Consider the following 144,179-nt stretch of genomic DNA (forward strand, 5'->3'; position numbering starts at 1 on the left):
GAAAACATCCTTGTTCTGAGGAGCGGGCTGTTTTGAGCTCATGTTTCTGCACCTCAGTCTATAGAAAGGGACTGGGGCTCTCAGAAGGGAAGGCATTTTTGTATAATTTCTGGTATACCTCTTTCTTGATAGAAGGGTAAGAAGCATTGAAACATTATGATGTCTCTTACACTAGAACATATGAAGCACCTCTTGAAAGGCAATGACATGAAAAATAATCTCATGACTCTTACAAGGCCTAACTGTGTAACCTTCAACTTAGTAAATTAGAAATAACACCAGTGCCAACTAGAACCAATGTAAGCAGTGAAATAAGAGCTGCCAGATGTGATAACTGGCCAAAAATGATCAGATTCGGACAATAGCTCTAGGTTTCCTGCTTTTTGAAGTCCAACTTGATAAACTTCATACTAATTTGCTGAGTACCTTCAGCCCCACTGGAAGTCAAAGGGAAAGTCCTGCAGCTAAGCCTGGCTGAAGAAAGAAACCTTGAAACATCTCACATTGGCCAAGTGGAAATGAAGGCTCCCAAAGTCACAGGTGACTTCCAAAGAGTGGTCACGCTGGCTGAAGTAAGAGGCCTTTCTGCCCAACTTGGACCTTCCTACACATGTTGTAGGCTTAAGGCTGTCAACAGCTCTACACCGTAAAAAAAGGAAAGAGTCCACAAGGGAAATTTAAGAGTATGGTGCCAAGACTGCACTAATGGCTGCTTGTATATACATGCGGTTAAAAGGGATGTATGTTTGCAGTAAGTCCATTAAATAAGCTGTGGTAATTTGAGGGGAGGAATTTTTTTTTCCAGTGAAGGCCACCTGGCAGCTTACCCACAAGTGGGCAAACACAGCATTATTCCCAACTCACAATATTGTTAAGGTGCAAAGCTTTTGTTAGAAATCAATGGAAGGAGTAGATTATTTTTGAAGAGTATTTGTTCTCTGTGCTTTATTTTTTTTCCAGGAAGAGATAGCTGAATCTCAGAACTGGTGCACTCCAAACTCTTAAATGCTGGCACTGCTTATTAGCTGCTTGCTCAGTGGAGAATATTCTTCCTTATATAGGCCTTTCAGAAACTAGGTCAGAAGATTAACATGGGTACTGGTTGCTAAAAATCCTCTTTGACAGCCTGCCTTCCTTTATTATTTTCTCACTTTGCCCACTGCAGACGCCAACGCCTGCCAGCTTCTCTGTTGAGGTCTCCCGGGGTGAGCTGCGATGACCACAAAAGGTAGCTCCGCTCCTTGCCACCGCTGCAGATTCTGCAAACACCCTTGGCCAGTTGGCCTGTTTGGCATGTTTGACCCCTGACATCAGTTGTCTTCATAGGAAGGAGAGGTTGTTTTTCAAAGAAATGTGTCAGTGCTGTACCAGCCTAGGCATTTGGTTGATTTGTCAGTGGAAAAACATCTGAACACAGATGCCCTTGTGTGCTAAGGGATGGCGTACTCAGGATACACTGCCTTCATTTTCCAAAGGTGCTATTCCGAGAGGAAGGTAGCTGGGCTAAATGCCGGGCAGGACATTAGATGCTCACAACAGTCCCCCTAAAAAGCTACATCTTCTTTGGAGTTCCTAGGAAGTACTGCACTGCAAATAACAATAATAATAACTGAAGCCTTCTATGAAATGTTTGCACTGAAACTCCACAGAATATTCTTGCTTTTAGACGCTTTTGTTAACTCTGAAGGATCACGCACAATACATTTGTGCTGATGGGACATTTCTTGCCATGCTGTTTACAGGAGATAGATAACATCTTTCTGTGAGAGATAGACATATATATATTAAAAATACATATACCCACACATATTCACATTTGCAGATCATCAATAAAAGATTTATAAGCTATGATTATACACCCACTTTTCTGAAATAGAAGTGATTTCTTAGCAGGAACAGCAAACACTATTATCATATATTCACTCTTAGTCTGATTCTTAATCTGTGTGCACATGCATACCTATCTCAGGACTAAACTAACATAAAATAAGATTCTCAGTGAGGGTTTTAAAATCTCTAGATGGCCGTTTATCAAGATGCTCTTAGTTCCAGAAATGCTAAGTGTAGAACAGCCCCACAAAAATCTGCTGTACCTTCAGCACTTTTAAAATCTGACAAAATGGGAAGGAGCAAAGCACTCACAGTAGGTTCCGGTTTTGCAGCTAAATATGCAACCTTCAACTGAAAAATAAAGCAGCTGATGTTTCTTTGCCCAGCAACATATGCAAAGCTCAGAGTTTTTTTGTTACAGAAACCTTTAATTCTTATAATGTGTTGTTTGCTTTGCAGTTGGAATAAAAGTCGCTTGTCACCCATCTGTATCCTTTCTGCTATTTCTTCTCCACATCCATGGTCAAATAAAGTGTATGCACAAGTTTTCCACTTTTTACTAACTGTTCAGACAGCTGAGCATGCCGATGATGTACTTTCTTGCTATGTTCTAACTCCAGACAACCCATCGGTTGCAGCTGCCTTTGGTTTTGTTGCCTTTGTGATAGAGCTGAGGGAATAGCCTCATTTTTACTGCCTCCCATTTAGATGAAAAGTTGGTCTCTTGTCTCAGAGGTGCCATGTGTCTCCATTTTTGCTGTACTGTAAAGTTCCCTGGGTATCCACATCGGTAACATGATCAGGTGGTGCTTATTCAGTGTTCAACTAAGATGAAGAAAACAGAATTCTCCAGAACGCAGTGTGTTGCAAAGCCTCCCAAATCAATGCTTTGAGATGGGAAGTTTGATGAGAATTGCCAAACTGTAGTAAGGAGAGAAGCTCTGAAGGCATAGCTTGTTAAAATCCTTCCCTGGGAGAAGCAAAATTTTCCATCCAGGAGCATTAAACAAAGCTAGAAGTATACAATTACTGTTCCTTTACTTTCATTATGTTCCCCACCTGCTCAGGCCTTAGGCACATGAAGTGAGCTCTGATCTAGGATGAATCCCTCCCAGAACAGAGACAGCTCTTCTTTTCTTCCTTCCTTTTTTTTTCTGTAACATACTTTGAAGCATATACATAAGTGAATGAACTGATTGCTACAGAAATCAGAGAACTCCTATTCATAAACACACTATAACAAGAAAGATAAACATGCTTTTATCACACACCAGCAGAGGAGTGGAAGGGGGTATCCATCAAAATGTTTTGGAGTATTGGTGATTTCTGCTTGCATGTAGTGTGGGGCTGGTGGGACTCAGCAGCCGCAGGCAGTTGTTGTCAGCTCGCCAGGGCTGATGTTGAGATCCTGGTACCTGCTGCTGCCTGAAACCTCAGTGGTTTCTGCTCACTTTCTAAGCTACAAGAAATACTGACATTTACACTGAGCTGGCAGCACTTTGGGGTCTCTACACCAGTGATGCTCCCAGCCTTGCAATGATTTTATATATAAATATGTATATATGTGTGTTTGTGTGTGTGCACATGCTGTTCATGTGTATACCCTCTCTCTCGTGTACAATGAATACACCCTAGTACAGGTGGGTACTTGTGGGCAAACACATATACAGACATGGATAGCTTCTACATATGCATAGGTATACACATATATGCATACATATAGAATCATAGACTCGTTCAGGTTGGAAAAGACCTTTAAGATCACTGAGTCCAACTGTTAACCCAACACCACCATGCCCACTAAACCATGTTATGGAGTACCCCGTCTACGTGCTTTTTGAATACCTCCAGGGATGGTGACCCAACCACTTCCCTGGGCAGCCTATTCCAATGTCTGACAACCCTTTCAGTAAAGCAATTTTTTCCTAATATCCAACCCAAACCTCCCCTGCCACAACTTGAGGCCATTTCCTCTTGTCCTATCTCCAGCCACCTGACAGAAGAGACCAGCACCCACCTCACTACAACCCCCCTTCAGGTAGTTGTAGAGAGCCATAAGGTCTCCCCTCAGCCTCCTCTTCTCCAGACTAAACAGCCCCAGCTCCCTCAGCTGCTCCTCATAAGACTTGTGCTCCAGGTCCCTCACCAGCTTTGTTGCCCTTCTCTGGACACGCTCCAGCACCTCAATGTCTTTCCTGTAGTGAGGGGCCCAAAACTGAACACAGGACTTGAGGTGTGACCTCACCGGTGCCGAGTACAGGGGAACAATCACTTCTCTGCTCCTGCTGGCCACACTATTTCTGACACAGGCCAGGATGCCGTTGGCCTTCTTGACCACACTGCTGGCTCATATTCAGCTGCTGTCAACCAGCACCCCCAGGTCTTTCTCTGCCGGGCAGCTTTCCAGCCACTCTTCCCCAAGCCTGTAGCGCTGCATGGGGTTGATACATACACATCACCTGTTGGAGTACAGCTGACTCGCTGAAACTATTTGGCAGCTCACAGCAACGCTCCCCCTGCACTTGGTGCATCATTTAAACTGCTAGAAGACAGGGTGCAGGACATTAACCCAGCCCCAAAAGCTGCTGAGGAGAGCCTTTGCCCTGGCAGAGGCATAGCCCAAGGGTCTCTACAAACCCACAACAGCCCCCACTAGCCTGTGCAAGGCAAACAGGACAGAAAACAAGCTAAAGGGACCGGACTCTCTAGCACTGCAGTGTGGGGTAGTGCAGAAGTGACCAGGGATGTGTCACTTAAAGTGACTTATTACATTCTTCAGCACATGAGATTTTGCCAGGGGAGTTTCCTGTCTGAATGTTGCCCTTGGTCTGATGGCATGATGGCAGTTGTAAGGCAACACAGCTAAAGGGCACTGGCACATACGCGCGCACACACACACACACTTCCATCTGCACCGGTATGTGTGAGTGTTGCACTGTATATGCAGAGCAATCCCGTTTCCCTTTGCAGCAAAGAGAGGCTGTCCTGCTATGGTGTGGAAGCAGCTCCTCATCAAAGAGCTGTTTTTCAGTTCCATAGCCAAGTAAGATGACAAGAGTTTGGGGTGGAGGAAATGGTTTGGGGTGAAGCAGGGCTTAGAATCTAGGTTTTGCTGAGGGGCACTGAAATTTTGGTACCTGTGAGATGAGTTCAGAGCTGTAGCTGCAGCTGTGAGTGCTTGGAAAGCCTTTTGGAAAGCAAAGATCAGGCTGGTCAGAGGCAATCACAAATGTGAAATCAGGGTATCCTCTCCCTTAAGGCCTCCCCCAGGTATCCATGTATCCAAGTATAACCATAGCTGGAATATATTCAGACACAGGGCTTCAGAGGGACTCCTTTGGACTGATGCAAGCCTGCCAAAACACAGAGCTGCTGCCTGTATCATTGGTCTGATGAACTTCATATTAAAAAAAGTATCTGCAATTAGACTGATTTGCCAGCACTGCAGTGGGGTGTGTTATTTCTGGTTACTGTAAGGTAAAGGATGCACATAGCTTGTACTTAAAACATATAAAAATTGGCATCTCAGAGGTCTAAGATCGTTTTTACTGATTATTCTCTAGGGAAAAGTCAAATGGTTCAGGGTATATGCATACTCAGAATATGATGGATTTTTTTTTTTTTTTCCTTTTCAGTTTATCTCAGCCAGTTACACTTCTTGGGTCTGTCATAATGGACTTGAAACGTGTCGGGGGGGCTACTTCAAAATTTCCCTTCAAAAACTTTTTCTAGGGAAGATAGCTTTTTTTTTTTTTTTTCTTTTTGGCTAATTACCTTCTTTGCAACCAGCATCCTATTTGCACGGAAACCTAGAACATGTTAGTAAAAAGGTCCCAACTGTTCCTAAAGCTGAGACTTCTACAATTGGTTTGATGAAAAAGTGGAAATTATCTTTGAGAATAAATCATCAGAATTATTGTGCTCTCCAGTGACACAGCCAGGAATTTTTTTCTTCCATTTGGACAAGAAACAGTCTTTTCCACATTATTTCTCCTCTTCCTTTGCCAGTTACAGAAATAGCAGGACAAGGCACTAAGTAGAGTAAAAGTAAAGAGGCAGGGGAAGGGCGGGGAGGAAATGAACACTTTCAGTCCTGAAAGTAGTTTCAATTTAAGCAGTGGACAAAATTTTAGGTTAGCTGTTGTTTTTAACCCTTTCCGCACAACTATAAAGAAGGGGGATGCCTTAGACAAAGGGAGCCACAAAAGTGGCAGTGAAAGGGATTATCTGTACTGAAACCATCCATGTGTTGTTTTTTTCCCTCCCAATCTGTCTATCTCTCTTGGTCTCTTTCTCTCTTTCCTCTTTGCAGCATATAATTTACAGTAAAAACACAGGAAGCTGAATGATTTCCTCTGAGGAAAGTACCTGACAAAGAGGTGAACGACTAAAATCATCAGGCCCTTTGACTTCATCACTACCCATGTATCCTCAATGGCTTCAGGCAGAGATGCTATCTTGCAACGAGATGCCTTTGAAGTGGTTTTGACAGTGCGTGGCAGGCAGGAGGTACACGAGGCTTGAATTTTTCCCTGTGGCAATCCAAGCACAAGGAGTCCTGAATTTGTGAATAACAGCAGCTATTAGTTACATTGCGTGTTGTACACCAAAAAACCCTCTTAACCATTAACACACCATGACTAGTGGCTTTGGAGGCTCCTCTCCATATCCAGAGACTGAAAAGTGTGAGGCTGCCAGTCTGGTTCTTGGGAGCTGCAATGGGGGTACTGGGCAAGGGGAGGCAGTTTGCAAGCTCCTGTCTGTATGGCATAACCATAGCTACCATTTCAAATCTGTCCCTTCTATTCCTCTCGGCAGTCTTCTGAGAAGCCAAGTTGGGGAAGCAAAACATCAGCACTATGGAATGTGATGGGCCTCCTACATTGCAAGACCCCTTGAAAAGCTCAGCCCAAACTTTTGATACTTCAGAGTTCCTGAAGATGGACTTTCACTTTAAAAAAACCCCTCTTATCCTCAATTTCACCTAAAAGGGCACAAGTGAGTAACTCTTCAGATATCATCTCAATGAGACCATGAGTTCCCCACACTTTAAAAGTGACTAAAACAGAAGAGGGTTTTTCAGTGTGCATGTGTCTAAATGTAGAAGGGATGAAAGACAGGCAAAGACTGTATACTTGGGTAGAACATCAGCCTCTTTAACTATAATGCAATAACTTCCTCTATCTTTCTTTTCCAACTCCTACTACTTCCAGAAAACCTTCCTTTAAATCACAGAGGTGTTGAAAATGCTTGCGTGTGGTTATATTTTCTCCATATTGCTCCATCTTCCACTCGGGATGTAATCTCCACTGCAAAATGAAATAGGACTGATTCATTTTGCAGAAGGAACATGACTGATACAAGCCCGGATGGAGACTCATTCTCAACCCTGTGGAAATTCCTCACCAAGGTTGCTAGTCAAGTGAAAACCTCTTCACCGTACAATCATCAGGGTTGTGCTACTCCTAAACTTCTTGGGCTGGAGCCAGGAGCAGCTTGTGAGCAACTGAGGATGACCCAGAAAACCAAAGCTGTTCTTACATTGTCTTTTTGTTCTTTTTTTTCTGAGAATTGTCTTTCCCTCTCACTTAAACCAGCTTCTTCACTAGGGAGGTCATGTTATTCTCTAGATTGAAGGTCTGATTAAGATGTGTTTTTTTACAGTGAGGCTGTCAGCCTTCCAAGAACAAAGACCATATGTGCAGCTTTTGCTGATATTTGCTTGCAGTCTCTTGGTGACAAACCACACCTTGTTTATCAAGACAAACATATGTTGTACTCACACGAAGCTGCTATGGCACTACAGGCTGAGATTTCTTTACCTGGTGAGGCTGCTGGGGAAATACCCAAGAAAAAGGCATATGAACAAAGACTAGAGTCAGGAGGGTTTCTGAGCAGACTTTTTTTTCAAAGAAAATGATAAGGCAATCCTGAGCAGGGGATATCCCCACCTGGAGCTCTAAAGCTGAAGGGTTCATGTCTTCTTTTTTTTTTTTTTTATTTTTACCCATTTTTTTTCTCCCCACTTCCCATAAAATACATTTTATCATTTTGCCTGATCATTTTGTCAAGATCCTATATTTCCAACATTATATGAAGGTGTCTCATATCTGTTCATTACTTCCAGCCTGCCTGTAGCTGCTGATGGAGTGCAGAGAACTGTCTTAGCAATCCCAGCTCTATTCTAGAGGCCTGTATCATCTTGTCTACATCCCTGGAAGGCAGAAATATGAAGTGGCAAGGTACCTATGAGGCTGATGCCACCACCTTGCCGTTTTCTGGGTGAAGGATCTAGCTGCTGCTTATTCATGACACCTAAACATTTCTATTCAGCTTTCCTTTCTACTAATCAAGGCCTGACAGAGTAGGTTCATTAGGTTAAGCACAAAGAATGCTTAAAAGAAGAAGAGAGAAAAAAAAAGAAAAAGATACCACTCCTGCAGAGTTAATGTGGCAGCTGTGAGAAGGTTTTTCAAGGCTGCAGTTTTGGATTCAGGAAGTGAAGGCTGAGACCAAATGGGTAGTGGGGGAAGCCACTGGATCACTCTATACTCAATTCCTAGTATTACATGCTCTTTAACCTCCAATTATGACCAACTCTTCTTAAAGCAAAGCAAGTCAAACTTGTAATTTTGAATGAAGTGACATCCTTGCACAAGAAAGATGGGAAATAGAAGGCGTCTTCTGTTACAAATCACTGCAATAGTTTGGGCTACTTATTCACTAATGTAGGCTAGGGCAAGATACCCTGGATTAGTGGTTACATTTAGCCCTGCAATGGGTGAGATCAATTCCCCTGATTAATGAACAAAATGGAATAGCATCAGAAGAGGTAAGGGACCTGCACCCAGAGACAGTGCAGCAGAGGAGGGTGCTCTCCTGGGGTCAAATGGAGCCGATATCAAGGTCTTACTCTGATTCAGGCAGATGGAGGAATTTAAAGTATCTGTCGTCTCCCACATCACAGCAGAGCGCCCTAGCCACTCGGTCAGTGTGGCTGCACACTCATGCTTGGATTCAGAAAAAACCCATCATTTAGTAGTCTGAGTCCCATGGAAAGCCAGTGGATTTAATAACCTAATAGCTGCCATCAACATCAAGCTGCCTCAGTCCCCCAGAATTATCTATCCAGCTGTCTTTTGCCCAACTGGCTTGAAGCGCTCACCTCACCCAAACTTAAGTAAGAAATCCAAGTCTGAGATCTTGTTAGGACTGCAGTATGAATAAGGGTCTCTTCAGGGCTGGGCATGCACATGGACTGAAGGAGGGAGGATAGGTACAGTGGCACTGGAAAAGATGCTTTCCATCTACATGTCTCAAAAATATCCCTTATGGATACAGTCCTAAGCCCATAAATCCCACTCCCCCAAATATCTCCTTCAGTCCCTTTGAGACCTTGGATCTTGCGGCCTACGTGTTTTTGAAGCCCTTCCTCTCCTGCCCCCTTGAGGCTCCTAAATTGCTTCATCACGTTAAATATTAACACCAGCACTAAGGTGGTTTATGGGTTTTTAAGTTGACAAACCAACCAGACAGCAATTTTGTGCACCCTTGGTGGGTTTATAAATAGATTTCAAAACTGAGGGTGTTTTTAAGCTATTCTTCCAAGTTACAATCAGGAAAGGGGGGAGAGAAAAACCTGAAAACAAATATCCCTTACAACAGCCCATGGTGGAGCTGCTCGGTATCGAATCAAGCTTGTGACAGCTCTGAAGGGTGTTTTGGCACGTGTTACTTCAAGGATTTGCCAGTTTCTCTCTCACAGTAGTAATCATGAAAAATACCAAGCAGGGCATCTGTCAGTGAGTAATTACAGGAAATATCATCTTTCTTATGTGCAGTGTGTTTGCGTCATTTCTGGAGCAAGGTACAAATCTAAGCCCATCTCCAGCAGCCCTCTTTGGATCTGCCAAGATAAATGACATCACAGCTAGATACAGTCAGCTTTGTGATGTTACTAGAAATGAGGAAATAATTTCATAAATGTAAATTCTTCCTCTGAATGTCTGCAAACAGACTGCAAGAGCTTTCAAGTCCCCAGTTATACAGATTTAGTGCCATTTCCTACTAACTTGAAAAGCATCTTGAGAGTGGAGCATATTTCTTCATTACTAGATTTGTTCTTTTTTATACTGCCAATCATTTGCTCTGACAAACACCAAAGAAGGGCTATTAATTACAGAGAATGAATTTAATATAGTGCTGCAGCTCAGCCCCTTGCCAGTGCTCTGGAAGGTCAAAGGAAACTTGCATTCCCTGTGCAAAACAAACAATATTCACTAGTATAACTTCAATGGGGGGCAGGGAGGGGGGAGAAATTCAAAGTACATGGAATAATATTCATGAAGGAAGTTTCTCTTTGACATGTGCTTTTGCTGTCACCTAGCTCCTGCTCTTGCAAGCCAAAAATAAACTTTTTCTCACAGGTGTTCTTGAAATGTTCCTGCTGTGTGGCCATAGGGCAATGCTTTACTACATGCAGTTAGTTTTCCTAAGACGACTGCTGCAGAGACACCAGCAACAGCTCGGTACCTCGGAGGGCTGGATGTCACCACACAAGAAGACAACAGTGGAGAACAGCAGCGTCCGGACCGATGCTGGATACCTGCAGGATTTCCCAGTGCTGCCAGGCAGAGGCACAGACCAAGACAGACAGACTCCGTGTGCCATCTGCAGGTAACTAGGCTTAAAATGGGCGAGAAGGGTGAGCAGAGCTGCCAAGAGATGCTGGAGTAGAAACTATATGAACAGAAGACCTCCAACGTTTTACTATTTCTGTCAGGAACTTCTCACACTTCCCCAGCCAGGCATTGCCTTTTCCCAGCTGGTAAATCCTCGGCTCCATCCCCGTGCATTCTCTTAGTCTGTGGTCCTAGAGTCTGCCCAGCAATGAATAGCTGCACTCTGCATGAGATTGTTCCTGGGAGATGCGTTATAAACATCTACAGAAATTGGACATTTCTGAAATGTAGTTGCTGGGACTGACTACTAATAAAGCTCAGCACACAGGCTTTGATGCTCCTGTCTGCAGCACCTTCTGTGTCTCCATACAGCAGTTCCTGCTGTTCCAGGGATCTCTCTCAGTAAAGCTGGTCCCAGTGCACACTCCAGCATGGTGGGTCCCTGTGAGGGTCTCCCCTCTGGGGCATTGCCAAAGTTTCAGTCAAGACTGTGAAGAAGTTGCCCCTGGCACATAACCGTTCCCAAGGGCTAATGCTCAGCCAAAGCTCAGAAATGCAATAATCAAAGAATTGCAATAAAATTAATAACAATATTAAAAGAAAAAATATATAAATTAGGAAGATGTGACTTAAGGGTGAAGGGAAGTGATTCTTTCCCTCCTTCCTTTCCTCCCTCCCAATTTTGAAGTTTTTTAGCGATATTTCCCATGCATGCACACTTTTTACAGCCTGTGTCAAATCAACAGTATCTGACCTTACCTAACAGCTAGAACTTCATAGTAAGTCTTATTCCCAGAGCTGATCATATCCTCTCTGACTGAAAGCATCTCCTTTCCCAGCCACCTTCCAGTGATTGCCAAGAAGGCAGAAACATTCGCTCTGTTTGAAAAGTGCAACCTTGAAGTAGGGCAGAGAGACTGGATTAAAACAAAAGATCTTTTATTGTCTTCAGCTGAAGTGTATGATACAGAGGAACTACACATGGGTTTCATTCATATAAAAAAGAGCGCCCTTTATTTACACAAGTGTTCAATGTTGCCGATGGTACCTAACAACTCTGTATTTTCTTTGTATTCTTTTGTTAGTTATTTCCATCTAGATGGAGCAAGCATTGGTCAGTAACACTTAGAAAAAACATGTAAGAAGCTTTTGGGCAGGAAAAAGAAGAAATGTGTTCTAAAAGAAACCAAATCCTTACGGGCATTTCACTGTAACAAACCCACCAGAATACTTACAACCAATCACTGACAAAAGGAACAGTTTTCAGTACGGGCTCAGCAGCCAAATCATTCTCAGCCTTTCTTTTAGTTCCCCACCTAAGTAAATATACCCCGGACATGCAAAAACTCAACATGTATGAAAAATGGTAGAAATTTATTTAAAAGTAATTGTGCTTTTATTTATAAAAAAAATTTACAATCAGACACTGTCCTGCTGTGTTTCCGAAAGCAAGTTTCTCTTAAAAATGACAAAAAACTTAGCTTATTATTATCATTATTATTATTACTTTGTCATTATATTAATAATATTAATCTTATGCTTAAGTTTAAAAACATACTGCTTTCCCCTTCCCATCCCCTCCTTCTCTGTGGTACTTGATATATATAAAAAAAGGCTTTCCAATGACCAATGAATTTCAATTATAACTAATAATAATAATAATGATAATTAATCGTACACATTTCTGTGTGTAAAATATGGCTGGTTCTGAAACAAACTACCAATGTACAAAGCTGTTCTCCCTCCCCTACCCCAGGCCACCCAAGAGACAGTCAGACTGTGGAAGAACTTTATCCCAGAGGCTTTCTGAGAAAACAAAAATTAATAAAACAACAAACAACCCTTGAGATCGTTGTCTTTGGTGTGGAGGACATTTCTGGTGGGCAGCCGGAGCTGCTCTGCTGAAAATGCTGGGACACTTAAGGCTTGTTGTTTGGACTGCTGCAGAAGCCTCTGTTGGGCCAAGGGTCACCAATGCTTTGGTACAACTACCAGCTCCTCACACCCCACCACCCCAGTGATGCCAGAGGATCTCCCCACACCCCCATTCTATATCCCCCTCCCCCCATCACCCTGCCCGTAGCCCCTTTGCCACCGCTGGGGCTTTACGCTCGCTTTCGTCTTCCTTCCAGGTTTCGGAAGCTGGAGGGTCTCAGCTTCATCTCCGCAAACTGGATGGAATATTCGTGGCCCTTCCAGTGGAACCAATTAACACCCTGCAAAGACAAAGATGAAGTGTGGGAGGTCACACATTCACTTCTCCTGTTGTCAGCCTTCACTGCCCTTGTTTCAGATTGCAGGCCGTTTTCTAACTTGGGAGCAGAGGCACAACAAAGTAGAGGGGCTTTGGGAAGCACAGGGCTCTGGCCGCTAGCATGCACAACCTGTACGAACCAACCCACGTGCTGACCCCCGGTGCTGTCACTCTCTGCCTGGCTTTCATGGCAAGAAGAACATTTTGTTTCACATGTTGAAAATTGCAGTTGTTCCTTGCACGCTTGGCATATTGCCTTGGAAAATCATACAAAACTATCAGTATTTCACCAGCTGACATTAAATTCTTGTTTTGCGAGCAACTGCCCATATCTTTCCCTATGACCCTTTGGTCTGAAGAGTGGGATTTGATTGGTGCTCCGATGGCTGGCTAGCTGAACCACCAGACAGATCCATAATAGCATTCCCCTTCTTCTGATGCATTACAGAAGCCTTCAAACACCAAACTCACCTGACTGTGGCTGTTGTCACCATATCTGCCCATCAGATTGACTCGGTGACAATTCTTGTACCAGAATGCACCCTTGTATGACAAAGCACAGTTGGTGATAGCAGAATCGTTGTCCTTGTCAAAGGTGGAGAAGGACCTTCCGTTATGGTATGTCATGGAGTCACCTGGATGGGGGACACAAAAAAAAGAACAAGGTCAGTGGTTTGCCTAGTTTAGATTACATGGGAGTGACCATTCTGCAGAAAATGTTTGGCCTCTGCCATGCACAGTCTGTAATGCCTGGCTGTGTATCTAAGTTCTTAGAAATTGACTTGTTTAATACAGAAGGAAGTACACAATTTTTGTTGTTGGAGGCAAGTCAAACCACTTTTTTTCCAGGTTGTCTCTAATCCCCAACTTATTAAGTGTTTTTTTACGTAGCTCAGTTTCTGCATTTCTCGCTGAAAGTTGGATTTTGGCCCTCTACAGAAGGCAGTGTGGACAAGCCAAGTCCAAAGAGACCTCCACAAGGAGTGAATCAAGACCAAAGGAGTCTCCAAACTTAGCTAGTCCATGCAGTAAAGCTACTCATCTTCTTTAGCTGGAAACACAGACAGAGAGATGTCTGCCTACAGTTGACTTCCCACTCCCAGGGTGTGGGTGCCTGTTTAAAGATGGGTGCAGTAGGAGCAGCCTTCAGTGTATGCCTGAAGCAGATTTCCCATTCGTGCCTTAGTATCTGTGTTGCTCCACCTATTAGTCTTAGACCTGAATGCTTAGGAAGAGGAAGTAGTAGGATTGAATCCTACTAGATGTAGGAGCTACTACTACTCTGCACAAGCGTGTTTGCCTTAAATAGACATTGATTCTACTACTGCTGCATATCATTTGTATCCCTATAGGCTGTGCACAAAGTTCATGTGATGATCACAGGGCAGAGTCCATACACACACATCTCTGTGGTCTGTTTTACGCACCTAGCAGTATAAAATTATCTCCTTGTAAGACATCCTGTGGAGCTGGATGTATCTCTTAATTCTCTGAAGCCCTGAAGAGGACTCAATAAGGGCTGCAGGGTTTGATCCAGTAAGATTACAAAAGGCAGATGATTTGTTCAGCAAAATTACAAATCATGTTATAGCAGGACTTTGCTGCATATTCCACTGACAAGAGATGAAGCTGTGCCGAGCAATTATTAGCTGTATAAATGACAGTCAAGCATTGGCCAAATGAGATATATGGCTGTTTAATATACTTGTTTGTATTCTGTCATAAGCATTGCCATAAAATGTGACACCTAAATGACTGGAGGATTTAAACCAGAAACATAAAATGTATTGATATGTTCATGTTTTCAAACACCTAACATACAAGAGGTACCTGCTGTGACGCTGATTTGCAACATTCACACAGTTACCTTGAGCCAACTGGGAGGAAATTGCAAATCAGAAGAAAAAAAATAGATTTCAGCTCACCTGCTGTGCCACTGTACCCATCCACTCTTAGCCGGTATCTGGTCTTTGCGTCTCCAACGCTGAACCTGTCGTAGACAGCGTAAGCTGTCTCACCTTTGTCCTGCAGATCCACACGCAGTTCGTACTGGCCCTGAGAAGTGATTTTGTGGAGGTTCTCCAGACCTGTGGACGTAAATGAACAATTCATTTGTCTTCCTGTGTTTATTTGTCTACCATCATGTTATCACATAAATGGGGTCATACTAGCTTGCATAGATATACCAGGGCATAAACACTGGTGAGGAAAGTGAGCTACTTCAGCTGTAGGGTAATGTTAGCACAAAAACAAATAGATAAAAACAGGCTGACTGAGAGACCTCTTCCCTTCAAATCACAGTAGCAGGTAGCCTTTTGGGAAAAGCAATCAAAGTTGTGCTGTGTGATCATCATTGGCTTTCATTTAAAACCAAATAAAATGTAACACAATCTTTGAAAATTTGCTTTTTACTTCTATTTTCCCCACTTTCCTTCTTCAAGGCATATGCTTTTGTTGCTGAGGGTGTCCTAGGAGTACAGGAAGAAGAAGGTTTGCAGTTGCTTCTCAGGTTACCTTCTGACTTCTTAGAGAGCACCAGTGAGCATTGGTTTGGTACGTTCGGTGACCCAAGAAGCATGACATCTATGAACTGCAACTGGAGGGACTGGCTTGGACCTGGCAATTTCAATTTCCCTGGCAGCATGCTGCCCCCAGCTGCCTTCGCTCATGCTATGCTCCCCTTTACAAATACTCTTGCCAGCTAAATGGAGGCTTCAAAGTGGCTCCTAGTCTTTTGGGCTGTGCTTGTGTTTTTGTTTGAAAAAAGAAAATTCTTGCCACTTACCTATCCAGAATTCATCCTTAAGATCTCCAAAACCAGCCACATAAGTCTTCCAGTTCTTGTAGAAATCTTCCTTTCCATTTTGACGCCTCAGGAACACCTACAACCACCGCATGCAAGAAGTGTTATCGACAGACCGCCTTTGACAGAAAGGGCACTAACAATGTGGCTTTTACAAATGCAGAGCTTGGCATTGCTCCTCCCCTGCCTTTACCATCCAAAGCAGCAGTCTCACTGCAGTTACGGCATTGTACCAAGACTGCTGAATGCTCCTTGCTTTTTTTAAGTCTCTAGTTTCTCTGTTGGGTTCCCAGGCTCCCCTGCATGATGTGGTCTTTTAGTTCCTGCTCTCTGTTTTTTTAACAGCCCCTTGCAGTTCTGTATTTCTCAGCCAAGACTTTCTACACCCCCTAGTCTCCTAGCCATGCATTTCTCCAGCTCATTCTTCCTTTCTGTGCCCTGGGTCCTCTGGCATGTTCAGATTTGAGGATGTCAGTACAGAGAGCTGGCGGTTTTATTGCCATTCATTTGCTGTCTGGGTGGGAAGTGTCCCTTGCATAATGGCCTGGGAAGCCCGGGCAGCCACCATACCATGTGGCTGCTGAAGTCATGCTTTCTCTGGCCTATGCTTTAGCCTCTTTCACTGTGTCTCTCACTCAAATAGAGTCAGTCCACCGTCCTCCCACCTAATTAGCTATTTAGAAGGTATGTATCTGATCTAAGATGTGGAGAGAGATCAGTGCTTTTCTTAGGTGCTGAAACCACAACCCATCCTTTGGAGACACCTCTCTCTCCTCCAACTACAGAAAGAGCTGGTAACCTTGTTCTAGGCACCTAGGTGTCCTACTTGAGATAAAATTCCCCAAATTTATAGACAAGTCAGTCCTACTCTGATAACAGAGAACTATGAGGGGTGCCATAGATGAGCAGGGATGGGATTTGCTACCCCTGCTCTTAGCACAGGCAGCTGCGTGTGTGGGTGATGCGGGGCCTCTCCTTCTTACTCACAATCCATCCGCCCCCGTCCTCGCTCATGTCGCAGAAGACTTGCAGAGGCTGAGCCTTGTCACCATTCAGGTAAACTGTGTAGACCCCAGAGGTGGTTTCTCCATTCAGGAGAGCCTGGGAGCAGTCTTTAGGGTAAGGATAGAGAAGACCAGCTGCACACACAAAAAAAACCAAAGCAGTCCTTAAGAAATCAGCAATTACAAGAAACTTGTTGAATAGAGATGACTCATGAAAATCGGTTGTGGGTCAATGGCACAGCCAGGTACAGAGCCCAGGAACAGGGTTTGTAACTGCTACCCTACATACAAAAGTTTCATAGTAAACAGCAGATGATGTAAATTTTTCTTTTCAATATGCTTTTGCACATCTGTTTACACTTTTGCAAGTGCTGTGGATGCCAGATAACTTACTCCCTGCTATGATGGGAGTGCATCCTCCAGCTAAATATTTAAATGGCATGAGCTGTGTTTACAGCAACTTCTGTGTAAAACCAAATCTACCAATCTCTGATTATGTCACACAAAAGGGAAGGGGAAATACAAAGACAGGACTACAACCAAAAATAAATAGATTTGGAATATTTTGCTAGCAAGTACAATTTAAATATGTTATAAAACTAGGCTTTCAAAAACCAATGCAAACAATAATGGTTGAAACTACAGGGAAATGTAATTTCTTTCTGACAACAAGCTAATAGCATCATTGCAGTCAGAACAATTTCTAACCCCCCAAAAAGATTTTCATTTTTTCTTTTTAAATTCACTTAGGCCATTAACTTTTTCAGCCAATGGTCTAATTAAGCGATGTTCTAGGTGTGTCCATAGGAGAGTTTTTAAATGTGGCTGCTCACAGAGTGGCTGTTGCTCCCTTTCCAGTGTGTTGCACATCCCTGCCTGTGCCTGAGCTACAGAGAATTTGCATCAGCTTTGGGATTTGGAGAAAAGCTGTGCTCTGCGGGGAGCTACTTCAGTGTTTCCCTCTCACTAAATAGCACACAAATGTATCTTTAGAGTTAAGGCCAGGCTTAAGCATCTGCTTGAACGAGGCTGACACTGCATTCATATGGGTGAAGGCACCCCATTCAGTCCCTGCCAAATATCGATTTGCCAAATATCACTTAAATACACCCCGATTTAATTCTTCTCCTATTTCTGATTGTGGATTGTCGCCTCTTGGTGGAGTTCATCCTGCTCTACACAAGGAGTGACTGTGAGCAGGCTCCGGGCTGTGTGTCTTTTATTAGCACTTCTGTGAGCCCTTGGGCTGAAGTTGGTACGAGCAGTGGAAGGGAGAATGGAAATGGCTGAAGGTCCTGCTGGGTATGAAAGGCTGGAAACTGTGAAAAGTGAGACAAATGACAAGCAAGGTTTCACAGTTAATACTGAACAACAACTTTTTTTTTAATGTCAGCTCTGAAGTGACCTTCAGAGAACCCAATATATTCTTGTATTCAGCTCACTGGAGAGCTGTCCTCTTAGAGCTGGAACAGACATGCCGTGTGGCATTGCGAAAACCAATCTCAGAAAGAGGAGAAAAAAAACCTGCCCAGAAATTCATCTCCTCGGACCACTGAACTGATCTCTGTGTGTACGTGGTTTGCTTCATTTCAACTTAAAACACTGTCTTGTTTTAACAGTTTGCTATGCATCAATATAGAGGTAAATCAGGGTGTCAGTTTGGATTTTAAAGAGTAATGTTCCTTTCAATATTTTACACAGGGAAGGCAGGCTGTTTCATCAGAGAGAGGACTAGAGGTGATGCTGATGGACAAAAAGAAAATAATTTCATCCTGCCAGTCTGGGGAAAGCAGATGACACTACAGCTCAGGGGGACCAGGGACTTTTGCACCGACACTGCAAACAAATGAAGTGCATACTGACAATTGGATTAAAAATCTTCTATGAGGTCTGTGTCTGCTTATTGCAGAGCTCAGCTCTGTCCTGAGAGCAGTAACTTATAAGTTATTACAGCTGTGCATATGCTCTAAAGTCCTTACTTGTGGTGAAAATAGTGAGGATCATTTTGCTCTTCAGGGACCTGTTCAGCGCCTGGAGTTTCACCGTGTACTGGGTAGATGGGCTCAGCTCTGTCAGGCTGTAGGAAGTTGTCTCGGGATTTAGGATGACTTCCTATGGGGAGGAGAAATAATACAGGGAAATTTCAGTGAGAAAATCATAATGACCAGAACTGTTACATATTTTAGATTGTCACATTATTTTTTGTGGTAATTATTTATAGTATTTTTAACCAATTAAATTATTTAATACAAAACTTCTATCCCTCTAAGTTTTTTATCAAGCTAACTTTCTTTAGAAGTTTGAGAAAAGTTGCCTGGAAATGAATGTTTACCATCATAATGTATAAGCTATGTTGTTTAAAAGCAAGTCAGCATAAAAGTTTACATGCCTTGAACATACGCATTGTATAGACGTCTCTGTGAAACTCATAAAAATTTGAGAAGAATCACCCTTTAGGACAAGGAAATGTCATACTCCAGTCTCCAAAAGGCTTTTTTTCTGTAACTTTAAAAGACTGTTTTTCAGTATGCTTAGGGAATTTGCCTTCTTGAAAACCAGAACCCTTTCTGATGTATGAGGCTTGGCATCCAAACTTCTTTGTCATTTTTGCTGGGATTCACCTCATTCATATTAAAGCATCTAGTGCAATCTAGTTATGTCGGAACACAATAAAATTATTAGAGAGCAAGAGGCACTTTCAAAGGCAATTCATCTTGCTTTAGACACCTCACTTGCACAGGGATGGATTCTCCTGAGTTTAGAAAAGAGAACCCCATTCTTTAGGATGTGTGATTTTATTTCGTGATACAGGTTTGGAATGAGGTAAAATAGTTGCTTGTGCTTTTATCCATATTGTGGAGAGATGACTGTCAAAATTCAGGCTGCAGTTGAGCTTCTGTATAACACAGGAAAGTACTTCAGCAGGTTTTAAAGGCATTTATGTTCAAGCTAACACCAAAACAGTTACTTAGTATTTTACCATGTTAACTTAAGGCACATGATCATGTTCCATTCCTGGACACTTCAGAGCATCTCTACTGCCCAGTTTTGAGACACCTTCTGGTTTGGTTACAAGTGCTATACCTTGACTCTGCCATCAATGGACTCGTAGATCAGGAGATAACCAGTGACAGGAGCACGTGGAGGCCTCCAAGTTATCACAGCTGTTTCTGACTGAACCTCAGTGGCACTTAAATCTCTTGGAGCATCCAGGCCTGAAGGAGACAACAGATCAATTACAATCACATCTATATGGAGTTTAGTACAGGCTACCTTATGGGCAGTATATTAAAACAGGACAGAAAAATAAAATTCTCCCCAGAAATTTGAAATTAAAAAATATTTCAACCTAAATTTTGTGATTAAAAAGTAATTTTCCCATTGGAAATTTTATAATACGGGTATTTATTTTTTCTAAGTTAAAATATTGGCTTGTCTTAGGCACTTTAATTTATAAGCAATTGCATTGAAATGTCTTTTCAAACAAAATTGTGCCTTTTATTATTTCACACAAGAAGACAGATTGGTATTTACATATTCCCAGGAAGAAAAACTTCGGTTCCAATGATGCCTCTTTTGAATAGGAAAACTTTTCATACTTGGCCTGGCTACAGCTTCCCTTCTCCACTGTAATTGTAACACTGAATTTGTATGACTCAGCTCTTGTATGTCCAGTTGTCTCTAGTTATCACCCTTGACAAGTCAAGTAATAGCCAGGAAAATGAGAAACATCCATGATTTCATTGATGCTACTGGTAAGTCATAAGTACGAAACTAACTGGATACCTTCAGCATTGGTACCCCAACATCAGCCCCCAAAGAAGAGCTCCTGATCCTGCTTTGTGTGAGAATCTGTAGAATTGGTGACAGAAAACCACCTGCTGGGTCAGTCACAGCAGCCTTCCACAAGAGAAAATTTGGTGCAAATATTATCAAAATTCAGGTTTCTAGTAAAAAAAGCACAATGTGCTGGCTGACTTTATGGTATTAGAGAAATGTAAACCAGGTGGGACGAGAAGAGATGGCAGCTCTCCCTGCCGTGTAGCGGGACATAGCACCTGTAGTAAACCTGGTGGAGAGGGTCTCGCTCTTCTGCGTGTCCTTCAGTGCGTGGACACTCAGCGTATACTCAGTTGCAGGTCGAAGGCCCTTCAGGTCATACTCCACAGTGTTTCCTGATACCATCTGAGTAACTTCTGGTTCTATGAAGAAAACACAGAAGAGAACAAGTCTCTGCATTATTCAGACATGTCACGATGTACTCAACTCCATGCTCCACTCAGTGATATTTTTTTACTAGCTGGGAGCAAGCACAAAATAGTAAAAGCCCGGAGCCCATCTCTGCTTACACCTATGCTGAATCTGAATGAACACCAGAGTCCTTTATCTAAAAGTTTTAGCACTCTCTAGTGTTCATATGAATTATAACACCATCTTTTCTTTTCAAGAATCTCAGTTGTCTCTGTTCATGTCTGAATTGGGAATGCTGGAACTAAAATGATAATTTTAAAAATGCTTCTAGTGAGGCATCTCCTTCAGATAACAATCCCCCACCATCCTCCTGGAGTCACACTGCTGCACCCATTTCTGAGCATCTCTCAAGAGCTGTAATGCTGTCAGCTCCCTGACCCATCATTAATTCTTCTCACCATCCTCAGAAGAGTAGGAGACAATGTAATTATCCACAGCAGCAATTGCTGGCTGCCAGGTTGCCAGAGCCTCAGAGTCTGTGATGTTCACCACTACTAGGCCTGACGGGCTGTCCAGAGCTGAAAGAAAGAGAATAACAGATTGAAGGAATCTGACAAACATTCTCAGCTCTGTGCAATGCTCTTTTGTAAATATATGATATAAAATGCACAAACACTGCTGCTTGATGCAGCTTTTATGGTCCCCTTTGGAATAGTGGAGCTCTGCAGAAAAGATGTCAGTGCCCATAAAGAGACATCAAATGCCTCCACTGGAAAGGGAGGTCAATGCGTGACAAGATTAAACACTGGGAACAGACATAACTAAGTACATTCTCAGATCAGTCTTGATAGCATCAATCTTAACGGCTCTGTCAGAGCTGACATATTTCTCTCAACACCCTCAAATCTGGACTGCTTTTTGGAGCAAACTCAGGAGACAGAGCTGGGAAAAATAACTAATGTGATGGCAACTGATAGCCACTGTGACCTTCCACCAGCTTGCCCTGCATGTTTAAAAATAAACCAATCAAACAGCCAGCCAACCAGTCAACATCCCCACATGTCCTGTCTTGCTTCCTCATGGGAGTCTCTTTTGCACATAGTTTTATGCTCTCCCTGAATTGGGATAGATATCTGTCTCCAGTACAGCTGGAATGGGTTATAAATTTCATTATATTATCCAGCACTCGTCATCTTGTTCCCTGCCTCAGTTCTCTGAATGCTTGTCAGTCCCATCCCACCCCCCCACCCTCCCCCCAAAATGAATCAATTGAGACTGGCTGCAGGGTGGGCTCAGAAGAAGCATAGTGGACCCTCATTTCCTACAGGGATATTTAAAGCTGTATTGAAGAAATACCAGGAGAGAGAACGTTTTTCTACTTAGGACACAGTCTGAACTTGGGAGACGTCGGGTCTGAGTCCACCACAGAAACTGGTCTGAACTGTTCAGCTGAGCTGGCTGTTTGCTTCCTCATCTGTGAAATGGTATTAATTGAACTTCTGGTTTTTTCTGATGTATTAGGACTGTAAATACATGAATTGTCTCTGTCTCACTGCAGGTTAGTTCAGCAGTTAGCAAATGGGAGCCTGATCAAACTTATAAGTTCTATACTCATTGGAAATACAAAGATACAAAGAAAGAGTGGCAAAAAAACTTCCTATAGTTTGTGCAGACAGCAAAAACAGGATCTCAGGGGTCTTCAGCTCCAGTTCCCAAGTCTCTCCTACAGCACAGACAATGCATTTGAAAACCTGCTATTTCCTCTTCATATATTACCTGTTTTCAGAGTGCCAGAGACAGGTTCACTTTCTTCAAAGCCTTTCACAGAGATTATACTAACAATGTAGTCTACACCTGGGACTAACTTCACCAACTTGGTCCTTGTCTTGCTTCCATCGACTGTAACAACATTTGGAGTACCTAGGATGAAGCCAAATGCCAAGAGATTAGTGACACAATACTCCAGTAAATGCTTGAAGGATGTGTTTCAAGTTAAAGACATGACCAACAAGGACATACTTGTACAGGAGGAGGTGAATTTTCCCCAGTTAGTTACAATCACTGATGTCAAAGGGCAGCCTCATGAAAAAAATACAGCTGCCATGACACCTAAATCTAAGACATTGGTTTGTATTCATTCCTAGTGGTATGCCAACAGTAAGAAAAAATTAACATTTCTGTTCAGAAAAATATAATTTTACAAATGAGATGTAAGGTGAAAACACGGCGCTCTCTACATGGAAGGTCATACACCTGTGAGGACGCAGTCTAGATGTGCTTTGTTTCTGGTAAGGGCTGGAAGTTTCTCCTTCACCAATCTCATTTCAAATAAATATATAGTATATATTATTTTAAGAGGTGCTGCATGTGTGGGTGAGGACTTAGTACCCATACTTGTTTCAAATTCTGCATTTATTCCAGGAAAGCATTTAGACAAGTGCCTAACTTTATGACTGTGAATTGCTCCCTTTCTTCTGTAGGATCACTATAGATTTAAAGTTGCATGTGTTCTTACAAACTATATTGTCTATAGGCCTATATCTTCACTTGTCTTAGTCAATAGCATGTCTTTTATGGTCCTGACATCTGTAGTGTTTGCTCTTTAGCTGTTTCCTTTCAGAGATGTCCCTAAGTTATGCTAAAAATCTGTTTAAGTATAGGAAGTTTTTTAAGCTGAACACTAAAACAGATATAATGGATGGAACGAAACAACATTGGGGAGTATTAAGAAAAATCACTGTCTTGGAAAACTATTACCCCCATGGATTACGATTATTATTTCCAAGGGTCATCCTTTCAAATATGCTTAGCTCATAAAATGCCTACAAAATAATGTGACGGTTTGGAAATAAATCCTTGCTTAGGAGGCTCAGTGGGAACAGAGATTTTAGTGAATGTGGCCCTATTAGGGGTACAACCATTCCAGTATGTAGCTCTGAGCTCCCTTACAAGTCTTGTCCATGGGGTGTGGGACACTATGCTCAGACAGAGATTGGCTACCGGGACCATGTATGCACACCCACATTCCTGGTCAGCAGTTTGAAGAAAAAAGAGATGATCTGTGTAGGATCATCTGGGAGATGCACTGAGAGATGGATATCAACACAACAAACTCTTTCTGCTCTCCCTTTTACCATCTTCCTCCCCATCCCTCCTCGCAGTTATTCACCTCCTGTGACAGGGACATAAGAGATCCGGTAGCTCTCCACACGGGTGCGAGGGGGTGTCCAGCTGACTGTAGCGGAGTTTTCCGTGATGTCAGAGAAAGAAATTCCCTTGGGAGATCCAACAACTGTTGGTGGAGAATAGAGAACAAACACACAACATAGAAAGAAAAGATAAATAGTTTGTCTATCAGTCCTTAGTGCTGGAACACTGATTTGTCACTGATTTGTATTCCAAGAGCTGATGCTATCAATATTCTGTCCTAAACAACCCTAACGCAGAGAGTACCAAACAGTTAATGGTTTTATAACATACTGACAGCAACATTCTATTTGGTCTAAATTTTCCCTTTTCAGTAACTTTACAGCAGCACATAGCTTAAAAAATACCTGAGACATATATCCACATATTATGTACACAGAAGTAACAGAGGTTTCAGTGTTACAGAAAAGTATGGAGGAATATTTACAGGAATACCATTCTATTACGCAGGAGTCATTGTATTTATCATTTTTTCTACCCCAGTTCCACTTGGATGACTTTTAGTCTTTCCATTGAGTCTCGGAGTCCTATCTGTGACACACAGCAATAGCAGCCCTTAGCAGTGGAAAAATGTCTCTTCCTGAGCATATAGTTTCTACTATAGGATGCCTAAGAAAGACCTGGACTCAGTTGCCTGAGTTCATCAAGGGTCCATCCTCTCAAGCACTGATTGCCTGTAACTTCTCTTGGCTTCAAACTAGAAGTGACAAGATTTTCTTCTTGGAATCTATCTGAGATCATGGGTTTTGTTAGGTACATTCAAGCACATCCACCCAGAGGACATCCAAATACAACCATCATGAGGAAGGCACTTGTGGTTCTGCTGCAGCTCTTTGTCATACAATCCAGCCTTTCCCTGTATAAACCTGAGCACTACATTTGCCCATATAAGTTAGATCAGTAAGCTAGGCAAACAAAGCCCAAGTTTTGCCAAAATCACACAACCTTAAGATGCAAACCAACATGTGACCCAAACATTCCAGTTTAAGGCCTAATTAAGCTACTGCAAAACAAGCATGGAAAGGACTTCTAGGAGGACATAGTAAAGAGACCTGCCACTTCAAAGTTTACATTGAGGATCTCACTTCCAATTTTCTTTTTTGACTGTAACCAAAACAACCCTGACATGTTAAAAAAATAAACAGCCCACACAGAGTAAGCCATTAGCACAAATGGGAGAGATACCAAACATCAGCCACATTAAGAGCGGTGGAGACAGGCTGAGGGCAGGGGAAGGGGGGCAAGAGAAGAAAAAAAGTGACCGTGCTTGAAATAGCTTGGAAAGAACGCGTCTGCAGGAAAGAAGTCAGAGGGCTGTTTGTTCCATGTGTCCCCAAAGCTCTAGCAGCAATGCACTAAATCAACTGAAAGGCAAGGAAAGAAAAACAACTGAGTTCTCAAGAGAAATGTAAATTATTTCTCTGGAACCCACTAGACATGTTGGGTTTGTGGGGTTTGCTCACATGAAAAAGCCAAAGAAAGAAAGAAAAGAATTAAAGATAATGAAGAAAGCAAGGTGGGGTTAGTAAAGCTACATTGTACACAAAGTTGCCACTGATTTAGGTACAGTCTGTAGGAAACAAAGCATAAAGAAAACTTGGGAAAGAGAGAGAAGTGAAAATCACATTGCTTTTGTTTCGTATTGCAGGTGCTCTTAGTGACTGGTGAAAAGTGCCAGTGATGACTCTAGAGACCAAAGAGGTGGACCAGCACTCGGTTTTCATACACAGAGGGAATTTCAGCCTTTCCCAGAAAATAAAGCACCCAATCCATCCCACTTGGACTCTGATGTGCACACTGCCATGGGCTTCATGCTTGTTTTCTGTACCAGGTGAACTGCTGCATAACAAACAGTAGTAAAAAGAGCCTTGACTATGTAAGAGTTCCCCATCCCCAACTACCCCAACTGCAGCTACTTTTGTGGGAGCAAACCTGGCAGAGAAAGTATAACAGACCATCAGAGCAAGCATCAGTCCTGAAATGAGTCCCAGAGATGTAAGAGAGTGGTACCTTTGAGCACAGGGAAATTAAAAAGGAGCAAATGAAATCATCTTCTTGAGCTACCTGAAAGCCAAAATTAAGCAGGCCTAAAAGACGGCCAGCATGTTTCTGTCTTGTCATTCATAAAAAGCCTTAGTTCATCTGTTAGGCAGATACAGGTAATTAGCATTATCCTGCAGCATTATCCCCCATTAGTTGTATGAGAGACAGAGAACTTCCCTGTGAGGTTGCTAAAGCACCCATGATACCTGAGTAGCTGCTATTCTTTGGGGATTTTTTTGCTAAAAAATTGTACTTTCGTTACTAACAGACTATAGGAATATGTTCACTGGCTTTCTTTTTCTAAGCAACAGGAAGCATCAAGTTGCATTTATCATGTATAAAGAGCATGTGAAGTGTTTTGTGATCCTCTCAGATGGAAAATGCTGTCACAGTGTGGCAAAACACCATCAGAAGAAGAGGAAAGTAGCAGCATGAGACCCACACTTCCGATTAAGGATATTAGGTGGCACAAAGCTGTGTTGTGGTCCCCCAGTGAGGGCTGAATTGCACCTTAGCAGACATTCTACAGATTAATTTCTGAAAGACACCAACTGTCCCTCTGAAAGCAGCAGTGAACAAACTCCCTTGTGCCAACTTCATTAGACACTTCAGGTCTGTATGACGCTGCCTTGCATTACAGTGATTTTACTGTTAATGTTTTCTATTACAGCAGAATTGATGGTGAAACAACAAACAGACAAATACAGAGAGTAGGGAGAGAGGATACCATCATCACCCCAAATAGGATAACCTTTTAATGGCATTATCATCAGTGGTTCTGGGGAAAACCTATTGCTGTTCACTTGTATATACAAGTAAATAATGGAGGAAGAACTACTTATGATGGGTGTGGGAAGATACAACTTCATTGCCAGCTCCCATGCCCAGCAGTTTCACACCACATTCCTGGTATGATGGGAGCACAGAAGATCATCTCAGACTCCGGGCAAGTTACCAGCTGCAGGACCAACACAAGCTACAAGGAGAAAATGGCAAATGCCAGTCCTGCCCTACTCAGCCTTTCCTCATCCAAAGCCCATGGCTGTCACTAGATCAACTGCCTTGCTGACTTCTTCTTAAAAGAGAAAGAAGGAAAGGAAACCACAGAGGAGTATGAGGCAGCAAAAGGTGAACACTGCAAGATCCTTCCTCACAGCAGGTGGATGGTTTGCTGTACAAAGATAAGAGGTCAGACCCTCAGAGGGGATTGCTTGGCAATGCTCAAACCAGATTCCCTCAGCTGCACCAATTACACCATTTGTGGACCTGATCTGTGAAGACTGCATTTGTGTATACATGGGTACGTGCCCAGGGAGGGAAGAAGGGGAAAGCTTGGATAATGGATAGTGGATAATGGAGTGATAAACACAGAGAAGGATTTCTAGTCTAAATTACTTTCCTGCTTTCATTTCCATGGTAAGGTTTGGTTTGTTTGCTGGTCTGTTTGCTAGCTTTGTTCCAACTGTTATTTTACTGCCTTCTCTACTAAAGCTAAAGACTGCCTAGCTGATTTATTCCTTGCTCACTTGTATCTTGTACACATGCCAGAATAAAGCAAGGCTGAATATAAGCCTGAGCTACCGCCTTCAGGGATAGAAATGTTTCTTTGCAACCATACTGGAAATGCTGTAAATATACATATGTTTGTCTAATAATCAACTCCAAAATAAGAATCTAGTGACATGCCTTGGTGGTCCCAGCTACCCAAAGTAGTGTAACCTGCAGCCCAAATTATTTTGCTGGATTTTTGTGGCTCCAGCTCTATTATCAATTATCCATGGGCCATCTGAAAAACATCTTTTGGGCTATTTGCTTCAATAGGTGACGTGCTAAATCTTGAAAGAACTGAATAAGAATGTAGTCATGAGGAAAATGATAACTCTTAGTGATTTAGCATAAATATCCTGGAAGTCAGTGAAAATGGAGACATGCCGCTAACAAGTGCAGTTGACTTTAAACATCCCTCTCTGTTATGAGTCAGCCCACATGGGAAAGGTGGTGTGTGATGGGTCCATGTTCTGCTTCATGTAAATGTCTGGGTGAGTGTATATATGCCCTTGCTGTTTATTCAAGGGATGTGATGACAGTCAGTGGAGCTGGTCAGAAATGTGCCTTTCCATGCTAACAACTGGCACCACAGACATTAAGGTGAATCATGAGGCCATGCTCTTTCAGGAAAAGCTGTTCAATACTGAGTTATTGTTGTCCCTTTTCTGTGTGTTGACTGGAGTACACTGCTACAGCTGAGCAAATGCCTCTTTTATGAATTTCTGTTGGCTTCCTCACACACTGAACTTACCTGTCCCCTTCTAATACCCCTCCTTCCAGAATTAGATTGATTTGAAATTACTATGTTTTCATATCAGCAAGCTAAAAATTTTTAAGAGAGACTTTGGGTCACAGGACATTGTTTCATTTGCTTTAGATTTAAATACATTTCAAAATGAAACCATGATTTTGGTGGAGAAAAAGTAGAAAATCTTCATTCAAAAGTGCCAAAATGAAATTCTTCAAATTATAAATATTTTTTTGTTTAAATTAATCTCAGGAATTCAACCTAAGCCTTGAGAACTTTTTATTTGACTAATAACTGCTTATTTTCACATAAAAATAATATAAGAAAAAAATATTCCAGTTACAAATAGCAAAAATTTCTTTCTTCTCCCTGGCACTGAGAAAATGAGGCTCTGTTCTGGTGGAAATTTTTCAGAAACATATATAGGTTTAGGCGAACTTCAGACAGCAGATCTTTGCAGCTATGTTTACAATGTTTCTTCATTAGTGTGAGACTATGAAATGCAAGAACTCCAACTTTGTAGAATTGGCATGTTGCGACTGAGGATTAAGGCTCTGGTATTTTTAAAACAAAATGGCATGAATTGGCAATCATACCTGCATGTTTTCTTTTGGATTATTTTACCTGGGTAACTCACTAAGCTAATTTACATCAGAATTTTTGACACACAAGAATGAGAATATAAAGCAACTTCTGCTGAGGGAGTTCAAAGCTTTGATTTTGCAAGAAACTCAAGTTTATTTTGAATTATTGAGCACACGATGCTCCTGGTAAGATCCTGGTAAGTCTAAGTTAATTGTGCTTAGTCCTTTGCTGATCAAGCCATAAATAAACTTCTCAATAGCTCTGGTAAATTCATTTTGTCATACCTCTTTTCTAGGGAGGTAAATGGTTGTGGAGTTGTGACACATAATTAGTTCCAGGAAATCACTGAAAAAGGCTGCTACAGAAACAATATTTCTTGGCTCTCAGAGGCAGTGCTTTAATTGCTAGTCTCTGCTGCCTAATTCCAGATCATGAAAGTAATTAAATAAAAACCATATTAAATAGACAGCGATAAAGCTAAGGAATGTGAGATGATGGATTATAAATAACTACACCCCACTGAATCAGTAACTCGGATAAGGGACATACAGGAGACAGTTTGAACAGCTCAAGCTGGCTATGAAAAAGAGAGATGCTGAAAGAAACAGGCATGAACATGTTACGCTTTTCCTACTGCAAAGACAATACCTGTGGTTGCTACCGCATTTACGGGTTGGGAACGCCGTCCACTGCTAACTCCATAGAGCTCAATTTCATATTCAGTACCCTCTTTCAGCCCTGTTATATCCTGGGTGCGCTCATGGCCTGGTACTATTAGTTCCAGTGGATCAGATTTCCTTTTGGTATCCCTGATTTTTAGAACAAAACTGTCGAAAACCCCATCATCTGCAGTCCAGGACAGACGGAAGCCATCTGGAGTAGCATCTGAAACCAGAAGGTTGTCGACCTCGGGTTCTGCTTCTAAAAAAGGAGAAGATAGCAGTAGGGAAAAGAAATGATTTTTTTCAATCAGTTCATTAGAGACCTGCCTGAGGTCTGGATATAGCATACTGCAAGAATCCAACCACAGTTCAAAGAAAGGGAAACAATCTGCCAGCTATTGAAAAAAAAAATAAAAAAAAGATTATTAGCATTATACACATACTGAAGAAGATATATGTGAGTGTGTGCAGGCCCATTCAAACTTTCACTCCTTAATAGCAAATCCACTGCATGGACATACACCATTTGCCTCTGACATGCAAAGTTACACATGCTAATAGTAAGTTTCATGTGCATTTCTCCCTTGCTACCTATGTGAAAACTTTATGTACAATAAAAACAAGCTCTTGTTATAGAACTGCAGGCATGCCTGTAGTATTGTCAGGTCTCTCTCTGTTAGGAGGACAACATAGAAGCCACTTGAAAGAGTCCTTTTCTTCATGCAAAACCCTTATTTCATGCACTTCTGGCATCTGTGATGCTTCTGATCAGATGAGTTCTTTACTTTGATATTAAACAAATGTTGAAGCAGCAAAGGGGAATCGTGAAAATTCATATGCCTTAAACAACACACTTAAATCCAAATGCAAGACCTACTGTCTTTAGTGAAAGAACCCATTTGAGAGGATCCCAGGAGCTGTAAGTTTACCTGCAAAATATCTTTAGCTCAGTATGGTCAGGCTTCATTACCTACAGAAATGCTAGTGGAGTGATTACTATCTTACAGCATCTCCAATGCACTTCTTTCTTCCACAGAAAGACATTACCACTTATTTTCTTGCGAACCTTTGATCAGGTAACCCCCAGCTTTACTGCTGCATAGTCAACAACATGCAAATGAGACTTGATGGTTATGGGGCTAGAGAATCAGTCTGCAATGATTTTTCAAGAAAGCTCAAATGCTGCTGGAAAACAGCAGCTATGATGAGGTTGAAAACATGAGCTAAGGCTTTCTGGAGAGAGATGCCAACTTTATGGGTGGCAATGATAGCACTCGATGGTCTGTGGGTGGAACCCACACAGAGAGTGAAAGAAAGGAGGCCATGGCCAAGAAATCCAGTATGACTCTTCCTGAAGGTCCTGTTGGTTGGCAAGTTGGGGAATGCTGATGTGCCCAGCAGTTGTTAACAAGAGGAGCTCCCACATGCAGCCATTTTTCTTTAAAGATTTTGGTTAGAAGTACCTGCATGACCATACCAGAGACTTTCAACCCACATCATGCGCCTCTACAGGGTCCCTCATAAAGACAAAAGGGAAACATCAAGTTAAAAGGAACATGATTTCATTGGTGAACCTATCATAAACCAGGATGAGTTATGTGTAGCCACGATGCAGAAAAGGATGCAAAAGCCAAGGTCTGCTTTGCAAATGGATTGCATAAAACATCTTCCATGTGAGAGGAAAAGCAAGAAAGAAAGGGTGGAAGAGAACAATTTGTTCACATTAAAATACCTGTAACTGCCACAGTGCTTAGGGGCTTTGTTTGGTGCCCCTTGGCAAAACCATAAAGCATAACCTCATAGCCAATGCCAGTAATAAGGCCTTTAAGCTTCAGTTGCCGCTGGGCTCCCGTAAGGAGGAACTCCTGTGGGTCCAGCAGCTTGCCAGAATCCACCACGACTACTAGAAAGTTGTCAAAGGCATTCTCCGATGCCATCCACGACACTGTGAACCCATAAGGGTTAATATCAGAGACAGTTAGGTTTTCCAGTGGGGGCATGGCCTCTAAAAGAAGGGAAGGTGCAAAAACACACAAAAAAAAGAAGCGAAAAACATTGCAAATTAGAAAGTTTCACAGATTCCACCAAACATAAATCACATTTTTCCCCAAAGTATGGATCTAATAGAAGTGCATAGCCAGGACCACAAGACTAGGATTTTCAATGGAGCCTCCAGAAGCTAGATGCTCAATTCTTAATTTTCATCAAGGGTGTCTCAGCACCTCATCTTACAAGCTCCATTGAAATTCCTTCCAAGCTCACTGTGTAAGCACATTTCTTCTGTTACACATGCACTGTAAGACAGTTATAATCAAAACTGGTTTAGAAATGCTATGCGTAAAGCTTTAATTTCCTTCCACTTTTGTCCACCATCAGTGCTTTAAGGACAAGCCTCAACTTTGGCATTCACAATTCCTGTATCTTGCTTCTTTACCTTTCTACTTCACGTGAATATCTCCAGCTTTTCTTTTCAGTGGTGGAGGGGTCAGAGATGCCAGAAGGACTGCCAGAAGCAGGACACTGATCAGGTCATAGCCAGTGCAAGTACTTAATACTTGCAAGATTGTTTTTTTGAGGGGGATAGGAGAGAAGCCAGAGTTTGCACTGGCTAAGGGCTGGGGCTCACGACTGCAGAACAGAGCAATAATCTGTCCAAATTGCTTCATAGGCAGCTCTAGTAGGGTATGTTGACAACTTAAAGAAATTCCAGTGAGGGATCTTTTTTTCACATCAGCATGACATCTGTCAAAGTTTAGAGGCTGTGGATCAACTCCTCAAAACTCTCACCAAGTCTCTGAAAAAAAAAAGGCCAAACTTTCACAAGATAGTTTCTCAGTGTATTTTGCTCACTCAAAATCTGACAAGTCAAATAGAAAGATAACTGGCTCTGCTAAGCCCTGGCCTTGATCCTGGATCCCAGCCATTGCTGGTATTTCTCTAAGTTATTTGACCAACCTTGCTATGTTGGCTCAGCAGCTAACTCATCTGATCTTCCAATCACTCAAATTCCACTCACTTAAGAAAACACCAGTTAGTTAAATACAGAACTTTTTCTGGGAAAGGGTTTGGGGTTTGGTTTTGACATTTCACAACTGCTGAAATTGATGTTGTTAGAATTTGGCATAAAAATTCCCTCCTAAAGTTTTATAATTTGGAAGTCCTTATGTTTTCATGTTTACACGTATGGGTGCCAGAGATTCAGCTCTAATTTACTCAATTTGGAGACATTTTTGTAGTTTACTTGCTTCTAATCAAGCAACCCCAAAGATTCACATTTTGGTTTGGTCTCTGGGAGGGTGGGTAAATAAATTAAGAGCCCAAAATGCTGAAATTATTTTCCTGGGGTAGTTGTTGAGTGACACCAACACTCTAAACCCAGCAGGTTTATGTGAACTGCTGGCACATCCTTCTGCTGTGTAGAGTGCGCCATATATTTACCTAGCTGTGGGAAGCTTCCTCTCAAAATACCAATGTCCATGGTTTATTTTCAAAAAGGAAGCATTTGTGCTCTGGTGGAGCAAAAGAGCAGGGGTTTTGAAAGGAGAGTTGCTCAATTCTGACTGTGTGACTGAATGTCATCAGGGAGCAGACCAGAGTTGGTGCAAAATGCAATGATTTGCCTTAAGGAAAATGATCATGGACATTGCCTTTCACAGAAACTGACAGCCCAGATGCTGTGAGGGATGCTGCTACTGCAACTGGTGTGCCCACTGCATGTTAATGAAGAGAGGAGAACAAGGAAAAGGCCTCACTTTCTCCATTAATCCTATTTAGGGCATCCACATGTCTATGTGACAAGCCCTAGTAGCACACACTGGCCACATAATACATAGAAGGTGAACTCTGTGGCATTTATTTGATCATCTAGGAGACACGTGATATACAATCAATTTCAGTCAAAGTCTGGCCAAAATATTCAGACATAAGGGATGTGTTGAGGGGACATCACAGGACAGGAGGCGTTCTAAAATCCAGTCCTCTCTGGATCCTTCAGATGCAACTACTGAGTATTAGGCAAATTTCCCCCTCAAACTTCAGGAGTTAAAAAAGATTATTTGACATGGGAGAAAGACTCCAGAGGGTTCTTAACTCACTTTAAACTAGTACTCCTCCTAGAAATTTTTTTTAAGGTCAACATGACTGGTCTGACCCATCCTTGCACTAAATTTGCAAACAAAACCATTGTTGCTGGACAAGATATTCAGTGCTGTAGAGAGTCCTTTTTTTTATCCATACGGGAATATGTATTTTTATAAGCCAATAAATAGACTCCAAACCTTTAAGCAGGTACCTGTCATGACAAAAGCAGTGAGGGGCTCTGTGTGAACACCTGCATTGGTGGTCCCCTTAATGTTAATGTCATAGCCAGTGTAATCTAGCAGGCCTGAGATGTGAGCGCTGCGAGCACCTCCCGACACCGTAAGCTCCTGGGGTTCATGTGCTGCATAGGAATCTCTAATGTGTATAACAAACTTGGCAAAAGGCCCATCTCTTGTGGTCCATGAGAGGTTGAAGCTGTCAGGGGTAACATTTGTGAGTGTGAGCGTGCCCAGCTGTGGCTCAGCCTCTGGAGGAGAAAGGAACACAGGTGAAGACACAGCATTACTCAGCAGGGCTGGGAGAATTAGCAGTGGAGGTTTATAGATGCTTAAAGATAAGGCTGAATGTTTTAGCCTTGTTTTGCAGTGGTTGAAGGAAAAAAAAAAAGGAGCATTGCAAAAGCTATTTTGTGAGGTTTTGGAAAGAAACCACTGAAATTAGTGCTGACTTTTAATTTATTTTTTCATTCAATTTTCTTAAATAAACTCAATTTTCCTAACAAAATGTGGGCCTGATTTACAGAAGCACCAACAGCATACAGTCCTGTGGTAAAACCATAGAAACTGCAGGAACTCCCACTGGGAATTTGATGGGAATACAAACCCACGGCAACTCCAAAGTAGATAAAGTAGGATTCAGGCAGGAATTAGGTGAGCCCAGAACAGACGTCCTTGAAATCCCTTTCAGCTTCTGTTTAGTGTTTCTGTTACCTGGAGTTGTAGATACTTTTCTTTTTGGACCCTGAAGTTTATGAGGGGTTCCAATCCTAACAGTGATTATTTCAACACTAATCTCATGCCAAAACCTCCCTGGACTCCACAGATAAGGTGTTCCTTATCCTCTGATTAGGCACAATCAGAGAATATCTAATAGACTGAATCAAAAAACCCACAACACTGCTGTTGCTCTCCTTTCTGACTGTTCGGTGGTCAGGGCACTTGCTTAAGAAGCAAAGACTTTCCTTTTCTGCTAAAGGAAATTAAAAACCACATCTCTCCTCTGCCAGGGGAGAAACTTGGCCTTCAGGCTATAGGAGGGGGACAGCTCCTTACCCATCCTGTTTTAAAGCTATTCCATTTAGCATAAAATCATTAAAGATTCATTAGAGCACAGAGAGAGCACAAACATGACCCAGCAGTCAGGTGGTCAGAGAATCCAGTGTCTGCTGTCAGGGCTGATTTTCTATTTTTTCTCTTGCCAATTAAGTATAAACCAAGAACACCTTGGGAAATGCAGCCAGTGAGATACAGGAAAATAACTATGTAAGTGATTCATGCTGGGAGAAAAGTAAGAAAGATGTATCCCACTGACAAAGAGAATAGTGAAAGAATGAAATCCTTTTCTTAACTAAAACATGAACTGCTTCAAGATGTTCCAACTTTTACTCCCATCCCTTATTGCAAGACTTTTAAATAGTAGTCCACCTTCTTCTCTGGAATTGTCTAGGAACAGGTGAAGCCAAGTGGCCCCAATTAAGGACACATGCTGTTGTCATGCTGTCAACCAGTGACCATCAATGCCTTCATGACTGACAGTGAGATGTCACCATGTAAGCATGGTACTTCCGAAGACAGGGGAGGAGATGAAAAAATATCCGCAGAGCAAACAGGCTTGGGTGAAGAACCCAGTGAAACTGAACATGGAGCCATCAGCCCCGCATGCAGGTCAGAGAGGACAAACCGATCCTTTCCAATCTCATTCTGAAATGGCCACATTCCTTCACATGCCACTTGCATCCAGTCAGGCACGTTCACATCATGACATCCAGACTCCAAAGAACACTACATGCAAAATAGGTTGAAATTATCTCTTCAGGCAAGTCTTAGTGATCTCCCACCATCCTGGAATCACCATGACCATAGGAAAAGCTCTGACATCCAGTCAGGTCTTAGAGACTCAAAGGTAGCAATGCAAGTGACAGAGTGGTGGACTGGCCATCAAGAAAGGGTGAACTTGCTTTTTGAGCCCCGCTCTTTGCTGGGAACACATAAAAATACCAGGTAGAGAAGAACATCAGAACCAGCACAAGGGGCCAGACCAATCCATGCAGTTTTGGTTGGTCATTTAGCATGCTGCATGAAACTTCCACAGGAGACCCAAATGTCTTGGAAGACATTTGGTTTTAAGAATGAAGAACCAACATGGCATGCAGGTGCCTCTCAGGCTCATAAAGACATGAAGGCTTCCCACCCACAACAAAGCAAGTGAGGATGGGATGAACAAGAACTTTATTCCAGATCAAGTGCAAAGATACTCTGTGGAAAATATTAACCATCTGGAGCAAGTCAATTATATATACACAGAACTTGCAGATAAGTGTATATATAAGGAAACCAATCACGGTTTACTACTGGCTCCCTTAATGCTGGGGGCACTTTTTCAGCCTCTTCCATTGTCTCAGATCTCTTTCCCAAGCGCTCTGAAGCCCAGTGCATTTCAGCCTCCCCTCATAGGGATCTCCCTATAATTTACCAAAGGAACGATGAGTTGGAGCCATGTTTTAGAGCAGTTCGGTGGAGAACAAAAGAAAGAAGAGAAAAAAGCAAACCTGGAGGGTGAAACAGTGAAATACCTGTGGTTGCCAGTGCTGTCAAGGTCTGACCACCTTGCCCATCAATTACACCATGGAGCTGGACGGTGTAATTAGTGGCAGCTTTGAGGTTGGTGACTACATAGTGCCGGGAGGCCCCTGGCACTGTGTGCACCAGGGAGTCCAAAGGGAAGTCAGAGTTTCTGACTTCTAGAATAAAATGGTCAAAGGCATTGTCCTGTGCTTCCCACGTGAGTAACATGCTGTTTGAGGTAGCGTTTGATACAGTGAGTTTGCTAAGGAGAGGTTCCTGTACTATGGGAAGAAAAACAAATGGAAATGTATTGCAATTATTAAGACCCAAAGCAACAAAATAAATTTTGAATTCACATGAGCCATAGGTCACAAAGATCATCTAGCATTGTGTTTCTCAATGTTTTTCATACCAGCACCCTTGCAGTCACTCTGCCCATGTTATCCATGATTCAGTGAGGATATTCACAATCTGCTGATGCTAGAAACTGCAAATCTGTATTATCTGATCAGTGATATTTGCTATTCTGCTTAGTGTCATTGACCATGTTAATCTATTGCTATGACAAATTTTCCTCTAAGATCATGTCAGCAGGCAAAATTTGGTGGAGATATTAAATGATCACAATGTGAGCTATTATCTGCCTACTATGAGAATGCACCTTCCGCTTCTGTAGTCTAGTCCTCTCCTTCCACTTTCATACTGTAATTGGCTAGAGCACATCTAACATTTGACTTCCCTGTCTTTTCTGGAAAAAACATCAGCTGTAAAACCTCGAGATGTGCAATGTGCCAACAACTAAATGCCTTCCTATTCCATTTACCAACATCAAGTCAAATGGACTCTTTCAATCTCTCATGCAAGGTAAATTAAATTCTGAAGTTGAATTCAAGCAATGTATCTGCCTTGTAGGAGTCTGCTGTCAGACTGAAATGTGCCTGCAATCTATTTAGAGAATCAGGATAAAAACTGTATCTAAAAATCAGCTTATCTGAGAGAAATAGTATCTTCTCTGTACTGTGTGACAGATGCAAACACATGTTGCAAGGCTAACATAATGAATCATCTCTCACTTCATTCTTGGGAAATTTGTTTTGCTTCTCGTCTGTGTCAGAGGTTGCCCCAACCTTAAAGTTTGAACAAGAGCAAACTTATTGTGTGAATGAAATCACATCACAACGTGATTGACTGACTTTGCTGGATGGGATGGTGGATTAACATTCACAGTTCAAAATGTCTCCGGCAGGTCTTCCTTAGAAAGTGTTAAAGAATGAGGTAGCGGATTTGGTACACTGGTGGGCTAGCTGAGAGCAGGGAAAGGGGCACAACCTGTAAGGAAGAGTTAGAAGAAAGGAGAGTTAGCATTGAGGTAGGTTTTATATACCTGTTGTAGCTGCAGCACTTATTGCCTGTGTGCGGAAACCATGAGAGATCCCATGGAGGTAGACAATAAAGTCAGTGCTGGGGGAAAGCCCTGAGATATGAGCAGTTCTTGAATTGCCTGAGATGTTGAACTCCATGGGCTCCAGCAACCTGTTAGAATCAATAATTTCAATAGTAAAGATGTCGAAGTCCCCATTGGTGGTTGTCCAAGAAAGGTTGAAGCTTTCAGGAGTAATGTCGGAAACGGTTAGCTCACCAACTTCTGGGTGCAATCCTGAGGAGGGAAACAACATTGGTCAGAAAGGGACAGCCCTGTACCTCCTCCCGTTCAGAAATGCCGTGCTTCTCTCTGCTCATGCTGGCAGTGCTCCAAGCTGCCACTGGAGAAAAGGGTTTGCATAAAAGCTTGCTACAAGCAGACAGGTACTAAGGGGAAGAAATCAAATGAAAGTATCTCAAAATGTTAATTAAGAAAAAAAGAAAGAAAGAAAGAAAAAGAAAAATAAGCTTTAAAGCTATGGCTATTTCCCTTTACCTCCAGGAGCAGCCATGCGTCTTTGAGGTCTGAGCATGAAAGCAGATGCAAAAGAAATTTTCTGAATGCCCCCGGGGGCATTTGGAAAAGTTAGCTTCCAGTTTTAGGAAAAGCTAAAACTAGAGCTATTGCTTTATCCAAAGGAAAAGGTTGTGTTTTCTTTGCTCTTCTACTTTCCCTTTCAGCTTAAGCTTATGAAAGCTGGCATGTAATTTTGGAGCTAGAGCCAAAATGCAAAAGTGATAGCTGCCCTGGGGTTTCTTCCTCTCTGTAGACATCCCTGATGCGTTACAGGAAGGCTCAGAAAAATCTGACAATTGGAAGTCCCCAGAAGGGAAAATTTTGAAAAGCTGAGTGCTGAGCATGACCCAGAAAGGGAAGGGAAAACCTCAGCAGGGCATCTTCTCCTGTTTTCATTAAGTTAACAAAAAGAGAGAACATTGCATATTTAGGCAGGACACCCGTGATGTCTGTTTTCTTGTTTGTCCCTGTCCAGCCTCCTTTGTCTAGCCACATTTCTCTATTTTCAATGAGCAATCTGCTACCAGCTCACACTCGGGACTGTCAAAGCACAGGACTTCTGGCTGCAGTGGGACACAGCCCAAGGCAAGTACCTTGTGCCAGACACGCTTCTACCTAAGCCAGGCTGCTTAAAGCATTATTGAAACAAGTTAGCTCTACTGCGTTTCATGTTTTAATTCTGTTGAGTTCTTATGTGTACTTTTATCCCCTTCTGTGCTGGGTAATATGTGCTTGGGGAAATCAGATATGAGCAAGCTCTGGCTATCTCACAATCGCAGGAGGTTGCAAAGGTCTGTAAGGAAGCCCAGAGGCAGGAGATACTGTCTACAAGAAATTATCTGAAGGAAGAGCCACTGGTGCCCCTTTATTGTCAATTAATTCATGCCCTGTTCATTACCAATGATCATAACACCTGATTACCAATGATATGACACCTGGAAGAATCAGTGAGGCATACAAAGCTCATGATAAGCTCTCATTTAAAACAGCCATCTTCCACAACATTGGCCAGAAAATTTTTTTTGTGGCTGTTGATGAGTTTCATGCAACTTTCTGATAATGCAGGCCTTACATTCCTTCTTACAGGTCAGTTTTATGCCAGGGTAGTTCTGCTGAATTTGGTTTTCTTGCATTAAATCTTTTTTAGACCAATCAAACTGTTTAACAAATTTATGTGGCTTAATATATGATACTACTCTTGCTAGGAAATAATTTGTGTTCTTTTCTATATGAGAACATATAGAAGGTGTCTGTCCTTGCCCTTGAGTCAGATGCACACAATATACACCTGAGTTTGCATTTACACAGAAGCTAGTGCTTAATTTCAGAGGTAGCTTCTGAAGTCTAAAAACTAAACATACTCTCAGGCTTTGATTATCTGGGCTAGGAAGAACAGATTTTTTAATAATTTTACAAGGCAATGTGAGCTTTCCTGAGCATGTACAACAGCCAGGTGGGTTTTGCTGTTAGTGTTAACCAGCAGAAAAGTGAGTAAAGGGAACAAAACAAGCCATTCTGAGGTGGGGGGAAAAAAGTATTCCTAAAAGAGAAGGGCTCCATGGGGGCACTGAGACTCTTATTGGAAAGTCTGATCATGAGACATTTCCATGCCAGAGATGTTCAGCCAAGCTTTAATGAGTTCAGTGCACCCCATGCAAAGCCAACCAAGTGAGCAAGCTTTGCCGAGCAGTTGCAATAGCTCTGGCTCACATCCCTGTCTGCAAAGAAAGGGAGCCATAAGACTGAGTGACTTGAAAAGGTACCTGTCATGGTTTCAACAGAAAGGGGTTTGGTCCTGTAGCCTTGAATCACACCACGAAGTGTGATGCTATAAGGTGTGTTGGCCTTGAGACCTGTAACGTTCACAAAGCGCAGTCCGCCTGGGACTGTGATATTCCGGGTTTCTTCAGGATTGTCAGACTCCTGCACCTGAATGATAAAGTGCTCATAGGCCCCGTCGGCTGCTGTCCAGGTGAGCTGGAAACCATCCCAGCCAGTCTCTGATACTGATAATTTTCCAAGCTCAGGTTCCTCCTCTGAATAAGGACAGAGAGTCAATCAGTTACTCAGATTACAGACTAGTGGTGATGACGTACTATTTAATGATGTTCCACGTTAATGAATTCACTTGTAATCAGTGACACGGAGATGCACTCACACACACACATATACATTCTCAGCTGCCCCAGATAACTTGTAAAAGCTCTTCAGAGACATGGCAAGACAGAACAGGAAGAAAAGGACTGTCATAATAAATAATAACCACATTAATGACAAAAGACTGCTTACAGAAAGCAGCATATAGACTATCTTATAGCTGCCAGTGTTTTGCCAACATTAATTACAAGTCCCTATAAGACAAGCAAGTATTACTGTAACCACTTTACTGCACTATTAACAACTCAGTGTTTGCCATTATGAAGTGACTGCGAGTACTGCAATAATACTGTGAATACTGCTGTAAGGGTAGGAAGATACTGAGTTTAGAGGAGCCGGGAATCAGATGTTTATGCTTTTAATTGTGTCCACATGAAGGATGCTATTTATTCTTCTAAACAATTTCTAATCCAAAACAATAAAGAAGGGGAAAATTCCTCCATGTCTTCATGTCTTCAGTTCAACAGATTTGTCTTCCTTATATTACATTATTCCGTCTACAAAACCTTCCTGCGGGCAGAGAAACTTGGATTTTCAGAGTTACTGATATTAATCTACAATTGAAATCTGCATTCATAGAAATTAACTTTCTCATAAGCCATCACAGGGGTGGTCAAGGAGTTGGCAACCATCAGAGCTAACTCCCTGATGCTGTTAAATCTGAAAGTTTAGGTCATTTTCTCAGCAAGAATAGAACTCCTCTGTTACAGAGGAAATACAACTAATTCCTTAAAATCAGCAGTCATTTGGGAAAATAACAAGTAATACCTGGGTTTTTTCTACATGGAAAATCTTGCTATATGACCTATCTTTGTCCTGTGGACTGCGGTGACTTTCTAGCACTTTTCTTATTTATTTGCATTGTTGACACACCAGCATTATAATAAAAACAGAGTCTATCTGAATAATCCCAATCTGCTGAGACTGGGAATTTATATGAGAGATGATGCATGAAGGGGAATGGATCTGATTTGTCAGTTGTAAACTTCAACTTTAAGCTTTATGCATATTTTAAGGCAGTAGATAAAGCGGTCCTGGAATAAATGAAAATTAGGCTCAGTAACATTACTCATATAAATTTTCCCCCTGTAAAAGCAGAGTGCTTATTGTATGACTGCTGCATAGCCTTATATAGGTAGCTGCAGTTGCATTTTCAGAGGTTGAGCACTCATAGATCACAGACAATTATCTTCAGTGGGATTCACTGATGTATAGTAAATTGCTACTAAGGAACACAAAAGTTTTTACAAGCTTTCCCCATCCTGTTAGAAAGGAAGAGATTGTTTATGAAATAACACAATGATGTTCAACAACAAAAAAAGCATGAATCCAGAGCTGTTTTGCTTTATCAGGAACAGAAATGAGAATCATTGAGGCAAAATATGAATCCTGTCAAAACAGTACTGTTTAGCTGAAAAAGAGAGAGCAGGACAGAAAAGGAACTGGTTGTATCAGAAATAATGATCTTTTGGTGGCAACAGAAACAAACAAACAAACAAACACATTTCCTTAAAATGAAAATGAAACGAAATCAAAAGTTACAATAAGGTAAAATCTTTTAAGCAAAAGCTTGATTATAATATGTAATGCAGTAATCATCACAGCTTAAAAGCAATTCAGATTTCTCTGAAGAGTGCTCATTTTCATTCGCCTCCAAGATGCAGAGTCCCTTTTCCTCCCATTTGTTTCTCATGCATGTCTGAGATGGTAGCGCACACAACCCCATCATGCTTTCTAGGGACCAAGGGATTCTCATACAAAATCATGCACCAACTTGGACTGTTGGAGACCTCCAAAAGCCTCATCCATAGAGCATCCAACATACATGACAAAACAATGACAATGTCATGGCAAATGATATCAAGGGATGATGTTTCTTACTTAAAAAAAAAAAGAGAGAACAAACCATTGAGAGATAAGACTGCTCTAGCCTTGTAGTAGGTGTGAAATAATCTGTATGTTTCTATGTAAATATTTTATCTCATGTTGTGAATTTGGTTTTGGGTGATGGATAGGTATAATCATTAGTCTCCAGCTAGGTTCTCCAGGTATGAACTTACACACTGGTACTTTGATCATTATTGAACTGAGCCCTGTGGCTATAGGCCTGTTTCCTCATGAAATTCATGTAATAGGGATAAGAGGTGGAAGTTTTCAGAAAGGTATGCTCCCAATGTGTTACAATCTTTTTTTTCCTCTGACATCACCACTTCCATGCCAATGCTGCAAACTGCAACCTCCTTGCAATCTTTCTTGTGTTTGAACCACAATCCAGATAAAAACCTGTAGCATCTTGCTATTTTCATGTGCCTTGTAAATAGCAGATGCATCAATGTCTCTCTTTGCATGCAATTTGAAAAGAGAGAATTGATGCTACATCACCTTGAAAGCTGCACGGGGCATTGTCCATGCTGCACCACTCAAGGGTCTCATTCCATAGCAATAAGAGTTTTATCCCGTGCAAAAGGAAGAAAAAAAATAATCAGCTAAGAAGAAATGCATCACTCACAAAGCCTAGCATTTCTGCAGTGGAACAGCAGTACGAAAATGAAGTTCTGTATTTCAAAGCAGAAAAGGAACATATGGCTAATGAATCCATAGAAAATACCTGTAGTAGCTAGGGCTTCCAGGGACCAAGAGAGCTGACCTTGAGTGCTTCCATGGAGGTTAATGTGGTATTGTGTGCCAGCTGAGAGATTGGTAATCTCTGTTTCTCGATGGTTTCCCGGCAAAAAGATTTCCTGTGTTCTGTTTAAACTAGACAGGTCTTTCAGGGTGATAAAGAACTGATCAAATACCTCATCCTGTGCTGCCCAAGATAGGGTGAAACTACTGAAAGTCCTGTGTGTTATATTAAGGTCATGAAGAGCACCAGTGGCTTCTGAGATGGGAAGGTCAGTGGGCACCAAAAGCAGAGCATGAGAATCAGTGCCAGGGTTTGTTAAATAACTTAGCTCTGTAGGTGCAGGACTGGTAGGATTAAATGACGTTTCATTGATTGATTCTCCGGGTGTTGTGACTAGATGTGCTAAACAGAGGTAAATTACAAGTTAAAATTTCCTGATAATAAACCCCCAAATATACCAACAGACAGCTAACATCTGCTACAAAACAGTTTGTGTGTTTTGCATTAAAGAGCTCTAAGAACAGAGAAAACAGATGGGTACTTCTTTTTTGGAGACTGAATCCAGGCCACAAGCAAAGGTAGCATCATCAAGTACAACATGGTTCTTACGCAACCATGCTTACTCGCAGATCCAGAGCAACAACCATTAAACACAGAGATGAGCTGAAATGCTTCCAGCAGAGAAACGGGCACATCCTCAGTAGATGTAAATCAGTACACTTTGATTCCCTCCAAAGAACTTTGCTAATTTACACTGATGAGGATTTGAACCCTAAGTCTCTCAAACATGCCTTTTATCTTTGCTACAGCACATCAGTTATTGCTTCTGATACAAACCATAAGCGGAATGCATGCCAAATATCGCAAACATATCCAAATCCAGACTGAGAAATCAGCCACAGCAGAAGCATGCTAAATCTCATCCTATCCAATCAAAAATAGGCTTGGAGGAGTTATCCATCTAGATACATGCAGAATTTTCAAAAAAGGGGGAGACACATAGAGACATCCTTACCTAAAAACTAGGACAGAAAGAACTTGAGCAATCTTTCTTTAAAGAGATCCAAAGGAACAGAAGGGAAAAGGACTTGGCCTTCATGCTGAATGATCTGTGAATATATCCTGTAGCACAGTCAGATTCTGAAAATCTGAGAACTGTGGAGATCAGGGAGAATGTGTTTCTGATCACAGCTGCAAGGCAACAGGCAGGTGATTTTTCTGACATGCAGAATTATCTCCTCATTAGTGGAAACCCACATCATTTCACACCTCAATGACTTCCTTGCTTTCATGCTCCACTTGCATTCAATTAAGGGAGAGCAAGTCATCTACCACCATCAATCAGATCAGCACAAATACGTATTCAGGATTCAGTGTCTGTCTCCAAATTCACACATGTATCAGAAAAAGCAAGTTTTCAGAGGAGAAAGATCAATTTAAAATATTTTCAAATAAATGCAGAAATGTTATCTTGGAAGTACACTCTCAGGACAAACACAAATGTAATAACATTGTTTTCTGCTCACCTCCAGGAAGGAGAGAAACCTGTGAGGCAAACAGTGATTTATATTTACATATATCATTGATATTCTTGACTTAGGTAAGGGCCCCCCCTTAAATAACCAGGCCCTACATATGCTGCAGCCTGAAGACAGCCATGTTGCCATTGCACCAGCGCACCTGCAATGGTAACAACTAGCATAATTTCCTCTTTCTTAGTAAACTGACTGTCAGAACCATTATCTGACTGCACCAGACTTACAGAGCTCATGTAACAAAGCAGGAAGGCATGCAGTATGGAATTGTTAGCCTTCTGCAACTCTCGGTTGCTTATGCACAATTAGATGCCAACCAGCTCTTTCCTATTCTGGGAACGGGCAAAAAACCATGGCATCAAGCAAGTGCACTGGTATTTGTTCAGCCTTAAGGTTGCCTGTTTAGCATGCATAGTGATAGCTGGGCTTTACTGTGGAGTATTTCTGCAGAAGACAAGCACAGATAGAGTGAACAGACCAGCAGGGAGGAAAGGGCAGCAGTACATTACACAGGTACAGCTCCATGCTGTGGACGGTCCCACTGGGAAACTGCCATGCACTCTGAATTGGAAACCAAGGAAAAAACATCCAAAAATACAAGGGAAAAAGAAAAAAACAGGGCTGGCATTATGGTCCTTATATACCAAAGATCCGTGAGAAAACCCTGTGTAATAGTAGTCAAAACTGGCTTCTCATTTTCTCTCACTTTACTTGACCAGCCCTACTGACATTTCTCCCAGATTCCTGCCAGTAATAATATAACCACACAAGGACTTGGTTACTCTAATCTGAATGGGAAATACAGCAGCAGTTCAACTGTATTATGCAAAAACTGAGGGACCAACCACCTAAGTGGCATTTTAATTCAGAATTTTGCTGTCACAGGTGGATTAATTTTATTGTGCCAATTTTGACAACTACATGGGAGGCTGCCGTGCACAGATTGTCTCGTGGGGCACATGTAATTATATGTAGTTACATTGCCTCTGATTTTTTTTCAGACCTAATACCGAATATTACCTTGGGTTTAATGACTTGACTCCACAAATGAATTTGTGGATGAGAAAGAGTGGTCTACTCTCTACATACAGATATAAACACACATATACCCCATGTTAAGTTCATGTGTCATAGAGGAATATGTGGCTTCGTGAACAAACAACAGATAGAAAAATGAAAATTATATGAATACATGGAAAATACTCTCATACTACAGACAGTATCAGTATTCATTGTTTAACAGAATACTATAACAGAAAAAGGAAAATTTGGAAAACAATCGAACTGTAGGATAACAAGACCAATGGAGTTCAGACACTTGACTTAGCAATGAGGGGAATAGATGGGGAGAAGAGAAAGAGAGCTCTAGGAGCCCTAGGTGGGTGGATGACAGCCAGATAGAACGATTCATGGTGGCAAGATGAATGAATAGTAGATGCCAAAGAGCTGAAAGATATGTAGAAGGGAAACTGGATGGACAGCAAACACACGCTCTTTCTCAGACTGGAACACTTCTCAATATCATTCTCTTAGTAAAATCTTCAGGCTGAATATGGCCTAAATATGTCTATACTGCTGTTGCTAGCTTTTTGAGGAATTCCATTGTAATGCTTCATTGGCGATTTTACTAAAAAGAATGTTAATATCCTGCCAGGACATTTCCCCAGTTCCTTGGGATGGAGCAAACAGTATTCTGTATTATTTCTTGCTTCTGTCTCTTGGCTTTTATATATGATTTGCCAAGAGGGGCTATCAGCCCCAGAGACTCACTGCGGTGTCTCTCATCAGCTTGAGCACACTGTAAGACATGATGGCCTATCAAGGTATTTGCAATCTTTTCAGACCCCTTTGGCTAAATGGCTTTCCCCTCTCCCAAACCAGCTGATTCAACTGGGCTTACAGTGCCTGTGCACCTCTGAATTTCATAAAGAAAGCATTGCAATATATCACAAGCCAGAAATACTACAGTAGTTACCACTAAAAATCCTCATATTGAAGTCAGGTTACAGGTGCTCCCAGCAGAGGAATCAGCTGAAGAAATGGACAATCTGTACTGGCTAATTTAGTTTCCCAGTGGTCAGCACTGCTTTTTTCCAACTAACTAGTTCACCTAATCATTCTTCCTAATGTTTCTTTGAGTTTGTATAAAAAAGGGTGGTGCAATCTAAGATGGGAGAAGCCAGGAGAGGAAGAGGGACTGACACACAACACAGACAAGGGTCTTTGGTAAACAGCATAAATCTTCTTAAAAACATTCAACAGAATGGAAAAGTTACTTTTCCAAGCCATGCTCCTATGTGCAACTCAATTCCAGAAGCAAGACAGTATCACATCCACAATTCATCAAGAGTTGCTGCACAATCTGGGTCCTTCAGCAGAGGAATTTGAAGTTGGCGCTTGGTTTCTCTAATGTCCACTCATTTATCTCCAGAGGCCTCTTGTGCCTGATGTATTACCATCTGTCCTCCTCCAGGACCCACATTGTGCTATGCAGGCAGGGTTCCAGAACCAGAGCAAGAAAGAACAAAGCTGCAGTCTGACTGCTCAACTTCCTCAGAGCTGGTTTACGTGCTCACCCTAGAGACTAGTTGTTAATCTGATGTAACATTCTCAAGACATGCTGTCAGAAAGGTCCCTCCAACTAGTAAAATGGCTCATTTTCTTTTATTTCTGAAGTGGTTCTAAACCACAACCTTTGTGTGATGCTGGGTGGGACCTCTAACAAATCAGTAGCACCCTAGTTTGTGACACCTTCGTTAATAACAGAAAGGAGGTACCTGTTGTAGCCACAGCTTCCAGAGGAGAAGAGCGCTGTTCTCCAGCCAATCCATACACCTTGATTTTATAGGAAGTGTTAGCTTGGAGGCCGTCAATCACAGCACCTAGGGATTCTCTGGGCAAGAAGATTTCTGCAGGGGGCCCAGCTGCCAATGACACTTCCTCGTACTCCACCACAAAACTACTGTAGATGCCTGTATTCACGTACCATGAGACACTAAAGCTGTGGTCTGTTACCCTTGAGACTACAAGGTCCCTCAGTGCATCTTCCTGCATCCCTGAGGCCTCTGGAGCAAGAAAGCTCCCAGAGCCAGAAATCTCCTCTGGGTCAGGAGTCATTGCCTGCATTAGGGTTAGACTATATAGAGCTACAAAGAAACAAACAAGCAAATGGCAGTGTGAAATATTTAGTCTTTCCTTTTCAGCAAAACAAAATAACATTTAGCAAACTGTTCACTTTACAAACTTGACCATCTCTTGAATGCAGAATCATGGACATCAGTTAAAAAAAAACTTTGTCACTTGAGCTGTACTTCATCCATATGAAGAGACAGACGCAACAGAAGGCTGCCATCCTATGCTATGGAAGATTTTGTGACATCTCTACCTGCCTGCAGAGAAGCCTGACTGAACCATCAAGAGGCTGGGAAGAATATAAGATGAAAAACTGCCAATCTGGAGAAGCAAAGGAAACTCTGAAAAGAAAAACTCTCAGCCCTTCTGCAGTCCCTGGCTCCCTTGTTCATCAGGGATGGCACATGCCCCTGTAAACAGCAGGACTGCCTTCTCCACCCACCAAGAAGAGCTAGTCCAGTCCTAGCTGTGTGACTGGCATTTTCCAGTTCAGTCATTCCTCTGTCTCCCTGCTTGCTCCAAGTACTCTCCCCAGCAGTGCAATGGACCTGAGGTCCCCCATAGCTCTGCAAGAGAGGGTAAAACAACAAGTTTGTCTGGCTTAGCCTGAGGACTTCAGGACCTCCCAAGTACTGGGAACATGGATAAAGAGGACTGACTTCAGGGTGGATGCAAAAGTAAACTGAAGAAGAGACCTCTTGTCTTATACCCCACAGGCTTACAGAGCATTTCTGCCTCCTTATGCTTATGTGTTTGGATTTGTCCATCCCTACACAGGAGGAAGGTCACAGAGACAGGTTATGTCAACTACTGCTGTTGCTTCTAAGGAGCCCACTGCAGAGAACTCTTTGTTTACTGGCTGCTCTGAGTAAAGACTTAAAACAAATACACTGGCCAGATGAATGTATTTATAAAAAAAACACCCCAAACCAAACCAGGAAAAAGAAGCCACCTTGTGAGACTTTGGAAGCTGGTGCTGGAAAGACCAGGTTGTGAAATTCCACAGCATGTTGTTTCTGCCTTTTCACCGTCTATGCATACTTCTTTTGAGACCACTCAGTCTTCAGACAGATGGGGAAACAGATAACTTTGGAAAAATCAAAGCCTGCTCACTCCTGCCACATAAACCTTCAGCTTCATTTTGTATATGTGTGCCTCAAGGCTTCCTCATTTTTCCCTATATTGGTCACAGGCCTGACTTATGCATCAAACAAATAATTCAGTACTGATGGTTTTCTGTAGTTTACACCATACCATATAACTCTCTGCTGTCCTGGATTACTTGACTCTATAAAGCATTCAGAGGTTCTGCTGGCATGAACACTTCCAAGGAATATGAAACCAATTTTGATCAGTTAAGCTATATAGTTATTAATTTGTAAAATCCAGAACTTCTTGCATGTGTTTACCTCATAGATGGTCTTTTGGGGAGAAAAGGATAAACATCTTTCTGTCTGCTAAGGACAATAATTGTAGCCCAGCTGATTCTGATTTCAATGTCTCTGCTTACTTATAGCAGTTAAGGCTTTACCTCACAGGATTCAGCCTGAAGGCATGCGAAGATTCAGGATTTCTTTGTGTTCTATACCGAGATACAATTCTGTATGCAACAAGCTTTGAGTCAAAATGTCTCACAAAGAATAAAATCTTGTTCAATAAGTAGTCCACCAATACTGGTTAATTGGATGGTTTGTACAAAAATGAGATGGCAGAAATGGACCCCTTCTTTGTAGACAAACATAACAGTCACGGTATCCAATGGAAACGGTGACTGTCACCAGATTTGTGGCGGTAGCCTTTCTCGCTTTTGGATGAGAAAACTGAAAAAGGGCAACATCAGAGCCCTGTTGACCCTGCTGAAACATGATGGGTGGCAGCATGCTGTGAAGAGAATTCATTAGGCAGAAACAAGCAATGTTAAACACATTCTTGTTGCTCTTCCTCTTAGTTTTTGGCTGTAGAAAACAAAACAAGATGTAATGCACAAAAAAGCAACCTCATTTAAAACAAAAGATGAGGTCTGCATTTCCTGCAGGACAAATAGCTGCGTTCTTTGTGAGTCTTCTCAAAGGATAAGCAAGAAATCATTGAGAACATGGAGCTAAACACAGTAGGTAGGGAAATATACAGCTATCCCTCAGTTAAGTCTATCATGCTAGACAGAGCTAAGCCTGTTCTGCAGGCAGTTGATGTTTTAAAGCAGTTCCCCAGACATGGCTTACAAAACCAGGGAAGTTGTACTTGGGCTAGTCATTGCCCAATGACCTGGTGCACAGCACTTATCAAAAACTGTTACTCACCAGTCGAACCCTTGACAGTTGTGGGTTTGCTTTTGTGTCGGCCTTTCTCCGCCACCAGATTAATGGTGTATTCTGTCCCTGCATCCAATCCTCGCAGGATAAAAGAGGTGCTGTCCACGGGGATCTCCACTTCGTTCTTCCTTCCAGAGGGGCTAACGTAAATGAGGCGATAACGATCAAACTTGGCCACTGGTCTTCTCCAGCGAAGGGATAAGGTGGTTTCAGTGGGGTCACTGACTTCCAAGTCCTTGGGGTTATCGAGATCTACAGGTTAAAAAAGCAAAGTTGAAGTGTCTCTGAACTGCCCTGGGACAGTTCTTCAGGCATCTGTAGACAGAGTAACATCTATACTGGGTGTCTAGCAACAGATCAGAGTCTCATCGACCTTTTGGAGCTTTTGAAGCCCCATTGCTTGATATAGATAGAGGATGATGAAGTTCTCTTTTACAGATGAAGCACACTAGAACAAATTTCCCCCACTTAACACTCACTTCAGCAGGCACTGCATGGAGGAGAGGCAGAATTTAAGCCTTCAGAGAATTTACCTAGGAAAAGGGGGATATTGTGAGAAAAATCCTGGATTTGAAGGGTAGTCAAGACTATTGCAACCACTGAGGTCGCTCTCTTTGTCAGATAAGCCTTTTGGCCATAACTACCATTCCTGCCAGAAACCCTTACAATTAGAGGATGGCCAGAGTAATCAGTGTAAGTATAATTACCATTAAGGAGCTCACCTGGAGATGAAATTCCCAGAACACTAAGAGATCCTCACACAGGAAAAGGAAGCCAGATTCAGAGGTCAAGATCTTTGGGGAAATGTTTTTAGTTTCACTTGAGGGGAAATGTCCCATTGGTACCAAAATGAAATCAAGAACTTTCTAAAGTATTTCTTACAGCATTACTTGGAAATGACAGAAACATCAGAGTGGCTCCACCTGACTTGCTGCTTCCTCCAGAGCACAAAGAGGGATCAAGCTACTCACCAGTGCCAGCATTAATGGTAGCAGGAGCACTTTCCCTGTCCTGTCTCACTGCTGTCACTCCAATGCCATATTCAGTTCCAGGCCTCAAACCTAAGAGATGAGGAATAGATGTATGAGTTCCTGTCCATGGACTGTGTCTGCAGGCATTTATTTAAATAAGAAAGCCTGAATATATGCAAGGTAAGATATACGCTTTCTTGTGTATGCAGAGAATCAAGGTTTCAGTTGACCCTCCAGCTGACCTGATGTTAATAAATCTTTTTACATGTACGTGCCAAAGGATAAAGATTATAGCTGACTGAGATTGCATTTTGGAGACTGCAAATGCATAATCAGAGATAGTTTCTACTTTCAAGAGAATGCAACATAGGTACTTCTGCCAAAGAAAAGCAGGAAGACATCCATGTGACATGGAGAAAGTACCGTTATCTAGCCTTGCAGGCTTGTAAGGCAACTTGCAGGTACACAGAAAAGTTGCAGACTGGCATCAGTAAATACCATCCCTAGCACATGCAAAAGCCTTTTGAACTCAAGCATGTGAAGCCATCTCCACAAAGACATGTAGCTACCTAGAACTCAGGGAACTGACTAACAGGTTTCGGAGATGCACATGAAAGTAAAATGGCTACATACCTTCTGTTAGCTAGTTATCCATCTGCAGGCGTGTAAATATATATCACATCTATTTTAATTTAATTGCTTGTACTCAAAACGCACAACCTCTGCTTGTACCTCTTATGTATAGTGACCAGAAGGGCATTTTTTCACTACGCTACTGTGGTGTAGGGTGATGGCAGTGGCATGACATTAACAACAATCTCTCCATTCCCCTACCTGTGAGTGTAGCTCTGGTTGTTGCCTGGTTGCCCTTTGGCACTGTGATCTCAGCATGGTCTCCACCAGAGATGGGAGCAAACTTAATTCGATAGTTATCAATATTTGCATGGCTGTTCTTCCACTCCAAAGTAATGCTATTGTCTGTCTGTGACACCCGCTTCAGGTTTCTTGGAGCATCCAAGTCTGTAATCAATCAAACAATAAATAAATAAATAGGAATCGTTCTCTTCTGACAGCAGTCTCTTATAACAGTACTTTTTAGAAGGTGAAATGATCCATAAAGCTGAAGTTAAGTTTCCTTTCACATGACACCACCATGTTCTTAACTACATCAAGCAGATTTCTTTTAGCATGAAATGGAGAGTTCGCTAGCTTTGGGCTAAACATCAGTGGAAGAAATTCAACTTTCATCTCCTGATACAAAAATTAAATTTTCAATTTTAGTAGTTATTTTTTATTACAAAATAGGCTTCTGGAAAAATGTATTTTGATGAAAATACTAGTTTTCCTTTATAAGTACCTCAGCTTTCAAAAGGAAAAAGGCTGCTAAGAAAAAAGAATTGATCATCTCTAGAATTTCTGTTCAGTAAATATCTTACATTCATGGCTGCAAGTAACTCGTAAGTCTCAAAAAAAAAGTATTATGTAGAAATTCAATGGGCTTTCACTGTTCACACCTATAGCAGACTCAAATCCTGCTCTGAATGAACAACTACATTTTAGGATGAAAAGGGAGGTAATTCTCTGTGTACCATTTACTCAGCTCCCTTAATGCAATAAACCTTCATAACATGCTAAAGGACCCACACTTTCATAAAGCATTCCCAGGATCACTAAGGAGCAAAGTAATTTGTAAAAGCATGACAGAAAACATATGCAGAACTGAAGAAGGAAAAAAAGTAGTTCTCTGCTAATCTGTTATGCATTTAGACAAACAGAAATAAGGTCTTAGATGAAACAGGAACCATGGAAGATATTCAGGTCAGCAGACAGACAAGTAATCCAGATGAATTTTTTTCCTGAAGTAGAGATTTAGGGTATCATGAGCAAAAGCTTCTGAGAGACTTAATAATATAATTCCCATTTTCAAAATACATTCAGGTACTTGGGGGGGATGTCTAAATATTTTGTTGAGCCAGTAAGGTATATAAGGCAGAGAAAAACATTCTCCACTTTCATGTATCTCTGTAACAGTGCTGATTCTGTGTTGATGCAGTAACTGCCAACTCAAGCAACATGAGGCAAATAGCACAGGAAGATTGATGGTGATTGCATTACCTTCCCAGAAGTTTGGATTGGTATCCAAGCCTCTTACCTGTGACAAAGACTTCTTTCATGGGGTCGCTTTCCATGTCACCTCGACGAGAGATGAGCGTCACTTCATACTCTGTGTGAGGCCTCAGGTTTCCAATAGAATATTGATTTTCATCTTCAGAGAGGTCAATGGTTGTCCTGTCCCCTGGAATATCCTTAGGGCCATAAGTGAGCTCTATGCCTTCAATTTCAGCCAAGGGTTTGGACCACGTGATAAGAGCTGTGGTGTCTGTGACATCTTTTGCCTCAATCTGGCTAGGGGCATCAAGCTCTGTTACAAAAAGAGAAGACGGTGTTTTTTAAAGAAATCTTGCCAGAAAACTCATACACATTCCTGTGCTTTTAATTGCTCATTCAGAGCAAAATTAAAATGAGTGGCTTCTACCAACTGAAGCTTATCTTCATTCACTTTCTTCCTTTACTTTCTATAGCTGTAGAAGAAAGTGCCAAATGGAGTCAATTCATCAGAAGCAAATTAATAAAAATTCATTAACATCAGAAGCTGCCAAAAGACAGACGAGCAGGAACCCTACGAGGTTCTCCATCTGCACAATAGAAACTCTCCTTTAAATAATTTCTTCATGCAAATATCACCAGGGTAAAAGAAATTCTATTTCCCGTTGTTGTACATTTTTGCTACCTTCTAGCTAAACATAAATTTCCTTTTCTTCTTCAAACAGGTAATTTGGAAAGGAATTAATTTCTCCTCATGTATTCTTCATTAGCAGCTCCACTATCCCCCTACCAATTCACAGTATAGAGCTTGGCTTTCTCTCTGTTTAAAAACTCCCTAGGCTACACCAAACAGCAGTTGTTTTATTGGTGGCACTACACCAAATACAGATTGTGCTTACTTGTGGTTATCACTCTGGATAGTCCTGGTCCTCTGGTATTGTTTTTCACTATATGAAGGGATACATTATACTGTTGCCCTGGTGCCAAACCTGGCTGCATATAAGATGTCTCTGGCCTTTTCAAGCTGCTGGTTATATCTCCATTATCATCCTTTTTCTGTAACACATGGGACAATCAGTTAGTAGAAAAAAAAAAATCCAGGATCTTTCACTTATATATGGCCTCTATACAAGAAATGCTGCTTCCTTACCATATTACGAAAGACTAGCTCCCAGCCATCAAATGAAAAGTTCAGAGGATCCCACTCCACCTGGACGGATGTTTCTCTAACAGATTTGAATTTCAGACCTTCTGGAGCAGGCAGATCTGTGACAGAAAAAAAAAGGATATCATTACATAAGCAACAAGTTCCCATGAAGAGGGCACTGGAGTTGGGACATCTTTCCACCACATATCTACCATGTAGGTATTTGCATCTGGGATGTTTAACGCTTCCTCACAGCCAGTTATTCTGTCTTTGGAGAGACATTCTTCTGACCTGTTTTAGACGTCACCTTAGAGTAAAACGAATTTTGCCCTAGAAATCTGTTTTTTCCCCTCTTGAAAGAAGCCTAGTATGGACATTTGAAGTTATGACATGAATCCTGCCCCAGGTCTCTCAAAATGAGCACAATGACATAAGTCAAAGAACATCTTTTGAAGCTGGGATGTTTAGATGTAACTGTGGTGTGCACAATATAAAAAGGAAGATGAACAACAAATGAACAGACAGACAGATAGAAAGTAAGTTGTGGTAAAACACACTGAAGATGCAAAACAAATACAACCTCCATTTTAGTCAAAACAGTTTGAATCCCAGTGATTTCATATTGCTTTTTTACATGCTACTACATTTTTATATTTTTTCAGGAAGCATTACCAGATTTTGAAAATGTACCTTATTATGAAGAAGGCAAGGGTCTTAATTTACAAAGACCCCATGATATTCACTGGGAGGCACTGCAGAGAGCACAAGAGCTAGTGAACTGTACTTTTAACAGAGTCACTGGTAGTGGAAAAGAATATAAAATGAAAGTGCAGAAGGCTGTCTTTGTCCAGAACAGAAGATTAGTTGAAAATAGAAAATACATAAGAAATAATACCCCCCAAAAGGGATGCAAATAAATACATACTGCGGAACAGACAAAAGAATGAATACAGGGAATATTAAACTCACATGTTGCTACTCTGGCACTGACTGGAATACTCTTCTTGTTTTTAAGGATTGCAAAGACACGGATAAAGTATTCTACACCCGGCTCCAGTTCATGAATAGTGGCGGCTGTCTGGTTTCCTGGCACAGTGAACTGCATATCTAAGCCACCACTGCTGGTAGGGACATAGGTGATGAGGTACTCATTGACGAGATTCTCATGCTTCCATTCCAGATTTACAGTTTTATCTGTTACGTTTGTCACAGTCAGCTCAGTTGGAGGAGACACTAGGAAAGGGAAAAAAACAAAACACACTTATAAGAAGTTTTCAAGGCTCAGAAAATAACGACTTGCCCAGTTTCACATTTTCCCAGAAGCAGTTTATAAGAATCATCTAAGAAACAGGGAATGGGGAAGCCATGTCACACAATTAGCCACTTGAAGAAAGGAATGTTCAGCTGATGAAGACTACAGACATTTCCAAAAGTCACGGGCCAACTTCTACTCTCACACTTGCACACAACCCATGTTCCAGCTCCTCCTCTCATGGCTACTGCACAAGACTACTATAGCTGGGTCCCTAGGGGTTCAGATGTTTAATTCAACTGCCAGCAACACATGATTTTATAGCTGGAAGTCCTGGGGTTTGCACAGATTTTCCAAAGTAAAATAAAACATGATTATTTTTGTGAATACTTTCAATAGATTACTCCACATTTGCACGTGCAAGAGCACAAAATGTGGCTTAGCAGTCTTCCAGAAGGAGGACATGAAAAATGGGAATTTCTTTTCAAGGGTATTCATTGTCCTTTATAATGTTCCCAATCCCAAAGTACTCTTTGATTACTCTACAAAGATCTTAGTTCCAAAATTTCTCCCTTGGGATCTACTAAAGAAAACTACCTCTTTTATAGCGTAATGCCTGTCATTATCTAGCTGCCAAAAGTTTCTATCAATTTCCATAGAGTCAGTGGTACTGGGAAACTAAGCATGTGGCTTTATAGCTGTTTCCACTCCAGCTGATTCCATGATTCTACTCTAAGCTTTTGTCAGATCTAACATACACACACACATATACATACACATATACAGAGCGCTATATAAATATGTATATATAAAATCAAGTTTTACTTTAGTTAGAAAAAATCTATTCAGCCAACTGAGAGATAACCAAGGCTCTTGTAATAATCCTGAAAGCTTGCACTGCAATATTTGCAACATCTGGCATTTCCATTGTGACGGTTGTCTTGTACAGATCACTCAGATAGGACAATGTTATTTTCTGTGTGTGCCTTGCCTCCACTACACCCTCTGCCTACACCAGGGTTCCAGCTCAGAGATCTACCTTCAAAGCAAAGCTGCTGAGCCCTTGGGGTCTGTCATTGTATATTGTCAGTGCTGTGTGTTTCATTTTCAGCTCCTACAATAGTGATGGCATTGTAAATGCAACCCCCTTTCTTATTGATCCAGCCTGAGACTGGAAACCAGAACCTGGTTGTAAGAAACATTTGATACCCAGGCTCTTCATTCATGGACATTCATTATCTACATTATCTCATTTCTGCAAAGCCTCATTCTTTAGTCAAAATTTGGTCCATATTCCTTAAACCAATCCTGCTGAATACCCAGTAAGAAGATTCAGCATACATCTCCCTCTTCTCCATAGCTAGAACAGTTTTTTTCAGATACTATAAGAAACTGAAAGATCATGGTGACAAATCCCAGCCAGTGCTACCTACAGTTCCAGTGACATTGTGGTGGGACCAAAATTGGAGATAATAAATGGATTGCATCACCATTATCAGCCTGTTGGGTTGCTGACTACCAGAAGTGACCAGCAACTGCTACACTATATAGCCCTGAAAAGTAAGGGAGCCCAAGAGCTTGCTACTGGTGGTGTTACTCCTCTGATTCAGCTGTTTGGACTATTATAAAGAAGAGTGACAACAGGGCCCAGCTAAGGGAAAGGTTCACAGAGCCTCCAAGCCTGCTGGATGGACACAGGGAATTACCCAGGGGAAGCAGTTCAAAAGGGACATCGCAACCTACCGTCGGAGCAGTCATCCCCCATGTAACCATCCTCACAGACGCACCGTCCGTCGATGCAGCGGCCCACATTGTTGCAGTCGTTGGGGCAGGACCGTTCACGGCAGTCCTCCCCTGTGAAGCCCTCATGGCACACGCAGCGCCCATCGACACAGCGCCCGTGCTGGTGGCAGTCGTTGGGGCAGGACAGCTCGCCGCAGTCCTCCCCCGTGAAGCCATTGTCACACTCACAGCGCCCCTGCACGCAGCGCCCACGGTTGTGGCAGTCTTCGGGGCACCGCAGCTCCGCACAGTCCTCCCCTGTGTACCCCTCGTCACACACACACTGCCCATTGACACAAAGTCCATGGTTGTTGCAATCGTTGGGGCACCGCAGCTCGCCGCAGTCGTCCCCGATGAATCCCTCGTGGCACACACACTGCCCGTTGACACAACGCCCACGGTTGTTGCAGTCACTGGGGCACCGCAGCTCCCCGCAGTCCTCCCCAATGAATCCTTCGTGGCACACACACTGCCCGTTGACGCAGCGCCCGCGGTTGTGACAGTCGTTGGGGCACCGCAGCTCCCCGCAGTCCTCGCCCAGGTACCCCTCCTGGCAGATGCAGCGCCCGCCCACGCAGCGCCCACGGCTGTGGCAGTCCTTCGGGCACCTCTTCTCACTGCAGTCATCCCCAACGAAGCCCTCGTAGCAGACGCACAGCCCGTTCTCACAGCGCCCGTTGCCGTTGCAGTTGTTTGGGCAGGTCAGCTCCCCGCAGTCCTCCCCAGTGAAGCCCTCCTCGCAAAAGCAGGTCCCATTGACGCAGCGCCCGCGGTCGAAGCAGTCATTGGGGCAGATGAGCTCGCTGCAGTCCTCGCCGGTGTAGCCCTCGTCGCAGATGCACTCGTTGTCCACACAGCGCCCGCGGTTGTGGCAGTTGCTGGGGCAGAGGGGCTCGCTGCAGTCCTCACCGGTGAAGCCCTCGTGGCACACGCACCGCCCGCTCACGCATCGCCCGTGCACGCTGCACCCCTGGGAGCAGACCTCTTCGCTGCAGTCTGTGCCTGTGTACCCCTCAAAGCACACGCAAACCCCGTCCATGCACTTGCCTTGGTCGTTACAGTCAGAAGGGCAGGTGGCCTGGCTGCAGTCCTCACCAGTGAAGCCTTCATTGCAGATGCATTTGCCCTGGACGCAGAGGCCCCGGTTGAAGCAGTTACGTGGGCAGTCCGGTTCAGAGCAGTTGGGGCCTTTCCAGCCAGGCTCACAAACGCAGCCGCAGATCTCGATGCTGTAGTTGCCGTGTCCACTGCAATAGGGTGTTGTGTCCAGGCGACCTGTATCAATGATCCAGAAAACTCATTACTCCCCTTGGCTCTGGGATGCATTAGGCCAGTGTGGCACACATGACTTAAAAGGGGTCTGATTTTCCTAGCTCCCTATGGGACATAATTTCCAGAATCACCAAAGCTTTTAAATGAGAATATCTCCTTCTTTCTCCAGTGAGATTTAGTTTACCAGGAACGCTTTAATTTGCACTAATATCAGGGAAGAGCCCCTGCCAACTACTTGGTAAATGAGCATGCTGGATTCCTCTGCCCTTCTCAAAATCCCTCTTCCACTGACTGAGCAGCTTTACTGGCTGCTTCATTAGGGCATGCACCATGAAGCATTATTCACCAATTCACTGCAGAACAGAAAAAGCCAGGCAGCATGCTATATCATCAACTGTGAGACCGGCTCTGTGCTTGGAGGGACAGATCACTACTGAGAAGACCTGTGTTTTCTCTCTGTATGACCAGTCCCTTACATCAGTTTAAAAAACAGCCGGAAGGATACATTTTTTCCCCCTTCCCTAACTATTTGTGGTTGTCTGTTGCCTTATGTCCTGCCGTATTTTTATTGGTTTCTATTAAAGAAAACCTGGAAATGAAAACAGTTACATTGGCAGCTTACTCAAAGGGACAAAATGTGGAGCCAAGAGCTTGGACTGTATGAGTTTTAATCTTAACTCCACCACAGATTGTCATCATGCCCAAGTGCCATATATGCTCAATGCCACAGCTATAAGGCGTCCGAGGCAGACTTCCGACCCACAGATTCATAAAACTGCAAAGTTTTGATTACATTTCAAATTCAACAGGTTGACTTTTGCTCATTCTTGAAACAGATTTGAGTATCTACTTTAAACAAGATCTACAGCCAGCACAAGAATTTCCCCAAGAGCAGTTCCCCAGTTTGCCTTACCTTCGACTGCCTGGGGATTAGGACAGCATCCAGCCCCGCTGGCACACTGCTCCCGTAGGGAGGATACCAGCCCCTCCAGTTCCTCTAGTCTGCTCAGCAGATCCTTAATGTCTGGGGCAGCTGCACAGCCACAGGCCCGGCGGGGAATGTTAATACGGTGCGTGAAGACAATCTGGTTCTCCTCATTCACTGTGTGCTCCTCGTAATTCTTGATGGGCTCAATTTCTGCCTTCAGGTCTGCATCACCACTTGCTGTATCCAGGTCCACCGAGCAAAGGGAGCCAACAGGTAACTTAATGTTGTAGACATGGTTAAAAACCACAGGCTGATTATCCTCTGGCAAGGTCACGTTTAGCCCAGTCTCCCGCTTGTGCCGGATAATTCGCTTGATGAGTCCACCATTGACATGCTGGTACAGCAAAGCTAAGATCGCACAGGCCAAAACCTGGGTGGGGAGTCCCATTGCTGTGCTCAGGTCCTCTTCAAAGCTGATGGAGTCTTATATAAGTTTGGCCTTTGTAGTCTGGGGTAGAAATTGGAGAGCCAGTTCAAACCAAGTTGGATGTCCTTTCCTTTCCTGGCACACTTATTACCTGAAAGATGAAGGAGCGGTGTGAGGGATGAACCACAGGTACACCACCCAAAAAAAGGCCTATGGCACTGAATGCGTGCTGGCATCCTTAAAGAACATGGCTGGGGTGCCACTCAATGTATGATCTCACTTCACCCGAGCTGCTGAGCTTGCTCTTATATAGAATGACATTGCATTACCTTGTTTTCCAGGATCTCAGTGTGCTTGTGAACAAAATGTCAGAAGACACAAATCTTGAAGGAAGCTACTATAATTTCTGATTTAGAGCAAGTATAGTGGAGTATGGAAGGTTTAAATGCCTCAAGCAGAAGACCAGGGCAAAGAAGCCTGCTGATTCTCATCTCAGCTGAAAATACTACTTTCAGACAGAGATAGGTAAGATAAATATATGTTGTGTTATGATTCAACTAATGTTAAAAGTCTCTATTTCCTTCACCCATCAGTCCACTGCTTGAAGGTTACTGAAGGCTGGATCATGTAAGAAACTCAAGGCATTGTCAAAAGGTGTATCAACGCTACTAAGCTCATGGCAGCCCTTTTCCATATGCTTTAAATTATTCCAATTGCTTGGGAATCTGAACTCCAGGGCTTGTAGCCCAATAGTAAATTTCACTACACTGATGATTTGTCTACAGCATGAAGATAAACGGAGCTCTCTGGAGAACAATGCAGGCTGAAGGTTCTGGTATCAGTGCTTATATCATAGCTAGCAATACTTTAGCATAGAAGTAGTGAGGCACAACAGAAGATGAGACTCCAACAAGGGAGACACACAGTAAGAAACAGCAATAGAAATACACGTGTGCACACACATGTGCACAAAAAAGGGAGAGGAAGAGAAGGAAAAGAAATCCTTTGATGATTGAGGTCCTTCAAGAAAGAGAGAAAGCTTTACATCAATACAGGTGTAAAACCATCTTTTTAGCAACCAATACACCTTTTCACTAGGCAACATTTCCCACTGTCTGATCTTTCATCAGCTATAATACAATAGCTTAGCTATGATTACAAGCACCCGGCTGGGCTGTACTAGCTCTTCCTGAAACTCATTCTTTTCAATTAGCTTCAATATTTCCTCTTCCTCCTCAGTCTGTACCAGTTCCTTTCAAATGATATGAACCAGGGGAGCTGAAAGACATCTAGTGACTTCCATGCAGAATCAACCCTTCAGCATGTAGAGTGAGAACCAAAAGCAGCTAATGGACTCACTAAACAAGCACACCTAATAAATGTCATCTTAGCATTTGTTTTTCTTTCTACTCCCAGAAAAGCTTGGTTAAATGGTTAAGTCAGTGACTGTGCTTTCACTAGTTGTAAGCTAGTGAAATGCCAGTAGTGGAGGAAACAGCAATTTATTCTCTAAACACTACTGTTTTGATGATAATTCATTTGTCAGATGAGAGGCTAGCTTATTCCACCCTCCTGCTTCCCCAAAGTGTAGAGATCATTTTTTTCCCCATGCTACCCCAGCTGCTTTTGTGAAAGAATGACAATAATACATCAGACACTTTACTGAAGTTAGGGTTTTTGTAGACAATGTTGAGCTCACAAAGAGTGAACTTCACCCCTTTTTATTGGGGAATAAATCAGAAGTAAACAAGCAGCAGTGGAGGCTTTTTTCTTGTAATGAAAAAGCATTCCGCTTTAAGCCATTTCTAACACCTACCCCATTTGTTCAAATATGTCTGCAACCCCTGTCTGCACCAGCAGAGATCACAAGGTAGCTAATAAAGAATAACAGAGACAGACATGGTCCAGATCTCATTTGTGACTCATGCCAATCCCTAAATTGGGTTGCCAGTTCATGAAACATGTTCAGGACAGTATGTGAAGTGGGATTTTACTCTCAAGCACTCCCACTTGTGGTTTGCAAATTGCTTTCCATGCAGTGAGATTCCATGTGCTATACACTTTTTGCCCTGAGACAAGGTCATATAGCTAAAATTGGTACCTAATCCTCAAGTAGTTATCTAAGGGACAGGCTACTTGACAGATGCATCACCAATGGAAAATGGAACAAACTGGAAGCAGCTCTGTATCTAATTCTCACTGAATTTTAGTAAAAGTCGAGCATCAATTTCCTTACGGCTTTTGTAAATCCTGACCTACAAGAATATGGGCCTTGCCTGAACCAAGAAAATTGATTGTAGTTTTTATGATGACTGATATGAGTTTACATATTATTTTATGATGGTACAAACTGTAATTTTTTTTAATATGCCTGGAAAATGAAAAACCTGCTTCTGACAAGAGCCACTGTCACGTTCGCTATTGATGAAAGCCACATGAACACCATTAGTTTTACTGGATACTCATTGCATTAGAGTCAGCCAAACCTCTCAGCCTACAGATGATACTGGGAGACTTAATGCATCTTGGCTGACATCCTTTTGAAGTTTAAGAAGAAGCATTGTGGTGATCTAGAAGAAGCATTCCCCAGTGTCTGATCTGTGACCTCTGTGTTTTGACACCTAGTGTGATATCTGAGCTAATTCAGTTCAGGTGTTTCTCATCTGATCTGTCAAGGACCCAGCATGATTAGCTGAGCTCCACTCCTAGAACCGAGATCTACAAAACAAGACACCTTTATACAATTATTTATACATTAACCATATTTTTGGCTGAAAGAACAAAGATGACATCCTTCTCTCCAACTGCCATTCCTCAAACATATCTAAACAACAGCTCAGACCACAATGGACCACCCAGGAACAGGCCACTCTAGAGAGAAATGGAAGCCACAGCAACTGTCAGGCTCTGTTGTTCCTTCATTTTTCCCCATTTTCTTCCCTGCAGAATGGTTCATGTAGATTGTATTTTAAACCTGCCTCTTGGAGATATCCTGCCTGTATTTTCTTTGCAGACGTCAGCTGCTGGATTATTTACAGGCACCTAAAAGTGTTGCACTAAGAGTTTGCAAAAGATGACCCTTCCTATCAGGAGTTTGGCATTGCCATAATGCATATAAAAGGAGCTGGGTGATGTTTGTAGCATATCTCTCAGATATGTTGAGAGGCTTGTATGACCAAGAATGTGTCCATTTTTTACAAGCAGTTTGTCTAATATGGAATATTACTCATCCTAATGAACTGTGCTGCTCATGCTTTCATGCCATCCTAACTACAACACAACTGCTTCAAAAATCTGGGCAATGATTATGTGGTTGGTCTGCAAAATATTCTGCTTGTCATGCAGAACCATAAAGTCTAGAGCTCGTGTTGTCCCCATCTGATCACTGGCATCTTCCCACAGCCATCACCCTCATTGGGCAAGAGTTACCTTTTACTTCTCTCCTGTTTCCTTAGGCATGACCACAATATAAATAATAACAAAAGGTGCTGTGGCCTCTCACACATGTCTTAAATTTCCTTGATCTGGAGTGACTTCCTGAAGGATTGAATATTGCAGTCCTGTCACTTAAGGAGTTGCATACTGGCACCAGATAAAAAATAGATCCAAGAGTATATCTCTTGGAGTCATCTGAGACCTTCTGTGCACATCTTTGCTTCCAAGAACACTTAGGTACATCCGAGTACAGCTTGTGCAGGTACAGGCTGAGCCATGAAACCTTGTATCACTAACACTGGATGCACCAGCTATCGTCATAAGAGTACTTTTTTTTTTGTCTTAAATTGTGCAAGATTTTTAGAGCACATAAACTTAAGGCATAGTATATCTGAAATTATTGGTCTAGGTGCCCAGGATAGAGATCAGTCTCTCTCCGATAAATGTGCTGTCCATATCAATGCAACATGGGAAGAGAGCATTTGGCAATGGCTCAGCCACCATGGCATTAGTGGTGTTGAAATTTTGGAACTTCTGCAAGGAGAGTTGGGTTAAAGTTCAAGTCAGAAGAGTAAGAAGATAATACACATTTTTTTCATGCCATCCACAGGCTACACTTGCTGTCTCCTCTCTACTCCTTGATCTTGGCTGCTAAGAGCATGTTAATATTCACTTTAGAGTTTCTTTGGCCTATTAAAAAAATAGAGACTATGAATTGAGAAGCTAATCATGGCATCTATGCAGTACCAGCTGATGCAGAAAGAAATTCAGGAAAAAAATTTTCCTCGTTTTGTATAAACTCTAACTGTAAAAGTTAGATGTTATCCAAAGAGGAAAAAAAGACTGTTTCTAGAAAAACACTCCCTAAAAACTTGATCACTAGCTAGTAATGCTCTTAATAATATGTGGTGGAAGTAAGATGGACTGTCAATAGCACAAAGGAAAGGAATAATTTTCATTTCCACTGGAGCCCTTTCATCTGAGGATCTGAAAGCACATCATAATCTGGCTGTTGACAGTTGAAAAAATTTTAGGGTTATTTTTTTGTTTAGGCATTCTACACACACACACACACACACACACACACACCCCTGCTGCCACCAGAACTTTTTCAGGACCTTTCAATTTAATTAGAAATTTGTTTCTTAATAGGAAATTTTCAATCAATCTTGAAAAGACCCCAGGAATCCTGACTCCTGGGGAATACTAAGCAAAGGTAATGTATGAATATTTTCCTTCCCCAAAGAGATATTTGCTGGCAACCAGCAGGTGTGAGAAACTAAATTAATGTTTGCGTAGTTTGAAGTTCTAGTGTACCACTCTAGTCTCTTGCAAATTCAGGAGTGGCGGAGTTGTGAGATGATTTGTGGGTATGTGGAGCGATAAATATGCAAATAAGAACCCTGTGCAATTTTAATCAAAACAGATTGCAGCAATGAAGAAATGGAAGTGTTAAAAAGTATCTCAGCTGTCCTTCTTAAAGGAGGCAGAAGGCTGATTAGATTTACTCAGACACTCTCCACATGTCATGACTTGGAAATTAGACATAAAAAAGGCAGGAATAAAAAGAGAGAAAAAAGGAAACAATTCCTCTCTAAACAGATACAACCAACATTACAGCAGGAGGGGATCAAATATTGTCAGCATATATTGGATTCAAGAACATCTTGTTAAAATCTGCATAAAAGTAGCAATGGGCTAGATTCTGACAGAGGGGAAGACTCAGTTGGAGAAGAGCCATAGCCCTCTACAGAAAACACAAAACAGTGCAATTTTTAGGTTTGTTAATTGCTAACCCCAAAATAGTTTTCTGTGATCTGTTGACTGAAGAAACTTCATGTTTCAAGAATTTCCACCAAGGCGTAATCTGGCCATCTGTTCCCTCAAGACTGGGGTATCCAGCAGTGCACCTGTGTAGGCACTGGCATCATCATATCATGGTGTTCTCCTCTTTATCTATTGCCATACAGACAAAAGAGCCACATTAGGAATTTGATCTGACCTGGAATACTCTCTCTTTGCAGACACTGGGAATTTGTGTATTTTCTACAAGGAACACAAGCAGTGCTATTACAGAGGATTAATAAATTGAAACTGTCTGCCAGAGTGCATTTTTACAAGGCAAGGCTTCAAAAGATGCAACCTTTTAAAGAAAAAGTGTTAATGTAGCTTTGCCAAGAGCATGTGACTCTTGAGGCTCCAGGCATCTTCTCAAACACCAATGGATTAAGTCTGAAGTAAATTGAAATGTTCTCAAAGAAAGAGACTGGGGGTGGGGGCTGAAAGTTTTGACATGGCAGGCCAAAACATGAACAGTTCTGAAATTCATCATCGTTCACTGCTGTTTCCATACATTCGTAACTACAGAAAATCATTTTCTTTCCATTCCCAATTCCAGCAAGGCAAAGGAATCAGCAGGATACTTAGTGTAGGTCAAACTACATTAAATCACAGTGGAGAGCAGAAATTCATAACAGTCCTAAACCATCAGTACTGAATCTTTCCAGCAGAAATGATCAAAGCCAAATTGTTGCTTTTTTTTTTTTTCCCCTCTTTATTTACATTACATTCATTCTAAGGAGAAAAACTTTAAGGCAGCCAAATCTAGAGTAATTCACAAAATCCATTGTGTTCCCCAAGGCTCACAGAGAATGTGTGTGCAAATAAATGTTGCAACTGTTTCAACACCAATTAGACACCACAGGTATGAATAGGTCCCTAGGATGCCAAGCTCCAAAGGGAGAGAAGCATAATTCAGAAATTTTCTTCAAAGTCTTAGATTGACTGCATGAAGAGAAGAGGATCATAACTACTGAAGAAGAAGAAAGAAGCTGATTCCCCTATTCTTAAAAGTTCTAACAGATAAAATGCAGTGTGATAAGCTGTAATCCATCCAGTTTCCAAGTTTCACTGTGAAGACTTAATTCTAATCTATCTTCAAACAACTTCATTTCTACCTCCATGGCCAGTTCATGAAGAAAAAACATCCTGCATATACTCTACAGTTTTCTATATAAGAAATACTGCATCTGGAAAACCTGCAAACAACTATGGACCCGGACCCAGTGATCCCCCACCCCCTTTTATAAATAGCAAAATACAAAGGCAGTGATTTGAAAACCTTTGCCACCCCATCCTGCTCCAGATTTGCAGATCGAACCTATTCCTGGAAGTTAAAAGGAAAGAAAAGCATTAACCAAAAAGATCTTGCTGTCTGTGGATGTCCAACAACAGTGAAAAAGAGAAAGAAATCACCCTTTGGAACAATTGCATGGAGAAAGAGGCAGAGAGGAAACAACAGGGAAGGAAATTTTAAACCACTTTTTTTTAACTAGGGAAGCATGTAGTATAAAGATACAAGGTGGTATAGGTACTAAAATCCACTTTCTGTTACAGAAGTGATTCAGTGATGTCCATAGCCCCACAACAAGGGCCCCACAGCATCCATGTCTGCTGTAGGTGTGACAGAAAGCCTTTTCTCTAAAAGATTTTGTAATTATAGTGGACAAACAAAGTGTCATTCCTCTACTTTAAATATGGAAAACTGAGACACAGAGAGGGTGGCACTGAGACACCCGAGCTCCTGTGTATGTTACCCACTGCAAGACTGAGGAAGCTGATCCAGCTTTGCTGAGTCCCATCACAGCAGTTCAAACACAAGCACCTCCCAGAAGGCATTTATAGCACCTTATAGCACCAGACCCCAATACCATACTTTCCTGTTCACAAGTTTGCCTTTATGACTTAAATCCTTTTTATTTAAGGGCAAACTGGCAGTTTGTGTTTGATGTGGGTAAGCATCCACAACTCAGAGCTCTGGATACACCCAGAAGCCACCTGTGTTTGTTTCATCTAGTGCTGGCACCGCACATTTAAGAGCAGCCCCCTTCATGGGGCTGAGAACTCTTACAGATAAGGGCACTTTGAATGCAGAGGTGGGAACTGATTTGCACAGTTAATTCATGATTGATTTCTGAGCTCTCATAGATTAGACTTTTCATGTGCAGAATGCATCTATCATATGTTCTGAGGGCCTTGCCCATGCCACTGGAATTACTAATAAAAACAAAACAAATTTTAGATTACCATAAATGAACCCTACAGTAGATCCAGAATCGCACTAGAATTGCGATCAGATTTATACCTCAGGCTGTTTCAGAGAACAGCAACTGAAACAAATACACAGATATTTTTTGCCCCATCCAGCCCCTGAGGTCCTACATTAAACATCGCTCAGCTAAGCATGAACTCTTCACTCCAGTTAATTTTTCATCTTTGGCTTCAGCTCTAAGATGACATTTCTACTTTGGGGAAGCTGTGTAGTTTCTGGTTCACAGATCCTACCATACATAATCTTTAAACAAAACCATTTGGATTCATTTTAGCCTCCACCCATTCTACCTTGGCTGAAAAGCAGCATATAGACAGGGCTTTGCCAAGGCTATTTTGGAAGGAATTTTAATTAATTGCTTTGTGTATGTCCTGGTTTCAGCTGGGATAGAGTTAATTTTCTTCTTAGTAGCTGGTACAGTGTGTATTGGATTTAGTGTGAGAATATGTTGATAACACACTGATGTTTTAGTTGTTAAGTAGCGCTTATCCTAAGTTAAGGATTTTTCAGTTTCCTATGCTCTGCCAGCTAGCAGGTGCACAAGGTGGGAGGGAGCATGGCCAGGACAGCTGACTCGAACTAGCCAAAGGGATATTCCATACCATAGGATGCCATGCTCAGTATATAAATGGGGGGAGTTGGCTGGGAGGGGCCAATCGCTGCTCAGGGACTGGCTGGGCTTTGGTCAGAGGGTTGTGAGCAATTGCATTGTGCATCACTTGTCTTTCTTGGGTTTTATCTCTCTCTCTTTTTGTTATCTTCCATTATTATTATTATTATTATAATAATATTTTACTTTAGTTATTAAACTGTTCTTATCTCAGCCCACAAGTTTTGCTTCTTTTTTTTGATTCTCCTCCCCATCCCACTGGGAGGGGGGAGGAGTGAGCAAGCAGCTGTGTGGTGTTCAGTTGCTGGCTGGGTTTAAACTACAACAGTGTACAATTTAGAATTTAGCAAAGGCTCATATTTCAAAGCCATCAGCATGACAGTGCCACAAAAGGGGAAGGAAAAATAACCCACTGAAGCCAACATCCATAAAAATGTGAAAGAGCTATGGTAAATTCTGAATGATAAGCATAAAAGGAGCCCCATGAGAGACTAAACCTTCTGTCATACAGTGACTATTTTGAGTTAAATTAGCATGATTATTCCATTATAAACTACTTTGTTTCAAAAGTTTTGTACTCTTAGCCATGGAAAATCTCTCTAGGTCTATCCTTGTTCAGGATCTCAGAGAGAGAACAGACCTTCCCAAACTAAACAATGAGTTTGGCTGTTTTTCAAAGCAGAGCAAAAGTTCAGAGATCAGAGGTGGTCTTCTTCCAGTATCAGTAACACCTTTGATCAGTAAAGTATTAAATATAATGAGCAAGTCTCGTGAATTAAATTAAAAATTAAGTCAGCTGGCAAAGATACAGCTAGGAGAAAATGACTGCCGAAAACATGCAATAATTAAACAGAAGTGAAAAACAGATTATGTGATGAGGTGCCTGCAATAACAGGATATTGAACTCAACAACCAAGAGGTGCCTTCCAGTTTCATGGTCCTAAAGACTTTTTTGATTTATGTTTCTTAGGAATTACCTGGCTGATGATGAGAAAAGCAAAGAAATTCTGCCTGAACATACTACTGCTGCTATTGCTATTCCATCAAGAGCAAAGGAGCAAGAACTCAGAGGAGAACCAGGCGTGTGGAAATGGTACTGTGCTGTGACTTGTGAGATCTGAGATCATTCCTAATTTCTGGCATGAGTTTAGCCAAGTCAGTTATCATCCTGATTTCTAATAAGTCTTGGGAGATTTGCACCCTAAACAAAGTGCAAATAACTAAACTAAATTGCTTAATTCTTTTTATGTTTCCAATTATTCCTCTAGAGACATTCTTCTGTTTACCCAATATGAAAAGACTTTGTGTGCTCTCAATTTTTCTGCCTAAGTTCTATGATCTTCATGCTACAAGTTCTCTCTTAATGTTTTTATATACTACCTATATTAGACGAAGCCCCAAGTATGGTAAACGATAGTAGCCAAGTGGCTACAGTTCTTAATAAGGTTTAATCACAGTCATCTTCTAAATAGGCCACAGACAGGAGACAAGATCGATGGTGAAAAAGGCAAACTAGATGCCTTTAGAAATTATACAATCTGGCTAGAACAGAGCTGCTCTGAAACAACTACCATGGTTTTTAGGGCTGCTGGGTATAAGATACACTTGTTAAGGCCATGCCTATGCAATTATTTATAGAATAAACTCAATGCTTCCTTTGGAGCCATTCCAGAGACCAGACACCATTGGAAGAAATTAAATAACAAACCTGTGTTTAACATTATTAAAAGAAGATTAGTCTTATAGAAATGCTTTGTGTTACTATAAGGAGAATTCCATTTCAAGTATGTTGGGGGAGGGGGATGCAGCAATGGCCCCTGCTGTACTTTGCACAGCCAGCAGTGCAGGGCAGCAAACAATGTGGCAGAACATGTCCACCTCCTGCTCTGCTTACTGCCCAGGCACAACCCCTGCAGGATGTGTGAGGGGCCACTAACCCTGACCATTGCCTCCTGCAGACAATTTCGAAGTTGTGGGTTCGGGCTGTCATGCTAAAAAGCAGCCTGCTGTCCCTTAAAGAAATGTAAAGGCACAGCATGTATTGTAACATGATGCTCTCATAATGGCTTGATCCCTCACTTAATCAAAATGATCATGAATATCAATTGGAAAACCTCAAGAACAAGGGTCTGCAACATCTGTTGTCCCACCAACAGGTATAACAAGTGTTACACAGAATTCACATTTACAGGATCAGACCCTAAGGAAATGGCATCTGCTGAATCCTAGAATATCCCAGCTTCTCTTGGCTTGTGTAAGAGCCTTATAACTATTTAAACTCAGTGGTTTATACGAGAAGCATCCAACGTGGCATTACGTAATAGTTATATATAGCCAACCAGACACAGGAAGAGACCCATACTAAACACAGGAATCCAAAACTCTTAACTCATTTTTGGTACCACCAGAATTAATAAAATTATCTGAGTTCAAAATGAATGAAGATAATTGCTGAGTGACTTAGATGCATAATGCAGAATTAATCAGACCATGCTCATAACTTGATGTTTAATCTCTCATGTAATACACTGTTAAACGTGCGTAATTAGAAACAAATAAATGGCACATCACAGTTGGAGCTGCAGATGTGCTGCCTTCCATCACGCTCATGGGCTCCTGACTATGGATAATGTAGCTTATACCAAATATGCCTCCAGCTTGTGACTTTGCAGGATCTTGCCTTTTTAGTTAATTTTACTTCACCAACTGCAGAAGCCTTTCCTGACGTTTCTTGGAGACCCTAAAGTCTCTGCTGCAATACCTTGTCCAGCAAAAGCATGCCACAGTGGGAGGCTGCACTGCTCTCTGTGTCCTCCTCTTCATTCACAGGGGCAATACAAGCTATGTCTTTACAGCCAGCCTGGGGTTTCAAAGCACCTGGCTAGAAATCCACATACTTCCTGAGAAGTGCCTGCAAAAAGGATATCCTAAGGATATCGATGCTGTCCAATATTAGGTGCTAGAGACCCTGAGAGCATCGAAGCAATACAATAGTGTCACTTCTAACGTATTAGGGAGGGATGTGTGCCACCTTCTGGCAAAGGGTTCATTTGGGGAGCACTGCGTGTGACCCCACAAGTGTTCCCAGAGTCAGCTCCTGGTTGCCAAGGCTCTGAGCACCCAACAAAACCAAGGCAGACAATGGGAGCTGTGAGCGAAAACCAGACTTGCTCCACGACTGCAAACCTGTGCCAGAGCTTGCTGGTTCCAGGAGGGCAACAGCCCAAAGGCACGGTGCAGCCAGCAGCTTTTGAGTGCACGGCCGGCTATTTGTGACCAGGAAGATCTGCTTCTTGTGCTGAATTTCCATACATGTTTAATCCCAGTGACTGAGGAAGACATTGGCAAAGCATATGCCCTGCCGAATGGAGGCAAATAAAGCACTTTGCTGCAAAAAGAGCCTAACATTTATTTTGGGTGTGCGATGGAGTCTGAATTCATGTGATAGAGTAATCCTGTCGATGAGGTCATGTGTTCCTCTGAAGGGGCTTCTTTGTAACCCGGGTTAGTTAGCAACGCTTTTTCTGTTATCAAGCATCTGATTAAACTCACAAAAGAAGGGTCTTTAAAAAACAGTCTCAGGCAGAATTGAGAAGTGAATAAATAAATTGGTGGTTTTTTCTTTTCATTTTATCTGACAGGAAAAGGAGAGAGGAATAAGATGGGAAAGGGGAACAAGAAAGGGATTCATTGTTCTCAGATGACAGAACAAAGGTCTTAATCTATTTTCAAATTTTCTGCAGAGCCCAACCATGTGGCAGATACTAGTTATACACATCCATGTGGCAAATTTCACCTTGAAGGGTCACAGTGGACTATCCAAATAGCACAAGCCTCCTAGAAGCCATCCTATGCCTCTCACCGCTGGAGTGACACAGCACCCCCCTTCTTCAGTATGGAAATCCTTTACCAAAACACTGGGCTTTTGTTCCATTATGGGGGAGGTAAACTAAAATGTGCCCCCAATTTTTATTTGACGTGAAGAAAGACTTAGCCCTTGGATGAGAATATTTTTTTTCCTGCAGCTCAGACAGCTTTTGTAATGCTTTGTAGTGGCAGGAACACCAGCTCAGCTCTGACAGCAGGGAAAGAGTGAGTTACAAATCTTTACAAATTTCCCTTGCAGGACACACACCCAAGGTCAGCTTAGATTGTGAAGAAGAGCAAAGCTCAAGTTGTTTTGCTCTGATTTATCTGTAAGCACTCAAAGATGCTTATAAATGGTAAGGTATCTCCTGTTAAATACTTGTACTTATTAGAATTACATTATTTCAGATTAGTTATTTTGTGGCATCATTGATCCTCTATATTATAAACAAATTAACTCAGTTCCTCTTATTCTGGATTATTTAATTCAGTATTTCCCTGTCCTCTCCATTGGATATCTCAGCAACCAGACAGATATATGAAAGTTGGCTTTATAAAAAGAGCACTGTTAAAGAACTGTGGCCAAGTGATGATAAAGTAACAGGTACAACTGGTTGAAAGTTTTTACACATATTTTGCCATTGAAAGATGCCATTTTTCATTCGATTCTGAAAACTCAGCAGGAAGAAAACTAAAATATAGTCAGCAGCATTTCTGGAGTTTCCTTTCTCAAGAAAAAATTCCATCCTACCCTGAAAAACCTTTCTTTGAAACCAGTAATTTTTCTGCTATGGCTTGCTTTGAACAAAATGGCCTTTTTGAAAGAATAACCACCTCAATCATTTCTTAAACCTCCTTTTTCTAATAAAAGAGAGCAGCCTGAACTTCAATTACTAAATGAAAAGTATTATGAAAGTGAAACTACAGTGCTCATGCTCTCCTTCGTCCCAGGACAGGAGGAGAAAAAGAATTAATCTTGTGTTCATTTACACCTCTAGAAGTGTAGAGATGAGCCCACATGGAAGTAAGACATGTCAGTGCATTTTAAATCACCATTAGACACCAAACTGAGTTTTCAGGTAGCAAAATACTTCAAAAATAGTGGTCCAAGAGCGAAGAGCTTTTTATTGATGGCTGACTCATTGTCTAATTACCTTCCTGTTTCTTACCATCTTTGAGGGCACTGATTCTTCAGTTTCCAAGGTAAGTTCTGTTTATTATACAAAAAAGTATTGTAACGACAGATAAATAACACTCCCCGTGCACCCCCAAGCATGTTTGGCTGGAAACCATCTTGGCTCAAGATGTGAAACAAACAGCTTGAAAGACTGGGAAAAAGAGAAGAAAGAAGAGCTGGGGAGGGGGCAGGGAGGGGGAGCAGAGGAGACAGATACTAAGATTTCTCAGTTTTCTAATTTGATTGTACTGTTCTGGTGTATTAGCCAACTCCACTTTCTCTTTTCCTACAAAGCATGTTAGACCAGCTGGTGAATTTGACCTGTGGCACTCCAGTGATTCACAGCAGCTAAAAATATGTCTCTGTATTATTTTTTTTAAAAATACAGTTTTTGTCTGAGGCAAAATAAGGATAAGATCATGTAAAAAAAATGCTGTCAAATGAGTTCAAGGGAATAATGCAAACTGCAGTAGGTTGACTGAAGTACTGTCTCACATGGTTTATGCTGCTGCTTCTTTCTGCCTTAGAGGTGCAAAGCCCAGGAAATTAAAATGCTGCATCTATAAAATGCACAGGTTTTTTTTACAAATTAGGTTTATTCCCTTTATGATGTGAAGAGGTGAAACTCTGAATGCTGAGCTGAAAAAGCCAAACAAATGTTCATTTGGAGTAATATTTTTTTTTAAATACATCTCAGCTGACATTTACAACAGTGTCTTGTATGTTGGTGTGATTTGGGACCTGCTATTCAGGCAGCCTAATAAAAGAAGCGAGTATCTTCTGGATTTGTCCTGCAGGGACATGTGGAAGATGATGGCAGGCAAGGGAGAACGCAGCTCACTTCTGTTCTACCGCAGAGTCTTGGTTTGTGGTGCTGTGAGGATGGATCTTTCTGGAGAGAAGAGACTCTCCTTTATGAAAATTAGGAATACAAACTGCCAGATGGACTTACTAGGGAGTCTGCTGCTGACATGGGAAAATCAAAATGGAAATAAAGTTTGAGATGAACCAATATATAAGGCAGCCAAAGAATATGTTCATCTGGGAGTTATAGTTCAATGGAATGGTGAGGCGTAGACTGTTACCTTATAGGATCATTGCAAAGTGAGAAATGAATGGGTCTCCCACTGAATGGATTCCCCAGGCCCTGAAAAACTACGTCTCAACAGTAGTCGAGGCAAAAGCTTCCCGACCAAGGGTCTACGATCTCTGACTCTTCTGAACTGTAACAAGAGAAATAAAGCTAAACAAAGCTGGCTTGTTAGGGCTGGACATGTGGAGTTCCCACAGAACCGTGTGCTCTCGGCAGAGACTCCAGAAGCGCTCACGATCTAGGGATTAATAGTGTGGTCTTGTGGTTAGAACTGAGGACTAAACTCAGGCATCCTGCACTGAAATTATTTTATAAATCATCTGGTGTGTCTCAGTTTATCCACTGGTAAAACCTCACAGGGGGAATGCATGCCTCAGTGAATTAACTATTCCAAGGACCTCACAGGAAAGGTGCTGTCAAATCCCCATTTCCATAATTAAACAACTTGCTGAAGAATGCTATAAAATTGCCAGAATATACATAAGTTAAAAGCAAAGAACTGGAGTGTTATCCCCTGCAATGAAAGGGAGAGACAGTCACAGATAGGGAAATGTCTTTTGCACTGAAGAAGAAAGTCTGACCAGAGATGTGTAGCAATATGCAGACAGCTACATGACCGCTTGAAATTCTAGGGTAACAACAGAAAATTGAAGACTTATTCTGAAGCCAAAACATAGGATGTGCCGAGCCAATTACCAGAATAAGAAGATGAATCCGTAGAAATAAATTATAAGGTTAACAAAACCCACAAAGAAACACACCAGAAAATTTGAGAAAAATCTGCAACTGAAACAAAATACATGGGTCCAGCGAAGATTCTTATATCTACAGAATGCCCTTTCATCTATAACAGTCTCCAGACATTTTATGAAATCAGAGCAATCATTCATACACACATGTACACACAATATTCCTCCATGATGAGCTGTATCCACTGTTGTGTAGCAACGTCTTCTGCTGTTAAACAACTGAAGTGATTCATGCTTTCAGACAGGAAGTAAAGAAGAATACTACATCCAGCTCAAACCACAGAAGGATTTTTATAAGCCACAAGAAACAAACTAGTTATTTTATGGGGCAGATTATTCAAATGTGTTACATATAAACTAAAAAAGAGAAACAGAATTAGACGAGGTAACTATGGGAGAACTAGCACTAACCCCATCTAGTCTAGCTCTTAGTGACTGAGATGAGGCACAAGTTAACAGGGAATTCAGTGTGTCCTTGGAGCTTAGTTTTTTGTTAAGAGCTCGGACACTTGAGCATCGATTTCTGGAAATGGGAACTCAGAAAAGAGAAACAAAACAAGCAGGTCAGTGGGGTGCTTTTGAGCTGCATTCAGACTCATGGCAGGGTGCACAGCAATCAGCCAAGTAGAGCAATTTGCTACAAACTTGAGAGAGAGAAAGGAAAAAAAAAAAAAAAAGAAGGAAAAAGACAGAGGACTATGCATCTGCTAAATACGTTTTTTCTCCCATCTGCAAAGTAATCTCTGTTCTTACTGGAGCTTTCAAAGCTGGAAGAAGAAAGCCACTAGCAGATACAGCCCAGACAAAAACTGTGGATTAGAAACAGCAGGACACATCAGTGATGTGAACAGCAACAAAGACAATGGATTCAGAAAAACTGTCACTGTTCTAAAAACAGAAGCAGAACTACAGAAATGGGTCATCTCAGAAGGCCTCCATGGAAAGCAGAAGGGATATATTCGCACCTTCCTTTTGCTTAGTTTCCCACTGAAACCCCCGTTTGCACTTACAGCACAGAAGTGAGTTTTACCCATTAGTCTCCGAAGACACATGTAGAAGTCTGGACTGTTAAATGTGGAATTGAATTAGATCCATAGCCGAGCTGCCACAGACACTGAGGCCTAGATTAGTGCCTTTTCCAATATAAAACCCCCCTTTCACAGCAAAAGTAACTTTTGCGCATAATCTCACAGCAGAAATCATTCTTGCCTCCTAAGTATGTACTGTACCTTTTAATAAATCCTTTCCTAATAGCAAAAGCATTTGCTTGGTCTCTTGGCTTTTTCCTCCTCATAGCAAAGACACAGAGCTGGAAAAGATCTATGGTTTTCTAAACTTGTCTTTGGAAAGTTTCTTTGCCAAGTTACACTTTGTCAGGAGCTCATTATTTTCTGGGTAGACACTGGAGACTTCACTTTGAATTATTTTGAGGGCTTTGCTGATGCAGTTTCAAACTATGAGGTTTGTGTGCTTTTCTGCATGAATCACAGCAACTTACGTTCATTCCACATACAAAGCCCTGCTTCATTTCCAGACCCTTCTCTACAGTGTTTCTTCCAAAACCACCTATAGGTTTTCCAGAGCTTATTTCACAAAGTTCTAGATGATTTTGTGATGAGATGGGAACAGCAGAAATTCAGGACTTCTGAATTTTCTTCCCACTCCTTTCACGCTGAGCAAGAGTTTCTAAGAACAAAGCAGCAGCCAGTTCTGGAAATAGGGGCTTGGACACTCTCATTTGTCTCTAAATTTCACGACTCAGGCATCAGACATCAGCTTTTCCACAGAGGTAGGAAATTAACTATCAATACTCTTGATAAATATGAATAGGTGAATAAATAGGTGATCTGCTATAAAAAGCAGATGCCAAATTAATAAATTTACCAAAAATATTAGTGAAAACGATGCAGTAGAAAATAGGATCTTTGCATTTATAAGAATCATAAACCATTGACCTATTCAACAAATACTCACATAGTGTACAAGTGAATAGGCTAAGCACACTGAGACAACATTGCTTTGTACAGCATCTCCGATGAAGCTGTTTTTTAAATTTCTCCTGGAGGTCAAAAGGAAGAGGTTAGCTAAAATTCCACTCCATACACCCAGCATCACACTTTTCCATATTAAAAGTGATCTTAGCTGAAGAAATGTCACATACAGAGGCAAGTGATGTGGAATTATTTTATTTTAATGACTTTGCTGTAACTAAGAGCACAAATAATCTACATGTATATTGGTCTGGAATAACAAAAAGTGTTTAAGTAGTATGAATTGCTACAGACGATATTGGTCAGCAGGCAGCAGGATGCTTTCAGAATTCGCTGTGGTTATCTGCAGGCAGTTTGTAATTTTACTTTGATTTAACCATATACTTATTCAAGCACTGCAAATGACATCTCTAAAAATGTCTCAGAACTCAATCTTAAAAGCCTGTACTGTTCTTGGCAACCAGAAATATTATTACTTGCCTCCTGTCATTAGCAGACTTTGGTCGTCATCTTAAAAGAAGCTGGGGAAACATATGGGTAACCCTTCCCCAGACAATTCTTTGCTTTTAAACCAATTATTAGTTTACTTGGGCGGCTTTTCCTTCCCGCCAGAGCTCCTCTGTCCTTGGTACTAGCATCTGAAATGTGCAGGAATGTGCACATTTTTCTAACTCACAAGACCACAGAAGGAGTTCCTTGAAATCTAACTTCCAGTAATAGCCCCCAGGCTAGATATCTGCTTGGCCTAGTTCTGTCAGATGTGGTAGCATCAAGAATTTGCATCTTTGGCAACCTAGGGGAGGGTAGCAAGCTCTTAGTAGAACAAAATATATAACGAAGAGTGAAGATGGAGTGAAATCAACCACGGCTTGGCAAGACAAAATAGAATATAAATTAGATTCACAAAATATGAAACAAATTGAGTGCAAGGCATTTGGAAAAAGAGAGGAGACTGTTTCTAAAAAGTCCAGTCTAAGGATGTTTCTCAGTGCTCTGATGTAAAGCAGAAGCACGTATGTAATGTAATGGAAAATACAGCCATATACACAGCCCTGAGCAAGTGATTAGTCACAATGGCGACTGAACTTGGACAAAAATCTGTGCTGCTGCTTCAAAAGTCAACAAATTGGGCACTGTTACACTAATGGGAGACTTGAGAGACCTCTACCAACAATGTCTGACCTCGTTCTCTTAACCCATAGTGACTTAAGACCTGTCTGTGCTAAAGTCTTAGCTGACAGCAATTTGAGCTGTGGAATAAAAGAAGGGATGTGGAGCTCAATTATCCAGCAACAGATCTCCAGTGAAATCAATGCAATTGTGTCACATGAGAATTTGGCTGGCAGCCTCTGAAGTCTGCATAGGAGAAAACCATCCCCTCAGAAATGCAAGCTGAAGTGAAGCGGACAAGGAATAATACAGACAATGAAGTGCCACTCTATGCATGAAAAATGCTTGGTGGATTCTAATTTCCTCTCTGTCAGACTAGTTTTATCCCCATGTTACTCCATGAGCAGTACTCCTGACCTGTATGAGAACAAACCAAATCAGATCAGGCCAAGGCATCACCTGCAAAAAGAAATTTCTCTACTATGTAATAAAGACAATGTCAAAGATGTGTACTATATGCATATCCAACACCCCATATTAAAGTGAAATAATAATTGCTTGTGTTAGCAGAAAAAGTTCTCTCGCTAGGTGAAACCACTGAAGTTAGACACTGTAGACTCCATTTTTATTTAGACTAAGGCCCCCTTTTTGTCAGTGTAGTAGGGCATGTTAATATGATATTAGGATACAGGATTATAGGATATATAAGACTTATTTCTGTTTATAGGAATTGCACATTTCTTACATCAAGTGTGAGTTTTAAGTATATACACAGAAGTAAACAGAGTTTAAGGGTTTCTGCACATGTTCTGAGCAACATAAATAGTACAAAAGACAGTCAGGCCACAACCTGGAAATCACTGTTTTAACTCAGCATCTGTTCCCTTTTCTTACAGATGAGACTTCACCCATTTGAATGGTGCCAGTGGGACCATTAGTAATGTGGAAATGTAATCACACCCAAACCTAGAGGGTTCCCAACCAAATCAAAGCAAAATGAACTCTGTGTCCAAAATTATCTTCCTCAGCACTGACATGGCATTATGATACCAGGAGCATGGGGCTTCTGAGAACACAGATGGGGCAGTGACACTGAGTTCCCAGAAATGCAAGAGCCTAGGCACCATGTCCAGTGATAGGGAGGGCATGGACAGGCACACATGGCTGGATGGTAGTAAACCATATTTCCTTGCTTCTGCTAGAGACCCTGTCAAATCCCAGTGTACTACTACGAAGGCAAAAAATCAGTGTATGAAATAATGGCCTGAGAATGACAGATAAAGTACAAATAGTGTTAATGCATTTGAGAATGACGCTCTCTAGGTCCTGCATTCTTTCCATCAAACCTGGAACTGCAGCACCTGTAGTGCTGGATCACTGTGATTGACTTGCTAACCTGTAAAGTGTATAAGTCTACATCATAATTAACACTTGGCAGTGGAAATATAAATTCCCTGGCTTGTAGATGGTATATCCTCCTATAAACACTTCACTTGGCCACCAAACTGGAAAAATAGATAGGACATTCATAAGGAGTTCTCACCATGGGAAATGCCAGCATTTTTTCCTGGAAACTATCTACATTGCCAAAATACTTCAATAAGAAAAATGATCTGAGACCTTTCCCTTAATATGCATCCTGTTCTCATTTGACTTGTAGTCTACAGTGTGCAGCATTCATTCTGAGTCAGACTTGAATTACTGTAGTACAAGCAATGCAGAAGGGAAGTACAAGCCACAAGTAAAGGAAAAATATGCATTACACTGTGTCTCACTAAGAGGAATGGATTGCCTACACATCACAAGCTACCTTTATATCTTTCTTGGCATAGACCTTTGTCACACAGCACAGAGAAACTATTTAGGAGGATTCAGCATATCCAAAAGAGGTTGGCTTTCCAAAAGAACCAGTAAAAACAAAGAACCAGTGCAAAGTGGACACTGAGCTCCTTTTGAAAGCCTAACAGACTGACTTCTGACAAAATGAGATAATGCTGGGCCAAGAAAGATGACCACTAAAGTCTTGTACTGAAGTGTACAACACATACTGAAAGTGAACCTTTCCTGTCCAAATAAAGGCTTTTCATCAAATCAAAGAGGCAGAAAACCACAGTCACAAGAGTGTTCAACTCACAGTTGGCTCTCTCACCTGCTAACCCTGCATCCTGCCTTTGAGACAAGCCCAAAACTGATTGACAAAATAGGTCTGTTTCCAGTTCTTTCAATTTCTTGGGAATGAAAAGTGAACTCCTTTCTTGGAAATAAATCTTTTTTTTAATCCCTTTCCAGCAGGAGTTCTTTAACAGTGGAAATAACTGTTTAGCCAGTTCTGATGGGCACACAGGGAAACAATCTCACAGTTTAATTTTCATGTATACTCAGAAGAAGATATTTACATCCCCTTTTAGCTTTGTGCTGCCAGAATGGTGTAAAAGAGTGTAAATTTAAAGAAGAATCAAGACAGTTTAGATTAATATTACGGTTAATATCCTAATCCCATAAGAAAATTAGCATTTGTAATATTAGGTTTATGAGCTTATGTCCAGTGCATCTTGGGATAAAGCACGGACAAATGCTCAAGTACTTAGTTGAAGAAAATCATTACAGTGGAATTTCCTCAGGCACCCAATTTCAGACTCCTTTGAGTATCTTGGCCAATGTCTATACACATACAGTCAATGCTACAGCCTGGCATGGGGAAGAGGCACGCTGCTACAGTAGACCTTTGTTGTGCCTATGATTCAAACAATTGTTTTTAAAATCTGTATTAAAGATTTCTGTTCTACCACCCTGTACTTTCTACTCAATTACTAAAAAGAATAAGTTTTCTAAGCATGAAACAATATCATTTTTGTCAACAGTTTGGAAACCGAGCACTTATATGAATTGAAGAAAGCTTCCTTTCTCTTCCCTGTGCAGTTCTGGTTATGGGGAAAGAGCTTTCTGTGTGAGTAATCTTTCTAAGTAGGAAGCAGAGCTCCCCTATTGCTAGGGAAGAATGGACCTCCAGTAGGCTAATATGTGATGGATGACTGAATGCAAACTTGGCAACGTTGTTCCCCGCTACCCAAAGAATACAAAATGCCACAGGCTATTCGTACACAGGGACTCTCTAGTTGGAAGTTCTGAAAACTTGGCAACATCCCACCTTAATTTAATTGAAACTACAGTGGCAAGACAATTAAGGATGTGAATTTGGAGAAAGTTCTTGCAACAAGATCAACTCAGGATGAATTTATCTTTGGTGATTGACTCATGCATAAGCCAAACAAAAACATAAATGGAGAGTTATTCTCATTGATTCCGCAACCTGAGCAGCAAAATCTCACATTTGTTTGTGAGGGATACTTTATGGGATATAATGTGTATTAACTAGTATACTTTAAAGTCTACATCCAGATATACTCACTGAAGCTATAGGGGTTTGTTGTTGTTGTTGCTGTCAGCAACAGGATATGCAGTATATAGGAGAGAGAGAAAGAACTTATGCATACAGAAATCCAGTAAAACATTACATTAAGGCCATGTCTAGTTATAAGGGCATGTATATCATTCCAGTAAATGATAAAAACAGACACTAAGTTATTCAAACTTTGTCCTTTTAGCAGAAGGATCCCTATTATATTCCTTCTTTCAATGCCTGAACACTTTCTGCTGGATCAAGAGACATCTCTTGTCAGGCAGAATCCCATTCTGACTCCTCCTCCCCAGTCTGCCCATTCCACACAGTTTAGTTACATCATACATTGAAAGATTTCACTAGCTGGAAGAATGCCCAGCTTTTAACTTTTCCCACATGTGGAAGGCATTTAACTTCAGCTCAGATTGGACAGAGGGTCGAACGCACGAGTGGACAGTAAGCACTAAGTTAGGGGAAGTTTCACACTTGTATAAAACCCAGAGCTCGGTGGAAACTGAGACAGCTCAAGATTGTCTCTCAGGGTTGTTCATTTTCCTTCTTTCCGGTAGTCCCATTCCTCAAAGAACTGCCTTCTTCCTTCTTTTTTCTTTCACTACACAAAGAACTTTTTTGAACAGTTAATAATGGCAATTGTAAGTTCTTTGTGGCAGAGAGCATCGCTTATTATGTCTATTCACTCTTTCCAATACAATGAGACCCTAAAATGCTGTAGCAGTAGTAACAACATCATCAACTTCTAATAAACTCCTACACAAAACCAATAGAAGTCATGGACAGCAAGTACACTTTGGTATCAAGCAGTTTAATGAATTAAATTAGATCTTATAAACTCAGAAGTGATCTGTACGCATCCCTTATTTTTCAGCTCTTGAGCTCAAGTTATGATGTTTCCTCTCCAGAACTTACTAGTTACTAGTCCTACAAATTTCTTGCACTAGTTTTGCTTATTTCTGAGCCTGGGTGATGATAAAATATTTACTCATTAACTTAATACACTCTGATTGCTATCTTCCTTAGTTTCCTACTTCGGTAACAAAGATTTTTCTGCAATATTACATCAGCAACTTCCTTAAAACTACTACAGGTGGCTATTACATTCGAGATTAGTTTCAGACTTCTGTGGTTTATAACCCCTGGTTTTGATAACAGAGATCATTCTTTGAGATAGGTGTGCTAAATTGACACCAGAAATTAAGTCTGAGAAAGTGCATGTTGGTAAATCAGAGCACCATTTTAAAGCCCAGTATCTCAAACTGTCACAGTTCAAAACAAATGCCTTTTAATTATTGGAAAGCTGAGATTTCTAACTTTCTAGTGATATAAATCATCTGTTTCTAAGCCTAGAGCTTTATGAGACCCTGGACCTTAAAACTGTCAATGGCCCTTCAGCTTAGCAGACTGTGATGGCATGCGTCCAAAGATGAATATATCAAGTCACAGGCTTCAAATTAGAGTAATTTTTAACCACTCTGAATTTCTCAAGTTTCAATATATGTTACACAGGTAGGACAGGTAAATGTGTAGCTGATAATGAAGCAGACACCACCCTCTGCATTTACTCTTACTTCCAAATGTAATATTCAACCTAGACAGATACCAGGGTTCACTAATGGAAACAACCAACTGAAAGAACACTGTTTCTCCCTTACAGATTTGCCAATACAGGACATCCATTTACACCAGACAACTATTATATAATCCAGTACCCTTCATTGCCATTTAGCACCAGTCAAACCTCTGAACATATCCTGCAAAGCTAGATGAACAGATGTACTGTTGTGTTGTAGGAGGAAAATGGCAGAGAATTTCACAAGCAGGTCTAGTATTTCAAATGGTTTTGCCAGGGGGGATGAAAGGGTTAAAGCTCTGGCTCCAAAGTAACATCGCTGTTTCAAATGCACACTTGCTTCTCAGTTCTGCTTCACTCTTGAGAAGGATGAAAAAGTCCTGAGAAGCACAGACTCTGCCATCTAATCTCATTTTTTTATCAAAAAGTGAAACAATACTCAAGAACAAACTTTTGACAGCCTCTTTACAGCAAGTCAGAACATCTTCATACATGAATAGTCTTTGGCTTTTTTTAGATATTTTATAAAAAGCAGTAACATGAAAAATAAGCCACCTGACCTGAACTTCAAACACCTTTAGAAATGATGTTCTAGCAACAGGGTATTTAAGTTCAAGTGAATACCGAGGAGAAATCATCCAGTCTTAAAGAGTTGAGATCAAAAAAAAAAAAAGAATAGATTTCCATTAACAAAAGATCTCCAGCTAACACAGTTACTCATAATTTTGTGGAGCACTTTTTAGCCTGAGTTTAGGGATATTCCCAGTAAGTTTGGCATCATTAAGCATCATTTCAATGGGAGAATTGGATCTGGTTGGTTCTCTTTTCTTATGCCTATCACCACAGTGTACCTGGATAAGATTTCTTCAGCAGAATATCAGCTTCCTCTCCAAATGAGACATGACATTCTAATCTGCAGGCTGTACACTTTTCAGCAGATCCTTTGGCTCTTCTACAGCTTTGGAAACACTGATAAAGTAACTGTAGTTATAGGATTAAAGACTGGAACTTGCAAAGAATTTTCTCTGGGCAGAAAGGAGCCAGAGGATAAAATTAATGAGAAAAAAATATGGGAAATGAATAGCAATTTCCTGAGGATAGTGACTGTGATAGGGTCAGTGACAGTGAGGGCAAGCAGTCCACTGTACAGCATCCCTCTCACTCTGCCCCTTTTCAGCTGCTACTCACCCTGCTCCGTGCAGAGGCGCAACCTTTCCTGAGCAATGGTGCAGAGGTGTAGCAGCTGCAAAGGGGATGCACTGGGAACACCCTGGTAACACTTTCAAGTACTTTCAAAATTCACTGCCAGGGAAGGTGAACTGCAGATAAACTGATTCTCTTCTTTTGACTAAACAATTTGATTTGATCAAACATTTGCTCCTGAGTTCCTAATAGCAGTAAGAAAAAAATCCAAAAGGCATCACAATCTTTTTCTGCAAGTCTTCCTAGAATTCAAAGGACGGCCGCTAGCCCCCACTGTCCAATTCATTCTTGGACTACAGCACACTTAAGATGTCACAGTTCTAAAAGGCAAATGAACAACCCAAGCATAATAAAACAAAAAACACATAAAACATTAATCAGGAAGGGTGTAAGATTAATTCCCATTATTTAATATGATTTTTTTTTTAATAAACTGGGAGAGGAAAACCAAACACAACAGCTTGACAATAAGGCTTTTACCCAGTCCATAGAATTGCATGCACCTCATTGGTTTCTATTTTTTTCATTAAAGAAAATCTGATAAATATCTTTATTACGCTTTTTAATTTTATAATGTCTCCAGCGTGCAAGAGGATGTCACCATCATTTCAATCTGAACATAACTTTCTCCTGCATAGTTTGACACAGACTTTTCAGAAGTTTAGAGTAACTGCCAAAAACTATCTCCTAGTAGTCAAAGAGCAAATCAAGCAGGGAAAGCTCTGCAACGTTGATGTAACACAAAGTTTTGAGTAAGTGGCCTTAACTCCTAAGTGAAGCTAAGTGCGATCACCTTCTCCCAGTCAGCTTCTGTATTTTAAGCCAGTTTGAGCCTAACTGGCAAGTGCAGACACAGTCATGCAGAAAATCTCAGTGCACAAGGGAGCAAGTAGTTAAGACACACTGTAAAGCAAGTGTCTCCATTTTTCCATGATGATGGAGAATTTCACCCTCCCACTCCCCAGAACCCACCCATTTAAGTACTGGTAATAAGATACCAGCTGAATCTTCCTTTGTCTTTTGCTCCCCGCTGCAGACTAATGTTACCACACTTTTAAAAGAAACTGGAGCCCAGTGGGGGCGGGGAGGAAGGTGACAAAGGCTTCGGTGCGAATAAGTGTGCAGACAGCAAATTAAAAAGGAAAAGGGCCTGACTCTTTTCAAGTCATACACAATAGCATAGGAAGAGGAGTTACCTGGGACGTTTAAGAACTGTAAGTGGATTTAGGCTGGTACTCGAGGTGAGGATGGGGGAAACATATTACTTCAGTAGCCAAGAGGAAATCCCAGATCTGATTTTCTACCCTTCCTGCCAATTAGGTTTCTAACTAGGTTTCTGACTATATTTCTGTAGATGTCCAGCATTCAACTAACTCATCCTTCCTTCCTTCATTGGATCAGATTGATGTTATTGAGACATTTCTTACATTATTACTACACCGGACAATAAAGACAAACTAAAGACAGGCATGCTCCAATTCAAAAACATTCCCTAATAAGATCCCTGACTATTCAGACTGATAATCCTAACTATAAGGGTCATGACAGAACACTGTGTCATTGCAAACTTGTGTGGGAGAAGAGCTCCTGATTTTTTAATTCAGGAAGGAAGCAGACTTACCTTACAGACTCTGACAGAGATTAGATCCCGCTGTGAGCAGTCTCCATGAAATAAATATGATGTTAAAGTCAGCTATCGGCTTCTGACTTTGTTGCCGTCCTGTCAAAACTCAAGAGAACTTGCGTTGTCTAATTTTGCGTGTGAATGTGTGAAAGACAGAAACGTTTGACAGTAAGGCAAACTGGTCAGATCAGCCAGATTCTGCTGGGTTTATATAGCTGAGCTGCAAATCCTGATCCTTGGCTCATTCCACTGTAATAGGACGCCTGAAGGCATTTTTTTTTTCAGTTTTGCTTTAAAGGAACAGCCTCTCTCTTTGGCTTAGCTTCTGAAAGACACACACACACACTCACATACACACACTGTCATACACAGGCACACACACAAAAAAGAATTTGCATGCAATTTATGGCTAAAGAAGGAAACCCCTGAACCATTAAAAAAGAAAGTCATCTCAGGGCAAATGACTCAGAAAGCAGAATATTTTCCTTACAGCATCAGCAGAGTACATTATCAGGAGTTTTAATCCCCTCATCCCCATTATTTTAGCATTGCGAAAGAGTAGCAAATGTAATAAAATCAGAGGAATCACAAGCAGGATTTCAATTCCAGAAACTCCTACAGAACATAATGGGTGTAATGTGCAGCTAGCGTAAATCAACCCCACTCCACTGGAATCGACTGAAATACTCAGATTCACACAAGCTGAGAATCTGGCAAATCCCCACTTTTTCAAGATTGTGATCTCCTTTGCGTCCCTTTGCACTCCTGCTCTCAAGAGCCATTGGGAGAAGAGTGGAGAAATCAAGAGAAAAGTCCAGTAAGCAGAGTCCTAGCCCGATTCATCATATTAAAATAAATAAATAAATAAATAAATATAAAAGCCCAAAGAGAATGACACAGGAGGGATTCCCTTTCTTCTCAGATCTGATAAAAGAGATTGCATGGCTGTGTGCGTGAAGATAATCCAGGCACTTTTGTGAGGTTTATGGTTTCTCAGTCATTGCATTCTCTCTGCTTCCCACCCCAGAGCGATCACACACAAAGTCTTCCTCCAGGACCTTTTCAGGGGTGTTTGTTATCTTTGACTACCCTTGAACCTCAAGCTTGTAGCGAAAAGTAAAGATCACGGTTAAAGGATTCTCATTAACACTCATGTCCCTCCTACCTGATACTAAAAATCTGCTTCTCCTTTGCCTACACCCCAGCCCAATGTTTTTTTTCTTTTGGGTTTAGGGTTGGGCTTTTTTCTGGGGGGAGGGGAGGCCGCGGCACAGGGGGAGAGAGGAAGATTAATCTTTAACTTTCAGGTCTATCTTCTAGTATAAAGGATGAAATCACTCTTCTCTTTGATGATTTAGAAAGCAAGACTTACCCAAACACCTCTGAAGACAATGAAAACACAAAGCACTACTCACCAATTTCCACAGGCTATGGGACAGCCCAGTAGGAAAATAGTGGGATGCTACTCAGGAACAAGGATACTCATAAGGATAAAAATTGATTCCCTGAGCCTCTCTGATCATGTTTCTTTCTGAATGTATCTCCTCCCAGCTGGCCTTTCTCAGGCTCCATGGACTCACGCATCACTTTCAGGATTTTTTCCTTTTTGCTGCTTCACAACCACAGCACTACCAGGAAGATTTGGCCCATCCTCCATATTTAGGAAAGGATGGGAGAATTCCTGACCCTGAAATTCTGAATCACCATTTTAGAATCATTATTTCTGGAGACCATAAATAGTAGAGTTCTTTTGCTCACCAAACTACTTAAATTTTCTTTGCTGTGGCTTTCATACATAACATTGACCCCATGTGTGTATTCTCTTGTGTCTAATAATATCGCTGAGCTCAGGCCAAGCTCCCTTCCTCAGCACATGGCACAAATTTTAGTCCTTTCCAAATAGATGCTGATGAAAAATCAAGCAAAAAAAAAAAAACCACCCTAAAAAAAACCTCTTAGAAGTTTTTACAAATTATTTTTCAAGCAAACACATGCCGCTTCTCCAACCAATTACAGAAGTGTTCAAAAACCACTGAGATCAAAAGTTTTAGTAATCAGTGATGTATCTGTATCAACCATTTATGAGCACACATTTCCAATTTCTGCGTTAATTTTTTGACGTGCTGTGTTTCACAGCAGTCATTCCCTAAGAGAAGAAAAGAGGCTTTATTGGAGGGAGGGTCAGAAATGTTAACTAATCTCTGGTGAAGGCATCAGATCCTCTTTGACTGCTGATTTCATAAAAGTAAATCTTGCTCTGGACATCTCTACTGGTCTCAAAGGCAATAGGGTTACTGTATACAGCCACTAGTAAGTCTCCAATTTTTGCGTGTAATCCTTCTCAGAATATTCTCATGATGGTCCTGGTACCTGCCCACGTTAGCTCTCTCCCAACTACATAGTCCTGTGAAATTCAATTAAAATGTGTACTCAAGGCCAAAAATTGAATGTGAGATGTAACATAATTTTTCCAATAAAATCTGATGGGGACTCAGAAGAAGATGGTTCCCCATACAATTAACCATTCACTGTCTCTTACTTCAGTAGTCCTTTCACATACATTTGCAAAACACTGTATTTCATTGTCCACACCCAGAAGCCTAAACAAGATAGTTAAAGCTTGTGTGTAAACTGTGGGAAGAAACTTGCAGGATTTGTTTTTGGAGCATTTGCTAATATTAGCATTTCTGCCAACAGTTGTTGAATCAAAATTTAAACTAAATTTTTCTCCAATAATTCTCCACCCACTTACCTGACTTCAAAAAAATATGCCATTTGACATGAGTTCCAGGTAAGAGTTCAGGCCTGTTTTTGTTTTATCTTTTTGGGCTCACCCATCCTCAATCATATTCTGTTGCAAATATTGAATGATATACTGAGTCAGAAGCAAATGATAACATGACAGAACAGGGAAAATGTATTTTAATCAGAAAGACAGCTTTAGGTTGTGATCTCTAACAAGCAGGACTAAAACTGAATTCTGTGCCCTGTGGTATCTTCTTTCATTAGATAAATATTGATAGCAATTGAGATTTTTTTAAATGAAAGGAACAGGGAGAAATCAAATTAACACTGAACTGCTGTGGTTTTATGCACTTACAAGCTCATATTACAGATTAATTTCAAACATGTACAGAAGATCATAACAGATAAACAAATCTAGGAATATCGTGATATTTATGAAAGCATAAAAGAGACAAACTGATTTTTGGGAAAATATTATTGAATTGCAAAAAAAATATGCTCATTATTACCTTGGGACAGAATTGTTACAACATAGGTAATTAGACAGTTCCAATTTAATACCTGTGTCGGTTCACCCAGTGCTAGGAACAATCTACTTTGTAGCAGCATATTTGAGACAGTGAAGGCTGCCCTGAATATGAAGACATGAACACGGGGGAATTAACGCTACTGTTAGTGTAGCCTGAGAGGTCTTTTGCCACGCACATAGTGCAGCCCATTTCAGTAACATGCAGTTGGGAATGCAGTGAGCCACTGGAATATAACTTACGGAACATAAATGGCCAGATGATATTGCTTTAGGGCAGGGAAACAGATACTTGATTTGAACAATTTTGGGAGCCAGGAGAAGTATTCAGTGCCTGTGGCTAGAAGGAAGTGTATTTCTCATAGAAAACTAATCTTAGAGTAGAACGATGATCAAAAGCAGCACCCAAGAGCACGTCACGGAGACAGCCAAGCTAGCCAGCTTGAAAACAGTACCAATTTAGTCACAATGAAATGCATCCTGCTGAAGACAGCTTGTCTTATTTAATGTTAAGACAAAGATGAAAAAATCAAGATTTATAGAGAGACTATAATATCACAGGGTTGATCCTTCAGGGGACATGAGTGTAAAGGTGCTCCATTCTTCCAACTGATACTTTTAGGTCAAGTAATTTCCAGAGACATTCTGATACTTCTTCACTGAATATCCTTTCCCTACATTTTCTGTCTTTTGAGACCATATGCACAAGATTTCACTGGCACAGAATCAAGTTTGTAGTACTTTTGTCTTTATGTCTGCATTTCTTTGATTCCTTTATGACTGTAGCCAAATACAGGTCAGTTAATTCTAGTTCACATTGAGTACTATTCTTGCAATCTTGCTAAAGCTTTGACTCTTGGGCTACCATCTTATCTGCAGCTTTTCAGTTGATTTCCCACTAATTTGCAGCAAATCATTGTCCCAGTGCATTCACTGCTTCTTACTTGACAATCATTTGCAAACAGACTTCGATTTCTGTCAGAGCATTTGTTATATAGAATCACTCATTTCCCCAGAAAATATCTAAACTATTGCTTTAAATATCTGCTATTTGCAGCAATTCATGTTGCCTCTACACTAATATTCTCCCTTCCCTGATGCGATTACTCACAAAAAGAATAAGGGCTTTCAAGCACTGCAGACTTTTGGCTACTGGTCCAGTGCTTATATTTAGGTGAGAAGACTAATTTATATGGTTATACATAGACCATCCTTTCCCAAATGTTATGAACACTGGTATGACCATGTCAAACATGCTGAAGACAACATTGCTTTGAGGCTGGATTGATCATGATAATTGCAACATATGTTAAAATGCAGGAAAAGTGTCCACTGTTTTGGCATCAGAGAATGCAGAAGCTCATTCTTAACCCAAGGGAAGTCTGACCTAAATAGACAAATGCAGAAACTGAAGGTACAAGTTTGCAATTACTGCACAGATGAGCACTACTGAGAACTTCAGTGGAACCAACTGCACGTGTAAAGATAGTGAAGTCAAGGCCCCATGACGACCATTAAAACATTAAATATCACACCAAACGCTAAATTACAAAAGCATACTTGTGGATTTTGGAATTTTTAAGAGATGATCCCCAAAAAGGAAAAGGAAATTTCCTCTATTATTTGAATTTATTACCATTATTATCATCAGGACATTTCCCAAGGGTTGCATTCATTCCCTAGATGAAGAAATAGGAAGCAGCTGTTTGAGGTCAGACCCACTGGGCTTGTGTACCGCCTGTACTCAGGAAGACAGTTGTGACAGATATTCATTTAGCCTTTCTTTAACTGTTCTTTTAAGAGCTAAGTATGTCTTGGCACTATTTGCATGACCTGGAAAGATGACAGGCTTAATCGCAAACAAGAGGTAACTGAGCAAATGTTGGTATTTAATAAAGTTATTTCAAACTCTCTTATCACATCAGTGAAAAGAAGCTATGTGCCTGTTAAGGTATACATGAGAGTGGAGCCAGATGACTTGGGTGCTAATGCAAGGTCTGCCATGCTCTGAAAAGATGACCTTGATCAACTCTTTCCCTGATCAATAAAATAAATGTCCTTTGCAAGGTAGACATCAACACACTGATAATATACACTAGACAAGAATTTGTTGTTAGTGATAACACAAATATTTACAAAGATAATCTATGCAAAATTCACTCAAGAAAAATCAAAGCTTCATCAAAAAAAAAAGTAAATAAACAAATGCCAGTACATAAATATTTTCCATCCAAACTGCTGGTATCAACTCTGTGACACAGAGCGACTTCTAAAGTTCGTAAGTATCTTTGGCTTTTATTATATTAGAAGTTTATGAGATAAAATGTGACTTTCACTATATATCAAGGTAGGAAGAGTAACAAGGAAGACTATACCAAATTGCTGAGGACTGAGTGAGAATGTAAAGCTTGCTATTGTTGCCGAAATCCAGAATAAAATTCCTTAACACCAATGTGACGTTACAAAGCAGGCTCTTCGTTTATTGCAGCGCTGGATGCACGGGGGATAGTTCCATGTAGCGTGCATGCCACAGCTTCAGCACAAACGGGTTATATGGAGTAATAATTACATATTAATCAGATTAATACATATATGCATAAAAATTATTATTAGCGATTATCATAGTACTGTCTACATCCGATCATGCGCAATGATGAATTCATTTGAGTCAAAGGGCAGCTTCCAAGACCACCGACCCACTTGAGATTCTGTTGGCTGTCCTTTAAGTCCTTGTTCTTGTCCTTGTTGTTTGATCTTAAAGCTTAGTGCAATTTCAGTCACATGTGATCAATTTCAACATCGTTCTTATCTAGTGTATAGGAACATCTAGTCATAAGAGCAAAGAACTGCAAAACTTATGAGTAAATACTAGTTAATCACTTAACTACACTTTTGTAATTACCTCCATTAGCTAGTCCCCTGGCTACACTTTTGTCTATTGTTTCAATCATAATGTTAGTTTTTAAACACAAAATTCGATAGAAAATATATGTTTTCTATGGTTATACCTATCATGATTCACTGTACCTAACACAATTACCTATAGTTACAATTTTAACTTGTAAGTACAAAACTGATTTTTGTATTGTAACACTATGTGGGATGGTGTAAAGCTTTTATCAGCATGTTAGTACTACTCATAAGTGGTTAATCCATAGGTGACACAGGGAAAGTAACAACTGCTGTAAAGGTTTTATACCGTGCCACATCAATTTGCATCCTCTAAGTGCTTGGGTTCATAAAAATACTTAAACACAATCTTCTATCCATCCCTAAATACTTACATGCACTTTACTGTAATCACATTTTTAAGATTATTGATGTCAAAATTACAGCTAATCACATTAAACACATCCTTAAATATTTCGCTGGAACAGTTTCCCTACTGAAGCTTAAGTAACCAAACCAGCAAAGCAAAAGTCCGTAGTGCTTATCCATTCTATATGAAACATGTTCAAATATAACAATAACCATTATCAGTATACACCCTACAGTGATGAGGATTCCTAATGCTAATAAAGACTGAAGGGTGGATAGTTATACAACACAAACAGACATAAGCACACCTAAGTACCCTTTTGTTAGAAAACATGATGCAATTTCACCCAACTGTAATCACAAGGGGGTTGGCCTGGGAGGAAGGTAGCCTACATTACCCACAGGATTGCTCTACATAAGCACTCCCTTAGATAGAGATGGGGGCATCTAATGAACATCGTAGTTGAAGAATGTAGCTCTCCACAGAGAGTGATAGCAATGTTCCCTTGGTCTCTACCTTGGTATATCAAGTATGGTTTGTTTAATAAGAATCTGTCTTAATTTTTGGTAGGAATTTGATGGCACTTGCTACACAACTGTCCTCATTTATGCCACATTAAGACCTCCCATATACCTCCTCCACACCCCAGCAAAAAGACCATGGACACTCCATACTCTTTGATGCCCTTCTGGATGAAGTGATGGCCCTGAAGGGCCCTGCTGTAAAAGGTGCCTGAAAAAAGTGCTTCTCCGAGTGAGATGTTCTCCCAGAAAACATGTTCTGTCACTAAGAGACATGCCAACTGGTCACCAGAAATGGACCACTTGCCTAGCGTAAGCATGACACTACTCCTCTGCAGGAATGTACATCTGTCACATAGACATACCTTTGTTTGCTGCTACTAAATATAAAGTCTACTTTCTTAGGAAAAAGGAGAATGACAATTTAACAAGAAGATCCTTTGGTAGCTAACTACTTCCTTAAATGATTCTAATTAGTGTGAGCCATGCTGTGCTGTAACTAAAAGATAGAGAAATGGTTTAATGAGTTTAAGCAATATTTCGTCCTGACTGCACGTTTCATCCAAAAATATCAAAGCACTTACACAGAAAAAGAATGAGGTGGGACCTTAAAGGTAATATAGTCTTTCTCTAGGGCACAATAAGTTATACCAAAACCAATACAGTTTAGTAAAACAGGCTTGGCAAAGAGTATAGCACTTTGCGGGGGGGGGAAGGGAGAACTACACCAAAATTAAACATGATGTCAGCAGCAGAATAAGATATCAAAGACAAGGTTCAAGGCTTTCTAATACCCAGCCAGAAGCCTACATGACAAATTTGACATTTTTCAGCTATCCATACCCAAATACACAACACCCCGATTCCATTATAATTCCTGCCTTTGGATGAAGGCTTCTATTCTGAGGGCAACAGTGAAAAATTCTTTCCTAGGGGAAGGGGAATGGAAGGGAATGGGAAAAGGGAAAAGACAAGAGAGATTACAGCTCAGTTTAGTCACTCAAGCTTCACGCAATGCTGTCAATTAGTCGAAAGCTGTACCTGGCCTGTTACCCATAACAAATGTACACATGCAACCCCACACCAACATAACAAAAGAGAAGCTTTACAAGGATTTGCATCCATGGAGTTGAAGGTGGTGGGTTTGATAATCACTGTCCAGTGATGAATTTTTGCTAACTGGAGAGATGAGACCCCCTGGCTGTCAAGGTAACCATGTCTAACCTTTAAAGTAGAAACCTGGTTGCAACGGCTGTCTTAATCCTAAAGCAAACCCCTGACACAGGAAGACACTGTAGAAAAATGTGGCAGAAGAACCTTCAGTTATATACCCTCTGGAAATTAAGTAAAAGCTGCTGTTTAGCCACATTTATAAACATCGTATCATGCATACCATCACTGGCATCCCTGTGAGTGAAGGTAAGCAAGCATATAGTCAAATTAGTAGAGAAGATAAGTATTCCAATCAATGTTCTATCAACAGCATCCATAAAAGACCCACTTGAGGATAAGCAGACACACTGTATCTACCTAGCACAGTTTGACTGGCTTTTATGAAGACAGTTCTGGTCCACTGACATAAAAGAGAAAGGAAAAAAAAAAATTTCTATTCAAAGCACCCCTATAAGAGAGGAAGAGCCCTGTTTGTACTTTGAGTCAAAAAAAAAAAAAAAAAAAAATATCTCTCCCAAACCCCAAAACCTTAGAGGAAAGCTGTCTATCCAAGTACCAGAAATCTTGAGCTGTGGTTGAGAAGACAGGAAATGTCTAAAACAACTAAAAACTACCTGTTTGTGCTGGCCCTAGACACTTATGTCTCTAGACTCCAAAGCATATCCTAAAATTGTTTTAAACTAATAAATCATGGTCACAGATTAACAAATAGGGATATTTAACCTCTCCATCCAGCTTTTGGGGATAAGCAGAAGATCAAGTCATTAGAGAAAGTCAGGAATCTGGCTGATGGAGAAAGGATCATTTGCTTTGCAATTCTTAGCCTCTGCAATCAGCTAAAGAGGTGAAAGGTTCACTGAAAGAGTGGAGATAGAAGCCAGACAGCAGAGCTGTTTGACCTGCACAGTATTTGTACAGGCCAGCCAAGCGGTTTAGTGTGAGAGTCGGAACTAATCTGTTCATTTTCAAGGAAGAACTAACTTTGGATGTTGAACCTCAGGTTCAAGAGCAATATCCTAGCAGCAGAGGGGAGGGGAGCTGGTAGGTACAATAGATGCATATCCTTGAAATATAATTCTGGCTTTCTCGAGTACTAACAAAGAGTCTTTTACAGTCACTTTTGCCTAGTTATTGCCTCACTTCTTGGTAATCTAACAAGAAACATGGCCAAGGAAAAGCAGACTTGTGAGAATTTCCACTTGACTCCCCAGCTCCAATCTTGTCGACTTTTAGTGAAAAGTGCTAATTAGTGTCTCCCTCTTCTGTTTTTTCTCAGAATTGCCCCCTGACCAGATGGGAAATCATATCCAAGTTGTCAAAGACTAGCGAGGACCCACTGCACAATTAATCCCACATCACTCACAAGAGTCCTCAGAAATGTCCTGCCTGATCTAACAGTTCATCTCCAGTTTGCACCCAGGCACGATGAGACAGCAGCATAGTCCTACCAACCTATTCCTGGCACTGCCCATTTTACCTGAGGTGTCTATGGACACAGCAAAGCAATGGGATGAGGTGGTGCTCGATCTTCACAGAGCTCTGATACCATTTATATGGCAGTGAGGGGGAACACAAGCTCCTTCTACGCTCTCCTTGTGTATTGCTCAACGCACTGCACTGTGTTGCTAGTGAGGTCACATCATAAAAGCAGACCAAAGGAGCAGAGGGAGGCCTTTTTTCCTTGCCTTTTTCCCAGCATTTCCGGTAGAAGCCCATACACCTCTACTCATATCCTGCATTTGGCTTCTTCTGGGACCAAAGGGAAACCTCAAAGCAGATGGGATTTAGCTTACTTACATTCTCTATAGCTAACTCAGATTTTATTAAACACAGCTGTAATCCCAGACTTCTTCAAATGGGTTAGCTCACTTCTTACATTGCTTCTGTATCTTTAGAAATCCAGGCTTAGCAATAATTTTGAGCCAAAAAAAAAAAACAAAACCAAAAACCCAAACCAAACCAGAGTGAACTTGTCAGAAGCATCTAAGTCATGAATTTAACAAAAAAAAATGCAAGTTTGTAATTGAGCCCTAACCAATCCTTTCTTATTTCCAAGTTCTTCACATCTTTAATAGGGCAGTGTAGTCGACCCTGGACCGAGACTAGAGTCCATCAAATAACACACCAGAAGCAAAATATACGCTAGAGTAAGACAGGATAATGCAAAACTGACTACTCCTTATACCAAGTCACTTTCCTGCATTCTCTAAAACCCAGGAGCACCCTGTTATCTCCTCATAAGTTTGAGGCTCTCTTAACATCAACAACAGAAGAGCAAATTCAGTTTAAACCTTTTCTCTTGCTCATAACCATCTTTCTTAGCTTAGATTTAAGATTATCTCCCTTTCAGAGCTAGCAAACAAGGCAAACCTTCCACAACAGAATAATACAAATCATTCCACATTGAAATTAGGTTGCTTACAACTTATTTATATGACAGCACAACAACAGAAATCATGTGTGCTGCTTTTAGTCTGAATACAATTTTTTTTATCCCCATACTTCTGGAGTGCAAATTGTATAACAGTATTGTGCAAATACTCCTCTAAAACTTCATTTACAAAATTGAAGTTAATCGAATGCACAAGTTCAATTCACAAAAGAACAGACATTTCTGTTTTCTTTTTTTTTCACTATCAGTATCAATAATTTAATACTATGTTTTCAAAACAATAGTTTTTTAACTTTTTTATTATCCCAGACAAATGGCAGTTGCTGTCTATAATAAGGAATGCACAGAAATACACAACTAAAATGGGGAACCAACCAAGAAAAAAAAGAATTCCTCTGCTTTAATCTGTCATCTCGAGAACAGCCCTGATTTTGTTAGAGTGCAATTAGGTTTCTCTCATCTAAAGCAATTTGTAGGGCAAACATTTGCATTATGAGAGTTCTTTCTACTGTTGTTGTTTTAAACTGCATTTATTCTGGCAAAGGCAGTGCCTCCCACAAGGCTGAATTCTAAAACCGATGCCTAGAGAACAGAGAGAGGACTCAGAACCTCTATGGGTATCAGATTCCAAACATTTTATTTCTTCTTTAAAAGCTTTTTACAGACACCATTATGCAATGAGGATTAGAAGTACTCATGTAACAGCCAGTGCTTTAGTATCCCAAAATGATCATGTCCAAGATTTCTCATTACAGTTAGGAAGTGATTCCATTTTGTAAAGCCAATAAAAGATACTCCATGTCATGAATTCCAGTCAATTATAGCCAAATTCAGCCCATGTCCTCCTACTGTGGTTTTCCACAAGCTCAACATGGTAACTGCTACATGGTAAAGTTTGTATCTCACTACCTGTTGCTGAATAAAAAAAGAATATAAAAAAGAGCAGTGTGGTGGGAAACTTGGAATTCAACACATCAATCATCTTGGTTTTCAACTTGGCATTTGGCCAAGGTGCAGAAGCACTTAGGGACTTCACACATATTTCTCTGATAGCATTATGACTCCTCTTTTTCTTTTCTTTTTTTTTTTTCTTCTGTCTACATTACTAGTGTCTGTTCCCAATTTGCTGCGTAATGACGTGACACAGGGCTTAGGAACGTCCCCTGGAACAAACTACCAACCCCCACCGCCTACTGCAACTGGGAGACTCGTGGCTCTGACTTCATGGCACCCGGGACTAACAAGCACTGAGCTACTGCAGCAGCCCTGGCAAGAATAAAAAAGCAACCAGACTCTATACGTCCGCCCAGTACTGAGGGGGAAGTGAGTGAGGACAGATTTTCCGTTCTATAGCCAGAGGCCCATCTTACGGGAAATTTCAGTCAGTAAAAGCAAAATGTTACTGGAATGTTGCCTTCTTGAGCTTCCATGGAATTTTTTATTATTATTAAAATTCATCTCTTTCCCCACGGGGCTTGTTCAGATGTTGCAGATTGCATGGACTCTGCAAGATGCAAAAGGCCTTCTGTCTGGCAGTGTTACCTGCAGACAAATACCTGTTTCTAATTAGCTGCGGGTGTTCCCCAGCTTGCCCACCCCCAAGGCAAGCCAGTATGAAAGCATTTGGCAATAACAATGATATTGTCTGCTGAAACAAGGTGTCAAATAACTTCCTTTGCATTCAGAATATCCCATAAGGTAGCTGAAAAAGTGAGCTGGAGCATCTCAGTTCTTTGTGAGCAGCCACAACGTGAATAAACTGTCCTCTGTAGGCAGAGGATGCTCAGCCCCCATTGAAAGACTACCACGAAATGACACTGAGCCCCCATTAAAACACTGACTGCTCTTCCTTTAGCTGAGGCAGCACAGAAAGGCTTCATGAAGCCAGAAAGCATCTTTCCTGTTTGTGTCACCTCCCTGTCCATGCTCCCAGATGTCAGGCACTCGAGACAGGGCTGCAAGGGGGATATTAACCCTTGAGGCATTGGCTCTCCTACTAGCACAGAGCCCCATGCTAACAACGTGAATGCAACACGACTCATTTCAACACTCATATTTAGGTGGCTTAATAGGCATTTCTAACCAGTCAAGAGTGTGAGCAGCTATAAGCAAGCCTATGTCTTATTTAGTGGAGGTGTCATAGTCCTACAGTACTGAAAAACAGTAACTTAAGAAGCCCCTGAGTAGGCAGCCAGGCAATGACAGCAAGAGAACTAGGGAGAAATGCCCTTCTTATTCTGTGGGGCCCTCTGCTATGAGCTGCATATGTTTAAAGACACATTACAATTCAGGAAGGATAGTACAACAGATTTTACTCCTTTCAGCAGCTGGCTCAGACACCAGAGACATGGATTCAGGGGGTCTCAGACCGAGGGGGGGGGGGGGGGGAGGTACAGAGGGAATAACAAGCAATACCTCAGTAAAACAATTTGCATCTCCAGGCTAGTGGACACTTGGGGAAGTTATTAAGATATAATCTTGGAAGCATCTCTTGGCACCTGTGCCTGTTCCAACACTGTGGTACAGATTAATAAATTAAACCTCCGTAAAAGAGGAAAAAATTATTTTACATTTTTTACGTCTACTGACAGACAAAAGCAAACAGCCCAGTAACAAGGGCACGGAACATACAAAATGTTCTGAGTTTTTTAACTTAACTTGTTTCCTTTCCAAACGCTGACTGCAAAGGATACAGTTGGTATAAGAGCTATATTGAGGGGAACAAGAGACGTCTTTCAGGTTTTCTCTTCTGAAAGCAGTCCAGGGAATTAATACTTCTTGTACTGCGTATAAAAAAACCAAACCAAAACAAAACAAAAAAACACCAAAAAAACTCTTGCACATAAAAGACTCAGATGATTAAAAGCTACGGGATTTGCTTGCAGAGGCCTGAGAGTGCCTGTGAACAACATTTCCTAGGGTCAAATCCAGCCCCCCCCCCCCATTGTGGCCACTTTACAGCCTGGTACACAGCAGGTGTTACACTGTGCTGCACTCTCTTCTCCCACCACCAGAAAAGAACTGACCTGGCCTGTGCCTGTGGGCTGGCCAGAAAGTTCAGCACAGGATGGTGGTGGTTCAGGCTTATACACACATGTAGGTATATACCTGCTTATTTTGCACAAAGACATCTGCTCTTCCCTTTCCCTTTTTGTTTCCAGTCCTTATACTTATGTTTTGTTTAAGGACAATGCACTTTGCCAAGGTGAGAATGTACCAGATGCACTTAATACGAAGGTAATTTCTCTCCAGGTTCTGGACTATCTGATAATCAGACCTTTTCTCAAGGCAGCATTGAAAGTAAGCTATTTGTTCCATAATTAACCATTTCAGAGACAAGTTACTGGGCTGCCTCTACTGCTGTCTGGACCTGGTCTGGCAATTCCCATTTTCCTACAGAGTCTAATGAAGTTGCTCATGTATCATATCTTTTATTTAGTTTTATTTTTTTAACCATGAAATTAAATCTCTTACCTCATTAAAGAAGAATCTGATGAAAGGCAAATCTATTTCAGAGCAAGCTGATATATTTACCTCAATGGCATAGGACTGCCTGACCTCCAGGCTGCTGTGGATTTAATGTGGGAGCCTACAAAAACTTTAATGTTTTTACTAGGCAGGAAGAGGTTGAGAGAAAGGAGAGCACTCAAGAGCAAATTCTGCTCTTAAAGGGGTGTAAATCCAAAATAGCTTCCTCCCCCAAATGACATTACTTCAGGTTTTTATCAGTGTAAATGAGCTTGCCTCCTAAATAACAGGTCAAAAGTTTGATGTTCTAGACTGGAGGAGAGGAAGCGGTTAATGTTTCACCACACCGTAAAAAGCCAACTGTGTCAATAGACTATATTCCACCTAGAGAAAGAAAGTTTCTAAATGTGGTCAAATTTTACATCAGAAATGCATAGGTGCAGCCTCCCATATAGTATCAGGAAACACAAGATAAGACATAATACGTCAATGGAATGTTTTTTTACCTCAAGAATATGAATAAATCAATCATTGAAAATGTGGCTCAGGGACCCTCACAACTCAGGGTGTGCAAATCTCAAATTCCTTTACAGGTTAATAGGTCTATTTGGAGAAAACATCAACAATCTGGACACTTCTACAAAGCTTTCTCCGAATGCCCCTGTGTCAATTTGGCTTGGAAACTAGGCTGAGCACAGCATGAGATCCAGCTCTCCTCAGAGAACTATGGGTCTTGCTAGGCATAATTTGAATGGTTTCCTTTGCTTGCTAAATGCAAGCTGCACAGGAAGTTTTGAGGACTTAATAAAAATGACTATAATTCATTTAGTTTTCCAAGAAGTTTGTTGATGAAAGTTCCTGATCACAGACCCAACCTGAAGTCAATTACAACAGCTGGTCAAAGGATATGAAATGACACCACTTATGCCATGCAAGTCCGAGACCATGTACACCACCACATTAGAAAGGCACTTGGCTCTTACTATGACCTTCCAGTCCTGGATAATCTTCAAGTATCATATTGTGACTTAACTAGCTGTCCCTCTCACCAGTTCATGACAGGTATTAACCAGAGAGACAACTAAAGAAACAACATTTACTGGGAGCAAAGGCTTACATTCAAAATGGCAATATTAAGGAGGGAAGGAAGCTTTAGAAATCAACTCAATGTTTCTCTTATCCTCAGGACCCATAGCACACTCAGCAACCCCTGGAGCCTTATGCCCAGGATAAGCTTGTCCAGCATGTGCAACTGACGCTAGACTGCTGCCAAAATCTCTTTGGAGAAACATCCTACCTCATTCATTTTACACTCTTTGCACAGTCAAAATGCTTTCATTCCTCATACCTGCAGTGGAAATGGCAGGTACAGGAGCAGGCCCTCAGTACCTTCTGTTCCACCAGCCAGGCACTGTGAAGCCATATGTATCCTCATTCTACCTGAATTCAGGATCCAGGGGAAGGCTCAGAAACAGCTGGTAAAAATGCTTTCTGCTGCTTCATAAACTATCCCTGTATCACACAGAGCTCTTGCAAACAGCTGCAGCCTCTCGAGTATCTCCTTTAAAAAACATGCAACATGGTTTTGATATCTAGACAAACTGCAATTTAGAAGTTGTGAAAGCAGCTTATGGCAACTAGTGCTAGACTAGATTGCAAAGGGAGCAATGAACGTGAAGGCATAGAAAATGAAATTTCCATACAGCCTATTTAGTAACAGGTTGCCTCACAACATAGACGTCACTGAAGGTGTGTTTCAGAATCCCAGGCGGGTTCTGAAGCCCTCTTTGAGCACCACCGTGGTCCTACTACCAGAACTAGGGAATTTATACACATATAATTGAGCCAAGGTTAAACTGTCATACATACCATTGGCCTGCAGTACAGACATACCCAAAGGCTCCATATAACTGTCTGGCTCTTTCAAATAGAAAGAGAAAATAAAAGATAAAGATACTTGCCAAATACCAGAAACTCCTAGAAAGTGAAATATTTTCTGAACTGACTTTTGGCCTGTGCTTTCCCCTTTTGCCAGGGGTTTGGGCTGCACCTGCACCAGATATGACAGTTCTGTGTGGGTCCCTTCACAGAGCAGGCAGAACAGCCCTGCACTGATTACACAGACTTGTCTGAGTTTCCTCAGCAAGACAGCTACAGATTTTCCATTGCCCATGATCAGTCCTAACTGGCGGTAGTGACTTCCCTCAAGTTACTGAGCACTTTCAAATACACTTCAAGCACAAAAGAAAGGAACAGAGCAGCTGAATTGGGGACTGCTAATAAATATTTTTGAAAACCTGTGCACAGATCTGCAAAACTCATCCCTTTATATCAGTTAAGAGAAGAATGTAAATGAAAGAGTAGCATAATTTTGCTAAGAATCTTTGCAAATTTTTCCACAGTGAAGACTGGGAAACTCTCTGTATTGACAGTTACTGTGTTCTTTTGAGATCTATAACATCAGCTTCTTTATAGAGGCTTCTAAGTTAGCCCTGCCCTAGAATAACAGTGATCTTTGGCCTTGCAGCTGTATGATCTCTGCTGGAGAGGTTACTGTTCACAGACCCTAATGTATTCTTGGGATGCATCTGCACAGCAATATGTAGGTGCAACTTGCTGTATTGCTTTCACCTTAGCAACACAGATGATGGCTGTAATAAGAAGGTGGCAGTGGGGGATTTGTCTGTAACTGAAGTTAGCTTTGAGAGTCAACTGGAGACTGTAGCTATATAACGTGGCATCCCTCCAGTACTAAAATCTGTCATGTATTTTGATAGTCCTTACTATTCATGCCACCCAGTTTGAAGCTCACTTGAAAGCTATGCTCATATATAGTACAATTAGCTCTTTGTTTTGCTGGCAATGTGTGAGAACAGAAAAGACAGGTGGACTCCTTTCAAAGCAGCTGGAACAGCCCCACAGTTATGGCATAAACGACATTCATAAGCTGTCTAGCTACAGAGTTTTCACGAACTTGTAGCACAGGATAACAGAAATAGCCCAATCATTTAAGTGGCTAATGGTCACCCTTTAATGACTCTCTAACTCACTGAAGTTTCAAATGTACATGATAAACATGGTTTTGGCTCCCATTCACACTGTCTGGCCAACATTTACTACAAACAAGTTTCTGGCAGACAATCTTGAACCATCTTCAATTCAGGGTTCCCTTGTGATAAGGAAGGGGGATGCAAGAACCCTTTTAATTGTTCTTATACCCTGTGAGCTCCAAAGTAGGAAAAATACTGGAGACGTATTGCTCAATGTCACTGAGCTAAGCAGCAGCAAGCAAAGTGATGTCATCAAAGGCATCAAGTCTCTTTCTTGGAGATATTTGGATGACAAGGCTATGTGGGGGACTGATTTCATTTTGTAAGAATCCCAGCTATAAACAGATTAGCAAATTATTGTGACAGACAGTAAGCCTTCGTGAGAATGTTTACCACTGAGTTCCACAGGCCAGGATCTGGCCAAGCCTGTCCTCTTGAAACATAACCAGTGAGTAGAGACTTCCAGGCATCACATTCTGCCAAGGCAGGTGCCGGCAAGGCGGGCTGGAAGCTAGAAGATGACTGTGGAAAAGGTGGCAGAGGCAGGGGTGGGTGGGTAGGGGGAATGACATTCTTTCCTGACTCTCACTCGAAGAATCAAGTTTGGAAGCCAGAGGACAGCAAGCCAAAGAGCTAAACACATCTGGTTTTGCAGAGGTGTTAGCCAGAAGAGTCTGAACAAATGGATCTGTGTCTACAAGACAGGTGCCTAGGGTGTCAGGCTAGAACTGTGCAAGTGAAGATGTTTAGTTTGAGCTTTATCTACTTCAGATAATTGTGTAAGTATTTTCCTAGTACATTAGTACTATTCTTTGCCTTTCCAAAATCCTCCACCTGAAACCCACACTGCATTTCGTATAGTTACATATAGTTACAGGGAGAAAACAAGGTAAAGACCAAATGACATAGATAAGGTTACATACAGTGTCTGTGACAGAACCAGAAGCAGCCAGCTCTCCTTGCACCCAGGAGGATGCCTCAGCCAAACCAAATCCTTCATCACTTTGCAAGTCTGCAATGGAATGTGTAGCTTCTGGGAAAGGCAGAACTAGAAGGAAACTTTCTTTGGAATGGACGTATCTGGGAAAAAAACTGTTTCAGCTTTTCAAAACGGAAAAGACCCAACAACCGTTTCACAACTTTTAAGTTAAAGGATACTTTTTCCTAATGACTCATGATAACTGTCAGATCCTGAACTTGCAGACACTTACACATTCAGCTGACTGCAACCCACACCACGAAATCTGTTTCTTTAGTGTCATACTGGCTCACTGGGACCCCAAGCACAAGGGAGAATGAAGCTTATGGGCTATTAGAGCCAGCAGGGAACAAACACATCACTGAAACCAAACTTATTCCCTCAACAAACCAAAATACTTCCTCTAATATTCTTAGCTTGAAACGGGCATCTACACCTCTGCATAGCTATTTACCTACCTGTCTAGAGCTTCAGAAGGATATCTAAAATCTGGCAAAGAACAGAACCTTATATAAATTTCACTGGCCCCAGTTCTGCCCTCATGAGCTTCAGTCATATTTGCCCTTTTCATTCTTATTAATGCCGAGTAACAACTCATTCCCTGCCAATGATGGCTATGTTCATAAATATTTACAACAACTGACTGAATGAAATCATACTTTGTTCCATCCACCCATCTACACTTAAGTGTGTCAGAAAGCCTAAACTATTACACTGCCAAATACAGAGAACTTCATGAAATATAAAGCAATACAGTTCAACTTTGCTCAAATAGAGTTCAGCCAATTTTCATCAGCTGCAGCTCTAGTTTTGTACATAGATTACATTTAGGACCTCATAACATCACTTGTTTCCTTGGTATACTATGAGATACCCGGACTATCTGTTTTGTCTATTCTGGTTGCTATGGTTTCTCGTGGTTTAGTTGAGAAGTCCCTTCTGAACTTCAGAAGCTTCATACACATAGCCTTACCCACCCTCCTCACACTGCTCCCCAAAAGACCTTAGCCTCACTAAGCTTTCTGTGTCTTGTGAAGGATTGATGCTGATTGTCCGATCTCATACATAAGAATGGGGGTAGGCTATTTAGTCCATTGCCCAGCCCAGTGCATGTCAAATTCAGCCCCAGCTATGAACTGTAATGAGTTTCAGCCGTCTGACAGCTCTTTATCCATTATGTTTGTATGAACTAGTAGATTGGTGCTTTCTCCAAATGAACAGTTCAAGTACAGAACACCACAAGCACTGGATTTGGCTTTTTGGCCCAAGGCTTTGTTTTTTTCCACAGTTTATTTACAGCCTGAGGAAACTTTGGGATGGGAAGAGGAAGGAAGGAAATCCACTCTCATTTCATTTTCCTCACAGCAAATAACCCAGGCCTTAAAGCCAAACACTGATTCTACTCCAGTAGCAGCAGGTCAGTTTGTTTTCTTACAATATCTCTTTAGAGACAATGAGGCTTTACCCTTCTTAGTTTTGTCCTGTATTTCTAATTACTAGTAAGACTGGGTTGCCTTTTTTTGAATACAGCTATTAGATATAAATAGACTCATGTAATTTCAACAGCTCTGCAGTGTATTCATGATTTCTAGTTGCTGATTCTTTGCATTCCTGAACCCTGGACACTGAAATTGCCTTTTAATGAAGGTTTTGGCTTGCTGCATTTAACCTCATTGATCCTGAATGTAAATAAAGTTTCAACTTCCAGTTTAAAACGTGACACAATGTTCTAATTCACAATATTGGGGGGGGGGAGAAATCAAGAAAAGCCCAAGTTCTTGAAAAATCAAGAGAAGACCAGTGCTGGAATTTACTGAACGAAGTATGCCTGTTTGTTGCTTGTTTGCAAAGAGGAAAGCTTCACCCCAGTACGGGCCACTCATTTTCATGTGTATATATTCCTTGCCTGCCTTCCTGCCTTATCTTGTCTTTCAGATAACAGTAATTCTTTGTTATTCCCTGTAGTGATAATACAGCTTCCTAGGATTTAGATGAAAGGTACTTCAGAGGAAGGCATGCTATATCTTCAGTATATAGATTTTATGCATTTCAGGTTTACTTTTGGTTTCTTTGTTGCTTCTCCTTGTTAACTCAAACAGAAAAATCATCAAAAAAAGATGTTAAATATGATCAAAGTTCAGAAGGATGAGGGAAGACAATCTTGCAATAAATGAATTGATTACCCCCAAGACATAGACAAATCATTTAATATTCTTTGTGTCCGAGTTTCCTCATCAGAAATCCAGTGATATGTGTAAGTCCCTTATTTCTTCCAACTTTTCAGGGCAGGAACTACCTTACTTTCCAGGTCCTCTGCATGTAACACAACAGATTAAAACAGGGCCTGTAGTAAGACAAATACTGACTAAAATCAATGCAATTGAGGACAAAATTTGACCAAGGGTGTTCAGTACATTAGCCCCATCCCAGTTATTATATATAAAGGCTCAAGTCAGAATTAAGTTCAGCGTCAAAAAGAAAGCATCAACCACATAAAACCAAACTTTCCACAAACCTGGGATTTAGTGACATATTCACATATGATATTAAAGCCAGGATACTACTGACTGAACATGTGATTCCAGTATATCCCTGTAACTGGTATGTTGGAATAGCTCCTCAATGTCCAGCTACTGTGAAAAGTATTTATGAAGCATGCTGAGATGGATTAAAAAGGAAGGGAGGAGGAGGGAGCTAATTGATTGACCTATCACAGCTTCTCCATCACTTTCCTATCCCTATTTGGAAGGAACGGGAGCTTTCCAAATATCTGCATGCAGGAGAGGCTGTAGGTCTGAAATCTGCGTCAGCAATCTGCGCTCTCGCCCACTGCCTTGCCAGACACAAACTCTGCCTAGTGAGAATCGAGTTGTTGTAGGACCTGCTGAGTTTGTTACTTGCGCTGCAGTGTTTAAAACTGATGCAAGGAAACCCAGGGGATATTAAGCAGAGCTGTTCCTTCCCTGTCAAAATGTGTAAACATGAACAAATATGGGGTCAGTCTGGAGAACATCAAAGTCAGGTAACACGTAGCCCAGTGCAACACCCCATAGCTGTGGGGGGACTGAAGAGTGAAAGAGTTCTTGTTTTACATAGCTGCTGTGAAACGTCACGCAGCCTGGGGTTAGAGCATGTGTTGGCTGTGTTTCCATACTGTCAACCTAAGTCCTCCTTCTTCTAGCTCCCTGGAGCCAGATTGTTTCAACCTTTTGCTTGCTTTAAAGTGTCCTTCTGTCCTGCTTTTCTTGAAACATCACACACCACCCTGCATGCCAGATGCTGCTAATCTAGCACTGCTGACTTGATGCATATTCTGGTCTCATGGAGAATGAAGGAATCATTTCTTTAATGTCAGTTTGATGTTGTACACGAAACAGAGACAAATGAGGTGGACACATGATTCTCCCAAACTGTGTGGGTATCCACAGAGAAACATCTGCTGCTGCCTCAGCCACAGACACTCCAGCCTCCAAACACATCAGCAGTTTTACTCTTTTCATGTCTCATAGCCCTACTGTGAATTGCAGAGGCATGAAATTGTGGGGCAGATCTTAATCTTTACTGACATGAATAATTAGATTGACAAGTCATGTGTTTATAGACTGTTTATATGGGGAAGGTCTACAGAAAAAACTCTGCTTGGATTTATACTTTATAAGGATATGACATCCTATAGTCCAAGTATGCTGCAAATGTATTTGTATTTGGGGCCAGATCTCTACTCTGATACAGCACAGCTGATTTTGGTGAAGTCATGCTGAGTAACAAGCTGGACTTCTCTCATTAGTTCATCATTTTGATTTGCCCTTGCTATTTTAAAAGACCTGCCTGGGGTTTCCCATACCAGATATGACCTCCAGGCTGCCCTTTCTCTGTGATGACACAATAATCTCTAATTGCAAGCCCTTGAGAAAATTTTGTAAGAACATTATGCACCATTCTTAATCAGCCTTCCCCTCACACAGCTCAGGTTCAAACCAGTTGGCTCAGTGATTCAGCTGCTAAAATCAGCTAGAAGACTATACGGTTTTGTTATTATAACAAAAAACCTGAATCCACACACCACATCTTTCCTCCAGATGGGGAATTCCTTCTCTACAAAGCTTTCTTTAAAGTGTTGATTAGCAGTTACTTTATAAGAGAAAGCAGAAACTGCTTTCTTTTAATCCTCTCTAGAAACTAGAAGTTATTTTTTTTTCCACAGTGATGGTGGGCTGCTGCATCTAGCAGGTATATCTGGAAGTCAGTAATATTATTAATTCTCTGCAGAAGTCCAGACCCCTCTGACAGAAGACTCAGGTTCTCTGTGAATCCCAGAGGTCCTCAATGGGCAGGATGGACAGAGCAATCACTTTGACAAATTTTTTCAATGTCCTGTTAGAAGAACTGGATCTCCTCCCACTTCATCCCAGCAACATAATAAAATAAGTATGCATTTCCTTTACCACTTACTCTTCCAGGAATGAAGAATGCTTTCATCGGGACACAAAGATGAAGGCTTTTCTTGCATCTTTTGTGTATCTTCCACTGGAGAAGTTAGACCACCAGAATAAACTCACTGAGCAACAACTAATGATCTGTAGCTGCATGTACAAAGCCCGCTTGCCTACCTAACTCCAGTGCTTTCTTCTACATCCACTGTCAATTGTCCCCTCCATAGGATGCGTACTCTCACACAGCTGGTGTCACAAAGTCATCAGCAACAAGTGAATGGAATTCACGTATGAAAACCACTTTCTCAAATAAAAGAGCTGTAGGGGGAAGGCTTACGTATTCAGTAGCGTTCTCACTCTAGGACGGTGTATCTGCAAAAATTCAGTTGAGTACTGGGGTAAGCTGTTTATCCTATTATTTCACTTCATTACCTATGGCCAAGGCTCTAGGGTTAGAGCCAATAAAGGATTTTGATGCTCACAACCTAAACAGAGGCCCTGCTTCAGGTGTCTGCCTCTTCCCACTTCCTGCCCCCCCCCCCCGAAAAAAAAACAACTATAAAGTCTCATTTTACTACTGAAAATTACAAAGGAGGTGAAATCAGTTTGGAAAATTAATTCCAGAGGATTTTCTTCTCTAACTGAAACAGATTTCTTTGTGGAGACCATTGGGAAAGCCACATTTAGAGTAGGAATGGGTGGGGACTTCAAAGATACTGTTAGAAGAAAGAATAAAAATGTTTTATAGCAGAAAAATTGTCACAGAGACCTGAGACACAGAATACAGCCTATGTGTAAAAGTAGAGAAAAACACTTCTGGGAGGGTTTCTGACCCTTTAGACCAGTGTATTATTTCAAGATGTACCCATATCTTTACCAGGTGCTTGTTAGAAAAATACTCAGATTTAAATCCTGACTTAAAAGACAAACCGGCACCAGAAAACGTGCACCTATATAAGAACATAAAAACAGTATACCCACAATCAAAAGAAATACATATAACATCTGCTAAGGGAAAAAATAGCCTCCCCCTCATACATCATAGACTTCATTTGAATGATGAAGAGAATCAGTGGCTTCTAATACACCAGAGACAAAAAAGTGGTTCTCCTCAAAAGGGTGATGCAAAAAGATTTGGAAAGCAGACAAATTACAGCTGGAAATGTCCCTGTGATACACCAAACCCTGCCATATGACATGTTGCACTTCAGGTTTGTGCCTGTATTTACTCAAAAAAACACTGCAATCCAAAATCTTCAAATCCATAGACATCAAATGAATTTTGAAGTTCAGTGTATTCTTAAGAGTTTTGCTGAACCAGGGCCTATATCACATAGTTTTAGCAGGTATAGAGATGCAAGTGCAATGCCTAATTGTAAACCATTTGAAATCATTGGTGACAAAGGATAAATACGTGTCAAAATGCACTAGTAAACGTTTTCATGTAATCCTAAGGTGATGGTCATCTTCGATAGATCATACTAGCTCTCTCTTACCATCATCCCACATCTGTGAATACCCTAACATTATATAAAGATGAATATTTGGTTCTTCTCACTTTATTTTTGCATATTAAAAACCCGCTGAATTTATACAAACAAATCTCTTCCTTTGCACAGGAAGAGAATAAAACATCACTATACAAACTTAAGATTCCCAATTGCCCACTTGAGTTGCCTGCCCTGGAGGGAGAGCAAGTGCAATTAATGACTTAAAGCCTCTTTACGGCACCAATTCGGTATGAATGGGCTTTATTTCAAACTAGAACCACAACTTCAATCTTTATCCTGTCTTGTACCTTACCCTTCCAAATACGTACACACAGTTCCCAACTGCACTGTTTACAAAACAAGTTGTTCCAGAAGCAGCGGAACAAACTGAGTTCCTGTCAATTTGCGTCCTTTGTTCCTGAAATTCCCTCTCTGCCCTTCACTGCCACAATACTTCTACCAAGCAGAAGACGTCATATTCTGTTCCTATTTAAGACCTACAGAGCCGGAACTGGCCAGTCAGTACATACGTGGTGACTGGCCAGCTGACTGTGATGAAGCCGCGTCACAGCTGAATTCTTCCTGCCTTTCCATTAGTGGGCACACCAGTTTGGCTCTTCTGGTCTGCATATTCACTTGGTTCGTGAATGTGTACAGTTTTACTAACATCAAGACTTTCACACCTCAAACATCTGATCAGAATCTTGCAATATGTTCAAGTTAAAGGCACATGTGGAGTGCAGGGGGAGGAGACATGCCAGACAGGCTTGATGGTTAAATTCACAAATATGTATGTTGTATAAACCTCATTTCCCTAGGAAAACATGCTAAAAATAGAGTCAATAAAAAAGATGAGGCAGCTTGGAATCCTTTATTGTTTGCTTATTTTCAACACGGCTGATCTCAGCTGTACTATTTTAGTCTGCTTAATAAAGAAATGTTAAGCTTTGTATGAAACAAGGCATTACCTAGAACTTCCATGGGAAGGTAAATAGCTTGGCAGTGTGGTACAACTATACTAAAAATATCTTTAATATCTTGAACAGTGCCTGAACCTTCAGATAAACCTACTAATCGGAGCTGCTCAGCTAGGTCTACTCCACTACAGCTAACTAAAAGAAAAATCACGTTTATCATCACATTGACATGCATGTGCCAAGGACAGAAGTGGTTTCTCAGTTACTCCTCTTTCTAACTGGCTAGTACACAGAGGGGAAAAGGGAGGTTTGCTGCAGAGAATTTGGAAGTAAGCTACTAGCCATTTTGAGCAAAGGAAGAGATGGGACCTCTGGCCTTGAGGAAGAAAAAGTTCACAAAAACTACTGTGGACTACTTAATTTGCTTTTGGTCTCCCATAGAAGTGCCTGTGCTGTACTAACCGTTCATGTACAATGGCATGTGCAAGCAAATTGCATGCCTCCTCCACCTGCAACCCATGCTGGCAGGTCACAAGCCAGCAAATCCACAGCTATGAGAGCCCAGCACTAAACCCAAGCTGATACATCCTTCTCAGCACCACCTGGGATTTCAATGCCATTTTAACACAGAGTTCCTTAACCAGAGCTGGTGTACATCTGCCAGCTTAGAGGTCATGCTGTACAAGTATCTGATTGTCTACTCCTGTCTGTGTTGCCATTATAAGGTTTACCTTAATCCAGTTTGGAAGCAGATGAGCTGAAACTGCATGAAGGCACGCAGAAGAACGTCCATAGGAGGATTTACTGCAAAAAAAGTAAGAGAATGAACTTTCATGGCAGTAGTTATCCCCCAATAGACAAGTCTTGAGTTAGTTTGTTCTCTGCTCTGCCCCAACAGCAAGGCCCCAACAGCAAGGCAGTTACAAAGTCCCTTTTCCTTGCGCTGGCTCTGCAGCTATAGACTAGGTTACACTGCAAAACTACTTTCAGTAAATCCTTATGAAGGCATCAAGCACCAGCTACACTAAACTTTGATATTTTTTTTTGCTCTACACAGCAAATTCCACCCCCCCTACAGATCCATGACCTAATTCAGTCTCAAAGGATCCAGTAGAAGCACACAGAGAAAAACCAATGAACAATCTGGAATTATGGCACTGTATCTTTCACACAGGACTTAAGCCATTTCATCCTTGATATGTTATTGTTACTCCAGACAGCTCTCTGCATGTGATTTGTGGCACGCGGCAATGACACAGGGCATGATTGTTGCAAATGTTGTAGCAACAACTTAACAAATTCCTGTTAAGAGAGATCAAGGCAACATGACATTTGCAGAGAGCAGGATTAAGTTGCTTTTGTGTGATGCTCCAGAAGGCTTAGGAGCTCTTGACAATTGTTTGGAAAAGAGTGACTTCTTTTCTCCCTACGAACAGATTCTTAAGGAATAAAGTGTGTTATCTACTTGTACGAAAACCAGTCAGGCAGAAACATCGCTGACTTTACGGAATTCACAATGAAGGAGGAGGCAGTAATGGGAAGCAGATGCAAATATTTTATGATTCAGGAGGCCAATCCTGACCAACAAAGTGGGTACATTTGGCTGGAAAGGAAGTGGGAACATCTCCCAAAAAAATTCTGCTGACTTGACTTCATGTCTGCCGGTGGAACTCATGAAATCTTCAATGGTTCAAAGGTAGCTGCGGCAATGCCTGGGCCTTCAGATTTCATGGAAATGACTATGCTTGATAGTGGGACACAAAGCTGATTCTCTGCACCCCCTTCTATTAAAAAAGTATCTAATTAAATTTTTTCAACTCTGCAGCACATTCTTGATTTAGAAGACAAATAGACTCTGAATGAAAAGCTGTTTTTCACATAGATTTTAGGAATCCCTTTCCTGCACTACCCACTTGCCTGACAGCTTCCAAGAGTGTAGACTCATAATGGTCCTTGTGAAAGAAGGCAACTTACTGCCTTCACTAAAGATATGAGACACAGAAAAACTAAGGTCTAGATATTTTGAAGTGGGATCTTGACAGAATTTGGGCATCTCAAACAGCTTCAAAAGCCCCCTTAACTTTGTTGTTATTGACACTTTTCCCAGTAAAACTCCCTTGATATCTAAATCCCTGTTTCTTCATTTGACATAATGGTTCAGTTAGCTCATATACTGAGAAGGGCTTTTCTTAACCACGGGCCACTTTGCCACCTTTCCACTGATGGAGAACAATCCATCTAAAGCCAGTTCATAGAAAAGAATCAAACAGTCACCAAGTTGACAGAGCAAGGGTATACATAGCTTATGCACTTTATATTAAACAGTAACTGAACTAAATTCAAATATGTAAAACAAAAATTTTGGACAATTCTATCAAATGAAATAGAATTGCATCTGCTTAAGAAGTAACCCACTCACAAGGTCATCAGCACCCATAATCCCTCTGTATTACACGCAACATGCACCAAATTAAGCTGCTGAAAGAAAATGAGCAAAAGCATGCCAGATTAAAAACCAATGAAAGACAAATAATCTTCCACCTTGGGTCATTTTTTTTTGCTGATCCAGCTGATAAGCAGTAACACTGCTAAGGCTGTAAATGTCAACTTCAATAATATTTCATAGCTTCAGCCTCAGAAATTCATGTCCTGGGGTCCCCACCACTGCACACAAGTGAAAGGTTATAGAGGAAAATTGTTACCATTCAAATAACAGTCAGTAGTTACTAACAACCTCTGAAGAAAGAAGCACACTAAGAGATAACACTAAGCTGATAGAAAATAGGTGAATAGGTATGTCAAATCAGGCTAGTTTGTCCTGAATTTTCCACATCCTTCCTCCTTTTTTCCATCTGACTCCCCCCATAAAACCTGAAAGTTTTTCCAAGAGTTTAGTGTATATCAGGCATACTTTATATAAAGATTAATATACTCCTGCAATAATAATATCATAATAAAACTAATAAAGCAATAAAAAACACTTTAAATACCAGCTTAATCAACTCTCCAGTAGATTTGAAGTAAGCAAGTGAAATGCGTCACAGCCTTCATAGCCAAAACACACTGACAGATTTTTAAGGCAAAGCAGCAGCACTGTGATTCTTAATTAGACTAGCTGAAAGTTTCAGCCAGATTATTTCACCCAATAATTTTAATGATTTCTGAATGCACAAATTCTGTTTTATCTACAATTTCTCTACTAAAATGGTTGTATAGATCATAGAGACAAAACAGATTTCCATAAAAATTATATGGCGTAGCACTGAAATAACTATATAGTCTTACAGAATTTACTTACATTTTTAAAGTTTGGAGTACTCTATTAAATATGTAGCTAAGTACCATGAAACAGTTTATGTACCCTTTGGAAAACATCTTTCTGTTGAACTGTTTTTCCCCCTGCAAAGCAAGGAACCTTGTGAGAAAGCACGTCCAAGAGGTCTGTGCCAGACCACCTACCGACCTGTTTAACACATGCCAGGAGCTGCAGGATGCCAAGTGGGCCAGTGGGTTTCTCTCCCCAGATGAACTGTTTGTGTCCCGGCAAGGGCAACAAGTTCAGCCACAAGACAAAGGACCATTTCATTTCTCCTACTTTCCTGTTCCACTTTTGTGTCTGCCTGTGAGACTCTGTTGTTAGAAGCAAATGATTAATTGGGCACTGGGGAGCTGTCAGTACTATTTTTTTTTTTAACCAATGGACTTTTCTCAACTCAGATGCTAAGCACTTTAAGATATTTGGTTGTTTTTTTTCTTGAAATTTTATGTTCCTAAGTGCATGGCTTGTTTTGGGTTTGGTTTGGTTTTTTTTTTAATTTGGTTTTTGGGGTGGGTTTTTTTTGTTTAAAGATTCTTTATCAGAATTTGTACTTGACAAAGCACATGAGAAGACAGTGAACCCTTGCAATGTGTTTAATAAGAAGGCTACAGCCAAGTCTAGCTCCCTAACTACAGTATAATCCAAAATAATTCTTTTCACTTCTATAAAGAAATAGCAAAACTAGGTAACGCAGCACAAATTAGAGTAACAGTAGTGCTGCTGCAATGTATGCTGGGCAGCTTACACAAGCAAGGGGCTGTTTTAGCACCAAAAGGACCTCAAAATCTGGGCTGTTTGGACATGGCCTCTCCTCATGGCTCAGGTGGGCACAACTTCAATCACATGAAGACTGCTTGTTACCAAACTTCTGCATGCTGCTAAAAGCTAATCAACACCTAGGTCAGCCACATTTACTTTTTTTTCCCCGCTATGGCCTGGCTTAAGGGAGCTTCAAACAGACTCAAGGTCCAAGTATGTGTTGCGGTGAAAAAACCTTTACTGTGCTCTCATTCGAATCTGGCTTACTTCATAAGCTACAAGCTCTTCAGGATAGAAACAGATGCTTCTTGTACACATGGACTGTGTTTGGAAGTGCCACTGGAATTCATCATCACTATGGGTAACAGAGCCTTTTCAAATGTCACTTTAGCCCTAAGCCAGGAACAGTGAAGTACAACCAAAAGCACAGAAGTAAAGTTCTCTGCCTACAGAACCAATGAGAAGTTTGTCCTTGACTTCACTGGAGCCAGGCTTTCATCCAATGTATTTGTACTTAGGTTTCCTGTGGTGAATAAATAGAAATGAAAAGCTAAATTCTTGGCACCAGTGTTATGAGTTAGACAATCAAGTATGTGCAGTATGCATTTCTTCAGAACAATCAGGCTTTTAGGGCATCGGTGTCTAGATATACAGCCACGTGAAATTGTTAAGCTAACATGACTTCTTTAGTGGGAGCAACAACCCCCTGCATGTTTTATTTTGTAGACAGGAAGTCAGCAAGGTTATCGGTCTCAGAGAAGTTTTGCAGATACAGAGTTGCTCTGGGAAGCATACAGGGCTGTTCAGTATGCTAGGGAAAGAGGGCTATGAAAAGAATATTGTAAGAGCTGGGACAGCCCTTGTCAAAAGCTATGATGTAAACAAAACAGTCCATGAAATGAGGTTTTGCTATTTTATAACCCAAAGCCAAAATGGTATTTGGTCCCAAGTAAGAATTTTTCCCCACAACCCAGCTGAAAAATTTTGTCCTTTGTAGGTACCTATACCACTACGCTGAAAAGAGTAAAAAATATTTCCACAACAATTTTTACAATTGTCAGTAATTATCATGCTTTATAAACATGTGTTTGTCACATCAGAATTACTGTTCACATTCATCAACTCTGAGTTGTTTGATGCTACGCTGTAATTTTCCATTAGGAACATCTGACTGAAAAAAACATAAAGTCATAAGTGAGGCTAGTATTAAAAAAAATCTCTTAAAATCTTTTATGGTGCTCCTTTTGTTGTTTGGCCTGTCCTTTATCTGTTAACATATTGGAGAAATAACACTATTCCCATTATGTATAAACATCTGGGGTTTTTCTTCCTTTTCTTTTCTTTTTTAAACACACCCACAGTATGCGTTTTGTCTGCATATACCCGCACACATGTTACAACAATCCCAGTTTTGGGTATCCAAAGTCACTGGCCATTTTTGAAAAAAACCTAGAGTAACTGAAAAACCATAAACAACATGTAGAGATAGCACATCTCTAGGATCTGTAAAACCAGAAAAGTTCTTCTACTAATTGCCATTTACAGCTTACATCTTTTCATTTGCAAAATAACACCCATCTGTTTTGTAAGACAGATGAAGGAGAGATGCCATTAAAACCAGGTTATATTAGCATCCAACAGTCCTAATGGAGGTTTTTTTCTCTTCTCTCTGTTCTTTTTTTTTTTTAATAAATCACGCAATGAAGGTCCAGTACTTTGCAAAATTGCAGGTCTGCGGCATACAATCCTTTTTGCCATGTGTCTTTGAAGATTATCAGTCATCCGGGAGCCACTTCCTTATTCAATGCCCTTCCTCCAGGAGTTGTAGCTACAAGAGCTGTTACAGTGCTGCATGCACATGTGCATTACACTCAGCATAGCTCACAAGTACCAAGGGGAGGGCTCGTGGGGCAAAATATGCCCCAGCCTATTACAGGTGCCATCAGGAAATCCCATGTTCTCCATATGAAGCAACATGATAGGCTGCTTTAAGAGCCCTTAAGGGAGATGACTCAGAAATCCCAGAGCTTTTCCTTCTTTGGGTCATCCCCACCTCCCTCTCCTTTTTCCCCTTCTCTACAGGGAAGTTGGGTCTGTCTGTGGTGCACAGACTTTCCATGTCTGCAGTTGCTCATATTCCCTTGTTGTGGTTTCTTAGGAGCATTCCTGAACTGTGAACTCGTTGATTCTTCAAGATTAGAGCAGGGAAGCCAGTCCAACTGCCTAGTATTCCCCCCCTGGATGTGGACAGACAGAGTTCAGCTGGTTTGCATGTGGAGCCTGAACTCCAGAGCATGGCTGAAGCTAGAAGCAGCTGCTGATACTATCACAGCAGGATGCTAACTGCACATTTTCATGTAAAGACATCATCACTTAAGAGCTCTCTGCTAACAATCCCAACAGCTGCTTTTCTAGCTATGTTGACGCAGATACCCCAGAGTGAGATATACGGGTGCCTGTGCCCTTTTCCTTCCTTCAGACTCCTTTTAATACTCATTTAATCATGTTTATCATTTTTCTCTTTAATCCAAATGATGATTTCAAGCAGCTCAGCTGTATGCATGACTTTTTGAGGGAAAGATATGTGTACACACAGTTAGGAGGATGTTCCCTGACTAGCTTGAGGGCTGAACACCCACTTAACAGTGTGGATACCAGGGCAGCTCAGGCACTGATGATGCACTGACAGGCCATAAGCTTTAGCTATTGATTCATTTTGGATTTGTTGACATGGTATCCAGAAGACAGACAGGAGTTTGTTCTACCTATGTTCAGGTCCAGACAGCCAGAAGCCCCTTTGAACCTAGCACGGTATAGCTTTTGCAGGTGCATACTTTTGCCCAAGTTAATGAGGTCTGCACAGATGTGGCATGTACTAATTCAGGCACAGAGTCTTACACAGACATGTGTCTTTCGGTCAGGGCAGTGCACGTGGTAAACATGGTTATGTCTGCCTGCAGAAGACCATGTAGGCATAATCTTAAATACTCTCCAAAACTGCAACCCAGGTCCTCATTTTCCTTAGGCTGTCTTGATAATTTTAAGGTTACTATTGTTTGTTTTGAAATTGCTATGGTGATTACCTAGGCAGGTGTCTGATTCAGATGATTTATTTTAAAAAGATTAGCCCAAGGTAACATTATATTCCCATCTAGAATTAGTAAGCGTTTGTAAATTATGCTTACCAAGCTTCCAGCTGTACAGTACCTCCTGCACTTCTCGCAGACCTCCCAGGCTCTCAGGGAGGTTCAGCAGTTGCCAAGGCCATGGGCACTGATGGCTGTTCTGATGGAGCTGCTGATGCTGAGGCATTGCTTCTTCCTGAAAAGATTTTGGTTAAATGTTAGAAGACTAAGAAAACTCCCCCTCCCCAACAGGGCAGGGGAAGAAAACAAGATGGAAAACTTGTGGGCTGAGATAAAGACAAGGAGATCGCTTACCAACTACAGCCATGGGCAAAACAGACTTTTTTTTAATAAGTAATTTAACGTATTGCCAATTAAAGGAGGTTTGGAAAGTGAGTAACAAATGAAAACACCTTTCCCCCACCGCACCCCCTTCTTCACAGCCTCAACTTCACTCCTGACTCCTCTACTTCCCCCCAGCCCTGAGCAGGGCAGCGAGATAATCAATGGAGGGTTACAGTCAGTTCATAACACCTCCTCTCCGGCACTTTTTCCTCCTCACGCTTTTCACCTGCTCCAGCGTGGGTCCTCCCCAGGCCATGGTTCCTGTCATGAAATATCCCCCTGCTCCAGCATGGGGTCCTCCAGGAGCTACAGTGTGGATGTCTGCTCCCATGTGGTCCTCTCTACAGGCTGCAGGGAAATACCTGCTCCCTCTCCTCCTTCACTGACCTGGGTGTTCGCAGGGCTCTTTCCTCACAATTTTTTCCTCAACTTCACTTCCTGTATGCCTTTTTGCCCCTTTTAAAAATAAGTTTTTCACAGAGGCCCCACCAGTGTAGCTAGCAGGCCCAGCTGTGCCCTGCAGTGAGGCTGCTGGCGCCAGCTGCAAGCTGCTGTGTCCAGCACGGGGCAGCCCTGGCCTCTCCTCACAGAGGCCCCTGCTGTCTCCCCACTGCCAAAACCTTGCCACCTACACCCAGTATACACTTCTATAAACTTTATTCAAAATGGGAGGCTTTTTTTTTTTTTTAACAGATGAGCATTTGCCCGTGCAGCACAACTGTTCTGCACAAATAGAAATGCCCAAGAAGCTTCCTCGTTAAAATGGCAGGACAACATCCATGCTGCAGACCAAACACCTGAGCAGCACATCCAGAGTCCGATCCAGATTTCAGCTGAATTTGGCTTTTGCCGAAGTTTGTAGCCAGTGGCATCTATTCCACAGAAACACCAACTCCCTGCTCTGATGCAAAGGAAATTAGAACGTGTCGATTCCTGCAAGAGTTATGGACAAGATCCCATCCTGAATGGTGATGAATAACACAGCATTCTTCTTCCACATTGAGCAAGCCACGGCATCGCCAGCTCTCACCCCAGCAGCCGGTGAGTCAGCAGGCCGGGACGTCCCTAGCTGCCGTTCGGGCAGCACATGCTAACACAAGTTAGACTACTATTTAAGGTCATTCCTAGCTTCTGCGTGGCCCTAGGCCAAATCATATTCGCAGGGCTTTAGCCAACTCCTCCTCCGAATTTATCCCCTCGCACACAGTACGCAGTCACTTCCTCTGCTCGTCCCTGGTGCTCCAGGCTGGGCTGGCTTCCTCCTCCTTGGCCACCTCCGCATGGTGCTCCCGGGGCAACACGGGACACCGTTCTCCCAGAAACACAGCTGGAGCTTCTCTTTCTGGACCATGAAGTCAGGGAAATCATTCACAAATGCAGCTGGGGCTCCAGTCAGACCATAAATGGGGAGCTTTGGGCCTTGTTACGAGGCTACACTTAGCATTTAAACAATTGTTTTCATGTGGCTGTGCATCCGGTAGTAAGTTTGTGGCACATGGTTTTTGGAATAGTGCAATCTCTTGTGCCTCCATAAATCACATAGGCTTTCTGAGTAATCCTGCCTGGGCGAATGTACTACCTCTGACCCAGGGATACTGCCCGGATGCACATGATTGAGGTTTTCCCTCAAGGTCAGAGAAGAATACCTCACTTCATTGCAATGAAGCACATTTGAAGACATAGGGGGACCTTGCTCATCCTTCTTTTACAAGGGTAGAGGGTAGATGGAATTTCAATGTCAGCCTTGGTCACGTCTTTCTTGCTGAGCACACTTTGTATTTGTCATCAGTTCGGTGATATCCCAGTTGCTAACAAAAATATCACAGTGAAAAAAAAAGACAAAACAAAAAAAACCCCAACAACTTGAAATACTTAAAGATGACTATGGGTATGGTGAAAAACTTTAGCTGATAAAGACATTAACAGCATAGGATTCAGCTTTGCTTAACCTTCATTTATTACTTTTCTCCTGTATATAGAGACTTCACTCGAGAAATGAAGGGGTTAGAGATTAAGGTACTAGCTAAAGATACGTATTCAACACATACCTGCTGCCCCACCAGAAATCCTGTGTGATTTCAGGTGATGCACAGTCCTTTCATGCCACTCTTCCTCACCTGGAAAACCCCAACATCAATCCTACCTTACAGGGGTGTCACAAAGCAAAATGCTTTTAAGATTAGGAGATGCTGGTTTAACATCAAACCCAGTGGGATTTACACCTTGATTTCAGAGCATGAAAAGCAGGCTAACTTCTGAGTAAGCTGAAAAATATCACTTTAAGTTCCACTTCTGTCTCATTTATACTTTTTCAATTCCATTTATGTCAACACTTCATTTACCCCTAATCTATTCAAGTCTCTAGCTGCAGCTGAGGTGAGAACCTTCACATTTAGAATAAAAATCTTCAAAGAACTAGGTAAATAAGGACAAGTTCTTGATCCTACGCCCTGTCATTTGGGATTACTGAGAAATGCAAACACTTCATTAATTATCACAGTAACAAAAGAGGTCTCTCAAAAGGTTTTGCAAGAAGCCAGTATATCAAACAGCAGATCACCAAGATATTAAAAACAACTAGGAGACTGGTGGAATCTGAAGAAAATCCAGTGTTTCATTCTGGACTGAAAGGAGATGCTTATCTCCAGAGCAGTCTTCTAGAGAGCACCAATGCAGGTGAATCCCATCTCATACAAAACCAAAAAGACAACAGATAGTACTATCCTCTCCAACTCAAAGTCAACAGCCAAAGCCATTTAGGATGAAGGAGACTTAGGACCAAGACCCAGCTTTGTTGAATTTGGAGCAAGGATGGGAACCCTTGAGTCAAAGCTCCCACAGCAGTCACTAATTACTGACCCTGGCAGTCTCTCAGCTTCTCCTCATGAACTTGCTCTGCTTTGTGTCATTAGCTAAATATTTCTTGGAGCAAGGACAGGAAGCTGTTCCCATGTTTGTATCATACTCCATATCAAGTGGAGCATTTGGAGTGGGAGAGCAACTCGCCCCAGATGAACTGCTAGAGAAGACTGTATCCAAGTCTTTAAGCCAGGCAGAAGAATTTACTACAGAGCTACTGGCTACAACGGGGAACACTTTCACCTGAAGTCTTTTCCCAGCAGGTCAAAGCACTCTCTAAGTCCAGATGCTGAATCAGACACACAAGCTGGAGAAGGCAACATCTAGGTTGAGAAAAGTACTAGGGCTTAGCTGTGGAAGATCTGCCAGCTTCATTAGTGTTGTTTGGATCAACATAAATTGGCAGAAATTCAGTTACTGCTGATTTTAGACGTAAAAATTAAGATTCAGAGATTTGGGGTAAACCAGGGCAAGCTGGCAGCTGAGTGAGAGCATAAAGAATAACTGCAGTACCTATGCAGTGGATTTACATGCTCAGAGGGACAGCAGGGTACCCAAGGTCCTATAGTCAATCTTCCTTTCCTGCCTGGAAATGTAAGATCAAGTTCTCTTGGATGTGCAAAGTCAGCTTTCTCAAGATTACATGTGTTGTAAGAGTAGAGGAATGATCTATCCTGCTTTTAAGCATACCAAGGTTCTAAGAAATATCCATTTAGTAGACATTTTTAATTCTTATTTCACATGAGAATCTAAGTGTGAAAAGTGTGTCCTTGATGCCATCCAAGACAAAGCAGGTAAAAGAGGAACGGAAAAGTTCTCCTATCATGAAGCCTCCTCTTTTATGTTGCTCCTCATAGCTAGAAAAGGACAGTGAACTTCCTTTAAGTTTTCAGTCTGGGCGCCTCCTCAGAAACAACAAAGCAACAATAAAAGCTGGTGTATATCAGTATGCTAGCTGGATTTTTATGAGGTTTATTTCTTAATAAGATGTTGATTCATTTGTAAATTAAGAACACAGTTTGTTGTGCAATCTCCTTTTATGTGCCACTCAAACATCAGATGCAGAAAATTAAACAGTGGCTTGCTTACCAAGAAGAGGAGATCTTCTTTAATTTAGAAGAAAGTTGTTTTGTCTAAGGGTTGGGGTTTTTTTTGCCCCAGCATATGACAAGTGTGCCAAGAACATATAAATAAAATACACACGATATGTACTTCAGAAAAATAAAAAGCCAAGATTTTATTTGAATCTAGGACAACTATAAAGAGGTGATTCTCTTCGAACCTGCTATGTTACTCAAACTAGTTCCACACTCGCGAACCACAAATGCTACTCAAATAAGGAAAGCTGTGCAGACTTATGCTTGCTTCCACAGTTAGAGAAAAAATGAGTAACAACTAGATCAGGCACTTTCCTAGTGTCAGCCACCAATCCTTATTTCATGGAGAAAACAGCATTATGTTTCAAGTAGCAACAGTGACTTATTCAGGCCCTGCTACTGGTTTTTCTCCATTGGTACTGGCCATGCTGCCTGAGGAACATGCATAGCTGAAAGACTGAGCTGCAGCAGAACTAGAAAACTGCTCAAAGATGCAAGCAAGATATACCATGAAAGTTTATAATGAGGCTATACAGCTAGCTGCCTTCAGCAGTTAGATGCACTAAACCAAGTAATTTATAATGTAAAGCACATGAGTCTGCAAATTGTATAATAGGCTCAGCAAAACATCTTGAGGGACAGTGAAAACTAGTTTTGTTTCTTGTAAACTTCTATTATAGTTGAACTGAAAGGCCAACAGAAAGAAAAATCAGAGTATTCTGGAGAAAATGTTAGCTCTGAAAAAAAGAACAAGTTGCAAAACAAGCCTTATGGAAACCTTAGTGACACTAGAGGCAGCTTCTGGTTGGGAAAAATGGATAGCACTCCTCTTTGCAGCACTTGCCACCTGCTCCTGCTGTGACACTTAGTGTAATTAAGCAGAACAAACTACTGGAGGGAATGGAGAAAAGACATGTAGGAAAACATGCATTTCAGGAAACAGAAAGACAAAGTGATCTTTATCACTCATAAATTAAACTCTGAGCCCAAGTGGTGTAGCAGCATGCACATTAAGCCAGATTTCTGTTCTCACAAAAATGGAAAAAATTACTTCCAGTAACATTTTACTTTAAAAGAGCTAGTTATCAAAGTCACTTTTGTGAAGATTAAGCAAAGGCTGCCCCTACCACGACTTGCAGTGCAGCTTTTCAAGAGCCTGAAGTCTGTCTGGTATTGGTTCATGCCTATACAATGGCTCCATTCGAACTCAAAAGCAGAACTCATCTTTCTTCTTATTCATTGCTGATACTATTCAAGAACTCCTAGACCATTCACATTTATAGTGATTGTAAATAATGGGCTTGTTTTGGTATGAGGGGAACAATCATAAAACTTTTCTCAAATAAGATTTTCTTTTTTATCCACATATTTTTAGAAGGGATAGCATTACTTCATCTTTCGCCATACTGTCCCATGTGATTGCTAATTCTTCTCTGAATTTTGTTTTTACACAAGAATGAAAGTGCAGGGATGGTCTGGCGTGCCTGTGCACCATACCCTCTTCTTCTAAATGTAATGTTCTTGGTTATTAAAGCAAAAAAAGTCTTGCCTTAACTATTCACCCTCATTTCTATCATTAGTCAATTAGGTGCATGCAACTTTCCAGCAAGGGATGCACAGTCCATCTCAATTTTAATTGGATCCATACTTTCAAAAAGAGCATCTTTCACCTCAAACCATGCCTCAGACCTGATGGTTTTTTGACTTCTGGAACAATCCTGCTCCTTCTGAGTTTTCGTCTCCTTACAGCCTATTTTTTCCTTCTTCACTTGTGTTTTTTAAGATTGTATTCTAGAAGCAAAATTTTGAGCAGAAATCCTCAATTTATTTTGACTTCCTTTCTGTGAGATACTTGAGAATTTTTCCTGTTTCGTAATAATGGTGATAAAACCAACAATACTGTTGCAACACTTAAAAATTATTCTGCAAAATACCTCAAAACTTACAAATATTTAATTTAATCAGTCCAGTGTTATTCTCCAAAATATTCTGCTCATTTCTAGTGCAGAGCAAGGCTTTGGGCCATTCTTCCATATGAGGCATACAAAAATGATTTGCAGTGGCAGTATACGTCACTGCAGATTTCTCAGAGTCCTACTCAGTTCTAAAGTCAGGCCAACATGAAGATGCTTAACACATTACAGCATCAGGGCCAAAACAAGACAGCGGCGCATCTGCATAGGACAGCAGGCTGCTTATGGCGGTTTGGACGTGAATCTCACTGACACTTAAAACTTCTCTGGGAGTGCAAGTGGGACATTAGAAGGAGGGTAACTCATGTCTACCGTGTACTTTCAAACCAATAATATGAGGCAATCCCAACACAGAGGAAAATGAAGCATGAGATCTTGCATTCCAGTAACTAAATCAAGGGTAACATGATGAGAACTACAACAGCAGTCAATGCAGTGAACGTCAGACTGTTATGAAGATATTGATTCAGGCAACAGGGCACTAGTCACCATATTCACAGTATCTCACATGCTCACATGTGCCTGTAGCATGTTCTGGAACTTGCAGCAACATCAGAACACCTCATTACAAAAGCTGACTGGAAAAAAAAAATTAAAAATCCATTTTATAGAAAAGGTAAAACTTCAAAGTTCTTTTCATGCCACATCAGGATGAAATCAAAACATTTTCATTGTATTCAGATAACAAAATATAAAACCCAAGAAATAGCTAAGAAATTAGTGTCCATTGCCCTCCCAAGAATTGTGCTAAAGTAGGTTCAAGTTACTGCTCCAAGTGTCACATCTCAGGAAAGCATCTTAATCAGCAAGACAGTTAAGTCTTTCCTATCAGAACTGCACCACTTTTAGGTAATTAAACGAACACAGGTTTTGATGACCTAGTAACCCTCCTAAACAGGACTGATTTACCACAGTTCACGTCTGCAAAAAGAGGATGACTTGAATCTGACTTCATCCACTTAGCTGCTGGCTAGCCTGAAACACTTCCCTTCCTCTGACTTTCACCACCAGTTCCAGTTAGGGAGAGAGAACTCTTCCAGATAAGTTTAATCAAAACTGTTCCATTTCCAAGAACATCTTTGGAAATCTACTGGCAGCAAGTTTTTAAAAAATTCCCAATCATCCACTCAGCCTTTTTCTGTTAGTAAAATGACACTCTCCATGAAGTTGAGCGTGCAGCTTGTTAGAGGAGAAGTCCAGACAGTATTTGCAGCTTGACTCTGAGAAACTGAGCACTGGCACTTCCTGCAAACACCATCAGCAGTGGATAACTGGGAATTTTTGAAGAGGTTACTACCAATAGGAAGAAACTGTCAAGCAAAACAAACCCCTTGGAAAATCCCATTTCAGGAGGCCAAAGAAGAACTGTGGCCATTTTCACATCTGAAGATTAATAGAAGCCCTGTTTTTCTTATGATTTCCCTTTTTTTTGCTTAGGATTTTTTGTTTGGAGGTGGTTTGGTGGGGGTTTTTCAAATTGTTTGTTTGGGGTGTTTGTTTTTAAAATACCTTTGCAAAAATCAAGAAGCAGCTACTGGAATATAGCTGCTCTTTCCTCTGAAGGTCTTCAGTGTGTGCCTGCAGAACGGGCAGCTGTCACACCAACAGTGCAGATCAGACTGTCCAGCAAACCTCACCACTTGGAGAAATGTAGTTTCGAAAGGCCAAAAAGTAATTGTTGCAAGCCTCACATCTGAAAACTATCAAGCTGCTTTTAATAAAAAAAAGCATAAAAAAAAAAATAAACCTGATTTCAGGTTTATTTTATTTTAGTGTCTTTAAAAGAACGAAGCCTCATTTGTCACATAATAAATTTATAAAATGGATTAAAGTATTTGTGAAACAGTTCATTACCAAAATTAAAAAAAAACATCAACAAGCAATCAAAAGCCATTTGTACAGCATCTTCCCCTGGGAATTCAGTGCTCTTAATTACCATTTTACATTGATCACCATTTTTCTTCACTAGCAGGGAAGGAAATAAGAGTCTCATCTTGTACTCAAGAGCAAAGTTGATCCAAATGTCTAAACCAGCTACAAGCTCTGACACAGGATGCTATCAGATTTGTTTCATTTTCTTATTTTCCATGGAAAGAGGAAACTTGAGACCACAATATTTTTCACTCCTTCGATTTTGAGTGTCTCCCCAGGAAAGTCTGCTATCCAAACATTTTGATTTGTAAACAAGTTCAGACTGTAGTTGTTTGCACTATAGTTGAAGAAATGAATGCTTCAATGCATAGTCATCTGCTGCAAAACAAACTGCTAAAAATATAAACAGATCCATATTTACCCTTTGGGCTTCACTGGATAAACAACAAGAACAGGGGAACTCAGCAAAGCTAAGCTCTCTGCCCTTTATATTTCTATCAGCAAAGACTTATAGGCACAGATGTTATTGGAGAAGGTTCACATTTTAGACTTTGATCCTTATCACAACAAGAACTGCTAAGCCCTACCTAGGTGCCTTTAACAGATGACTTATCTAGAAGATCCACTGCTTTAGCATACCAAGTTGCAAAATACCCTAGAAGATGGTAGAGCATTATCTCTTCCCAAATCTCACTCATCACTAATGCTGCTGGTTTTCTGCTACTTCTTTTAAAGATGGTCTGCAGTGACAATCAAAAGCACAATTTTGCTTGCCCAACTCATGCACCATGCTCACAGAGGCGCCCCTGGGAAAACCACAAACTCCTTGCCTTTCTAAAGGCTTTACTGACCTTTTTCAAAAGGCCATGGCAGCTACTGTTTGAAGACTTGTGAGGAAGAGAGGGGAACTTGATCAGCACACAGTATTTTTCTTATTATTTCTCAGCTATTTCCCCATTACAGTTAATCAAGGACTCCGGGGAACAGGCTTTGAGGCAGGCAATGTTGCAGGTGGTGACTGATTTCAGAACCTGTAGCTCTGGGTTTGGGTGGGCATGAACTGGAAGAGCAGAGAAGACAGGAACTCGCAGTCTTCAGCACTGTCTCCTCTTCAGCTGATCACTTAAAATAAGAAGGCAGCAACCAACCCAGGCATGCAAGGGGCAGCTGTCAAGGAAAGCAGCTCCTTAACCCACAGCTCACTTGCCCTCTGAGCAGACAGGCAAGAAACCACAACTTTCCTACTAAACGCCAAAATCTAAGTGTTGCTAGATAGGAGAGGTTTTTCCTAGTAATCTCAGGGGTTAATTAACTTTACAGTATCCTCTACCTCCTTGTGACAGATGGTGAAAGCCCTTAGTTGTCTGGTTTTCTGTTTGCTCTATAACTATGGTGAAAAAGCTACGGCCAGGCAGCAGCTCCCTATTTGCCTTGTCCTGCCTGCTGTGCCTGGGTTAAAACAATCTAAAGAGAGCTAACAAATCCACTCAGGGAGACCAGAGTTTCACCATCACCTGCTTTCCAGAGCAATGGCCTGAAACGCAGGAACCAGTGGATTTCTCTTCAGCTTTGCCTTGCCGTGCTGGCTTTTTGCTACAATTACATTCCCTGCAAATGTGTTTAGGCTTTCCTACCCTTTGTCACATCTGGATGTTAAGCAATTCCCTCCCCCTTAAGGAAAATTTAGTCAGGAGTTTCTGGAAGTGCTCGGCATTGTTGTACCCGTAATTAGTTTGTACACAATGCACTATTTCAACCATGAAGTTACTTTTCCAAGGATCACTCTGAGGTGTTTGCTTTAACAACACTAACGCCTGCAAAAGCTATCAACTATCTGCAGTGATCCTGCTCCCTCCTGAAATATTCTTCTGTTAAAGACATTACTGTCTCAGAGGAAATCGTTACCTTCCATGCATACACTACCTACCTCATACTTTTCGGTCACATTGCTATCTAAAGTGAAATTCAAAATTATGCCTAAGCTGGGATGATCATTACCTGTTTATAGAGGCAAGGTACCCTACTCATGTACTGACCACACAGAGACACCCCCTCTGGCATAGGCTGGAAAATGTAAACACACTAGAACTGCCTTGTTTCTTTTAAAAATAGCACTGAATAAAGGGCTCCTTCATTTCAGGCAACTACCTAGGAAATCAGAGCATTTTGTGACCCATTCCTTTGGATTACCTGCTAACATCTCCATTTCATTCAGAAAGCTGCTTTGGTTTTGTGTGGTAAGGAATGAAATTCCCCCCTTCCCAGCAGGAAAAGAAATAGTTAGTGGTATCCAAACATTAACCAAAGGAAGCCACAAAGGAAGCCTGCAAGCACATATGGAACCCTGTACAGCATCGCAGCAGTGTGTTTCACATATGTTCCCTGTGCAGCCAGTCTTTACCAACATTGTTTTACTTTCCCTCCTTACCTATGTTGCTTTTTGGCAGGGAGTGGTAGAGAACATATTCAGAGCAAGACGCAGCTTCACATCAATAACAGTATCACAGTCTGTAACCGACTCAATTATGTTTCCTACACAGAACAAAGTAGGCAAGATTCTAAAAACCAGACTAAACTTCAGAGATGGATCCAAAAGCCTCTATGAATATTCATTCATCCAGATGTTTAAACATAATTTATTTAGTCATATGTACTTGTCAGTATATGCCAACTTCACCATTTTTGTAAGAGATAAGATGGCAGATCACTAGATTTTTTTGCTTTCGATCATTTGCCCAGAATTTTATGGATATACCACAGAAATGGGAAATGCAAGTGCATTACTGACCTTGCAGTATCTGTGTAGCAAACCCTGTTTAAAAATCTTGCCTTACAGTTGAACTAGGTCATATCTGCATGGACTGAGGCAGTTTCCAACTCATACTCTGAGTGGGTCAGACATGTAGCAACTGTTTTAACAGAACACAGTGCACAAGTTACTATGCCCTGCCTCTCTGTGCATATGGATCTGAACTGGCTCTTGTCAGGTTTTCTTGGAGCACAAGAAGTGCAAATAAGGTCTGTCTGCACTGTCATTGAAAACATGCCCTTGACTCCACTCTGCTTATAGAGAATTGTTTTACTCTGCCATTTAGGCTATGACAAGCTATTACGCCTTTGTAAAGGAGAAGCAATCTCAGGTGTAAGGAAGGCAAGACAGAGGAAGGAACAGGCTGGGGCAAAGACAGGGAAGAAACAGAAAAGACACAAGCTTTATCGAGAATTAAGTAAAATATACAAGGAGGCTGAGATCTGGGTCTGATGTAAGACTCTGTAAGAGCATTCATAGTCTGAAAATGTAATTGGAGAGCTGTTTCTGACAGGCCTGATTCTAGATGGTGGCATCTTAATGGACAGGCTGGCATCTTGAGGGGACACCTGGCAAAGGCTCAGGTAACCAAGCAGTCACAGAGGGTTTCTGGAGAGTCTTTGAGGGACAAGGAAACATTCTGGACCATAGAAGGAAAGAGGAGAAATTCAGAAGTGGGAGCTGAGGTGTTATAAACAGACATTAGTAAGACAGTGTAGAAGAGTCTGAGGGGCAGTCACCATTCCTCACTGAAAAACAGAAGTAAAATGATTCAAGAAGTGAAGCACAGAGATGGCATAAAGGCCAACAGCAAGTCTTTACTCTTAAATCTGTTCTTAGGTAATTTACATGTGAAAAAGACTCAAAGGGAAAAAGCAGTGCAATGTGAAATGGGATGCTGCATTAACCTTTTAGCATTTCTATTCACACTTAGTTCCTTTCTTCTGGTGTGTTGCTAGGACTGGGCTTCAGGAGAGCTGGCCCTCTTCTCCCTACAACATTGCAACTCCCATCAACATCTGTAACTGCACCACACATCCGGCAAGCAAATGTAAACTTTTGTGGAGAGATCATTCTGATGCCAACATCAGTAACTAACTTGTAATTTAAAACCCTTCATTCCATCCACTGTAACATAAGTCAGTCTGCAAGTTTATGCCAGCTCTTCAAGATATCACAGTCCAAAGTAGCCTGAGAATACAGAAAAAGAGGATAAACCATATTTTTTAAAAGTCTACACTAGAGAAGCAACACTGCAAACAGCTGCCCCACCTTCATTAAGTACTAAAACAAAGATGTTTTTTGCCACCTTCCTGTCTCTGCAAATCTGTTTCACTAATAAAATCCCTTCCCAAAGCAGTGTTGGCCTCAGCTGAAACACATTTACCTATTTTTTTCTAGCTATACAGAATTAGAGCAAGCCAGAGAAGCCTAATCTCACTTCTCATCTTAGGAAGTAAGGACAAGTCCCCTTTTCAATCTCCTCCATCAAGAAAAATCAATCTCCACTACATACAAAAACAGTAAAGCTCATAAATCCCTGCCCCTACAGTTTCTAGGATACAGAACAGGAATTGGAAATGAAAAATTTCCTTATAAAAATCACAAGTCAAAAACATTAATTATTGTATTGCAACATCAATGGCTCATTGATTAAAAGAAACATTTGTTCTCATGCAGAACACATTTAACATTCTTTGTATCTATCATGGTGAAAAAAAAGAAAAAAGCCCCTAATGGTCAAACTCTCATTACCTCCCTGTTTTCAGTACTCCTTCCCCTCTCTCATGTTCACATCATTTGTGATTTGTGCCTTTTTTTCACCTCCCTTCTTTGCACCTTAGCGCAGTCATCTAACTTCTCTGTCAGTTTTGCAGCTTTAAGTCAGAAATTTTGGATCCTCCTAGGGATGAGGAGATACATATCTAGTAGTGACTATGAGACACGGGGTTCAGTAATAAAAGAGTCAAAAGACAGTCCTTCTTGTGAAAGAGGCACACAAAGGTTAGATGTCTTGCCCAGGGCTTCAGTGAGTCATTCTAAAGCCAGAAGTTGGACTGGGAGCTCTTGCTCCTTTGCTCTAATCAATTAACCACTTTTCCTCTTCAGGATTTATTTCTTCTTTCATGACTGATGACTCAGCTACTGTCTAAGGAGGTCATTATGTATTACTTCATGATGAGTGGCTAATTCCTCCTCAACACATGCTGTTGGGTATAACGTGACCCAATATTACTGAGATAATCAGTCCATTGTCTCAATATGTTAATTGAGACAAATGGTGTAATGATTCATGTTTAGGTGTCTGCTTCAATGTTTCCTCATTGTTTTCTGCTCCTGAGATTAATGCCTTCATTCCTCAGCAACTGCTGATGTTCCTCCTCTTTAAGCATTACTGCTGGGATACTGTGTGTACTTCTGCTATCTCATTTGCAAAATATTCTGCTTATTCACATTTGCTATTTTCATAGTCTTTGGAGAATTCTTTTTCCATGCCAACTGTTTTTGAGATTAAAAGCAAATGAGAAGAACGGAATCAAAACAACTCCCCTTCTGCCCCCCTTTTTACACTTGAATCAAAAATGTGAACCCATCATTTATAAGCTTCATCATTTGGGATTATGTTTAAATGATTTTATCAGCCAAACATTAGTCAGCTGTTAATCAGGGGCATTTCTGTCTGAGCTATCAATATGGGAGCCAGGGACCTTCACTCACAGGACCATGGGTGGAGGAACAGAGGGCAAACAGTGGTACCTGATTTCTTTACAGCAGGGCCTGGTATATGGTATTTGCCATGTTCATGTTTTCACCTTTGCAGGGGGGTCAGTTCCCTACAACCAGCTGCTTGAAAAAAACCCATCTAAATCATTCCTCCAGAGAGCAAACCCACAGCTTCCAGAGGTGAAAACACAGGCAGTTAAAACTTGAGTTAAAACCCTAAGCCAAGATTGTGACACTTCCTTACTAATGAATAGCTGAAACCTCGGATCCACTCCTTTCTTTCCTCTTTTAATCCCAGTAGGGTTGCAATCAAAGCACAGCAAAAGGATTTTCTTTGGTCTCTTTAGCTGTGTCTTCGGCAGCTGAGTCTTGTTTCTCCCCAGCTGGTAAAGCACAGCGCAGCAAAGGCAGTCAGAGAGGCACTGTGACTCTTACCCCACATACGGGAGCAGCAGACATCCTCTTTGCTTGTGTTCACTGAAGGCTCATCTAAACACTCTTTGCAAGCAGCCACATGTTTCTGCCCATATTTGAGGGCGGCTGGACATGAACCTACTTCAAGCTAATAGTCATATGGGCCCTTTTACACATCCCTCAAAGACCCAGGCTTGTCGCCACGTCAGCATGGCTGCACAGCTTCGAGACAGAGGCCAATTCATACACAGGTGCCTTAAGAAGGCACTTAAATACATGCATAAAACCATAGAGCCAGGCTCTGCATTTCTTCAGACAGATCTATTTCTCTGTTTCAAAATCTCACCAAGGGGGAGAAAGGGAGTAGCCCTTGTATAGACCCCTGCAATTTTTTTCTTTAAGGGCTATAATCCCACACGTCATTTGAGTGTTTAGCAAACATGGCTGTATTCAACAGTTGCACGTTTTCCCTCAGCTCGCAATCAGTGGTTAGAGGTGAGCAACTAGTCTTCTCAAATCAAAATATTGTTTAGTGTTAACAGCTGAAGCTAAACATAATATTAAAGCTAGAGGATTTTTAACATAGTGAAAGGCTTTGAAAGAATGCCTCCTATTCAGTGGAAATGAAAAGTCTTCCTTAAGACATCCACTGTGAATTAAGCCAAAGTATGCACAGAAAAAAACCCAAAATATCCTACAGAGCTGCACTGTAACCATCCATGGTCATACTCAGCATCAGTAAATTACGGCATATCAGGCATGGCCACAAGGGAATTTAGCAAAAGCTGTTCACAAATTTAACAAAAGGGCACAAGTCTGTGTATAGACAAAACCCAAAACAGGACTAGCAAAGTCAATAAGGCAGAATTTATTGCTAAAGGCAGTAGCAATAATGGTTTAAATTGGCTCTTTTGACAACTTCTAAAAAACCTACTGTGCTAGCCTTTGCAAAATCACATGTCACATCAGAAACATCCATGTCTCTACCAACCCATCTGCAGTGGGCTTTCCATGGGGGTCCCTCAAATGCAACAGCACAACATCAGCCACACACAGGACAGCAGATACACTCATATAGGATATGATCCATATGGAGGCTGCCAAGGTACAAATGACATAGCTTTATAAGAAGCAAAACTAGGCTCTGTGCTTTGCACTCTCAGTTCAGACAGGTTACAGGAAAACAGCACCATCAGAGGGGAGCAGAGCATTTGGATGTAAACAGTAGTTAATGAGGCAGCACATAAGCGATGATGCATTTTTACACAACTTTATTCATCAGGATTGTATGGAGGTGTTAAAATCTTGGTCCCAAAATAGATCCTTACTTCTTTAGCAAGGTGTTGTGCCCTCCCCACCCCAAGGTAGAATTTACCTGATTTGGATAAAGATAGAAGCTACCACTTGGGTGTCTCTTAGCTGGCCCCAGGCACATGGTTTCAGTTATGCCCTTCATAACTGATTAAATTCCAGACTTGTTTGGATTTTGTTTCCAGCCTGGAAATAAAATACAATACATAAACACAATACAATCCCATTTGAAACAAGTTCTGATGGTTTGTTTCCTGGTAAGTCATTAAAATGCCACCAAAATATTTGGCTGCCACTGTAAAGAAAGGGGGTTCTCCTCTATGTTGGGCTAGCTAAAATTGAAAGACAGCTTTATGTGTTCTTTTCAAATGTTTAAATAAGGACATGTCAGAAAGTTCAAGCTGAAACAACAAGAAAACACTTTTTTTCCCCCTCTTCATTGCAGCATTCTGTAATTTCCATCTGACTGTTCAAGGCTGGTCCTCTCTCAGGGATATAAATACCCAAGGGAAGCTCTAAATATCCAGACATTACAAAGATATTTTATTTGCAAGCATATTATTCAGCTGATGTTTTTATACAGTAGATGAGACTAAACCAGGCTATTAGCTGCATAAACAAGCCAACTCTGTTTCAGTTTTGTCCCTACAACACTATTTCAGTTTACAACACTATTTCAGTTTTGTCCCTACAACTACACATCTCTTACTGTACTAAGCTATACAGCTGAATTATGTCAACACACCAAACTCTGAACCTTATTGCAGCTAGGGAAGAGCAAACATTATAATTGAACTTGAACTTTATAATGAGTAAGTTAAAGGTAACACCTGCTATGTGACATCTGGAGTTTAATCAGTGGGGATTAGGAAAAAGCTAGGCACCCTAATACCTACTTCTTCCCTCAGCCATTCTGTCATGCTGAATGGGCTGCAGTACGTACAACAAGCAGAGCTTTGCTACAGCATATTCAAATTCAGTTCATAAACCCTTGAGGAAAAGCCGAAAATATATCATTCTTATGTTTACAAATGTTCTTCTTTATGGCTTTTTGGCCAAGTATGCCCATTTAAGACCTTTCCTTCTTGCTGCCAAAACAAACATAACTCCTGTTCATTATTTGAAGAACAATCAAATTACATGTTATTCAATTTTCACTGAATTTATCTGACCCTGAGCAATGGCTTTAAAAAAAAATCCAGATAAATTATACCAAAGGATTCAAAGTGAAGAGATGAAATGCAAACTGGGCAGATGAAAGAAGAGTTTCAAAGCCAAGGTCAACATTATTTTGAGAAATGCAAGAGAAGTCTAAGCTGTCTTCTGTTAAATGCTGCCCACCCCTCTCTTGTCTGCTCCCCTACCCATCACAGATCTTCCTGTTACAGCCTCAGACACAGTCCTGAGTCTGGTCTTTGGACTCAGGAGTACTGCAAAACCTCTGCAAGGACCAGTTAACATCCCCATTGATACCTAGAGCTACAAGAGAGAGAATTTGTTCTCTTGGAAGCCCTTCAGATCCCTTCCTCTGCCCCTTTTTTTCTTTGTCTGTTTTCAATGCAAAAGCAGTTTTCAAAAAACAAAGGGTCCAGTGAATGATTTAATAAATTCTGGATTAAGTAAAAACTAAACTGTGTCATACACTTAATTCAAACAGCTGGAATATATATGTATCTCTTTTCAATGGACTCTAAGAGGAGAGGAAGGAGAGAGAGGGGTGGGGAGAGAAGAGAAAGTGTTTTAAAGACACCAAAGCTCTACTGCAGGTTTCCAGAGAATCCATGGGGAAGTATATTCCCTATAGGAAGATGAGTGAATGGGGTCTACGCACAAAAAAATTTTATGGTGTGTGGCAGTGGAGGTGGAAGAAAAGGTGTTGGGTAACAGTGACAGAAGGAAATGCTAGAAACACAGAAAGGAAAGAAAAGGGCCAGTGAAGAAGAGATCACCCCTCTTAGAAGCTGACCTTTGATGGGGCTCTGCAGAGCAGATGCAGCAATTCTTGCTTTGTAGATGCAGTGCTGTGTTTTGAAATTGGACATTGTTGGAGGGAGTTTGCACAGTAAGCTCTTTGTAATGGTTTCTTTAATAGTCTCCTATTCTTCCTGGAGCTGCTTGCAGAGGCTGGAAAGGAGGCAGAGGGCAGGGTACGATGGGAGAAACATTTCAGAGGGCTGAAACACAGAAGGGAATAACAGCAAAATAGATTTCCCCATGGGCTGCAGTGGCAAAAACATACACCAGAAGTTTAAGGGCTTAGAAGGTTGAAACAGAGGATTTAAATTCAAGGCAAGGCAACGTTTTCATTTAGGAGCTCAGACTATGTATATTCCAGTTGTAGCTGTGAATGGGCCTGGATAACCCATGGCTCTGAGCACCCCTCCATTTTCTCAGTCTGACAGGCTCAGCCTGTGCCAGGCAGGAAGCTAAACTTTCATTTGTTTTCTGATCTGCTGTCACCACTGTCCTAAGAAAGGCTGTATGCAGGTAAATCACTCTGCCAACCTCTTCAAAGAAAATGTTTTATCTTTCCTAGCATTTCAGAGCCCAATTTCCCAAAACATAACTGTACTTCTACACCGGTTCAATTCCTTTCATTTTTTTCAGATCTTATTTCAGTGAAATTGGAGAATAACAGAAGCATAAAGGCTCTATTAAATGTGTTCACCTTTAAGGAGAATTTGACATAAACAGATAATTCTGCTACAGACTGCTGGGACTTTTTTCAAGAAACCACACACATACACACCTTACTGTGTTTAGGTTTTACAACTGTTCAGATCCCATTATTTTCATCCTTGATAAATTCTGTAAGACATTTTGATAGTAACAGCTAAACTCTGAGTTTCTTGTTCCCTTTAAGGCATCTATGCTCTCTTATGCCTTCTCCTAAACTACCATCTAAAAATAAAGAAAAACATTCAGAACAACTGAAAGAAGAAAATTTGGAAATAGACGCATAATTTCCACATCCGCCCCTTGCATGACCAATAAATCACCATCAACAGCTTTGCTTATGGGTTGTTGTTTTTTTTTTAAATCACAGGATATCAGTCAGTCCCTCCTGGAGATGAGAACAAAAAGGTAATTCTAGCAGGGCATCACTGCAAGTGTCACACCTTCAAAAAGAAGTTTCACTGATTTTAAACAGCTCCCATTTCCAAACACCAGTAGAGGACATGCACACAAACCATATAAACTGTGATGACCTGGAAAACACTTTGATTGCTTCCTCAATTCTTTGTTCAGTCTTGCGTTTGTGAGTTTTACCTCTTAGTTTGGATAATGGCAACTGTTCTAAATGCATATCCTTGCATCCACCCATACCGTAGCTGCTTTAAGATGTGGACTTTGGATTCAGTCATGTGCTGATACAGCCTGCTGCTGTATCATAAGGGTCTGACGTGCAGTGCCATGACCCCAGCTGTCACATACAGCCTATCGCCTGGTCTGTTGATCTGCCAGTGAGTACTACATAGCACACACTAAAACCTGAGAGCAGTTGTACCTAAGGATATATCAAAATCCATGCAGAAGATAGTCTGGTACTGTGGCTTCTTATAAGTAAATATGCACCATCAGGCATGTACTATATGATCAGGTGGATCAAGTACTGGGCCAACAGCAAAGTTGCATAGTCTGCTAAAGCTAGAGTCAGATCATTTCATGCCAAGTCCCAATTTCTTACAGAAATGCCTTCTTTGACTTTCTCCCATTTGGACACCACCTGCCTTTAATTATTCTTTCCTTTCTGCAAGTGAAAAATAGCAAGCTGTATTCCTAGTGAACATCAGATCTACTGAAAACTTCAGTTTTATGATCCCAAGATTTAGTCAGCTTCACCAAATAATACCAGCTGAGGGGAAAAAACACAAATACCCCCATGGGCATAGTAGTGCCTGTTCCCCTTTTATATTTGTACACAGCCAGCTCAAGGGAAAGCAAACACACAAGGCAAGCGATTGGGGTTCAACACCCTTCTCTGTCCAGGTCCCAAACGCCTGTGTTTAAGGCAGTCGTCGTAACCACCCAGGAATGCCTCTATATTCAAATGCCTAACAGATCTTCCACTTGGAAATCTTCCATGTTCCAGCAGGAAGAAATTGCATTCTTCTGCTTAAATAACTTATAGCTTGATAATTAAAGTACCTGCTTAGATGCAGGAGATACAGATTTGAATCTTTTCAGGAAAAAGAGAAAAATGAGCCAGAATCTTACAACTAACTGAATGCCCCAACCTATAGTCTGCCTAGAAAAAAGGTAGGAAAACCACCGTTATGACTCTCTGCTTTTCTTTACTTAGACCCCAAGCCCAACAATATATACAGTAAAATAAGTTTTTGGAGAAATGGTTTCCAGAGAGAAATAGGAAATATTGAAAATATAATTTGATTCAACTAGGTATCTAAATCTGGGCCAAGAATAAATAAGCAAACAATTGCTCAGACAATCCATCTATTTAATACTTCTTGTTCCCAATTAAAGCATCTTGGTTTTTTCTTCTACTTCCAACCCAGTTTCTTTCTCCACACCCTTCTCCCAGTTCCCTCCTGATCTCCTCTCATTCTTTCAGCTTCCTCCCCAGGGAGCTGGGCCAGGCTATTGCAGCTGGCAAAGATGGGCTGTCTCCCTGCTTTGATGAAAATTGCTGTCCTGTTAACAACTCAGGGTACCATCGTGGATCTACTGGACTTGTGCAAACCCTTGACCTGCTGGCTTCCTTGAAGCAATGCAGAATTTAAGCAGCAGAAACCTCCCATTTCACTAGACATCTCAGTATTTTTTTACAGGGACTGATGTCAGCTTGAACATGTGGCAATTGGAAAGACAACATTTGTACTCTGGGAACAGCAAAAGCTGTTTCCTTTGCTTTGTAATTAGATCTTCAAGTTGACCTAATCCATGTGCTGCATAAAAAGGCTTATTCTTCTTAGCTTCAGCCACTCCAGTTGGAAAAAGAGACTGTCAAATTGCTCTAAAAGGTATCCTTAAGCCTGTTTCATGGCATAAACCCCAAAACTTACCAACAAGTGGATCACATGTAATTGAAAAGAGCCCTGCAGGGTTAAACATTGACTGTGGATGGCATGAGAATGGGCACACCTTCTGGAGCTCTGGAATGGGAATGTTATGAAACATTTCAAGTCCAAAAGCAGGAGTCACCTGCATCTTCACTCATAGCTAGGGTCAAAGTCATTCCCAAGAAGTTAAATGGTTCTAATTCTTCCCATTATATTTGCGTGTCCACCTAGAACTGTAAGCTCCCTTTACCCTCAGCTTTCCCAGCAGTCCAGCAGCTTTCCAGCTTTTCCCAGCTTTCCAGCAGCCTCTTGAGGGGAAACAAACAAATCAAGGAGCCTGTGGGTGTCTCAGTGTCTCCTATGCAAAGAGTGGATAATGGTGCTAACCTCTTTAGGTAACTACAATGAAGAGTGCCACACTAGAGGACAGTTCTATTAGGAGATGAGTGCTTTCTAAAGTTTTGTCCTATATTTTACAAGAAAAATATGCCTGTAAGCTCTGGCCTGAAAAATCTTTTTAATTCCAAGTTTGCTGTGAAATACAGAAAAAACATTGCATGAGCCAATTCTCCCATTTTGTAAAAATAAATCTCAGTATGAGATCCACATGGACTACATATTTTCCTGGGCCATTTTTCCCCCACTGGGAACTAAAACAGATTTCTAAAATTCTCCCAGCAGGAAACATTCTGTGATGTCTCTACTCTACCACAGCATCATCGCATCAGAAACTGTACAGTCCTTATGCATAATTTTGTTCTAACAAATTTTATTCGTGGGCCATCTAATTTTCATCAGCAGAAGGAAGCCCTTGAGAGCAGCTCTGTATTCAATTTCTTCATTGACAGATTCAGTCTGAGATTGCCCGCTTTCCCCTCAATAAATTGTTTCTAATGTCCTGGGCAGACTTTGGGGTTTTTTTACCTTCAGTTGCAGCAATGTAATTCTTCATTAGACAGCACTTTAAACTAGGCCTCTGAAGTGATCTGCAATTAACTAATCTAATATACATACCAGTGCATAAATCCATAGCACTTCTTTTTGTAATTCCCTTCCCCCCTGCTGCCCCCCACCCCCTGCATTGTTTTGCTGACCTAGTTTAGAAAACCTCTGCTCCGAAAATGTTATTCAGTATAAGTGAGGACAAATTTAGCAGGGTGACAGTGTGTGGAGCTGGGAACTGTTTTTATCATGAGCTTTCCTATGAGAGGAATCTTAGCAGCAAATCATTAATTTGAAATTATCCTTAAGTTCTGAGTCACTTCGAGAGATTCCATGGGGATATATTATGTCCTGGGTTGTGGGCACACAAAATAAGTAATTACTTATTCCTCATTAAGAAGGCAGAGAAATAAGAATGAGTACTTATGCTTTGACTACTTAGCAGAAACATTTTGAGAAATGCAACAATTAATCCAACCTCAGAGTACAAGATGTTCATAATTTTCCCTAAAAATAAGGTGTCTGCTTTCCTCAGAAAAGTTGAAACTTCAATTAGAGAGCTGAAAACTTTTAACTGAAATTCTTAATTTTAAGTTCTACCTCAAAATATACAGGTCTTCCTAGAGAAGTATTTTCAGTGCTTTTCAATTATTTCAGAGAAAAGTTTCAGTGGAAAAAATATCTGACTAGTGCTAGTAATTACACAATCTGTCATTAGAAAAATGCCACATCTGCCATCCATAGCACCTTATAACCATGATCTTATAACAGATGCAATAGCAATGTATGCACAAAAAAAAACAACCACCGAAAGCATACCATCTTTAGAGAGAGCAAGAGATCTGACAGCAGTACTTGTTGCTATGCTGATGATACTTCTTCCTGTGCATCTCTGAAGACCCTTTTTACTTTTATCAGGTTTTGTAGACAGCTGCTCATTAATGTCTACCCTTACCATTTCATGAATAGATTCATTAAGGGTACACACTGAAAAATAAGATTTTACTTGCCTTATTTCCTATTAAAAAAAAAAATAAATCACAAGAACAAGGGAACACCTCCCAGCCACTTAAGACAATGCCTAATGCTACCTGCACCATTCATATCTTTAGTTAATTTAATTTGAAGTGAAGTAAAATAAAGCTTAAAACACCCAAGCCTGTTGTCCTGTATCACAATAAATTGATATGCATTGTACAGCACTGGCTGAGTAACAGGTTTTAGATCAGGAGCCAGGAACCTTGCTCCAAAGAAACATGCAAAACATAACTAATCAAACAGCATGAGTTAAGTTTGGGGTTTTGTTTTGTTTTTAAAAAACTTCATGCAACTACTTAGCTTGCTTCAGATCTATGGAAACCAGAGGCCAGTCAGCAGGAGAACATCAAGAAGTTAAGCAGTGATTTCAACCCACATCCAGCAGCTGAGGGTTCAGTGAAGAACTTTCCCTTGCCCTGAGCTTGTCCTGGGGTAGGAATCCCATTAGCTCAGTATCGTGAGACCACGGAGTGAAACAGAGCATAGCTTCAGAAACCAGCCCAAAGCACTCTAAGAACCAGAGCAAATTAGTGCAAATGATGGGAGGATGGTTGCCAAAGCAATCTTTGCAGTTGTTCTGTTCTGACTTTGGGTGGCAAGAGAACAGGGGTGTTGTGCCACAGCCTGCAGCTTCACACGATGTCAAGGGAAAAGATTAGCTCATCTTTCAGTGACAGACAGGAGCTTGGCCTGTGTTTTTTCACAAACATCACCTTTCCCAAGGGAGAGAGAATTTATACCCTTGTCTGTCTCAAGCAATAAGTGTCGGTTATCAAATGGAAACCCGCCGCCTTCTAGTCAGCACTTCTCCAGAATGACAAGCAGCTGGAGGGAAACAGCACAATAACCCATTGAGTATGAGAAAGAGAAAGCTTTTTGCCACAGGGCAGCGTTACAGGTCTTTCTGAAGCTTAAGGAAAGGTAATTAGAGGTCTTGTATAATCTATTCCCTTCACGTCTGGGCTGTAATGGAAAAAGGACCTCCACAGCTCTTCTAAGAATTTTAACATACTACTGGAGACTCTCTTTACTTTAAACATATGGCATTCTCAGTGTAGTCCCCAACCATGAATGCTGTGTGAAATACTTACAGTACTGGATAACCTTTTCAGTACAATGGCTTTGCAGTTTCTGTATTTCAAATACACATAAAAGCTTACTCAATTTAATGCCTTTTGCCATCAAAAAGCTGAACAGCTTTTAGCCAAGTCAGAGTAGAAGACATGCGAAGAACATTTGCCTGCACTTGTGGAGAATTAAACATTGCTAATCCAATCGTGACTATTTTGGTAAAGGTGCTGACAAAAAAACCAAATAAGCCTGGTTCAGAATCTCAGCCTGGATCTATTGGAGGAAGCATCTAAAATAAAGGTGCAAATTGATGAGAAAAATGGACAAAAGCCAGTGCCACCTCAAAAATCCCTGCTGTAATCAAAGTTTGTAAAAATTATCATAAAGGAAAAGTTGTTCCAAAATAGGAAGATATCAATCACAGTGGGAAAGGCAGTTTTCCTATGATGAAAACAAAACAAAAAAAAAAAAAGTAGTAACAAATTGATGAATGCAGCAAAGCTAAGGAAAACCATTTTGGAGAAATGGCTTATGGCATGCTAAAATTGCTTGATATCTGCCAGGCACAACAGGTGTGTGTGGGAAGACCTATGTGTTTCCCTAAATATGAAGGCAAAGGGAAGAGGAAAAGAAGAAAAAAAAGGAAAAAAAAAGACAGAAAACACAGAGCTAGTGGCTTTCAATGTTTCCTGCAGAAGTAGTAGCCAGTACTGTTAGAATGACAGGTCCCTCTCAAGACCTTTTAAACACACTGGAAGTGACTACCTCTTCCCAGGAACTCACAGTCTAAGCAGACAAGGTAGGCAAAGAAAGGGCTGGGAAGGGGAATAATTATCCAGAATTCATAGATGGGGAACAAAGGGACTAAGTTACTTGTCACACAATACCTTTTGTTTCAAATACCTAATCCCATAGTCTAAGCAATAAAGACCACCCTTTCTCTTGACAGTGTATTTTTAATTGCACACAATCCAAAGGAAAGAAAGGCTCTATCACTGAGAAGTATTAACCCTTCTAATTAAGTGGACTAGTTGGAAAGCAGTTAAGAAAACAAGTAAAAGAGTGAAAGGAAACTAGCTGAATAACATCAGAGATAAACACTAAACTTCTTGCTAAATATGACACTTCCATCAGCCAGAGGCCCCAGGGAGGTGCAGTGCTGGAGACAGATTGGTATTTCTTGAGGAACATTAAAAGCCTGGGAAGCATTTTAAGCAGTACAGTATATAATAGCACCATGAAGCCCCACTGGAGCAGGGTACAGCAAGCGGGAGGTCTGAATTATATCCTTTCAGCTCTCACTGCCTGAAGTAATTTCAGGCTATTTGCTTGGCTTAGCATCTTCAGTAGAAATGACTAAATTTGAAAACTCACCTTAAAATAAGCATCTAAATGGAAGACATTAAAAATCAGTAACCATTTTGCAAATGCTTTGCCCTTTGCTTCTGCATCCTAGTCCATAAATTAAGAGAATGGAAAACCACCATCTTCGTAAAGTCATCAGCCATCTCTGATGGCATAAGCAGCAGTGGGATGCTCTCTTGTAATTAAGATACTCTTAAAGCTCCATTATTAGTGTATTCGCAGATCAGCAGCTGTACTGGCAAGTCACAGGCATGTTGCAAATCAGTACTAAGGAGGTTTCCCCAGCTTGAATGGGAATAAGTATTTTAACAAGCATACTCTGTTGATAGTCTTTGTGACTCTCCCTCTGCAACTACAAAGCACTTGGGATTTCCTCCAAGTAACAAGTATTGATAATGCCTTAGCAACAATTCGGGTCTACTTCTCTTTAACTTAATTAAGTTAATTAAGTTCACATTTTCAGGTCATGTGCTTAGTCTTCATTCCATAGTTATCAGACTTTCTGTTCTCATATTTTGGGGGTTTTTTTCCCCTCCCTTCTTTCTTTCAAGCTTGGTTGAAGCGTCACTTTTTCACATTTGTCCTTTTCTGGTTACGTTTCTTGACCTCTGCCACAGCTTTTCTCCACTCCTTTTGGACTCTGAACTTGAAGTCATTGAAGATGGCTCTACCGTTGCCAGTTACATTCTGAAATTATTTATTTATTTAACTAGTTCCCTTTATCTCTCTCCCTCCTTCATTTATGATGGCGCATATTCCTGGAAGTTTTAACATTTTGAACATAAATAAATTCCTAGCCTCTTCCATAGTCGAGTCCTTGAGCTCCTTAGCCGCATGATTTCATTCCCCACTTCCCTTAGTGTATCCATCTCTGTTCTTTTAAAACCAGTTCAGACTTGCTTTTGCTTCTTATATTATATCCCAAGTCACTGAGAAAATGAAATTGGTTGGAAACTTTTCTGCAGAAGGCATAAAAGCCTTTAAGTCCTCCATTCCCAAATTCAAACAATGGAATAAGAAAAGCCCTGTTGCTTCAATGCTGTATAGGCAGCAATTCACAAGATTACAACAGTGTATGAAGGTCAGTAATGCAGCCAGTCCTCCTCAGCTGGAATTCCTGACACACAGAAGCTATTGTCCATCAGAAATGAGAGTTACTGAGGACTTCTTCCTCTTTCTGAGTAAACAAGGTCAAACG

General features: G+C 41.1%; 1 protein-coding gene across 4 annotated transcripts; it reads right to left on the minus strand.

Moving 5' to 3' along the window:
• Positions 1-11,443: 11,443 nt before the first annotated feature.
• Positions 11,444-86,187, minus strand: TNC (tenascin C). Of its 4 annotated transcripts, XM_075056178.1 has the most exons (28): positions 85,982-86,187; positions 59,585-60,177; positions 57,361-58,674; positions 55,335-55,598; positions 54,369-54,484; positions 54,118-54,274; positions 53,265-53,534; positions 51,947-52,132; positions 51,113-51,202; positions 50,130-50,393; positions 43,145-43,564; positions 40,143-40,415; positions 37,825-38,097; positions 36,449-36,721; positions 33,848-34,123; positions 31,289-31,561; positions 29,543-29,815; positions 23,933-24,055; positions 22,540-22,683; positions 21,222-21,341; positions 20,631-20,774; positions 19,657-19,787; positions 18,552-18,684; positions 16,556-16,707; positions 15,551-15,647; positions 14,691-14,852; positions 13,237-13,400; positions 11,444-12,727 (listed from the first exon to the last, which is right to left on the minus strand). In XM_075056178.1, the coding sequence occupies exons 2-28, from the start codon at positions 60,045-60,047 to the stop codon at positions 12,617-12,619; spliced, it is 6,666 nt and encodes a 2,221-aa protein (XP_074912279.1). In that variant the 5' UTR covers positions 60,048-60,177; positions 85,982-86,187; the 3' UTR covers positions 11,444-12,616. The 4 variants fall into 4 exon arrangements, with proteins under 4 accessions (XP_074912279.1, XP_074912276.1, XP_074912277.1 ...); XM_075056175.1 differs by lacking the exons at positions 31,289-31,561; positions 33,848-34,123; positions 36,449-36,721; positions 43,145-43,564; XM_075056176.1 differs by lacking the exons at positions 31,289-31,561; positions 33,848-34,123; positions 36,449-36,721; ... (1 more) ...; positions 40,143-40,415; positions 43,145-43,564.
• Between the last annotated feature and the right edge of the window lie 57,992 nt (positions 86,188-144,179).

Source organism: Buteo buteo, chromosome 23, assembly GCF_964188355.1.
Source record: "Buteo buteo chromosome 23, bButBut1.hap1.1, whole genome shotgun sequence".
Lineage (NCBI taxonomy): Eukaryota > Metazoa > Chordata > Aves > Accipitriformes > Accipitridae > Buteo > Buteo buteo.

Excerpts from the sequence above, each read along its gene's own strand:
- TNC (XM_075056178.1), bottom strand. The coding sequence starts at position 60,047 with ATGGGACTCCCCACCCAGGTTTTGGCCTGTGCGATCTTAGCTTTGCTG. Across the intron at positions 31,562-33,847 it reads CACTGCTTTTGTCATGACAG|AGGCCATGCCCCCACTGGAA; the intron begins GTACCTGCTTAA and ends CCCTTCTTTTAG. Across the intron at positions 21,342-22,539 it reads CTCTGGCACTCTGAAAACAG|CTCTGGACAGCCCGTCAGGC; the intron begins GTAATATATGAA and ends TCTTTCTTTCAG.